The following is a 142648-nucleotide window of genomic DNA, read 5'->3' as shown; positions in this document are numbered from 1 at the left end:
GCCGATCCGAAGCCGGGAACCTGGAACCTCTTCCGGGTCTCCCACGCGGGTGCAGGGTCCCAAAGCATTGGGCCGTCCTCGACTGCTTTCCCAGGCCACAAGCAGGGAGCTGGATGGGAAGTGGAGCTGCCGGGATTAGAACCGGCGCCCATATGGGATCCCGGGGCGTTCAAGGAGAGGACTTTAGCCACTAGGCCACGCCGCCGGGCCCATATAAACACTTTCTTAAACAAATGTATAAAATCAGAAAAATCTGTAAGATTATTCAAACCACAAATTAAAGATAAATGAAAATATTGGTTATGGAAGTCATACTTTTGAAACCCATTGTCATCAACAAAATATTCATTCAGGGGAATGGGAATGTGACTTGTGATCATGGGACTGGTGGACAAATTTTAGTGGAGTACAGTAACTCCCTAAAGGCGCCATCATGCATGAAATAGAAGCAGACTCAACCAAATCCTACTTGTCTACTCAAGGGTCTTACTAGCTCAACACCTAGAAGAAAGCACACCTGGATCAAGAAGGGTACGCTGAGCCAAGGCTGAAGAAGTAAAGGGATCCATAACCAGGACAGTTCTTTTCATTTCTCTTTCATACAAAAGTGTGCTTATTTTGTCATTTAAAAAATGTTCAGGGGCCCGGTGCGGCTAAAGTCCTCTCCTTGAACGCAACAGGATCCCATATGGGTGCCGGTTCTAATCCCGGCAGCTCCACTTCCCATCCAGCTCCCTGCTTGTGGCCTGGGAAAACAGTTGAGGATGCCCCAAAGCCTTGGGACCCTGCACCCACATGGGAGACCTGGAAGAGGTTCCTGGCTCCTGGCTTTGGATCGGCGCAGCACCAGCCGTTGCAGTCACTTGAGGAGTGAATCATCGGACAGAAGATCTTCCTGTCTATCCTCCTCTCTGTATATCTGACTTAGCAATTTAAAAAAAAAAGTTCAGAATTAAGAACTAAGGAACAGGGGTGGGGGCAGGCTAATCTCGCACATGCAACACCCACACACTCAGTGGGCACCATTTCGTGTTCTGGCTGCTCCACTTCCCATCCAGCCCTTTGCTTATGCCCTGGGAAAGCAGTAGAGCTTGGCTTAAGTCCTTGGATCCCTGCAATCACATGGGGAGACTTGGAAGAAGTTCACTGAGGCCACTTTTGGAGTGAACCAGCAGACTGAAGTCTCTTTCTCCTCTCTGTTTCTCAAATAAAAATATTTTTTTAAAGTATGTAGGTGGGTTAGGAAGAAACAAAACAGACTATGCAAGAATGTCTGAAACTGGGACTGGTGCTGTGGCATTTCAGGGTTAAGACACCACCCGTCAGCTGGCTCCACTTCCAACACAGCTCCCCGCAAATGCACTTGGAAAAAAAGAGAAAAACAGCCCAAGTTTTGGACCCCTAAACCTGCTTCAGACTCCTGGCTCCATCCTGACACCAGCTGTTGCAGCAATTTGGAGAGTGAACCAGCAGATGAAAAATCAGTCCTTGTCTTTCCCTCCCTCTCTATAGCTCTGCCTTTAAAATAATTTTTTTGAAAGGCAGATTTACAGAGAGAAGGAGAGAGAAAGATCTTCCATCCTTTGGTTCCCCAAATGGCTGCCAAGAACCAGAGTTGTGCCAGTTCAAAGCTAGGAGCCAAGCGCTTCTTCTGGGTCTCCCACGTGGGTACAGGGGCCCAAGGCTTTGGGTCTAGTGCTTTCCAGACCACAAGCAGAGAGCTGGAAGGGAAATAGAGCAGCCAGGACATGAGCTGCCCATGTAGGATCCCGGCGCATGCAAGGCACTGAGGCATCATACTGGGCCCTAAAATAAATGTTAAAAAAAAAAAGGGAGAGAGAGAGAGAAAGAGAGAGAAACAAAGGATTGCCTGAAATTAATCAACAAAAGATACCTGAAGGTCTATTCATACCAGTGTTACAAACAAAAAAACTTTTGGATGTCAGAAAATGTATCTTTGCATTATGGCTGTATAATATTACACATTTGGAAAGGAAGCTCTGTATCGCAGGAAAAGATGCTAAATCCTCTGGCTGATATCCGCAGCCACAATTACCTTCAGGGCCCACAAGAACCTCTGGTAACCACCACAATTAGCAAGACCCACAGGGCCCCCATCTGACACATCTGACACATCTGCTTGCTGTCAGTTTCCCTTAGTAGACAAACGATTGATGCTTACGGCAGGTAAAAAAATAAACCACTTGCGCCTCAACCCACATTACTTTTTGAAGGAGTGGGGTAGTCACGCACAAACAATACATGGAATAGACATTCTCCTGCATCCTCTACTGGGATTTTGTTATATGAGGACTTACCATGTTAAATTTAACACATCTTGATCTTGAACAAGCTAAAGAAAACACAAATCTAAATCAGCAAATAAAAAAGGCCACGACACAAAATTTATTGAGATTATTTACTAAATAATCCACATACATCCAACATCACTGAAAAGAAATAATGTTAACTTTCAATTTTTTTAAATGGCAATAATCAAAGAAGGGTCTTTCATGAAAAACTCAAAAACTTCTTAGTGACTGTATCTTTAACAAATGGAATGATCAAATTAACAAAGTCAGATGTATCTCAATCAACTGCAACATTCAATATTGCCAACAGGTTTTTCTACTTAAAAGCAAACACAAAACAAAGCCTCGTAATTTAGTAATTACCTTGTCTCTTGGTTTCTGGTCTATCTGATGAAAGCACCTAGTACCAGCAGTCTTCTTCAAAACGTGAAGGTTATTCTCACATCAGTATAAATATTTAGACTCACATCTGACAGATTTCCTTACTTATGTGAGTAGGAATGCTCTCAAAACCTTCATCTTTACTCTTGCTTCATGTTGCAGCTCTTTGACTAACCACCAATAAAGCCTATCTGCATCGGGTGGACTGCAACACTGCACTAAGAACTCATTACAAGTTTTTCCAAGAACTCAGATCAACACAAATTTTGGTGGCCAGCATGTTGCAGTACTCAGGACTATCTTTTCTTCTCATGGAAAGATGAGAAATTTATCATAAATAAGCAAAATTCCTAACACACAGAAATAAATGACTGTTACAAATGTAAGAATATCAATTAATTTGTCCTTATTATTCCCAATTATTCTAAATATAAAATCTAATTATACAAGGACAAAATCCTTTGCCCTATTTAACCCTGTGTACCAAGCACTGCAATGCTGAAAATGAAAAACATTTTCAGAAATTTCTTATTAACACCCTTGGATGTCACTTAGCATTAGAGGGAAAAGGAAAAAACTTTCTCAGAAATCTGTAAAGGAAGAATGTAAAAGAAAATTCCTTCCGACTTTATAACCTTTTTTTTTCAGACTTTATAACCTTTTAAAAACTTTGTCTTTCAATGCTTCAGCATGATGCCAAAAATAACTTACTGAATAAAAGAAGCAAAGAAGGGAATCAGACATATAAGATATATTTATTATTTTTCTGATCAAAGTGCAATGATTTTTAAATTTTCTTCAACAAAAATCTATGAAAAAGTATTCAAGAAAATAAAATGTAAATGGGAACTTTAACCTTCAGATTGCTTCTTCTAATTTTCCCTAATCCTACATTTAGCATAGACTACAAACACAAACCTTGAAGAGTTAACTAAAATGTGAACTGCACTGTTTTAGCATAAACTTAGAACATGGCATGTCAAGGTTCCACCATCGGGAATTTTGGTAAGCTCCATTTGATCATGAACACGAAATCACAGAACACAAGGAACACAAGTCATTAGAAGTGGAGCTTGCCCTATACTCAGATTATATCAGAATAAAGCTGATAATTCTGCCAGGCTCTGAACCCCCAGGATCCCAATTCAATTCCTGGAAGCAAAGAATATGCTCTGTCATACAACTTTGTACAAGTTATAATAAAACAAAGCCTAAACTTTCTTACCTTTCTGTAGCAAATGGTCAGTTATTTGATAAATCTTAAAACACTGGTAGGAATCCATTTATGAGTTTAATTACTAAGCACATTGTACAAGGTCTGACTAAACAGTCCTTTTGAAATTTGGTCCACAAATTTACTGAACAGATTGGAAATTTAAAATCTGCAAGAAAACAGGAAGTGGGAATCCTAAATTGTAACATATAGTAATTACTAACATGCATATTTAAAAAGCCTGCTCACAGAAGGCACAGACTATAAAAGGGATATTCTTCTTTGAATAAAAACAAAGGACTAGCTGATATCCTTCTTTGTTTTGTGAGCACCATAACTAAGTTAAACCTGAATTCACTGTCTAGTCCTGTGACCAAAACAAAATGAACATAAAAAATTTAATTTGCCTTTAACTATAATACTTTCCAGCCATTAATTTGAGATGTAATTTTGAAAGATTAAAATTGCCTTCAAAAGAATTTGTGATAGCAGCTATCAAAGCAATATTCAAGCATGATTTCAACAAGGCCTCCAGGTTTAGAGTTAGCCTTCTTTGTCAAAAATTTTCACAACTTCATCAAAAACCTGGAATGGAAAAAGACAATTTTAAAAGAAGATGTTATTAAAATACTAGAGCTAAGTTTCTGTTGAGAATAATCAATTTTCTATAAAATTTCAAATCCTAATTTCTTAGATATCTATTTTACTTTACATATATATACATATAACATTATGAATGTGCAGCATCCAATTTTAGCATTGTTTTTAGAATAACATTTTGTGACAGGGTACCAAAAATCTGGTAAAATACAAACTGAACTGGGTCATCTTAGTTCTGATTCTAAAACACTAAGTTTTCTCAGGCATTACTTTATCTCTACAGAAAGTGGCAATGGATTAAAAAAGACTGAATCCTTCCTCAAGATCTTTCTTTTTTATATTAATATAAAAGGAAGGAGAATCAGGAAATCAGGAAAATGAAGATTAGGTAAGAGACACAAGAAATTGTTACTGCCACCATGGGCTTGTAATTTAGAGATCACTGATTTAGGAAGGAAGCGACGTGGTAAGCTATGGAAACCCTGCCACAGCAATGTGTTCTGGGATAGAAGAGGAAAAAAGTACTGGCGATCCTGAACTGAATGCCATGCCATTCCTGCTGCAGATTTTAGAAAATGAACATGATCCAAATCATAGTACTCAAAGTATCAATTTCCCAGGACTTGGTAAAAGAGGCTTGGCATTAATAAACTATCCAGTTCCATGAAAAATTAAGTCTGAATTTGTAAAACCCATTTCAGACTTAAAAAGGAGACCAGACCAGCTCCAGACACTGCAACCATTTAAGGAGCAAACCAACAGATGGAAAATTACTCTCTCTCATTCTCTCTGTAACTCTTCTAAGTAAAATAAATAAATCTTTAAAAAAGCAAAAACAAAAGCTAGCCAATCTGTCACAGTATCTCTTTTTCTCCTGCCTACCACAAAAGAAATAATCACATTTTTACTCCACTTTTTGCCTATCCCTCTCCATCGCCACCAAAGAAGGCAAGGGCACTCACTTCATCAACAGATTTAGAGGCATCTATTTTCTTGACTTTCCCCATTTCTTCATATAAGTCAATAATTGGCTTTGTTGATTGAAGATAAGTCTGAATTCTGTAAAAGAAGCAAATGTTGCAGTGTTCTAGGAAACAGCCTTTCTCCTCCACATTATAGGTTAGCTCAGAGGACAGCACCACGCCTGACCTACTGGCTCACTCCTCATCTCCTTACAGAAGTGATTTCACTTGTTTCAGCAGGATATTTTCTTCTCTGGACCAAAACTGGGCAGGAATTAATGTGACACTTGAGTTCCACATTGGGATTTAGGGGGTCAAAAGAAAAACTGCCAAGTACCTCTTTTCCAAGCTCTCTCTGTTGTCATCACTCCGGCCACTACTCTTTCCTCTCTCGAGACATCTTTCAATACAGATCTAAAAGAGATACACATATAAAGTTGCTTTAAAAATAGTGAATTTGACATTCTGTTAACCAGGTAAGAAAAATAATGTTTGAGGAGATTACAAAAAGAAAAAAAAAAACCCACATTAAACCCAATATGTCTTATTTATTAATCAACATGCAAAAATTTTAAAAACAAACATGTGGTTTAATTTATATAAACTACGTTAAGTAAGCACAGAGCATAGTAAGAATTCATTCATGACTCAGTTTTTCCTATGAATATTTTTTTCAAACCGCAATAAAAAGAAGATCAGTATGTGTCTGGTTCCATCTCGGATATGTTATTAACTTATTAGGTATGAATTACATGCTTCAAACTTGGTTCCATTTTTGCCTACTTTTTGATAATTCCATAAATATCCAAATGTTTAAGAGTCAACATATTTACATTTGAATGAAGCATCCCTTGTTAATTCTGAATAAACATTCCTCAGTTATAAAGCAGTGGTAACATTCTACAGTTAACTTTGAAGAATAAGCGAAAACATATTTTTGGGGGTTGGAAGAAAAGAATTGCATTTTACAACTCACAGACTGCAACAAGTCCACCAGAGGAACATTTATAACTCAACCTAAGAATAGCCAGCTTCAAGGGTGGGGGGATTCCCAGAGCCTATGAAACTGTCACATAATGCAAAATATTAATAAAAATAATAAAAAAAAAAAGAATAGCCAGCTTCCCTTAAAGCACTACCTTAGATTCATACTTGTTTAGGCCATAGAAAGTAATATAACAAAATTTGTATTACAGTAGCTGTCAAAGAGGCCTTTTAATTAAATGGTTCCAAGAAATCCATTTAGTTATGTATAGGTAAGTCTGTGTTAAGAGAAGTGTAAGAAAGAAAAAGAACATTCTTTTGCTTTGTTCCAGATCATTTTACTCTATAAGAGAAATCTTTCAGATAGAAAGTTTACCAACTTCCCAGAAATGTACTTCTTTTCCAACAGACGATATCCTAAGGCAAGACACTCTCTGATAAAAGTACATACTGAAGAAAACGACTCTGTTTCATTATCTATATTATTTTTATGTTAATACATACTTCTAAATGATTCTTATTTTAAAAAATAAAGCAGGGGCCCAATGCAGTAGTGTAGTGGCTAAAGTCCTCGCCTTTGCATGAGCCGTGATCCCACATGGGCACCGGTTCTAATCCCAACGGCCCCACTTCCCATCCAGCTCCCTCCTTGTGGCCTGGGAAAGCAGTCAAGGATGGTCCAAGGCCTTGGGACTCTGTATCAGCATGGGAGACCTGGAAGAAGCTCCCGGCTCCTGGCTTCAGATGGGTGCAGCTCCGGCTGTTGTGGCTGCTTGGGGAGTGAATCATCAGATGGAAGATCTTCCTCTGTCTCTCCTCCTCTCTGTATATCTGACTTTGCAATAAAAATAAATAAATCTTTTTAAAAAAATTTAAAACCACAAAGTTTCTGATGCTAAATAGCTTTAAATACTCTAATAGCAAGAAGTACTGACCTATCTATCCAATCTATTAATTCAAAAAAGTGCTGCTGTCAATATAAAAAGTAAATATAATGTTTTTAAAAATTTTTGTTTTCTCTAATAGTGGACCATCAGTTGTTTAAAGCCTATATGGACAGATAGATTTCTTCATTACCTCATTATTACAGTCAAAAAACAGTACAAAAGATACATCTGCCTTCCCATCCATGGTCTTGTTCCAACCTTGAAGGTTGTCTTGATTTCTTGGAAATCCGTCAATTAAGAATTTGTTCTTCTGAGCATTGGCAGCCATTGTCTGATCCATTTCCTAAAGACAAAAAAAAAAAAACAAAAAACAAAAAACTTACGTTCAACATGACATTAGCAAAATACAATTTCTTAAGCAGGGCTATATATAGAAGAGCATTTGTTCTACAAGTATTACTATGGTTAAACTAGAAGTCAAGAATTAAAGGTACACGGGAAAAAAGTAGACTCAAAGTCAACAAATTGACACAGCTGCCTCAGGATGGTGGGATTACAGATGCATGCTCCTCCTCATACTACACACAGATACAACTTTTTCTGTAGTTTCAAAATTTCTATAATAAGAATATAACTTCCACATATACTAAAACATTTACAAGATTATAAGTAAACAATCAGGAGTGGTAAGAAAAAAACTAACCATTAACCAGTGTCTTTGCTCCAAAAACTGAAGAACCCTGCTGCCTTCCTTTTGCCATTCCCAAGTCATACTGTGATAGGAAGTAAGCTACTTCCATGGGTACTTAATTCTGCTAAAATTGAAGTCCAACAACAAAATGCTCGGCACAAACATAAAAGGGTTATTAGCATTAATTACCAGTGTAGGATTAATTCTTTCAAAAGATTTATTTATTTATTTGCTTGTTTATTTATTTGAAAGGAAGGTCGACACAGAGAGAAGGAAAGATGGAATGATACTCCATCCCCTGGCTTACTGCCCAAATGTCTGCGACACCTGGGGCTTGTCCAGGCTGAAGCCAGAAGCCTGTAACCTGTTGGGAGTCTCCTACGTGGGTGAAGGGGCTCAAGTATTTTGGCCATCTTCCACTGCTTTCCCAGGACCTTTTCAGGGAGTTAAGATAGAAAGCAGACCACCTGAGACTCCAATCAGTGCCCTAGCACAAAATGCTGCTATCGCTCATGCCACAATGCCAGCCTCTGACACTTTCAAAATTTATTCATTCCTTTGAAAGACAGAGTGAAGGAGAAAAGAGGGAGGAACAAAGAGAACAGAGAGAAATTTTCAGTTTGTTGGTTCACTCCTTAAATGGCCACAACAGCCAAGGCTAAACCAGACTGAGGCTAGCAGATAGAAACTTCATGTAGTCTCCCACATGGGTAGTAGTGGCCCAGATAACTTGGGGATCTTCTGTTGCCTTAACCAGAAAATCAGCAGGAATTTGGTTTGGAAGAAGAGCAGCTGGCATCCCATACGGGATGTGTTGCCCACTTCTGACTCAGCTCCCTGCTAATACACCTGGGAAAACAGCAGAATACAGCCCACATACGTAGGCCCCTGCACCCATGTTAGAGATCTGGCAGAAGCTCCTGTCTCCTGGCTTCAGAATGAGCCAGCTCTGACAGGTATGGCCATTCAGGAAGTGAATAAGCTGATGGAAGATCTCTGTATGCCTTCTCTCTGTAACTTTGCTTTTTTAATAAAAATAAATCTTAATGAAGACTTACAATTTTAACATGATAGCTCAATGGCTAAATCCTCACCTTTGCAAGCACCAAAATCCCATGAGTGCCAGTTTGTGTCCTGTTTACGACCTGGGAAAGCAAAGCCTTGGGACCCTCTACACATGTGGGAGATCTAGAAGAAGCTCTTGACTTCAGATTGGTTCAGCTCCAGACGTGGTGGCCACCTGAGGGGTGAACCATCACATGGAAGGTCTTTCTCTGTCTCTCCTTCTCTCTGTAAATCTGATCTGCCTTTCCAATAAAAAATAAATAAATCTTTTTTTAAAGTTTTATATTCTAGATATACTGAATTTCAAGTCCCTCCTGCCTGCAGTTGCCTTAGCAGGGCCAGACCAAATGATTCTGTGGGTGCTACATGCCTACAGTCTGGATGTTTCCTACCTCTACTCTAACGGGTGGAAATTATATGTATAAAGGCTCAGAAATGAGAAAGCATAGCAGCAGCATTGATGAATCAACACTGGGACATCTGAATCTCAGAACACATGTAGAAAGTGGTGGGAGATATGATGGGAAAGACTAATGAAGAACTTCCAAAGCCACATTAAGAATTCCATTCCGGAAGCAGTGTAGAACCATTTATGAATTTTAAGTAATATAATAACAGGCTTATATTGCCTTTTAGGAAAAAGAAAGATTGTGACTATATCAAGTAGGATGAATTAGAAGGGACAAAGATGGATTAAAGGCTAAACAACTAATTAAGAGGCTCTAACGATGGTCAAAGTTAAAAGAAAAAGAGGAGAGCAGATGTCTGGCCTAGCAGTTAAGATGCCACCTGGAGTAACTTCAACCCATATCAGAGTGACCGGATTCAAGTCCTGGCTCCACTCCCGATACTCTGTGCCTTGGGAGGCAGCAGGTAACAGCCCAAGCAGCTGGCCCCTGCCACCCACGTGAGAGTCCTGGATCATGACTTCAATCTAGCTATTGCAGGCATTTTGGAAAATAATCCACCAAATCCAAGATCCGTCTCTTTCTCTGTCACTCTATCTTTCAAATAAAGCAAAACAAATAAATAAAAATTCAATTGAAAGAATAAAGCTATAGAAAACACACAAAAAAAGGGGAAAGAATGAAAAGGTGGGACAGAGAAGAAAAAGAAAGAAAAGGGAGAATATTTGCATGTTAAGAAGAAAAGGTCATGTGCACAAAACTCAGTGTTAAGTTTATCTAACTGAGCCTTGACAAGGTGAAAACAGGTTGTAGTTCTGCCATTCTCTAACTCCATGACCATCATTCACAGGCAAGAAAGTCAATACTAGGCCTGGTGCAAAAGCTCAACTGGCTGATCCTCTCCCTGTGGGTGCTGGAATCCTATATTGGGGCCAGTTTGTATCCCAGCTGTTCTACTTCCCATCCAGCTCCCTGCTGGTGGCTTGAGAAAGTAGTACACAATGGCCCAAAGCCTTGGGACCCAGCGCCTATGTTGAAGTCCAGGAAGAAGCTCCTGGCTTCAGACTGGGTCTGCTCCTGCGATTGCGGCCATCTGGGTAGTGAACCAGTAGATGGAAGATCTTTGTCTCTGCTTCTCTCTGTAAATCTGCCTTTCCAATAAAAAAATAAATCTTAAAAAAAAAGTCAATACTCTGCTTTTTCCATTATTTAAATGAAAGGTAGATTTAATTTCTATTTCCTTGCTAGTTTGAACTGGTTGGTATTCATAATCCTTACCCTCTTTAATAGACTAATGGTTATCTCAACAGGCACAATCCTTCCTTCTTTAATGTACTTTTCAATTAGTTCACCATACTGTGAATCTGGGTTGTTCCTTTCATCACGAAGCAGTTCTCCTGCAGAAAGGTGTGTGTAACCATATTTCTGAAACAAAGAACATAAGGGAAAAATCAGAACTCATTCAATTCAGTACTTCTTAAATAGTAAAGATGTAAAAAACTGTAACAGGGCTCAGCACTGTGGCACAGTGGGTAAAACTGCCACCTACAGTGCTAGCATTTCATTCGGGAGCTGTCTCATATCCTGGATGCTCCATCCAACCCAGCTCCTGGCTAATAGCCTGGTAATAGCAGCAAAAGATGACCCAACTCCTTTGTTTCCTGCTCCCCTGTAAGAGACCTAGAAGAAACTCCTGACTCCTGGCTTTGGCCTGGCCCAGTGGTAGCTGTGTGGTCATCTGGGGAATGAACCAGTGGATAGAAGACCCCTTTCTCTCTGTCTTTCCCTCTCCCTCTCTTGTCCCTCTCTCTCTTTCTAACTCCAATACAAATAAATCTTCTTAAAAACCTAATATAATTCAGGACCAGCATGGTGGCCTAGTGGCTAAAGTCCTTGCCTTGAATGCGCCAGGATCCCATATGAGCACCAGTTCTAATCCCAGCAGCTCTGCTTCTCATCCAGCTCCCTGCTTGTGGCCTGGGAATGCAGTCAAGGACAGCCCAAAGCTTTGGGACCCTGCACCCATGTGGGAGACCCTAAAGCACCTCCTGGCTCCTGGCTTCAGATCGGCTCAGCTCCAGCCATTGCGGTCACTTGGGGAGTAGATCATTGGATGGAAAGTCTTCCTCTCTGTCTCTCTTCTCTGCATATCTGACTTCACAATAAAACTAAATAAATCTCTTTAAAAAATAAAAAAATATTTAATATAATTCAATTTGCTTAACAAATGCCCTTATTCTTTATAGCTGTAATATTCACATAACATGAAATTATGCCAGAATTTATCTAACTAGTCAAGGCCTCAGCATCTCACTATATTCCTTACAAACATAAATTTTAAATATTAGCATTGCTCAAAGAAATATTAAGCTACACAATTCAAAACCCCCAAAATCAGACTACACTAATCACCTATAAAGACTCTTTAAAAAAAAAAGATGTATTTACTTCTTTGTAAAGTAGAAGGACAGAAAACGCAAGAGAGGAAAAGACAGAGAAAGATGTGTTTACTCCCCAGATGCCTGCCGCAGCTGCGGCTGGGCCAAGCCAAAGCCAGGAGCTAGGAACTCCACCCAGGTCTTCCATAGGGATGGTGGAAACCCAAGTACCTAGGCTACCTTGAGCAGGAAGCTGAATCAATGAAGCTGAATCAATGATCTACCCCAGGCACTCCAATGTGGAATACAGGCATTCCAACTGATGGTTCAGCCCACTGCACTGTAACAATCTAGGCAACATAACATTAGTTTAAAAATTAATTTACTTAGGCCTGGTGGTGCGGCCTAGTGGCGAAAGTCCTCGCCTTGAACGCACCAGGATCCCATATGGGCGCTGGTTCTAATCCCGGCAGCTCCACTTCCCATCCAGCTCTCTGCTTGTGACCTGGGAAAACAGTCGAGGATGGCCCAAGGCTCTGGGACCCTGCACCCGCGTGGGAGACCCGGAAGAGGTTCCTGGTTCCCGGCTTCGGATCGGCGCGCACCGGCCCGTTGCGGCTCTCTTGGGGAGTGAATCATCGGATGAAAGATCTTCTTCTCTGTCTCTCCTCCTCTCTGTATATCCGGCTTTCCAATCACAATAAAAATCTTTAAAAAAAAATTAATTTACTTACTTGAAAGGCACAGAGAGAGAGGAAGAGACAGAAAAAAACAGAGACAATCTTCCATCTACCAGTTCACTCCCCAATGGCCAAAACAACCAAGGCTGGGAAAGGCTGAAACTAGGAACTCCTTCTGGGTCTTCCATGTGGCTGGCGAGGGATCAAGTACTTGGGCAATCTTTTGCTGCCTTTCTAGGCATATCAGCAGGGAACTGGACAGAAAATGGAATAGCCAGGACTCAAACTGACTCCGTTGTGGGATGCAGTTGTTGCAGGTGGTGCTTAACCTGTCATGTCACAACATCCATGCTGGGTACTATCATCTTACATCACCGCAATGACTGCGAACATACCGCTGGCCAAGACGTTGCTTAATGCTTCTAACAAGAAAAGTCAATCAAGGGGCCTAAAGTGAGATAACAGAAATGAGTACACTATGAAAGGTCAGTAGTCTAATATTTACTATGATTTCAATGATCATTACTATTAAGGACTTAAAATGATATATTAGGTCTTTTCCCAAAGTCTCAAGAGTCCCTCAATTAGCTTTTATCTTACCTAAGTATACAATAAATATTCAATATATTTTTAATTTCAAAGAGGCAACTCACACTGTCATCTTTTCTAAGATGTTTCCATTTCATATTTTATAAAAATCAATTATTTTGCTGCACATTCTTTTCTTTTATCTGGGTTATAAAAACCATACATTCCTAAATTGATGGTTAAATTTGTTATTGGTGACTAAATAGTGAGCTAACAGTAAGTTAATCAGAAAAGGAAAACAAAATTCTAGTTCACTGGCTCACCACAATTAGGTATAAAGTTTGATGAGAATAAACCAAAACCAGAGTTTGATGTCTCTTGGTCACACAGGCCTGTCCCTTAGGAGAAATGAACAGCAGCTGGCATTGTGGCACAGGTGAAATCACCGCCTTTGTCGCCATCACCACATATGGACACCTGGTTTGACTCCTGGTTGTTCCATTTCCAATCCAACTCTATGGTTGTGTGCCTGGGAAAGCAGCACAGATGATTTAAATGATTAGGCCCCTGCACCCACACGGAGATCCAGATGAAGCTCCTGGCTTCTGGCTTCAGCCCGGCCTAGCCCTGGCCGTTGCCACCATTTTGGGAGTACGCTAACAGACAGAAGATCTTTTCTCTTTATACCTTTCTCTTTCTCTTTGTAATTCTGCTTTTTAAAAAATAAAAATTTTTAATATCAGTAATAGTTTAAAAAAAAACCCTCCCATCACAAGTAACAGATAAAAATACAAAACTGCTTAAAATATTTAAATTTTAAGATTTCCACAGAATCTGTCATCTTTGATCATCTATTGTATGCAAACGTGTAAAGCTGGATACAAAAAGGACCTAAAAAAATAAGGTGTGACCTACTTTCCCATTTATCCTGTATAATTCTCAAAAAGCATTTTGCAACTACCGCGCACAAAATGCTACAGCAGCTTCATTCCCCACTGTTTATCTTGGCTTCTACTTGGAAGTATCTGCTTGCCTGATGCTCTACTCTGGTCTAGCAATAATAACATATGGTAATACTGAATAAATGCAGAAACAGTACTGAGCAAAGGCAAATGCTCAGTGAAATACCAACAATACAGATGGCTTTGTAATGCTCTGCTGGATGAGTAACATACACATTTAGAAGCTTCAGAAATTAGTACACTCATTTTTGTTTACTGATATTGGAGAGCTCAAATCTACAGGCTTTTAATTGCATTAAAATGGGGTTTGGCATTATTTCAGTTTTTCAAAAGAGAAACTAGCTGCAAAATGTAGATATATACAAATGATATTTTAAAAAATAATCCTATGGTTTGTCAAGCAAAGAAAAACCTCCAACCTGCAAAATCCTAGCATACCAGAAAATTATAACCATATCCAACCTATACAAATATCCCTCAATTTCTCATCCACATGCCATTTTTAAAAATTCTGTGTCAGTTAACATTTTTAGAATTTTCTTTTCTCTTACCGAATAGTTAAACAAAAAACAAACTCACACACTAGTTATTATGGCATTTTCATAATAGCTGGATTTCAAAAAGTGTATTTTCGAGGCATTCTGCTGTCATTCAATAGTCACTGTTGCCAATGTTGAGGAAAGCAAAAAAATGGGTATTTCCTAGCTGTAATCCAAACTTTCTCACATTCTCTGACGTCTCCCAGCAATTAAAGTCTGGTGGATCATTAACTGCAGCCTTCAGCACAACATGCGGAACCACAGCAGCTCATAAATGCTATAAACTACAATAACTACAATTACAATCTACTACTCAACTATAATAGCGTTTATGACAAACGTATAGACTCAGTTCATTTATAATAACAGGTGAGGTTTTATTTTTATTTGCCCCTATTTGGAAAACAATTCAAAAACCTTTATGAATCACACAACGATTTGAAGGTATGTTCTAACAAGTATAGACTGGCACTCCAGCTGACCACAATTGGGTGAACACTGACAATTTTATGGCATCCAGTCTCAAACCACTTGATTGATTTCTCTTTAGAACAACTGCCTTTTTCCTCCTAAATTTAGATATTATAGTTCAATGTGAATAACACACACAATCAAAGCAAAACAAGAGCAAAAAGTTTTCAGAATACAAGTGATGCATAAGTGGGAAGTCCTCCGAGGCAAGTGAAACAGATCTGCAGGCATTTCCTCCAGGGAATGCAGCAATTATAAAGCAACACTGCACTGCTACAACCCTCTCTCACATTACACAGAAAGAATATAACACAAATAAATCTTTGAGATAAAGCATACCTTTAAAGCAACTGACTGAATTAAAACTCTCAAGCTTTATTTTTCTCTTTACTCATTTATTCATTTGAAAGGCAGAGTGACAGTAAGATTGGCAATGGGCAAAACAGCTGAATCTGGGCCAAGCAGAAGTCAGGAATCAAGAACTTCATCCTTGTCTCCCACAGTGACAGCAGTGACCAAAGACTTGAGCTGCTGCCTTTCCAGGAGCACCAGAAAGGAAGCCGGCTCAGAAGTAGAGCAGCCTTACTGAACAAGTACAATGGGATGCCAGTGTTGCAAGCTGTGGCTTAACCTGCAGGGTCACAAGGTGGGCCCTTCAATTTTTTTTTTTTTAGATTTATTTATTTTTGTTGGAAAGACAGATATACAGAGAGGAAGAGAGACAAAGAGGAAGATCTTCCACTCATTGATTCACTTCCCAAGCGGCGGCAATGGCTTCAGCTGTGCCAATGCAAAGACAGGAGCTTCTTCAGGGTCTCCCACATGGGTGCAGGGTCCCAAGGCATTGGGCCGTCCTCAACTGCTTACCCAGGCCACAAGCAGGGAGCTGGATGGGAAGCAGGGCCACTGGGATTAGAACCGGTGCCTATATGGGATCCCACCATGTGCAAGGTGAGGACTTAAGCCACCAGGCTATGACTGGGCCCCTAAATCTCTTTTAAATGCATATCTATGACACATTTAAGATTTACTCTGCATTTTCTATAAGATTAGTGAACCTTAAAATGTTAAGTACTGGTAGCAGTCAACAATCCACCTTTGGTGGAACACACAGAAACAATCAGCTCCCACTCAGTCATCCAGACTCACTAGTCTGGTACTTGTGGCAAGTGACAGTTTTAGCACATAAAACATCCTACCAACATTTTATGTAAGGCTACTATTTGTTCCAAAGAAATGTCCAATAGAACCTTTCCCAGTTGATCTAAATGAAGTCTGGTAAGGACTTTCCAAGAACAATACGTGTCAAATCTGGGAATCGCACTCTTCTTGGACTGTTAAGAACACTGTGCCCAGATACTGACTGGCCAACTCTTTTAGTGTTCCTTCTGTTTCACCCACTATGACTGGAGGTGGGGGGAAATGAGGGAAGACTTCTTCCTATATAATCATCATTAAATAAAGGTTATCATTCAGCTGGGTTGAGGTTCCCACTGCTGAGGACAAGAGTAGAACAGGGGGACGCAAACCTGGCTGGACATGTCTACAGACTGCACCAGCGCGGGTGTGCACTGGGACTGTGCAGTGTCAGACTGGGCTTGACTCCGGCCGCTACTGGTACTTGTGAGAGCCAAGTTTGGTGTAGAACAAGCCACACTAGATTTTGACTCTAGCTGAACTATGTGAAAGCTATCTGGGTGTGGACTAGGTATTGCTGGGCTCCAACACCCAAGAACAAGAACCAGAACAGATGTGGGTGTTTGAGCAAGGCCACTGTTTTTGCCAGGGCAGGAGGTGGACAAAGTCAACCTGGACCAATGATTCATTGGGGTGCGCGAGACCTGCCACTGGGAGAAGGTTCGATGGAGGAGCCTGGGAAACTCCTTCATTGGGACTCAGACCCTGCAGGAGAGCACAAGAAGCAAGGCAAGGAGCAGGCCAGACAACGCCAGGTTATAGTACGTGCTGGCATACATGCATGTGGGTGGGTCTGGGTACAGATCAGTCTGGCCCAGCACATAACACCCACTGGCAGATCTAACCAGGGCAGGGGGCAGGAGGAACGAGATTAGGCCACAACACCAGCAAGTTCACATTAGGACCAGGGCAGCAATCAGACTGGGCTGGGATAAACTGCAGCACCTACCAGCAGGAGCTGGAACAGCAGGCAGACTAGAGTAGGCCAGGCTGTGCAAAGACAGATTGTGGACGCTGAGATGAGGCGAGTCATGCCAGCCCAGGTCAGAAGATCTTGCTCTCTGTCTCTCCTCCTCTCTATATATCTGACTTTCCAATAAAAATAAACATATCTTTTAAAAAAAACAGTTGGGACTGGGGGTGGGGCTTGTCAGGCAGATGAAGCTTACCCCTATCAGATGTGGGCTGGTACAGGTGTGGGCTGGTACAGGTGGTGGGATTGGCCTGGCCCTGCAGCAGCCAATGCAGAAAAAAGTCAGGTCTGTGGATCCCTGACCTCAGACAAGGTCACGACACACGTGGTCGGACCACAGAGCACGTGTGGCAGAACTAGGCCACCTCAGTTGCTGACTCCAGGTAATAACAGAGAGCATAGCCAGATGCACACTAAAGACAAGACAGTTGCTGGGTCACACCAACAGAGGACTCCAGTACCTCTTCAAAGGATGGAAAGAAGGTCAGGCTGAAGAACCCTCCTGGCCAGGTTTCACAGCAAGGTACCTGGGTCTGAACACACAGCCAACATGCCTTACAACGCATTTCTCACCGCGGGTGCAATGAAGCCAAGCTGACAACTTCTCACAACAATCAAGACCACTCAAGTAGCACCCTCAGAACATTCGTCCCCCCCCTCAGGGTCTCTATGGCAACATCAACCCTCTCAGTCCACTGCTGCTGATAAATCTGACAGCAAGAAGCAGTGCATGTTCTCTCCACCCCAGCCCAGCCCGGCAGACACGGGAAGGAAAACGGAAGCATTTATCTCACCAACCTTCTCCCCTACCCTGACCCTGTCCATATGTCTGCAACCCCTTCATCTTTGTATTAAAATAAAAATGTAAATTAAATATATTTGTCTTAAAAGGCAAAAGAAACATTTAAAAAGAAACAAAGATCCTTCTAAGGACTGCAGGAACTCAGAGGCAATAATTTTAAAACTTCCTGCATTACAAGATAGGCACAGAGGTCCCACTACTCTTGGAAACACTCCTGGCAATAAAATGCTCAAGTCTCACCTTCACTGCAGAGCCTATAAGCTACAGTCATCTTACCTCCAGGCAGAAACAGTATCTTAAGAAGGCTCTCCTATATCATGACAACCCAAATACTGGTTACTGATGGTGTCAGAGCCTAGAGTTCAGTTCATTCCCTTCCATTAAGAACACTTGGAGAAGAGCCAGCAGCAACAGGTACACAGACCTTCAACCCATTACACTACCGACACGAAACCCTGACATCTTTGTCCTTGATAAAACAGAGGCTTTTAACAACTAAAAGGGCCAAACTGTTTCTTATTTTTAAAAGTTAGCAATATTATGAGAATATAATTTACTCAAGGAGTATCAAAAACAAGAATACCAGTCTTAGAAAGACAACTACTTGAGAATGCAACTTACAAAGAGCCTTATCACCAAAATGCCAAAGAGTTCAGGTGCTTCACTTTCAATTCAGCTCCCTGCTAATTTTCCTGGGAAAGCAATGGAAGAAGGCCCAAGTCCTCAGGCCCCTGCACACACATGGGAGATCCAGAAGAAGCTCCTGGCTTCAGAATGGCTGCCTACAGCCATGTGAGGAGTGAACCAACAGATGCAAGCTCTCTATCTCTCCTTTTCTCCGTAAAATTGCCTTTCAAATAAAAATAATAAATCTTGGGCCCAGCATTATAGCATAGCAGCTTAAGTCCTCGCCTTGAACACGCCAGGATCTCATATGGCCGCCAGTTCTAATCACAGTGGCCCTGTTTCCATCCAGTTGCCTGCTTGTAGCCTGGGAAAGTAGTCGAGAATGGCCCAAAGCCTTGGGACCCTGCACCCACGTGGGAGACCCGGAAGAAGCTCCTGGCTCCTGGCATCAGATCAGCTCAGCTCCAGCCACTGCAGCTTCTTGGGGAGTGAACCATCAGACGAAAGATCTTGCTCTCTCTCTCTCTCTCCTTTCTGTATATCTGCCTTTCCAATAAAAATAAATAAATCTTGAAAAAAAAAGTATGACAAGACTGGTTCAGAACTTTCATTTTTTTACTTTACATACTTTCATACTGTTTAAATTTTATAGTATATATACACTGTTTTATAAGCTTTAACTCTAAAAGCTTATGGTATATACAGATCTTAAAAAAGCAAACAGAAACCAAGAGGGTCTGCATATTTATGAATACCAAATGCTAACAGCACAGTAAAATTCAATTCAAAATAGCCTCACATAAAGAACAGGGATTCTCAGTATAAGAAGCAATCTGATTTCAAGAGAAAGAAATAGTACCTAAATAACCAAAAATTATTCAAAATGTGAAATGAAATCATTTATAGAATAGCAGTTTTAGACACAGGTATCAGTGAATTGCTTTAAAATCAGAGATCAATTCAAATATTTAGATAAAATCTTCTGTGGAAAGTGATCCATTCCTTAAACAAAGGAGAAACAAAAGTATTGTATGGCAACACAAACACACACTGCACGGGCACGGAGTCAAGAGTTGTAGAAGCAGACAGAAAACAGTCCAGTTTTATATCCCAGAAACAGATGGAAATTTAGAGACACACTCAGATGATAGGATCCAAAAGGCATAACAGCAAAGGTTTAAACAGAAACATATTTTCAGTGAAGCTCTACTCTCTAAATTATAACTCAGGTCTCCTGTCTCTCAGCGACTCTATTAGGCCACAGTTGAGGCAATTCCTAGAGGGCTCATCCCGCCACCCAGTCTTTTGCCTTCAAGTTGCCTTTGAATAACAGAAACCGTGGTCAAAGTCTGAGACTCATGGTTGATGGGGTCTTACCACATCCTCTCAGGAAGAGATGAGGAGTGTTATTCACACAAAAAGCCAAGCACATTTGATCCACCCTGTCTTCGCCAGCTATCCTTGCTTCATCTGCTTTCTCCTGGCCCGTCCCTACTTCTGAAGCACTGTCATTTCCACTTTGCACTTGCCTCATTAGATGATTAACCAGCAAAGAAATTGATTATTTGAGAACTTAATCATTAATTCAGTTCCCAATACAGTATCTTCTATATTCCCAATGCATACTAGTAAAATCAAAATTTGTACTACTTATGAAAACCAAACTTAATTCTAAAGGAAACTCTTGTGGATTAAATGCATATTAGTTTCCTGTAGCAAACATCAATGACTAACATATCCTAGAAGCTCAAACAGGAAGTGGGCAGGGAAGCAGCTTTTTGTGTGGCTCCAAGTGGCATATTTAATTGCTTATGATATGGAATATATCCTAATGGTGAAGGGAACCACCTAATGGATTTGATGCATGGAACATTAACAGAAACCAGGCATGGAACATGTCTCACAGGACCCAGCCCCTCAAAGTAAGTTTCTGAGAATAGAAACAACTGGTCCTTTTTCCTTTACTGAAGTGATGTTTTGTTAATTTTACTCACCAGGCAGCATAAAACTGTCAGCAAACAGTATGTCAGTCACACCTGCTCTCTATTAAGTTATAAAGGTTCCTATCACATGTTTAGTCTGTAAAAATGCACTTGTTTTGTCAGGCTAAAACAACTCAAACATGAGAGCAAATACATTTTCATACGATAATTGGGCTAATAGTATTAACCAAAGGTAATAAATCATTGTGACTAGGCCAACAGAATCCAAATAATACTACTCTCTGGCCCACTTAAATCTCTCTCCTGGTTTAAAAATCCCACAAATAGAGCAACTTCTCTAAAATGCTATGAATTTCGATCAGAAGGCCAAACACTAAAATAATGGACTCCTGGGGTCAGTATCCCACATCACAGAACCGGGTAAGTCCCAAATGTTCCACCTCCAATCCGGATCCCTGCTAATGCACATGGGAAAGTAGAAGATGCTGGCCCAAGTTTTTGAGCCCCTGCCACCCATGTGGGAGATTAAAATAAGCTCCTGGTTCCTGGCTTCAGGCCACTACAGCCATTTGGGGAGTGAAACAGTGCACAGATGATCTCTCTTTCTCTCTCTCCTGCTCTCTGTAAATCTTTCAAAATAAATAAATAAATAAAGTACTCTTATGTGACTTTAGGAGATCTCCTATTAGCATCTTAACCAGAATGTAGTGTTAAGACTCAATTATTGTTACTGAAACTTTAACCTAATTGGTATAAATCAACTTCAAGGAAACAAAGGAAATAACTGATTAATAAAGGACTTTGAGTTAAGAGAAACTTAGTATAGAAATATCTCAACTTTTTTAAAATAATTTTTTAAGATTTATTTATTTTTTATTACAAAGTCAGATATACAGAGAGGAGGAGAGACAGAGAGGAAGATCTTCCTTCCGATGATTCACTCCCCAAGTGACTGCAACGGCCAGAGCTGCGTCAATCCAAAGCCAGGAGCCAGGAACTTCCTCCAGGTCTCCCACGCAGGTGCAGACTCCCAAGGCTTTGGGCCGTCCTTGATTGCCTTTCCCAGGCCACAAGCAGGGAGCTGGATGGGAAGTGGAGCTGCCGGGATTAGAACCAGCGCCCACATGGGATCCTGGTGGGTTCAAGGTGAGGACTTTAGGCGCTAAGCCACGCCACCAGGCCTGAAACATCTCACCTTGATTGGGGTGATTTTTTTTTTTTTTCAGAGAAACCCTCATGAGGACATTTTAAAAATTCATGGGAAAATGAAATTTAGATTTTAATACCAATAAATGAGATTCATGTGTAAATATTTCATAATATTATTTTCCATTAACTTTAAAGATCCCCCCCAATATTACAGCATATTACTCACATCTTACAAATGAGGAAACTGAGACAGAGAAGCTAAATGACTTGGGTAGTCACATACTCCAGTCTTAACTGCACATTCTGCTTTTCTATCTGACAGATCACGGGGTGCAACTTCTTTGTGTCCCTTTCAGTTTTTCCTCAGTGTGACCAGAAGAATGTATAATCACGGCCGTTGTGGTGGCCTAGTGGCTAAAGCCCTTGCTTTGAACATCCGGGATCCCATATGGACTCTGGTTCTAATCCCGGTGAGCCCGCTTCCTATCCAGCTCCCTATTGTGGCCTGGGAAGGCAATCGAGGATGGCTCAAAGCCTTGGGACCCTGCAACAATGTGGGAGACCAGGAGGAAGCTCCTAGCTACTGGCTCCTGGCTTCGGATCGGCTCAGTTTCGGCCGTTGCGGCCTCTTGGGGAGTGAAGAACTGGACAGAAGATCTTCCTCTCTGTCTCTCCTCCCCTCTGTATATCTGACTTTCCAATAAAAAAATGAATAAACTCTTTAAATTAAAAAAAGTTAAAAAGAATGTCTAATCAAGAGTACATATTTAACACTGCTTAAGACATTTCTACCAACAACCATAGATGAGCATAAAAACAGGCAAGCAGGAAGATGCCAACACACATGAAAAGTGCCTAAAACAGACTAGGCACTGTGCCAGACACCTTATTACATACGTTTTCTTGACTAATTCCATCATTTTCCTACAAAATATGTAAGCATCTCTAATTGTCAGTGGAGTAGACTAAAGAGCTAAATATTTAAGTAACTGAACAAGAATCAGCAGTCCAGGACTAAGTGCCTTCAAAACCTGCTTAACAAGTATGTATTGAGCATTAACTTGGGCCAAATATTATGCAGTAATGCACTAAGTACATGAGGACAATGTTTAAAATCTAAGGTTGATGCCCTTAGAAAGCTTATAATTTGGGCTTCGTGTGGTAGCCTAGCAGCTAAAGTCCTTGCCTTGAACCACCGAGATCCCATATGGGCGCCGGTTCTAATCCCAGTGGCCCCGCTTGCCATCCAGCTCCTTGCTTGTGGCCTGGGAAAGCAGTCGAGGACAGCCCAAAGCCTTGGGACCCTGCACCAGTGTGGGAGACCCAGAAGAAGCCCCTGGCTCCTGACTCATGCCTCCTGGCTCTGGATCAGCAAAGCTCTAGCCATTGCTGCCACTTGGGAAGTAAACCAGCAAACAGGAGATCTTGCTGTTTCTCCTCTCAGTAACTCTGACTTTCCAATAAAAATAAATATTTTTTAAAAATAAAGCTTAGGGCCCAGCAGCGTGGCCTAGCGGCTAAAGTCCTCGCCTTGAACGCCCCAGGATCCCATATGGGTGCCAGTTCTAATCCCAGCAGCTCCACTTCCCATCCAGCTCCCTGCTTGTGGCCTGGGAAAGCAGTCGAGGACGGCCCAATGCATTGGGACCCTGCACCCGCGTGGGAGACCTGGAAGAGATTCCTGGTTCCCGGCTTCGGATCAGTGCGCACCGGCCATTGCGCTCACTTGGGGAGTGCATGATTGGACGGAAGATCTTTCCCTCTGTCTCTCCTCCTCTCTGTATATCTGACTTTGTAATAAAATAAATAAATCTTTCAAAAAAAAATTAAGCTTAGATCTGAAGGATGAGTGATCACTTCAACACGATGTGACCGAATAAGAGGGGACAAAAGGCAGCAACATCATTCTAAAAGATGACAGGTTAAGCCAGAGAGCCAAACTAAAATACAAACATTTTTAACTAGTTTATGGTTAAGCCACAGATTTTCAAAATTCTTTCATATTTTACATGCAGTTATATTAAGTGTATCTACCTCCAGTCTAAACAGACAGCTTCAACTTTCCAATAAAGATAATTTAAAAATATATAATTTAAAATAAATAGTTTCTAGATGTATCCTCACCACAAATATGGCACATACAGTTTACATTCAGGAAGTGTCTTGTGCCAGCCTCCCTTACGGGTCTACTGGCTAGGTTTTTCTCAGAACTGAAACCTACGTTTTAAGTTTTTTTAAGGTTTTGACACTCCCCCTCCGTGCCAGCTGCTGCTTTTCCTCTGGTTCAATTAGAACTCACACACAGCACCCACCTGGGAAGCCTTCTGTGACCTATCGCACTGAAACGTACCTGTCGCTCCCTGCATGGTGTATTGGGCATATTTCCATCGCATGATTTACTCACTCCATCCTACAGTCAAAGGTTCACTTTGGTATCGCCCCAAAGCTGTAAACTTCGGGCAGTTGGCCCTGTTCCTCACTCATCTTAGTAACTGTCATAGTACATGGCTCTCAAAAACTGCTTCCCAAACAAATGATAGAAATAGGGAAGCATTCTCTAAAAAAAAAAAAAAAAAAAAAAAAAATTCAGCAAATTACATAATTTTACATTTACAGATACCTTTAAAAAATTAAAGCATTCACTCAGAAAACTTTACAAAAATTAACAAATTTGCCAAAGTTAAAATAATAACTACCCAGTGAACATTTAGAAGGGCTAATTTTAGTCATCGACCTGACTGGATTAAGGGATGTCCACAGAGACAGTAAAACACTGTTTGTGGGCATGTCTGTGAAGGTCTGTCCTCAGGAGACTGACGTTTGAATCAGAAGACTAAACAAAGATGCGCCCACCTGACAGCAGACACACAGAGAGCCATCCGAACACAATTGCAGAGACGGAATCCACTCTCTTCTGAAGGGATGCCCTCTGTCCTCTCTTGATCTCAGACATCAGACAGAAGTCCAGGTTCCCTGGACTTACACTCCGCAGAATTAGACTGCCAGATTCCCTGCTCTCCAGCTCACATAAGGTGTATCCTGGGACTCCTCAGCCTTCCCATTACAGGACATACATGCAGAGAACAGCATGCAGCACAGCAGGCAAAGCTGCTCCCTGCAACACCAGCATCCCATATGCGCATTAGCGTATGTCCAGGCTGCTCCTGTTCTGATCCAGCTCCAGGTCTGGGAAAAAGCAGCAAAAATCACCTGGTTGCTTAAGGCCCTGTCACCCATGTGGGAGCCAGGAGCTACTTCTGGGTCTCCCACACAGGTGCAGGGTTCCAAGGCCTTGGCTCATCTTCTACTGCTTTCCCAGACCACAAACAGGGAACCAGATGGGAAATGAAACTGCCAGACATGAACCAGCACCTATATGGGATCCTGGTGCTTGCAAGGCAAGGATTTAGCCTCTAAGTCACTGTACTGGCCCTAAATGAATAAATCTTAGAAACAAATAAATAAAAATGCACACACTCTCTGACCCAGAAATCCTGTTTCAGGAATCTTCCTCACAAACTAAAGGCACCTGCAATGTTGTATAAGAAAGTTTACTGAGGTACAGTTTGTAAGAATAGAATAAACTAGCCTTGGGCCCGGCACGATAGAGTAGCAGTTAAGGTCCTCGCCTTGAACGTGCCAGGATCCCATATGGGCGCTGGTTCTAATCTTGGCCGCCCCACTTTCCAACCAGCTTCCTGCTTGTGGCCTGGGACTGCAGTTGAGGATGGCCCAAAGCTGTGCTCCTGGTTTTGGATAGGCTCAGCTTCAACCATTGTGGTCGCTTGGGGAGTGAATCATCGGACGTAGATCTTCCTCTCTGTCTCTCCTCTCTGTATATCTGCCTTTCCAAAATAAATAAATAAATAAATAAACAAAACGAAACTAGTCTCTAGAAACCACATGTGTGTCAATATGGGATGGGACACCAAAATATAGTAATAACCATGTTACAGAAACGTGTGCAGCTAATAATTATAAAGCTTGGGACCTGCGGCGTGGCCTAGCGGCTAAAGTCCTCGCCTTGAACGCCCCGGGATCCCATATGGGTGCCGGTTCTAATCCTGGCAGCTCCACTTCCCATCCAGCTCCCTGCTTGTGGCCTGGGAAAGCAGTCGAGGACGGGCCAAAGCCTTGGGACCATGGTTCCCGGCTTCGGATCGGCACAGCACCAGCCGTTGCGCTCACTTGGGGAGTGAATCATCGGACGGAAGATCTTCCTCTCTGTCTCTCCTCCTCTCTGTATATCTGACTTTGTAATAAAAATAAATAAATCTTAATAATAATAATAATAAGAAGAAGAAGAAAGCTAATAATAGGTAAAGCCCTGGAAGGATACCGACAGAACCGTCCATTAAAAAAAATAATAATCCCATTTGGACATTTAAAAAGTATCTATATTTTTGTTTGTAAGAATATTGAAGATGGGAAGCAATTAATACCAGAAACCAAGGGGAAAAAAATTAACTTTCCCCAACAGGCAAATATTATTTTAATGATTAAAACGGAAAGGCAAAAGAAGAAAGTTCTCAAAATAAAGACAGTAAATAATTTGAAGATTGCCCTCCTTCAAGTTCTTCATTAACATTGTTTAAATCCAAATGTTTTTAAATTTCCTGCTAAAGGCTTCTTCACAAAACAGTGGCGCTTCAGAAAGTCGAAGACTCTCCGATCATCTTTTTCACAAATTATTTAATCTTTAATACAAACAAAAAACACACTTATCACAACAAGCTATCATACCAAAAGAAAAAGGCCTATTCTTTTTTAAAAGATTTTTTTTCTTTTTATTGGAAAGTCAGATATACAGAGAAGAAGATCTTCCACCCGCTGATTCACTCCCCAAGTGGCTGCAGTAGCTGGAACTGCACCAATCTGAAACCAGGAGCCTCTGCCAGGTCTCCCCACACTGGTGCAGGGTCCGAAGGCTTTGGGCCATCCTTGATTGTTTTCCCAGGCCACAAGCAGGGAGCTGGATGGGAAGTAGTGAAACTTTTCAACTATAGTCTATTCTTATTTTTTTTTAAAAGGAATTTATTAATATGTTAAATTACTGGGATCATAGCAAATGTATGATAATTACTGCAACACAATTCTCATGTTTATACAATCTTATACAACAAGAATGGATTTCATGTAGTTCAAGAACACAGCACTGGGCCTGGTGCAGTAGCCTAGTGGCTAAAGTCCTCGCCTTTGCATGCCCTGGGATCCCATATGGATGCCGGTTCGTGTCCAATTGCTCCCACTTCCCATCCAGCTCCCTGCTTGTGGCCTGGGAAAGCAGTCAAGGACGGGCCAAAGCCTTGGGACCCTGCATCTGTATGGGAGACCCGGAAGAGGCTCCTGGCTCCTGGCTTTGGATCAGCACAACTCTGGCTGTTGTGGCCGCTCTGTATATCTGCCTTTTCAACAAAATTAAATAAATCTTAAAAAAAAAAATACAGCACTAAGGTTATAGTGATGCTTCTCTTTATCCCTGTCTCTCTCTTCCTTCCCTCCCTCCTTTCTTCTTTCCACTTTTGGGATAACACGTTTTTTAATGTACAATAAAAGGTTTAATATCACACTATTATTTTTCTTCCATTTCTTTTTATTATTATTATTATTGCTATTATTATTTTTTATAATAAGTTTCATAGGCCCTGGGATTTCCTTTCTCCCCTCCCCACGACCCCTCCTCCCCCACTGAGTTTCCCTATGTTATTGCTATAGTATAGTTCTTCATAAACAGTCACGTGTCCATCATTGTGGGCATGGACAATGGCAGAGTCCAGCATCCAAAAGGCCTATTCTTAAACTCTATTAAGGCAGAGGAACAGGTAACTGTCTGCTAGCTCACTCCCCCAAACACCCACCAAACCCGGAGCTGAAGCAGGCAAAAGCCAGGACCCAGGAACTTCATCCCAGTCTCTCTTGAGGGTGGCAAGGCTCTAACACCTGACCTATCATCTGTTGCCTCTCAGGAGGCTGCATCACAAGAGGCAGACTTGAACCCAGGCACTATGACATGGGACGCAGGTATCCCAAAGAGTGGCTACAACGCTACAATCCTCATCTTCATCTACACTTTTCTTTCCTATCTCACTTCTTCTCAGTGCTTATGTGTCTGAGGGATTGGTTATCACGAATATTCACTCAGAGTGTAAACAGAAGTAATATATGAGAATCCTGGGAAGACAGAGATGGGTCTCATCCACACACTTCTGGCCCTGAAAACTGCGTGTTAACTGCTACTTGGGCGCCCTCTGGGGACCAAATTTAAGAACGTTTACATCTTGTGATAAAGCCCTCGCCAAACAGTCATTAAGTACGCTGCTGGCCAGGGGCAGTGGAGATCACATCAGAGTATTTGGACTGAGAATCAGAGCCAGTTCCTCCTGACTCCAGGCTTCCGCTACTGTAGACCATGAGAGGCAATGGTGACAGTTAATGTAACTGGGCTTCTACCACCTAAAAGGAGACCTGGACTGGACTGAGACTGCCCAGTCTTCACCAACCAGTGTGGATATTAGCAGTGAGTCAGCAAATGCAAGACTGCTTATCTCTCTCTCTCAAATAAATACAACCAACCAGATTATTTGTTAAGAAATGTAATAAATACAAGGGGGTGTCCAAAAAGCATGAAGCATTATGAAAAAACTATGCATGAACTTCAAAAAGTTTGCGTTAGAATAAAGTTAGTGTTTCATAAAGTTTCTGAAGAACCTTCACACAGTACTTCGTGAGCACACATTGGTGACAAGCATAATGTTCAACACTGGACACACAAAGTTACATAAAAACAAACTTCTTCTAAAAAAAAAAAAGCTTCTGAATTCTTCATGCATAAAGCCAGGACCCTCTGAAAGTTTCTAAGCATCGTAAGCAGCTGGCTATGCAAGCATGGTACTCCTACTGGCCCTGGAGGAAGTAAGACAACAAAAACAATAAAACTGCTTTCTGAGTGCCATGGATATAATTTTATCATAATTTGTTAAAGCAAGATGTTCAATCTTCATTAAAAAAAAGATGTATTTATTTTTATTTGAAAGGCAAAGTTACAGAGAGAAGAAAGAAAGATCTTCCATCTACTGGTTCACTTCCTAAATGGCCACAATGACTAGAGCTTCTGGCTCTAAAACAGGAGTCAGAAGCTTCGCCTGGGTTCCCCACGTAGGTGCAAATGCCCAAGGCTTTGGGCCATCTTCCATTGCTTTTCCAGGCCTTAAGCAATAAGCTGGCTGGGAAGCGGAGGAAGCAGCTGAGACATGAAACAGGACCCAGATGGGATGTCAGTGCTTACAAGTGGAAGATCAGCCTGTTGAGCCACTGCACCAGCTCCCAAATGTTCAGAATCTTTTAAGTGAGAAGAGGTTTAAATATCTTTTCTAACACATGCAAAATCATCACTGTTATTTTCAAAGAAAAGTTTTAGTTATGAAGCCATAATTCTCCCAGGACAAAAACAGCAAAATTAAGCTGAATTTAAAAAACTCAAAAGTGATGGGCTGGCAACGGCATGGTTAACCAAGCTTCAGCTTGTAGCACTGGCATTTTATACAGATGTTGGTTCAAGTCCTGGCTGCTCTATTTCTCATCCAGCTCACTGAGTATTACAGCCTGGGAAAGCTGTGAAGGATTGTCCAAGTTCTTGGGACCCTGCACCCGTGTGGGAGATTTGGAAGAAGCTTCTGGCTCCTGGCTTCAGATTGGCTTAGCTCCAGAAGTAGCAGTCCCTTGAGGAGTGAATCAGCAGATGGAAGATTTTCCTCTCTGTCTCTCCTCCTCTTTACATATGACGTTACAATAACAATAAATCTTTAAAATAAATTAATTTTTAAAAAATACAACACAGCATTTCCATAATTTTTTAGAAGTTGTTACACAATAGTCACTTTCAGCAGGTAGAAATTATACTGATTTAGGGCCTGGCGCAGAGTGGCTAAATCCTTGTTTCGCAACCACCAGGATCCCATGAGGGTGCCAGTTGATGTCCCAGCTGCTCCACTTCCCATCCAGCTCCCTGCTTGTGGCCTGGGAAAGCAGTCAAGGACAGGCCAAAACCTTGGGACCCTGCACCTGTGTGGGAGACCTGGAAGAAGCTCCTGGCTTTAGATTGCCTCAGCTCCAACCATTGTGGCTACTTGGAGAGAGAACCAGCAGATAGAAGATTTTCCTCTCTGTAAATCTGCCTTTCCAATAAAAAATAAATCTTTTTTTTCTTTAAAAAAAAGTATGCCAATTTAGAAAAGTGGCTAAGTTTCAAAAACAAATCAGCTCAAAAGGATACCAATTTAGAAATAATTGGAAAATTAATATTAAAAAATGGAAAAGAATACCAATGAACAGGCAAAGTCAACCTCAAAACCTCATCCCTTTCCTTCTTGGTTCAGAACACTCGAGAGGTATTCTACAGCTTTGCTTTCTTCCTAATGGTCTGCACAGTGAACAATGGCAGGGTAGAACCTCTCCCCCTCTTTGATATTACCATCTGATAGGATTCTGTAATCCAGACTCAAAGATGTAATCTTACAATCTGAGTTAGAAATCAATTCAGTTTTCCTAAAGTAAATCTAAAACTCAGACCTTGTGTCACTATATTAGCTTTGGCATGATATCGGGGAAATTAAACATTGAGTTACACTACTTTCTCCCTACAGAAAAAAAATTGTTCCAAAAATTACAAACAAAAGATTATTTACAAAATAATCCTGTTTTTTTAAAGATTTATTTTTATTGCAAAGTCAGATACAAAGAGAAGAGGAGACAGAGAGGAAGATCTTCCTTCTGATGATTCATTCCCCAAGTGGCCACAACAGCAGAAGCTGAGCTCATCGCAAGCCAGGAGCCAGGAACCTCCTCCAGGTCTCCCATACAGGCACAGGATCCCAAGGCTTTGGGCCATCATCGACTGCCTTCCCAGGCCACAAGCAGGGAGCTGGATTAGAATCGACACCCACACGGGATCCCGGCTCCTGCAAGGTGAGGACTTTAGCCACTAGGCCACCGTGTCAGGCCCTACAAAATAATCTTTTTTTTTTTTAAAGATTTATTCATTTTATTACAGCCAGATATACAGAGAGGAGAGACAGAGAGGAAGATCTTCCATCCGATGATTCACTCTCCAAGTGAGCCGCAACGGGCCGATGCACCCCGATCCGAAGCCGGGAACCTGGAACCTCTTCCAGGTCTCCCACGCGGGTGCAGGGTCCCAAAGCATTGGGCCGTCCTCAACTGCTTTCCCAGGCCACAAGCAGGGAGCTGGATGGGAAGTGGAGCTGCCGGGATAAGAACCGGCGCCCATATGGGATCCCAGGGCGTTCAAGGTGAGGACTTTAGCCGCTAGGCCACGCCGCTGGGCCCGCTACAAAATAATCTTTTAAAAATTTATTATCAGCCATTACTGACCAGAGAAAAATATTAATTACAGATTATATGATTATTTTAATGCAGTGGAGTAATATATATATATATATATACACTAAATAAAGCATATGATTCAGAAACAAAATATTTAGAAACGTTCAAATATCAACCATAAACCAGTTTTCAAAAACGTTACTTTAAAGCAGCCGATATAAGATCAAGATGTTTAAAACAGAGTAAAAAATTATTTGCACAACTCTTTGAACCCGGATCTGTTTGTTCTCGCTCCTTCCTCTATCATGCCATTTATGAGTAAGAGTCATTTCATCCCTAAAACAGAAACTTGGAATCATCCCTTGCCACTTGCCTTTTAGATAGTTTAAAGAATCAACAAAATAAGAGAATTATTCTGTGGAACTAATTGCACTTTCCCTCATAAAAACCATCAGTAATGACTTTTGGAAAGCATCCCATCTTTTCCGGATCCTCTTCAGGGAATACAAAAGAGAGGGCAGCAGCTGACTGCAAGAACAGAGGTCAGATCCTGGAAGAGGAGGGATTACATGAGGAGCTCCAAGTTAAAAACCTGGGTTAGCCACAAAGCTTCGGGGACTCTGAAGATGTTCTCTGCCACCGCAGGTTGCAAACATTCCCCAACTCCTTCATGAAACCTGTCTCCCACCGAATCTCTGCAGCTCACCTCCCATGAGGCACTCTAGAATGAAAACTACCGAAAAAACTGCACTGGTAACCTTGCCACGTCTTGAAGCGAAAAACAAATGATACTTTCAAACTGGAGTGGTTGTACATCTTGAGCAGATTTCGACACAAAGCCTCTTACAAGAGGGACAACTGAGGCAAGGAGAGAGGAAGTGACTCGCCAAGGACAAAGTGTAAGTGGCAAGCAGGGCCAAGGGTTCACACTGGGCTCCTAGGGTTCCTCGACCACAGCAACCCAGGCTGCGCCGCAGGGCCTGCACTGCCCAATGCCAGGCGCGCACCGACCCCAGAGAGCCGTCAGCAGCTCCGGTCCTGCTCGCTGGGACTCTTCTCGGGGGTAAAACCAGGGCAGGTGAGGACTTGGCGCTGAGAGAGCCTGCGAAGAAGCAAACCCGGGCTCCCTGTGGGGCAGCTGTAGGCACACACAGCCTTTAACCCCAATGTGCGCTCCGGCTGCCTCCACCCACCACGTACACAGCGAAACACTGACCTCTCTGCGCTGGAGTGCCCCGGGGGCTGCCCTCCGAAGACCGCTCTCCCAGCCCACTCCAGAGATGAATCTGGTCCCCCAACATTTAATAAAGGAGGCGGGGTGCTGAAACAAAGCGACCCCAAGCAGTTTCCCCCCTACCCATCCACCGAGGCGTGCGAATGTGGACTACGAGTCCCGGCATGCCACGCGCCGACGGCCACTCGACCACTACCACGAGGCAGCGCGATGGCCGCCGGGGCTCGTAGTCCCCCGTTCCGCAGTCGTGAGGGGCGCGGCGGGACAGGCCAAGCGAGCCCGTCAGCTCCGCGGGCCTCACCTCGACGATACGGGCGCACTGGGTTCCCTTGCCAGCGCCGGGACCGCCGAGGACGAACACGACCAGCGGCTTCATGAGGCGGGGAGGGGAGAGCAGAGGCCGGCGAGTCCGCAGCGGAAAGCCTAGGCCCAGGAAGTGCAGCAGCTGGCGGCGGCAGCCACTCAGCATACACGGCTGCTCGGCTCGAGGAGCTGACAGCGCCCGGCGCGGTGGCGGCGAGGGGCGGGGCGGGGCGGGGAGGTGGCGGGAGAAGGGGGCGGGCCGAGCCGGCGCCCGCCGCGGCCGCGCCGCCGTCGCCGCCGAGCGTCCGCGCCCAGGCCGGAAGGGGAGGGGCCTACCGCCGCTCGCTCGGCGCCCGCGCCTCCCTCGAGGCCACGCCCCCTCGTTCACGTCAGAGAAGGCGTCTTGCTGCCTTTGGGCGGCAGGAATCGAGCGTTCGCCTTTCGAACTCGGGCTGTGCTGGACGCCCCGGGACGGGCTACGGGGCAGAACAAAGTCCATCGTCCCTGCTCCCAAGCTGTTTCATTTCCTGTGTGTACTAAACAAGTAGACACGCGAATAATACACGTCAGCCATGCAGTGTGAAGGAAGTAAACGCTTGGCTAACGAAAAGGCATTCGGTTATGGCAGTCGGAGAACTCAAGACGCAACATTTAAGTGGAGGTCAGGACAAGGAAGAGCAAACCCAGGCAGACTAGGCTAGGGAGTCCCAAAAACAAAACAGCACAGCCAGAAACCCTGCCACGGTGTGGTATGCTAGAGCAATGGAGGGAGGACCCGCCACACAGGCTCGTGAAGCCAGGGAGCTGTGCCAGTGAAGAGGTGGGACGGTTGTGCTCCTGGGAGATGATGGCTCAGGCCCTCAGGAAAGAGATTTTATTCTGATTGCAGTGGAAAGCGTTTTAAAATAACCTTGTTTTCCTGTCGCTTCATTAGGAAAGAATCTGATGGAGGGGGGAAAAAGATTGTAAAAGCTGAAACTCCATGAACCTTTCAAATTAGAAAGATGTAGAACGTCAAACAGGAAACGCCATAAAGTAGTGGACTAAGCATCCCATATGGGTGCCAGTTTGTGTCCCACTTGCTCTACATCCCATCCTGTCCCTGCTTATGGCCTGGGAAAGCAGTGAAGGATGGTGCAAGTCCTTATGCCACTGTACCAGCGTGGAAGACCTCGCTCCTAGCTTTAGATTGGCTCATGTCTGGCTGTGGCAGCCATTTGAGGAGTGAACCAGCAGGCAGAATATGTGTGTGTGTGTCCGTCCTCTCTGTAACTCTGCCTTTCAAATAAGAATAAAAATAGAGCCCAGTGTGGTAGCCTAGTAGCCAAAGTCGTCCCTTTCATTAGCCTGCATCCTATATGGGTGCTTGTTCATGTCCCAGCTGCTCTGCTTCCTTTCCAGCTCCCTGCCTGTGGCCTAGGAAAGCAGTGGAGAACAACCCTAACCCTTGGGACCCTGCACCTGCGTGGGAGACCTGGAAGAGGCTCCTGGCTCCGGAAGAACTCTGTTCATTGCAGCCACTTGGGGAGTGAACCAACCAGCAGATGGAAGGTCTTTCTCTCTCTCTCTCTGTAAATCTGACTTTCCAATTTTCAAAAAATAATTTTTTAAATAATTCTTAAAATCATGGTTTAAAAGAGAGGTAGGAAACACATTTCTGAAGATGGAAAACGTTTGTCTAATGCTATCGGTAGAACTTCTGGGATATCGAAAGAACTCATTTGCTTTTGAGATCTTGGATTTAAAATAATGAAAGGGGATGGTATTTTGCTATAGCACGTTAAGCCACCACTTGTGATGCCTGAAATGCCAGTTCAAGCCCCAGTATGTTGCCTTCTGATCAGCTTCCTGTTTATGCTTCCTGGGAGGCAGTAGATTTGGGGGGTCAAGTTTTGGGGTTTTCTGCCACCCACTCATAACCACAGGAACTCTAGAAGACCTTCCTTCCCCTAGACCCATCTCTAGACCCCAGTGGCCAAACACATTGGAAAAGTCAAGATGGGAAACAAGCCAAGTAATTCAGGATCTCAACATCAATTTTTGCTGTTGTTTTTTAAGAATCCTTTTATTTGAAAGGAAGAGAGGGGGAAAGTGAAATCATTGGTCTACTAGATCACTCCCCAAATGGCCACAAATGGCTAAGCCAGGCTTGGCCCATCTTATGCTGCTTTTCCTGGTCACATTACCAAGATGTTAGATCAGAGCTACATCAGCTGGGACTCAAGAAAGCACCCATTTGGGACGCTGGTGTTCCAGGCAGTGACTTAACCCGCTGCACAACATTGTTGAGGTTTTGACCTTTCTTTTTACACCAAATTGCCATGTGGCACCAATCCATGTAAAATAGAACTGGTAAAAGACATCACACTTAGAGGTCAGCACCATGGTACTGCATGTGTCTGTGGCATTGGCATCGTGTTGGCACTGATTCTGGTCCTGGCTGTTACACTTCCAATTCAGCTCCTCACTGATGGCCTGGGAAGGGAACAGAGGATGATCTAAGTGTTAAGGCCCCTGCATCCATCTGGGAGATTAGAATGAAGCTCCTGGGTCCTGGCTTCGCCCTGGCCCTCCCCTGACTGTTGTAGGCATCTGGAGACTGAACTAGCAGATGCAAGATCTCCCCCACTCTCTTTTTCTGCATTTCACATGAATAAACTTAAGTAAATTGTGTGATTTGTTTCCTTAAGGGATGCTTAACCCATTGCAGAGTGTGGTAGTAAATGCACTTTCTAATTTTAAAGTCTACACGCATTTGGTAAGGCAGTGGTAAGTTGCTGCTTGGGACACCTGCGTCTTATAGTGGAGAACCTGGATTTGAGTTCCAGCTCTGCTTTCCATTCCAGTTTCCTGATTAGGTGCACCTTGAAAATCAGCTCAAGTTCACTGTTACACGTGTGGGTGACCCCTGATAGAGCCACTGACCTAAAAAATGAAACAGCACATGGGAGTGTGTGGGTAATCTCTGTGTCTGTCATACTATCTCAAGTTGAAAAATACATACATTAAAATCTATGTATCAGTGATATTGTGGTGTCTCAATAAGCTAATCCTCCACCAGCATCCCATATGAGCACTGATTCTACTCTGACTGTTCCACTTCTGATCCTGCTCCCTGCTTGTGGGCTGGGAAAGCAGCAGAGGATGGCTTGGGTACTTGGGCCCCTCATCCACGTGAGAGACCAGAAGGAAGCTCCTGGAGCCCAGCTTCGAATCAGTTCAGTGTCATCCCTTGCAGCCACTTGGGGAGTATACCAGCACATGGAGAATCTCTTCCTTTGTGTCTCTCCTTCCCTATGTAAAAATCTGCCTTTCAAAAAAAATCTTTTAAAAACAACAACAAAAAGCAATGTACTTAGTCTTGGGAGTGGCTTTGTAGGATGAGCCTAGTAGCTTAGTGGCATACTGCAGAACTGAGGGCAGACCCGTAAAGCGAAGCATTAGCTGATGTTACATCATCTTTGCTCATCAAATTTACAAGATTAGCAGAAGCCTTGGAAGAGAATGACCTTGACCTAAATAAATAAATAAAAATGCAAGTATAGGTAGGCTGGTTGTAGTTAAAATTCCCTATTTGTGAAATCAGTTTCACATCAGTTTACACTTCTGGGCTAAGATATACAAATGTTTCTTTTATTTCTGTTTTACTGAAGATTTGATCCCATTGTTGGGAGGAAGTACTCAGACACATAGTTTTAAAGATTTACTACTGTATGCAATTACAGCCTTCATTCCAATTAATCCAAGTGGGTTTTTTTAAAGATTTATTCATTTTTTATTGGAAAATCAGATCCACAGACAGAGACAGACAGAAAGATCTTCTGTCTGCTGATTCATGCCCTAAGTGACCACAGCCGCTGGAGCTGAGCCAATCTGAAGCCAGGACCCTGGAGCTTCCTCCAAGTTTCCCACATGGGTACAGGGTCCCAAGGCCTTGGACCATCTGCAATTGCTTTCCCAGGCCACAAGCATGGAGCTGGATGGGGAGTGGGAGCAATTGAACACAGACTGACATCCATATAGGATCCCGGTGCATGCAAAGGAAGGACATTAGCTGCTAGGCTACCATGCCAGGCCCCCAGGTTTTTAAAAAATAAAATGAGTAGGGCCTGGCGGCATGGCCTAGCAGCTAAAATCCTCATTTTGAGTGTACTAGAATGCCATATGGGCACCGGTTCTAATTCTGGCAGCCCCACTTCCCATCCAGCTCCCTGCTTGTGGTCTGGGAAAGCAATCAAGGACAGCCCAAAGCCTTGGGACCCTGCACCTGCATGGGAGACCCAGATGAAGCTCCTGGCTCCTGGCTTCAGCTCGGCACAGCTCTGGCCGTTGCGGTCACTTGAGAAGTGAATCATCAGATAGAAGACCTTCCTCTCTGTCTCTCCTCCTCTCTGCATATCTGAATTTGCAAAAAGAGAGAGAGAGAATAAATAAATTTAAAATAATAATAATAAAATAAGTAAACCTAACTTAAAATAAGCTGTTATAATTTTCTGTCCCAAGAGCTTTAGGTGTCCAAAAATAATTTGCATAAATTGACAGATCTGATCCTCTGAAATGTATTTCTTACAATTAAAGCTGTTATGGTAGTGTGAGTTAAGCTGGGACACTCGCATCTTCTAATGGAGTGCTTATTCCATTCTGGGCTGCTCTGCTTCTCATGCAGCTTTCTGCTAAAATATTCTGGAATGCCACTGCAATAGGCCCTAATAAATCATTTTAAGATTAATTATATTACAAAGTCAGATATACAGAGAGGAGGAGAGACAGAGAGGAAGATCTTCCATCCGATGATTCACTCCCCAAGTGAGCCGCAATGGGCCAATGCGCCAATCCGAAGTCAGGAACCAGGAGCCTCTTCTAGATCTCCCATGCGGGTGCAGGGTCCCAATGCATTGGGCCGTCCTCGACTGCTTTCCCTGGCCACAAGCAGGGAGCTTGAAGGAACGTAGAGCAGCCAGGACATGAATTTGCACCCATACAAAATCCTGGCATATGCAAGGTGAGGACATCAACTATTAGACTATCGTGCTGGGCCCAAGATTTGCTCTTTTTAAAATGATTTATTGGGGGGCCCGGCAGCATAGCCTAGCGGCTAAAGTCCTCGCCTTGAACGCCCTGGGATCCCATATGGGCGCCGGTTCTAATCCCGGCAGCTCCACTTCCCATCCAGCTCCCTGCTTGTGGCCTGGGAAAGCAGTCGAGGACACTCCAAGGCCTTGGGACCTTGCACTTGCGTGGGAGACCCAGAAGAGCTCCTGGCTCCTAGCTTCAGATCAGCTCAGTTCCGCCCATTGTGACCATTTGGGGAATGAACCAGTGGATGGAAGATCTTTCTCTCTATTTTCCTTTCCTCTGTAAATCTAACCTTGCAACAAAAAAATTAAATAAATCTTTTTTAAAAAGTGCAGATCTTCACACCTATGGAATCAAATCTGTAGTAAAAACAAAATGAATCAAACACACACACACACACACAAACCTTAGTATAACTTAGTTCAGAAATAAATGTAAATTGAGAAATGACAAGTTGGATGTTTGAAAAAACTTATTACAATAAGTAACAGAACCAGGAAAAGGAGAAATAGCTGATTCCAACTTCCTTGTTCCTGGTGGTAACAATGGCTCTTTCATGGCCACAACCCACCTGTTAAAAGGCACCATCAGGGTTTCTAACATTGAACATTTACTTAGTTTGATCGTAAAAAATGTATCATGTGGACAGGGATTGAGAGAGAATAAGGAAAAATAATGATGTGTGTGTTTACTTGTACATATGGGTCACTGAAACAGAATACCATAGATTGGGAGGCTTACCAGAACAGAAATGTGCTTCTCATTGTTCTAGAGGCTGGGGGATTTAATGCCTCATGAGGGACAATTTCCTGGTTGATAGCGTCCTTCTCCATGTGACTTTGCATGGGAAAAAGCAACAAGGGAGTTCCTGGGGTGGGGCATAGTTTTGAAAGGTAGAATTACAGAGGGAAGGAGAGACACACAGAGAGAGCTTTCATCCAATGGTTCACTCCCCAAATGGTCAAAATGTTCAGAGATGAACCCATCTGAAGCCAGGAGCCAGGAGTTTTTTTTTCCTGGTCTTCTACATGGGTGCAGAGATCCAAGGACTTGAGTCATCCTCCAATGCCGTCCCAGGCCATAAGCAGAGAAGTGGCTCAAGAAGTGGGGCAGCCAGAACCTGAACTGGTGCACATATGGGATGGTGGCACTGCAGGTGGAGGATGAGCCTGCTATGTCACCTGCCAGTCTCAGGTGGTGTTCTTTTAAAAAATAATTTTGGGAGGATGGTGTTGTGGCATAGGAGGTAAAACCATTTTCTGCAGTGCCTTGTTCATGTCCAGGCAAAAGAGGTGGATGATGTCCCAAGTGCTTCATCCCCTGCCACCCATGTGGGAGACCAAGAAGGAGCCCCTGACTCCTTGCTTCATCGAGGGCTCTCTCTACTGAGGCCATCTCCCTCTCTCTCTCTCTCTCTCTCTCTCTCTCTCTCTCTCTCTCTCGGGCTTTCAAATAATATTTAAAAATAAAAGTAAATTTTAAATATTTCTATTTCTTTGCAAGGTAGATGGGCAGAGGTAGGCAGAGGAAGAGTTTTAATTCACTGGCTCATTCCCCAATGGCCTAGCGGCTGGTTGAGTCCAAAGTCAGGAGTCCTGAATCCAATCAGGATTTTTTACGTGGGTAGTACTGACTCAAGTATTTCAGTCATCACTTGCTGCTCTCTAGGATGCACCTAAGAAGCTAGAATTGGAAGAGGATCGGGGACTCCATCTCATGTGTTCAGATAAGGAATGTAGGCATCCCCAAACCATGTAATAAACTCCACCCTGAAGGCTTTCTTTCTTTCTTTTTCTTTCAGATTGCTTTTTATTTGAAAGGCAGAATTACAGAGAATGAGGGAAAGACAGGAAGGAGCAAGATCTTTCATCTTCTGCTTTACTCGCCAGATGGCCACCACTGTCAGAGCTGTACGGGTCCAAGCTGGGAGCCAAGGGATTCTTCTGGGACTCCCACGTATGTTCAGGGATCCAAGGACTTGGGGTACCTTTTGCTACTTTCCCAGGCACATTAGCAAGGAACTGGTTTGGAAATGGAGCAGCCTAGAGTCTGAACTGGCACCTCTGGGGATGCCAGTGCCCCAGGCAGCCATGGCTGGCTGGCGCCCACCCCAGGACTAGTGACCCAGGTTCTCAAGGCAAGGTGTTTACTCTTGCCAAAGGATGTTGATAAGAAAACAAACCAAAGCATAGATCATTAGTCTGCGCAGATAGCCTAGAAATGCATTCAGGCTCTGAGATCTATCCAAGTCGCTCAGAAAACTAGTTTTTAGAGTGAAATCTCCAGCAAACTGACTGCACAAACAGCTCTGGAAACAGGAATAGCACCTATTTATTTTGGCTGTTAAAGTAAGACACAACACAGCCCTAACAGTGGAAATACGTGTAAGTTATGATACAAATATTAATCTCATCAATTAGTTTACAAAATCTATAGCATTGGGATACCACAGATTATACTACACGTATTATGGAGAATATAAATGGTTTGCAAATCTGTCATGTTCTTTTCGCTCAACGGGAAGGAGAACGTGCCAAAAAATTGTTTTTGCGAGGAGAAACTGCTTTTTCGGAAATAAATTGTAAGACCTCTTCCACTCTGTGCCGTCCGTTCCACTAAAGGGTTTGGAACTGTTCCTAAGACGACCGCTTCTGTTTGCCTAGCGACCGCTGCAGCGCAGAGCACTTCCTCCTCCCTCTGTTCCGTCTCTTCAGCTGGGCTTCTTTATTGCGCGTGCGCTAGACTCGCCCCACCCCGGAACTTAACCGTTGACTCAATGAAGGGTTTAAATTCTCGGAATCCGGGCTGGAGCGCTGGTAGCGCCCTCTAGTTCTCCGAGGAGGCTTGCGATTGGTCGAGAGAGGAACTAGTGAAGAGTCTTGATTGGCTGTCGTGCCAGCAGGTTGCGGCGACTTCGCGTGACGTATTATACCCCGCCCTCGCGCCCTGACTGGCTGAGCTTCTGACCAGTCAGCAGGCACGGCGCGCCCTTCGGTTTCGCGAGCTGGTGTTTGCCGCCTCGGTTCCCGCGACCCCAACGTCCCAGAGGCGGGTCCGAAGCTGTCCAGGCGCTTGCTGGAGCCTTCTTCTGTGTCGGCAACGGCCCGAGCCCAGCGGTGCGGAGCCTGCCCTGCGTGGGGCTTGGCCCTCCCTGCTAGCGCCAGGGCCGGAAGCTGCCGGGAAAGGAGGGTGGGTTGCGGGGCCTTGTGTCGGGTTCGGTCCTCAAGGACGCTGGCGCCGATGACTAGCAGGGCAGTGACGAGGAGTAAATCGGAGCGCCGATTCCTTGGGCGTCGTCCACTCTGCGGTGTGTGGTGCAGTCGGTAACGTGCCATGTAAAGCCGTGGACCCAAGCCCTGGCTCCGACCCGGTGAGGGGTGAGTTAAAGCCTGAAAGTTCGTACTCAGCTCTATACAGAAATATCCTCTAACTACACCGCGGGGTGACTTGTCTGCGACCAAGGTGTTGCTGGTGGGGAAAGAGAAGGAGAGACCGACCCGATGCGTCGTGTTGGTGCCTTCTTTTCTGAGGTTTTGCTAGGTAGAGGTGTTGTGGTTTTAATTTCAGTAGCTTTAATTGTGCAGGACTGTCAGGATACATTACTGCATTGTTTTAGAAAGAGAGATGAATCTTGTCATCCTGATGCCTAAACTGGACCTGAAGTCCACTTATGTCTAAGTCAGCGTTACAATGGAATTTTGTTCTCACAAATGTTTTTAATCCCTGAAACGTCCTTTTCCTCCCTTCAGACAGATCCTTATTGTTAGAAATGAAGCGAAATGTGCAGGGCCTAGAGAACGCTTAGAACTTAAAAGAATATAGCAAATAATACTCGAATAGAGGAAAGACTACATCCACCCGTGTTTCTCCTTGATAATGTCTAGGTAGAGCTATTCAATGGGCAATTGGAAATGTGGGTTTGAAACCAAGAGGTAGAAGATGAAGGTTTCCTTTATGGTGGGGTGTGTCTTCAAAAAGTTCATTGAAAATTAATATTACGCAAATTGTGCATGAATTTTGCTTTGGTACCAAAAAAAGCTTGTATTTTAATTTCACTTGCTCTTTTTTTTTTCCCCAAAGATTGATTTCTTTGGAAAGCTGAGTGGTAGACATATCTTCAGTCCACTCCCCCAAATAACCACAGAAACTAGAGCTGGGCCAGGCTGGAGCCAGGGACTCCATCAGGGCAGGAACTCAAGTACTTGAGCCATCCTCTGCTGCTTTCAGGGGTGTTAGCAGTGAGCGGGATAAAAAACAGTCGGGACTCGACCCAGCTCTGCTCTGTGGGGTTGGCTTAGCTTGCTGCGCCACAACACCTGCTCCTTGCCATACATGTTTTGAGGTATAGGTGGTAGGTGGCTGTGGAGAATACCCTGAGAGAAGGCCTGTTGATCAAACAAAACAAAACAGGGCCCGGCGCGGTGGCCTAGCAGCTAAAATCCTCGCCTTGATGCTCCAGGATCCCATTTGTGCACCAGTTCTAATCCTGGTGGCCCAGCTTCCCATCCAGCTCCCTGCTTGTGGCCTGGGAGAGCAGTCGAGAATGGCCTAAAGCCTTGGGACCCTGGACCCACATTGGAGACCCAGATGAAGCTCCAGGCTCCTGACTTCAGATCGACGCAGCACTGGCCGTTACAGTCACTTGGGGAGTGAATCATCGGATGGAAGCTCTTCCTCTCTGTCTCTCCTCTGTATATCAGACTTTGCAATAAAAAGAAAAAAAAAAAATCATAAGAAAAACCAACACAGGCAGGAAGGCTAAAGCAGCCTCTGGGACATCCACATCCCATATTGGAGGGCTGGAATTGAGTCCCATTTCCTCTTCTGACCCAGATTCCTGTTACGATTCCTGGGAGGTAGCAGCTGAAGGTGCACAGGCCTGGGTTCCTGCCGCCGTCCGGGGGAGACCTAAATGGAATTGCTGGTCCTTGGTTCGCCTGGCCCAGCCCTGGCTGTTGTACTCATTTAGGGAATGAGCCAATGGATTGAAGAGTTTCCTCTCTGTCATTCTGCCTTCAAATAAATATCAGTTTATTTCGTAGTTTTAAAATTTAAAATTTTAGTTTTTTTGTAACAGATTCAATGTGGTTTGTACATACAGTCCTAAGAACATGATGTTCTCTTCTTCATTCTCTCCCACTGTCCTTCCAGAGAAATGTTTTTTAAGAGAATGATACCGATTTTTTCACTGATACGAGTTAATTTGCAAGGATGCAATGTTTCCCTTCCATCGTCATAAATACTGGAGATCCTTGATGACTTTGTTGTAGGCCCAACAGATGCCTAACCCCAATTGTATCCACATCTGTGCTGTGCTTTCTGAGGGTTGAGGCTTTTGATCCAAATCCCATATATTGAATACTGTTTTATCCAGTTCATAAGTAGGTGTGCTTTTCCTTAATGAGTAGATATAATGATGGTAGTTTTTGCTGCCTTATTTCAGGAAATCTGATTCTTTTTGTTTTCATTTGTCATTGCTCTATTTATTAATACATATATCACAAATGTTCACAATATTAGTGCATTCTTGTTGGCTTGCTAGACAGAGGCATTTTTTTAAAGAACTTTAAAAATATTTTGACTTTGTTCCCCCTTCACACTCATTTTTGTTAAATGATCAGATGAGGTTCTCAATGTCTTTAATGTCAATGCAAGAAGAAAAAATACAGAAAGAATTAGTAAAATTACACAATCATAGTTAATTGGGGAAAACTGAAGTGATGTCATAACCTTCACAGGAAGCAATAATATAGCTTTATAACAGGATTATGCAGGTTTCAACTGAGAGGCAGGGCTGCGCTGAACTATCTCTACATAACCAGATATGGAACAGTGAGAGAGGAGGCCACCTAAAGCTCACAAACTTCTTTGATGCATGACACATGGTTTCTCCTCCTCATGAGCAATTACCGAGGTATCTCCTTATATGTGGTAGGCAGCCTGAAGAAGGTAGGAAACATCCTTAGGAGTGGGAAAACTAAACCAAACACCACTTAGCCAAAAGAACAGGTAACTATTATCTGCTTATCTATGTAAGTAAAAGTGTGTGGCTTTGATTGACCATGGTGAGGGATTTAGAAGAGCCTCCCACACTACATGCAAGGCCCACAAGGGCCAGTGATGATGTGATAACCAGTCACCTAGGATGAGTTGCAGGTGGACCAAGTACAAATGAAAGAGCTGGTACACACAGGGCCTCAGGGGGATTCTCTAGGACTAGCTGCGGGGAGGCTTGGCTATACTCTGGCACAACAGGGCTTCACAAGATGGACACTACAGGGTGAGTGCTATAGGGTGAAGCAGAAACTGGGTGGGAGTGTCAGCTGCACATAAGGATGGGGGTGGGGGTAGCAGAGCAGGTGGATTATGTACTGTGCTTTAACATTCTTTGAAAGTCTTCCAAAGATTGCTGCAGTTTCATTTTAACATAGGCCCCTTATCCCATCGATCCTGAAAGACTGCTCCTTACAGCATCTCACTGATTGGCCATGAAGAACCAGGACAGACAGCAGGTCAGCAGCATGCCAATCAACTGAGAGAATGCGATTCCAAAACCACTCCAGCAATGATCCCCGTGTTTGTCTCCATGAAACTGGTTACCAGATTGTGACAACTCTTCTGGTTAACTTTGGTGACAGCCGTAGTCAGATTGTGTAGATCCTGGGCATTGCAGCCGATTTCATTTGTGCAGCCATGTCGGGGGATGCCATGCTCCAGGAAGTAGGGGCCGGCACTCCAGTTGGTGTAGTTCTGCACACCAGCAGCTCAGGCTGTGCTGCACATAGTCCACTGCCCGGCTCCTCTCATCATTGCCATTGTAATTCTGCATGGCCTCTGTGTTAGTCCTCAGGAAGGTGGCAAAATGACGATGGTGGTGCCAGTCCCAGTGAGCAGATGGGGAGCATTTGTTGAGTTCTCAGCAGTAAGGGAGATGTAGGTGCCACGCGTGAGCTTGCCCTGGGCTCCAGCAGCCAGCAGGATCACCTCTGTGATCCAGAAGACGAAGGAGCAGATGATGGGGAAGGTTCTGAGACGGGTTACCACAGGTTTGCTCTGTATTCTCCTCGATGCCATACTACAGAACTCTGGCGGTGGGTGGCCAGAAGTCTGGTTCTTAAGCATGAAAATGATAAGAATATTCAGGCACTCATTTATTTAAATGAAAACCAGTGTATTTAAGAGAGAAACACCCCTTACCCTCTGGCTTGCTCCCCAGAAGTGTTTGTGATGGGCTGGGTGGTCACGGGATCCCAATCACGGCTGTGTCCCAGGATCTACATGAGCAAGAAACTAGAGTGGGGAGCCTGGAATCCAGGCATTCTGATACGGGACGTTTTATGAGTGTCTTTTTTAAAAAAAATGTTTAATTACTATTATTGAAGTGTTACTTTAAAAAAATTGTCTTGGGGATACCAATCGTTTTCAAATCCAAAACTTTTAAATCTTTAGTAGTCTTCCAATTGTTATCTCAAAGGAATTCAAGTGAATATGTTGAGGACTGGAGTTTGTCTGAACTGTATATGCATTTGGAGGCAGGTGCCCTCAGCCAAGCAGGTCTTCTCAGCTGCTGAAGGAGCATCTGGAGGGACAGAGAAGTGTGTTAGGCTCTCACAATGCCTGGAGGTCTCTCTGGCACTTCAAGGGAAAACATCAGTTCTTCATATTCATAATTCCTCATCACAAATGATCATCCTGCCCAAAGTGCTGTCTACAGTTTTTTGTCAGAATACTTCTAAATGATCAAGATGAACATTTTAATTGGGGTTGTAACTGTTAGGTCAAACACTCACCTCTGTTCTAGTGTTTACTCCTGATTAATGTTTAGTAATATGTATTTCGCTTAAGTAACCTGATTTTACTTGTAATTTTGTTAATAGGTGGTTAAATCATGTTCTTTTTCTTTTTCATTAGTAATGCATTCTTTTTCCTCCTTTAGGCTGCTGAGGATTTGAAATTGAATAAATCATTGGTCAAATATTAAGGAGTCTATATTCTCTTGTAAGACCCCAGATGAATAGCAGGTATAGAAATTTCTTACAACATGCTTTATTTCTTTCTTTATTTCTTGTAACATCTGCTTATATACATTGGAAAGAGGTTGCAAGAGAAAACAGAGAAAAAAGAGCATTATTTAGAATCAGGAAAATCTAATTCTCTGTCCGAACCCTACCACTTTCTATGTGGGTGACCTTGATCGAGTGAGTTAGCTAAGCCTATTTCTCATCTGAAAAATGGGGATGGTAATACTTAGCAGAGGATTATTGGGAAAGATGAATTAAGATTACTGATGTGTTTGCTACATGGCAGGTGCTTAGCAAATAATAGTTTTGTTCCCACCTTCACTTAGTTTTAGTTGGAAGACGTTTTATTGATCAGGAATAATGTCCAAATTCTTAAGAATAAAAATTGCAAAGATTTTTATTTACATCCGAAAGAAGTATGAAAGTAGTTGGCTTTCTTCCCTCTTCTAGACATTATTTACTTGGTGAGATTTTCATATTGAGTGTATCAAGTTCTCTTAAATGTGTGCAAATGTCTACTCGTGTAGAGTGGAAAGGAGGAGCTTGCCACCTGTCCCCTTATTTGTTCAGTCTGTCATTATGTAGGATCAGGCATATGGCTTTGTTATTGGACCCTTTAGATTATATATTGCTCTTTTTCCCCTAAAGGGAGAACAATTCATGCTGACAAACTACAGTTGGTTCCATGTGGTACCTTTATTCTCTGTATTGTCTTTCCTGCTGCCAGATGTTCTTAAAGAATATAATGGGCATGATGAACCAAGGTGGCCATCATGTTCTGCTTTAATTTTAGTCTTTCTCTTCTACCCTTTTGCTACTTCTGGTTTTATAGAGGTACAGCTGTATAACAAGTTAATTATATTATTTTGTTATCAGATTGGTGGTGGCCTCAAATTAATTCCTTACATTTAAGTAATGCATATGCTTGTGATTTAAACTGATTATTCCTGGCATATTTGATTCTAGTTTCTTGTACTCCTTTAACAGTCTCTGGTTTTCGGTAACCTCTGGGATTTAAGGCAGCAGTTCTAATTAGTGTGGGTGTGGCAGCAGGGAAAGGTGGGTTTTACAAACCAACAGGATTATTTGAGAAGAGCCATGTGTCTCATTCCCTAAGGAAAATATTTACATGCGTTTTGCAGCCAGTTTCAGGATGCAAGTTACAGTTTGTTTATTCCCTGCTTTGCAGGATCTGCTTGTATACTGTAGATTAACTGGAAGATTAATAACAAACAGCTTTTACTGAAGTCATGCTGTGTGAGAGGTGCTGTGTTTAACACTTTACATGCATTATTTTTATTTATACAAAAATCCCATGAGATAGGTACTGTCATTACTCATAATTTTCTTTTTTTTTTTTTAAGATTTATTTATTTTTTATTACAAAGTCATGTACAGAGAGGAGGAGAGACAGAGAGGAAGATCTTCCATCCGATGATTCACTCCCCAAGTGAATGCAACGGCCGGTGCTGTGCCAATCTGAAGCCGGGAACCAGGAACCTCTTCCAAGTCTTCCACGCGGGTGCGGAGTCCTAAAGCTTTGGGCCGTCCTCGACTGCTTTCCCAGGCCACAAGCAGGGAGCTGGATGGGAAGTGGAGCTGCCGGGATCAGAACCGGTGCCCATATGGCATTCCCATCCCTGATTCTTGTGAGTGCCGATGGGTGCTACAGAGTAGCCTGGTGTCCCTCAGTCGCCAGCATTCATCAGCAGTTACTGTGGATTAGGATGACCCCGAAAAACCTGTGCCAGACCCACACCCTTATTCAGCTCTTGTGAATACTGGCAGTGCCGCGACCTCACCTGGCCTTGTCTGCATTCAGTTCTGGTTCTTGTGTGGATAGGTGTTTTGGACTGACCCAGGCAGGCCCTAACTGTCTTTTGATCTGGACTCTGTTTGAGCTCCCTTGACTACCTGCAGGTGCAGTGCCCTGGCCTATGGAAGCGCTAGCAATCATTTTATGTATGTCAAACAAGCCCTTAGTGGCCCCTATAGAGACCCATCCCCAGTCCCCCAGTCTTTAACAATGCATGGTCCCCCGCAAGCTCGTGGCAGTGTTGATGGTAGTGGAGTGGCTCTGGCTGGTGTCTGCCCATGGTGGTACAGTTAACACAGAGTTAGCATTAACCAGACCCAGAATGCCCACCTGCTATGGGCTGCTTTTCTTCTAGCAGTGTAGCAGTTGCTTAGGTACAAGGCAACCTGGGCAGTTGCCTGAAGCTGCGGAACTTTTCATAATCTTACTGAGTATTATTTAATAATTATCTAGGAATTAATTTAGATAGATTTTAAATTTAAGGATAGATTAGTGGCTTATATTCATTTTTCTGTTAAACAGGATTTTGTAGGATTGATCAAACATTTTTTTTTCAAAGCTTCTGTATATGTAAATTTATATAGGAATAGGAAAAAAAGAACCATACCCATATGTGAGTGCTTTTTTTCCTGATAATACAGCAACAAGTGGTTTTTTAACTGTTCAATAATATTTTAAGTTACAGAAGTAATCTGTAAAGTCCTGTTATTTAGAGATGGTTAACTATTACAACTACCAAGGTAGTCTTTTTGTGTGTTTTTTGTTTGCTATTTACTTATTTATTTATTTCATTTTTGAAAAATTTTTGTTGTTTAAATAGTTGAGAAGGTTGCATGCCTGTTTGGGTCTCTGATTATAAGGTAGGGAGGGTCGCAGTATCGAGGAAGGTGGGTGTGGACAAATGTTCCACATTTTTTTACCCTCGTGTGTTTGCGAGGGGGGGGCATAGGAAAGGGGCCATTCCTTGCTATCAAACTGTGTCAGCATACGGGTTTGGGGGACAGTCATTTGATGATGCCTTAGAAACCTTGATGTGAGGAAGAGTATTCTGAGGGTGTTACTTGGGTGGTTTTGATAGTTCTCAGATGTCATTGGCTTTGTTGCATCAGAGTTGAGATTTTTACCAAGGTCTATTGACTGACGAAGTCCACCTTAGTGCTTCCTCAGGCCCAGGAAGATATTGCAAATGTTGCAAACCTTGGCTGGAGAGTTGTCCAACCTGTTCTGCCTTTTGTCCTCTGACATAGCACTTGACGTCTTCCCATGGCCTAGATGAGCTGGCCGTCATGTCTCCCATGTGCATCTGGATATGCTGTCCACTGCACAGGCATGCACTCCAAGATTAGACCACTTATATTGTGTTTTCCCTGTGGCTGTGATTTGATTCCAGTGGTTTAGTTGGGGAGTCCCCCAAGAAACCTCGTCTGAGGTGCCCTCTTGTGTGCCAGCCAGTGCAGGGTCAGGTTTGGCCCATCACCTATACCAGCCAATGCATATACTACATACCGGAGGATGTAATGGCCTGGTCAGTCCTGACCCCAGCCCCATCTCATGCAAACTGATGGGTTCTGCAGCCTAGTCCAGTCCAGCCCAGCCCAGCCTGCCATAGGGCTGGTTTTCATGCTTACTGGCAGGTGCTGCAGGATAGTCAGGGTGACCCTCAATAACCGCCACCAGGCTTGCCCCCAGCACCAGATTTTGGTGTGTTGGCATATGCTGTAGCCTAGCCCAGATGTCCCATATCCCATCTGGCTCTCATGCACATATGTGAGTACTGCAGCTTAGGTCAGTCCAGCCTGCCCCAGGACTTGGCTCACATGTGTGCTTATGGATGCTACTGCCTTGATCAGCCTGGCCTGCTTCCAGCCCTGAATCTCACGCTCACCAGAGGGTGCCACAGCCCAGCAGAGGAGTGCCCATAGTTCCCCTACTGGCCTGCTCCCAGCCCTGGATCTTGAGCCTGCCAAGGGTATTGTGGTCCAGCTTAGCATGACTCGTACCCAGTCCTGGCACTTGCCAGCAGGTATGGCAGCCTAGCCTGCCCTGGCATGGCCACTCCCAGTCCCAGTTCTCACACTCACTAGTGGAAGAAGTGGCCAAGCAAGGGAGTCCTTGAAGTTCCCTTACCAGGCTCACTCTCAGCCCTGGGTCTTGAGTGTGCTGGTGGATGCTGTAGCCTGTTGACATAGGCCACCTCCAGTCTCAGCATTCACAGACAAGTGCTGTAGCATGGCTCATCTCTGCCTGCCCCAGTCCCAACTCTCACCAGTGGGTATAGCAGCCTATCCCCCCACATCATGTGAACTAGTGGGTATTGCAGTCTTATCTGACCTGGCCGGCTCCTTGTCTTGGCTCTCACTTGTACCAGCTGTGGACTGGCCCAGTCTGACCCACCCGCACACCTGGCTCACACATGCCAACAGATGCTGCAGCCTAGGCTGGCCTGGGCTGCCTCCAGCCTTGGTTTTGTGTTCACCAGTGGCTAGCAGGGGCACTCCCTAAGTTTCCCTGCCAGGCCCACTTCACTCCTGACATGTACCAGCAGATACTATGGTCTAGCCCGACTGGTCCACACCCATTCTGGCTCTCGCTGCTGGGCACCACAGCCTATCCAACCTGGCCCACTCCCAGCCCCCACTCTCATGTGAGCTGGCAGGTGCCACAGTCTGGCCTAGCCTGACAAACACCCATTCTAGCTCTTATGAGCATCAGTGGGTGCTGGAGCCTGCCCCAGTCTGACCCACCCCCAAACCCAGCTCACTTGCGTGCTGATGCAGCCTTGCCCAGCCTGATCTACCCCAGCCCAGACATTCACACTTACCAGTGGAGCTGTAGCCTAGCAGGGAAGCTATAGCCTACCAGTGCTGCTCCCAGTCGTTGATCTCATGTGTATTGGCTGGTACCATGGCCTTACTTGGTATTGTTTGCCCTCTGTCCTTGTCTTTGCATGTGCTGGTGGATGCTGTAGCTTAACACAGCCCTAGTTCCCTGAGTGTCAGCTGAGTTCTGTGGTCCATCACGGCTCAGTTTGTCACTATTCCCAGTTCTTTGCACAAACCAGCAGGTACTGCAGTCCTGCAGAGGCAAGCCCACAAGTTCCCTAAAGAATCTGTCCCCAAATATGATTTTCTTATGTTTTGCTGGGCACTGTGGCCCACGCAGGTGTGACCCACCTCTGCTCTTATACCCACGGGCAGGTATTGTAGCCCAGCCCAGTCATGCATGTCCCTAAGTCCCAGCTTTTGTGTGTACAGTGGGTGATGCTATTAAGACAGACCAGGTTTCCCATGTGGGTGGATGTCTTGTTCTGGTTTTCCTCCTCTAAACTACTCCATCTCAGCTCCTTTACCTACCCACAAATGCAGTGGCTTGGTCGTTGAAAAACCCCAGAAATCAGTCCTTCCATTAAGCAGGCCCTCAGCCACTGCCACTCCAGTAAGTCCATAGACCCGCCTTCCCTAGGCCTCCCTAGAGGCCAGGGAGGCATGCCCCAGCCTGATTATTTCCTGCCTTCCCCACATCTTTTTCCATTTTTTAAATTTTATTTTTGACAAGCGTTACATAGTTAATTAGGGCATAAAGGTTCAAGGGCTACAGGAAAGTGGTAAGACTATTATTTCCACATTTTTTTTCCTATATCTGGGGAAAAGAGGGAGGTAAAGGAGAAGCCCCACCCAGTCTCTCACCCATCCCAGGTCCTGGATGTGGGGCATGCTCTGAGGGTCCTGCTCAAGTGGTTTTGATAGTTCAACAGTTATGAATTGCTGCCAGTCTTGCCATTCCAAGCACGATGAGGTCGCTGAGGATTCCTGATTGACATAGTCCATCTTAGAGTCTCCGTTTGTCCTGTTTTTCACTGCCAACATATGGCTGGGGTAGTTGATTGATTTGTTCTGTCCTCTTTCTTTTTATGGTTAGGGTTATGAGTCTGGCAGTTCGATTGGGGGGATCATAAAAAAAATTTGTCTGAGATGAATCCAGACCAGATTCTTGTGTGTACTTGCAAGTACAGGGCCCGGTACAGTCTATTGCCCCAATCAAGTGGTGGTTGCAATTGTTGGGTTGGTTCTGTTTTCAGCCCTGTCTTCCACTGGAACCAATGGGTGTTGCAGTCCAGCCTGGTTCTGCCCAGCACATACTGGGCCCTCACATAAACCAGTGGGAGCTGCAGCCTAGTCAGATTGACCCACAGTAACCCCCACTAGGCCCGCCCCCTATCCTGGTTCCAGTGCTTGCCATTATGTGCAGCAGACTAGTCCAGTCTGTCCCACATCCCATTCAGCTCTCGTATATGTCAATGGGCATTGAAGCCTAGTTCAACCCAACCAGCTCCTCTGTCCAACCCACACACATGCTGTTGGGTGCCTCTCTGTCTAGCCACCCCAGCCCCTGTCCTGGTTTTTGTGCCCTCCCCTGGGAGTGGTAATCCAAGAGGGAGGAGCCCACTATTTCCCTTCTAGGCCACTCCCATTCCTGGATTATGCAATCTCCAGGTGGTTCTGCAGTTTAAATTGACAGAATTAGTCCCCAATGCCAGCTTCTGCCAGCTGATGCTGCAGCAATGCCCAAGCAACCCTCACCCATTCTAATTTATGCTTGCACCTGGAGGAACAGTCAGCCCAGTCTGGCTTTTCCCTGATCACATGAGGCACACAGGTGTTGTAGCCCTGCTAAGTCTGGCCTGCCCCCATCCCAGCTCACGCTGTCCAGTGGGAGTAGCGGTCTTTCAGGGGAGCCCCCCAACATTCCCTCTGCCGCCTCCGCCCTCTCCCTCCCTGGTTCTCACGTGTGCTGTTGGGCGCTGGGGCCACATCCGGCACAGGTCACCTCATTTCCCCACATATCTTAAGATAATGATAATAATAGGGCCCGGCGGCGTGGCCAAGCGGCTAAAGTCCTCGCCTTGAATGCCCCGGGATCCTATATGGGCGCCGGTTCTAATCCCGGCAGCTCCACTTCCCATCCAGCTCCCTGCTTGTGGCCTGGGAAAGCAGTTGAGGACGGCCCAATGCATTGGGACACTGCACCCGTGTGGGAGACCTGGAAGAGGTTCCTGGTTCCCGGCATCGGATCGGGGGGCACCGGCCATTGCAGCTCACTTGGGGAGTGAATCATCGGATGGAAGATCTTCTCTGTCTCTCCTCCTCTCTGTATATCTGACTTTGTAATAAAAATAAATAAATCTTTTAAAAAAAAGATAATAATAATAATAGAGTAGCATAGGCAACTGCTGGCACACTGGTATAGTTAACACAGATTTGGCATTAACTAGTCCCAGAATGCCTGCCAGCTGTTGGCTGCTTTTCTGTCAGCAGTGTTAACACTTGCCCTAGGTACCTAGTCAGTTACCTACATCTGGGGTAAGCAGTCTTTTCCTAATGCCTTATTGTATTTTTTTTTAAAGGTTTGCTTCAAGTAGGATGGTACCTTTTTATTTTCCTCCATCAAAGTATGCTCTTTGGAACCCAATGCCAATTGGAGATGTCATCTACTTACATCTCAATTACTACAGGTATGGGTATGCAGTGTTTCTCTTTTCACGTCAAACCAGTGCAGGTAGGAGTCATAAATGAATGTATAAGGCAAAGTTTATTATGAACAAGTACTCATTATTTTATTTTACTTTTAAATTCAGAATCTAATTTCTGAATTAAATTTCTGATATAATCCTTTTTTTGTTGGTGCTATTTATGTACTTTTTTTTGTTTTGGTTTGTTTTTCTGCTTCTTTTTAAATCTGTTCCTTGTGGTGCTAGTACTGTGATATATACAGGGTAAGTTACTGCCTGTGAGTTGCATTGTGATATTGTAATTAAGCTGCCACTTATGATGCCAGTGTCTAGTGTGTCTGCCAGTTCAAGTCCCATTTGCTCTGCTTCTGCTCCAGCTCTGTAAGAATGGAAGATGATCTAGGTTCTTGGGTCCCTGTCATGCACGTGGGAGATCAGAAAGAAGCCTCTGGCTCATGGCTCCTGGCTTACACCTGGCCTAGTCCAAATTACTGTGGCCTTTTGGGGAGTAAACCACAGTATGGAAGATTCATCTCTCTCCTCTCTTTTCCATAACTCTACTTTTCAAATAAATAAATAAATTTAAACAAACAATAATAATCACTTTCTGTGACTGTGCCTCTCAAAAAAATTGTTAAAAAAATAAAGGAGCAGATGATAGTCCAAATACTTGGGTTCCTGCCATCTGTATGGGAAACGTGGCTGGAATTCCCGACTCTTGGCTTCTGCTTGGGCCAGAGACCTGATTATTGTGGTGTTCTGAGGGGTAAACCAGCAAATTCAGGAGGAAAACCCAGATTGTTCCCCCTCCCCTCTCCCAGTCTCTCTGTCCCCTTCTGTTGCTATGCTTTTCAAATAAATAGATAAATAAACCTTTAAAACTTTTTCTACATATGTTATGTTATGTTATGTTATGTTATGTTATGTTATGTTATGTTATGTTATGTTATGTTATTTGAGGCAGAGTAGTCCTGTCTACTAGTTTACTTCTCATAGGCCTACAGCGGGCCAGGCTCAAGCCGAAGGCCATGAGTGCAATTCTAGTATGTCATATGGGGTGGTCAGGACCTGATGGCTTGAGATGTCACCTGCTGCCTTCCAGGGTGTGCACTAATAGGAAGTGGGTATCAGGAGAGATACCTGGGCCTTGAGCTCACCCAATCCCACCATAGGGGATACAGGCCTCCGAACTGATGGCTTAACTACTGAGTAAACAAACATAAACCTAGTTTTTCTGTGGTTATGTTAGCCTGCCATCTAACTTGTTCACTTTAGTTTTTTCTCAATTTGGAAATATGTATACTGTATATAGAATAATAATGAGTTTTTATTTACCTATCCATAATTGATTGTACGATTCATTGAGCTTTTATATTTTTTGTACGGTTCCTTTTCAAATACCTAATCTTTTTTTCATAGTGTCTTGTTTCTAGTTCATAGTTTGTTTTTTCTTATGTTTTTAAAGCGTTTTATTTCTAGCCACATTCTGCATTCAATAATGCTAATATCTGGGGTCACCATAGATAATCAGGCTAATATTCAGTTGTGACACTGTCATCCCTTATGGGTGTCAGTTTGTTTCCGGGTTGCTCCAATTTTTAAAAAAATATTTTACTTTCATTGGAAAGCCATAGTTAGAGAAGGACAGACAGAGAGAGATCTTCCATTTGCTTGCTCATTCCCCAGATAGCTGCAATGGCTAGCACTTAGCTCATTTGAAGCTGGGAGCCAGGAGCTTCTTCCAGGTCTCCCATGTGGGTACAAGGACCCAAGGTTCTGAAGCTATACTTCAATGCTTTCCCAGGCCATAAGCAGAGACTTGAATCAGTGCTCATATGGAATGCGGGTGCTACAGACAGAAGCTTAGTCCATTATGCCAGGGTGGTGGGCTCCCTCCACCCCGCCCCACCCGTAAACCTTCTCTTCTTTACCAGCTGCTCCACTTCTGATTTTTTTTTTTTTTTTTTAGGATTTATTTTTATTTTTATTGGAAAGTCAGGTATGCAGAGAGGAGGAGAAACAGAGAGGAAGATCTTCTATCTGCTGATTGACTCCCCAAGTGACTGCAACAGCCAGAGCAGGAGCTGAGCCAAAGCCAGGAGTTTCTTCCGGGTCTCCGACGTGGGTGCAGGGTCCCAAGGCTTTGGGCTGTCCTTGACAGCTTCCCTGGGCCACATGCAGGGAGCTGGATGGGAAGCAGGGCTCCTGGGATTAGAACAAGTGCCCATATGGGATCCTGGTGCATGCAAGGCAAGGATTTTATCCATTAGACTACCGCGCCGGGCCCACTTCTGATCTTGTTAGTGGCTTGGGAAAGCAGTGGAGGATAATCCAAAAGTCCTTGGGTTGCTGCTCTATGAGGGAGACTTGGAAGAAGATCCTGGCTGCAAATCTACCCCGCTCTGGCTGTCTGTTTAGTATTGAACCAGAGGGTAGAGATCTTCTCTCTGCCACTTCTTCTATATAATTTTTTTAGGTAAAATAAAATAAATAACTCTTTAGAATAAAGAAAAAAGCCAATATCTGATGTTCATACACAGTATGTAGATGTGATTGTTTTAGTCAATCAAACTTTATACAAAAACAAGACACACAAAGTACATAGCTTGTTGATTCTAGTCTGATTCATAAAGTTAAGCAAGTGCCTACAAAAAATTATAGCTTCAGTTTTTTTTTTTTTTTTTTTTTTTGAAAGGCAGATTTACGAAGAGAAGGAGATATAGAGAGATAGATCTTCCGGCCTCTGGTTTACTCCCCAAGTGGCCACAGTGGCTGGAGCTAGGCTTATCCGAAGCCAGGAGCTTCTTCTGGGTCTGCCACGTGGGTGTATTTTTTAGGCCATTCTCTACTGCTTTGCCCGGCCGCAAGCAGGGAGCTGGATGGGAAGTGGAGCAGCCAGGACATGAGCCAGTGCCTGGATGGGATTCTAGCACTTGGAGGGAAGAATTTAGCTACTGAAGCATTGTGCCAGCCCTTGCCATTTTTATATCCTAGTTATCCTCCATAACTGTTGTCTTTGGCATTTCCTAAAGATGATCTTTCTGATGTTTTATGAAAATGTGTGTGCAATATGTTAGGCAGAATTTCACAGAGAAAAGGCTTTTATAAGGTCATATTGTTATTTTGCAGAAATCCCAAGATTTTTGTGACTGAAAAGACCCTTCGGCTTGCTTATCGTCATGCTAAGCAGAATCAGAAAATTTTGTCATGCTTTTTTCTTGGTTCTCTTACAGTGGATGAAGGTAATATGTTAAATTTCTTGTATGGTTATAATAGCACTTATATTTATTGACTCAGTCAGCTGTTGTATGTGCTTTGTGCTAATTTTTTTAAAGTTACAATTTTTTTTAAAATTTGAAAAGTAGTAGATTTTTATAGAGTGGAGTGAGACAGAGATTTTCTGTCGGCTGGTTTGTTTTCCAAATGGCCACAGTGGTCAGAGCTGGCTCCAAAGCTTGGAGCCAGGAGCCTCTTCTTGGCCTACCACAGGGTGCAGGGGCCCAAGGCACCTCCACTGCTTTTCCCAGGCTGTTAGCAGTGAGTTGGGTCAGAAGTTAAACCACTGTCCATGGTGCTGGCACCAAGGCTTAACTTGCTCTGAAACCACGTCGGGCCCGATTGTGTTGATATTCTTTGCTGTATACAGGGTTATGAAGATGAGTAAAAGTAACTTGCACAGACTTTACAATCTAGACAGGTAGAATGTATCAGCCAGTTATTTTTCAAAGTTTGCTATTTGTTATGAAAAAAAAAGTTTTCCTGAAAGGTACCTTTGCTCTTTAGCTTTATAAACAAGTTGACAATGTAATTGTTGTTATTTCTCTTCTTCAGATGAAGAAGGTGTCACATTGAGAGTAGATCGCTTTGATCCTGGTCGAGAAATACCTGAATGTTTAGAAAAAATCCCAAGTGCCTCTCTTCCTGGGGACTTTTTGATTCCATGCAAAATTCATACTCAAGGACTTGGTGCAAGAGAAATTATGGCTCACAGTGCAGATGACTTGAGTTCAACTTTTAAGGTGAGATCCCTTGGTAACTTGATATTCTTCATTTAGCACAGGAATTAAACTCGGCACGCCATGATATATTTTAATAAACTCTTATTTGAGAAGCATGCATAATGCTTTCTGATTGAATTTTTTTTAACATTTATTTATTTTTAATTACAAAGTCAGATATACAGAGAGGAGGAGAGACAGAGGGGAAGATCTTCTGTCTGATGGTTCACTCCCCAAGTGAGCCGCAACGGCCAGAGCTGAGCCAGTCCGAAGCTGGGAACCTGGAACCTCTTCCGGGTCTCCCACGTGGGAGCAGGGTCCCAAAGGTTTGGGCCGTCCTTGACTGCTTTCCCAGGCCACAAGCAGGGAGCTGGATGGGAAGTGGAGCTGCTGGGATTAGAACCGGTGCCCATATGGGATGCCGGGGCATTCAAGGCGAGGACTTTAGCCACTAGGCCACGCCGCCGGGCCCTTCTGATTGAATTATTATAGACCTGTAATCTGATCACACCTGGGTAGGTGATTTGGCCAGCATTCTAGAAGAGAAAACAGTGTAATGTAAATAGAAAAGTTAAAACTACTTAGTATAGTGTTAAGGGTATAAATTTTTGTTCATAACCAGACAAGAAGTATTCGGTTGATTAGATTAGGGATGTCTTTGCTGTCTGAGGAATTTAAATTTTGTCATTTGCCATGCAGCCATTGAGGTTTCTCAAAAGAGGAAATGCTGTCGTATTGAAAATAGTTTATCTGGAAGTCAAAGCAGCCTCTGAGTAGTTAGGCCATTGAAGCAAGTGGATGTGTGCTAGAGGCAGGTGCACTAGCCCATAACAGAGTGATGGCTGTGAGATAAAGGATACAGTGGATATGAGCAAATACTGAGGAAGAACCAAGTTCACAATATAGAATTAAAGGAAGGGACTTTAGATGCTCTGAGGTTGAGTCAGAATTTATATATCTATATCTATCCATCTATATATATATATATATATTTCCCTCCCCTCCCCTCTATTTAGTAAGTATTGGAGGCAGATATTCATAATAAAAATTCAGAGTGCTGATGTGATATTCAAGTTGATAACTTGTGATGGAGCTTGGAAATCTTGATCCTCTGAAATAATTATTCATGTAATCTTTTTGTCATGTGCATGCTATGAGAATTGAAATGTGACAAATCAGAAGTAACTTAATTTTGTTACTAAGATACCATGTATATATTTATCTGCACCAAGATACTAACTTCAGAGCTAAGGAGACATTTCAAAGTTTTAAACCGTATAATATCTTCCTCAGGCTTTGCAACATCATGTAAGTAGCAAAGACTCCTTGGACTGTAGTAAGCTGCTTTCGCTAAGAGCTCAAATCGCTTTCCGGGAGAATCTGGACGATGTGGATTTCGAGTTTTGTTGGGCAGCAGTAACCTTCTCAAATAACTTTAAATGCACACCTGTGAGGCCCATCCCCATTATTCCAACAGCTTTGGCAAGAAACTTGAGCAGTAATTTGAATATTGCTCAAGTTCAAGGAACTTATAAATATGGGTAAGTAAGATGCATTAATCCAAAATTTTAAATATTAGATACATTAGTGTATTTTTCCCAAATAGCCACATAATATGGAATAATTGTGCAATCTGTTTGCATGCCAGACCTGGTGATTTGATCAGTAACCAGAGAAGTTAAAAAATTATTAATCTTACTGAGTATGGAATTTTTCCTTCGATAAGTTGTTGCCTACCATATTACAAAGTTTGGTGGTAAAAATTAATGGTAAAATTGGTTTATACTTAATGCTTTTAAAATATAAGGAGATGTTACTTTGTTGTATTTGGCCTAGTTTTAGGCTCTTTTTGGCTTTGATGAATGATTATAAACCGAAGAGAAGCTACAGAGTTTGTTATATACAGTCTTAACTGTGAATACTGCAGATAGTGGAAAAGGATAATAAATAAAAACATATTTACTCTTGCTTAACCAGCTCCCAACTGCTCAAGAGTAGAACTTTCTGCCGTAGCTGGAGTATAATCCTCTGTAGCTTCTTACGACCACTTTTAGTTTGTTAGAAGTGCAGGGTGGAAGCATGCTTTCTGATCTGTGGCCAACTGCTTCTCTGAAGCCTCTTTTACTTTATCTGTTGTCTGCTGAACTAGGTAGGATGATGTTAGACCAGCGGTAGCTCTAGGTGCTACACTTGACTTCCTTTCGCCAGACTCCACCCTAGTCCTTTTTTTTTATAATTGGAAAGGCGGATATACAGAGAGGAGGAGAGGCAGAGAGGAAGATCTTCCGTCCGATGATTCACTCCCCAAGTGGCCACAACGGCTGGAGCTGAGCCAGTCTGAAGCCAAGAGCCTCTTCCGGGTCTCCCACATGGATGCAGGGTCCCAAAGCTTTGGGCCGTCTTCGACTGCTTTCCCAGGCCACAAGCAGGGAGCTGGATGAGAAGTGGAGCTGCTGGGATTAGAACCGGCACCCATATGGGATCCCGGGTGTTCAAGGCGAGGATCTTAACCACCATGCTATCATGCCGGGCCCCCTAGTTTTTGTTAAGTCTCTAGAGCTGAAAATACTTAGCCAGGGTTCACTCAATTCCCTGGTTGTATCTTCTTAAAATAATTCGTCAAAAGAGAATGAGAAAAAGAGAATGTTTTGTTTTTAGAAAGTCGATGGAGTAACCAGCAAGGTCCTTTTCTGAGTCTCAAATTTTGACCAGTGATGCTCTCTGGCTAAAGTGACACAAAGGAAAAAGTGTTGGTGTATGCTAAAATCATGGAGTGGTCAAACGTCATGGTGGTCAAATCATTTGAATTAAGTGAAACACTTAGAATCTTGGGATAATAAAGTGCTTCTTGGCTGGAACATGAGATTGTTGTTCAAATTAACCAAAATATTAGTTTTTGTTAGTATCTGTACTCATTTACTTTTACAACATGAATTTACCTTTGAATTACTAATCTGTGACCCCTTGCCTGCTTATAGTAACTAGGATGCTCGATATTCTATCCAAATGTCTGTTTCCCTTGCCTCTGTGTAGAATTATCTAATATATTTGTTCTTTTCCCCCAACCACCTGCATTCATTGATTCACCATCATATTTATTAGAATTCACTATGGAATAGATATTATGTAAGGCACTGGAAATAGATTTTTTTAATTCATATTTACTCTCATTATGGAAGTTTATATAGAGAGCTGGGGAATCAGAAGGATATGTAAATTGCTTGGGAAAATCATGGAAAACCTGAAATAATTATTTTAAAAGATAAAAACTTATCAGTAGGCAAGGCAGGGGAGAGCATGCAAGGCAAGTGTAAGTGCCATTGTTGATCCGTAATTCTAATGCCAATTCAGGGTTACAGTTGTTGCTTATCCTGACAAATTCGTTGTCTTTTGTGTATTAAGGGTATTGAAACAGTAAGATGGATCATCATCATCAGTGGTTCTACCAAAATTAAAACATTTCTTTAACTCACTCTTTCTTTTTTTTTATACATATATATTTTTTAAAGATTTATTTGTTTTTATTACAAAGTCAGATATACAGAGAGGAGGAGACAGAGAGGAAGATCTTCCGTCCGATGATTCACGCCCAAGTGAGCCACAACGGCCGGTGCGCCCCGATCCGATGCCGGGAACCAGGAACCTCTTCCGAGTCTCCCACGCGGGTGCAGGGTCCCAAAGCTTTGGGCCATCCTCGACTGCTTTCCCAGGCCACAAGCAGGGAGCTGGATGGGAAGTGGAGCTGCCGGGATCAGAACCGGCGCCCATATGGGATCCCGGTGCATTCAAGGCGAGGACTTTAGCCACTAGGCCACGCTGCCGGGCCCAACTCTTTCTTAAAAAATTAATGAATTGATTTAAGAAGCAAAGAGGCACGCAAAGCTATCTCTGCAGATTTGTCCCTCAAATACAACGGGCAGGGACTGGCCTGCCAAAACTGTACACTGGGAGTGCAGTCTAGGTCTCCTGTATGGCAAAACAGTGAAATGAACTCTCAGTCATTCTTCGATTTTTTTATATCTCTAAGGCCTACTATCAATAATAAATGTATCAGTGTTCAAGTGTAGTATAGTGCCCTTTTAGGAAAAAGAAAGCTTTATGGTTTTGTTATCATGGTTTCAAAGTCTTATGAGAGTGGTTGGTGTAATACAGTACATGGAAGTCCATTATGACTGCACTAACTCAGCCGCTGTTAGTGTCAAGTCACATCTGTTGCAGTCTTGTCAAGTCAAGCTAGATGCTTAATGTTTCTAGTAACAGGAGATTCTCCCAGGGAAATTTATTCAGCCCTCAAATTTCCCTTCCTGAATGTTAAATACTTGATTAAAATGAGTAAATCAAACACTTTGAGCTGGTTTCTTGTGTGCATGTTTTTATGAGAGACAGTGTTCATATCATGTCATGTGCTTCAACACTCAGATGTTTAGGTAAGAAATACATACTTTGAATTGCTTTTACATCAGTGTTTTCTGTTTAGGTATCTTACCATGGATGAAACACGCAAATTGTTACTTTTGCTGGAATCTGATCCTAAAGTTTATTCTCTGCCATTAGTGGGAATGTAAGTACTGGGTTATTTATTAAAAACCATTTTAAACCCAATATATGTTCAAATATATATAAGCATAGGAATCAGTTGTACTAGATTTAGATCATCAAAAGCCAATGGTTCATAATCTTTCGTATTTTAATAGTAGAATTAGCTGAAATAATATTTTGCCTAATCTTAGGAAGTACTCACATATATAAAATAAATAAAGGTTGAATGTTCCTGGTTGAGGGTGAGTCCATTTTGTCAGCCTTCTCTCACTACTTTGTCATTAGGCACTTTGAAGAACCTGAGGCTCACTTTTTTCTTAGTGATTAAAGGACAGATTACTCAGAAACTTACGCTCATTCCGTGTTTTTTGAGTGCTTCCCATACACATAGTATTATGCTTGGTGCTATTTATGGGTTTAAAAAATCCTCAAGGAATTCATAGTCAAGATGAGACAAATATTCACCAAAGAAAAAATAATGACATATATGATTTATTATGAAATGAGCAGATAGAGTAAGTATTGTTACTATTTTGTGAGAGAGACATGCTGGAGCATTGTTAGAGAAGGGATGCATGGGCTGGACTCTTGTTTGTAGTGGTGGGGCGGACTGTTGGAAAGCAGTCATGAAGGAATGACATGTGCAAAGTGAATGTGAATGTACAGCTGCTGTCTGGACCATGAAATCTGCTTACAGTCTGGTTGCTGTGGTGATGTGTTGGCTGTAGGTTACTGACACCTAAATGAATACTTATCAAGATACATCTGTCATGATCTACCTGAATATGTATGGCATTTAGCCTTCTCAACAATTCTGTGAAGTGGTTTTAGACAGTAAACTTCAGTCTGTAATTCACCCCCTTCTGCCCGTAGCCTTCTGCTTTACCACTGTTTACTGTTCTCTCCCATCTCTAGGACACAGAGGAGAGAACGCACAAGGGGAATCATGTGCTCCTCTGGAAAGAGAGGCATACAAGGGGTTTTCACAAAGCTTGTGGAAAATCTGTATGTGAAAATATAGATGGATTGAAAAGCATTTTTTTTGCATCCAGACTTACTTTATAATTACGTTTTTCTATGGACTTACTTTAAAAAATATTTATTTTATTTACTTGAGAGAAAGAAAGGGAGAGGTGTACATAGGAATTTTCCATCTGCTGGCTTGCTCATATGCCTGCAATCTCCAGAGCTGAGTCAGGCTGAAGCCAGGAACCTAGAACTCCATACAGGTTCCCATGTGGATGTCAGGGACCCAAGTTGTCCTGCCATCTTCTGCTGCTTCCCCAGATCCATCACCAAAGGGGCTGGATTGGAAGAGGAGCAGGCAGGATTTGAGCTGTGTTCATTGGATGCACACTGGCCACTGTGACAGACACTTGCACGGATTTTCTGAAACTCCTTCATATTCTCTACCTTCAGTACCAGTATAGACTGGTTTTTTATTTTTTTTCCTTTTTTTATTATTAATTATTTTGCATTATGTGACAGTTTCATAGGCTCTGGGAATCCCCCCACCCCTTCCCACGCCCCTCCCTCCTGGTGGATTCCTCCACCTTGATGTAGTATTACAGTGCAAATTCAATCAAGATTATTGACTGGTTTTTATTGTTTTATTATTTTGCCTTTTAACATGTTGCTAGTAAATGACAATCATCTGCCATATTATGTTAAGAACATAAAGTACATCTGTAAATGACTATGATTGTTAATTTCTATTTTTTTTCCTATAGTTGGCTGTCTGGAATTATACATATCTACAGTCCTCAAGTATGGGCTTGCTGCTTGCGATACATGTTTAGTTCTTCTATTCAAGAAAGGCAAGTGATATTTTATTCCTGTGGTACTTGATATTTTTCTTTTCCTCCGTTTGTATTTTATTGATCTTATTTAAATTCTTAGAATATTATCTTAACCTTTCACAGTACTGATAAACAGGTATATCAAGAAAAACCTAATATGGGCTGACATTGCAGCATAGTGGATGAGGCTGCAGCCTGTGACACCAGTATCAACGTGGGCACTAGTTGAAGTCCTGACTGCTTCACTTCAAATTCTGTTCTCTGATAACATGCAGGGTAAAGTGCAGAAGATGGCCCGAGTGCTTGGGCCGCTGCACCCATGTGGTAGGCTTGGATGAAGCTCCTAACCTTGGCCTGGCCTTGTGGCCATTTAGAAAATGAACCAACAGATGGAAAAATCTCTCTGTAACCCTGTGTCTTATTTTTAAAAAGTTGTGAGTTCTGTAAGTCTGGAGGAGGATGTTGAGGTAAGGTGGTGGCAGTAGAGTTGCAGTTTTAAATAGGTGGTGAGAGAGGCGCAGATTTGAGGAGAAGGGGTCAGCAAGTGCAGAGATCCTGGGGGAGGATCTCCTTGCATCTTCAAGCACAACAAGGGCAGCATGGCTAGAGAGGAGTAAGTGAAAAGGAGCACAGAAAGTGGGAAGACCATGACTAAACTTTTGATCTTTGCTAATGTGATAGATAGAAAAAGTTGCCTTTGCCAATTTTCTAAAAACAAAACAAAACCCTCATTTATTTGAAAGAGTTATAGAGAGGGAGGGAGAAAATTGATCTTCATATATTGGTTCATTTCCAAGATGATCACAATGGCTAGGCTAGGCTAGGCTGAAGCTGGCAGGTCTCCTGTGTGTGTGGCACAGGCCCAAGTATTTCGACCATTTTCTGTTGCTTTCCCCAGGCCATTAATGGGGTTTTACCTTGTTACCTTGTTTACCTTATTACATTGTCGGTTTTAGCTGCTATGTCACGTGCTGGACCCTTTGCAATGTTTTATAATCTCATCTTCTAAGATGTGTGTGTTGTGTCTTCTAGCCTTTTTAGATTGGGATTGTTCTTTTTTTGTTCTTTGTTTGTTTTAATTTATTTAGTCTGAAATTCTATCTGCGTCTCCCACATGGGTGGCAGGCTCCAAGTACTTGTGCCAGCCTCCACTAGTTTCCCAGGTGTGTTAGCAGGGAAGTGAGTTGGAAGTAGAGCAGCTGGTACTCAAACTAGTTCTCACATGGGATGCTGGTAATGTGGGTGGTTGCTCAACCCACTGGGTCACAACACAGGCTCTTCTGTTTGCTTTCTAAGAGCATGTACACCCTCTCTTCACCACCCCTCCTATATTTGTCTGTGGAATTTAATACAGAAGTATGTTTATGAATATATGAGCAACTTTGCAAAAATGTTCTTTCTTTGCAATGAAACAAATGATTTTTGATTCTTTGCTATGATTTAGTGCATTTTAACTTTTATTTTAAAGACTTATTTATTTTTGTTGCGAAGTCAGATATACAGAGAGCAGGAGAGACAGAATGGAAGATCTTCCATCCAATGATTCACTTCCCAAGTGACTGCAATGGCTGGAGCTGAGCCAATCCAAAGCCAGGAGCCAGGGGTTCTTTAGGGTCTCCCACGTGGGTGCAGGGTCCCAAGGCTTTGGGCCATCCTCGACTGCCTTCCCAGAGCACAAGCAGGGAGCTGGATGGTAGGTGGGGCCGCTGGGGTTAGAACCAGTGCCCATATGGGATCCTGGCGTGTAAGGCGAGGACTTTAGCTACTGGGCCATCTTGCCAGGTCCCATGCGTTTAAACTTTGTTATCAGCTAGTAATATTGTTTTAAGTTCATATTGACAGTAAAGGCTTAGTAAGATTAATTTGAGCAGTGGTTTTATCTGACTTCAGAGGAATTAAGCAGAAGAGACCCTTGGCCTCTCTGGCCTCCATTGCTTTGTTTTCTTGGTTGAATAACATATTTTGCAATTTGTTTCGCATTCAGCATTTTATAAAGTAGAGAGAGCTAAAATATTCCTAGTTAGTTTTAAAGATTAGTTAAAGATTTTATGATTTTACAAATATTTATAAATATCAATTAGTATAAATAAAATTATTGTTCATTTTACCTTTGTATAGTAGTGAAATATAGCAAAACTTTAAATGCATATTTTAAAAAGACTAGGCAAATCTAGAACATGTAAAATTAGATAATCACTAAAAAATCCAAAGAGATCTGAGCTGTAACACCGCATAGATACAGGAAGAGAGAAAAGGGATTGTCTTATAACAAAGCAGCAGTTGTGGGGTATCAGGGTAGACTGTCACTGGGGGCATTAGCCTCTCGCGTTCACTCACTGGCTTCAATCCCAGAACTGCACCCATCTAGTTTTCTGCCACTGCGCCAGGAAAAGCAACAGTAGATGGGCCACATGCTTGGGTCTCAGGTACTGACAAGACAGTGTTTCAGCCTACTGGATTCAACCTGGCCTAGGTTCAGCTAGTCCAGCCACTTGAGGAGTCAGTCAGTGTATGCAACATATTTTGTGTCTCTCTCTCTATTTTTCCACCTTACCTTTTTCCCAGCTTTTTGCCCATTGAGTAAATAAATAAAAACTTAACAAATTATGTCTTCATTTTTCTCAATTTATATAGAATATTGGTGTGTACTTGAGGAAGAATTGTGTAAGTATACTCTAAACTACAGAGTAGCATGAGTGGTTTTCATCTTTTATGTATGCATTTCATTTTGGTTTGAAGTTTTAATAAGGAATATGTGAGAGTACTTATAGAAGCTCATAGTAAAATGGTTTTAAATGGCAAGTTTATTTTGGTCCAAAAAATTTTGCAGCCTACATGTTGTTTTATAACAGGCATTTTCCTTGAACTTTTTGAAAATGTCTTGTATTTCATAATAAAATATTTATTAGGGTTTTTTTTTTTTTCTTTTAAAAATGTACCTTTAAAACAATGGGCCCAGTTAAAAAAAAAGGAGGGGGCTGGCACGGTAGCCTATTGGCTAAAGTTCTCACCTGGCGTGCCCAGGATCCCATAAGGGAACTGGTTCTAATCCTGGTGGCCCTGCTTCCCATCCAGCTCCCTGCTTGTGGCCTGGGAAAGCAGTCAAGGATGGCCCAAGGCCTTGAGACTCTGCACCCACATGGGAGACTCCTGGCTTCGGATTGGCTCAACTCCGGCCAGGAGCTTCTTCTGACTTTTCAATAAAAATTAAATCTTAGGGCCTGGCAGCGTGGCCTAGCAGCTAAAGTCCTCACCTTGAACGCCCTGGGATCCCATATGGGTGCTGGTTCTAATCCCGGCAGCTCAACTTCCCATCCTGGGAAAGTAGTTGAGGACGGCCCAAAGCCTTGGGACCCTGCACCCACGTGGGAGACCCGGAAGAGGTTCCTGGCTCCTGGCTTCGGATCGGTGCGGCACCAGCCGTTGTGGCTCACTTGGGGAGTTAATCATTGGATGGAAGATCTTCCTCTCTGTCTCTCCTGCTCTCTGTATATCTGACTTTCCAATAAAAAAAAATATATATATATATATAATATCTTTATAAAAAGAGCCTCATGTGAAGTTTTTTGAGTATAATCTTGTTACATTCAGCACATTTTAATTAAATTACATTTTTTCTCTATAGAGTTTTTTCGGAATCTGGAAATTTCATCATAGTCCTCTACTCTCTGACACATAAGGAACCCGAGTTTTATGAATGCCTTCCTTGTGACAGTCGTGTCTCTGACCTTCAGTTTCAGTTATTAACCAACAAAGAGACATTACATCTTTTCAAAGTAAGTGATCACCTGACCCATCAATGAGTGTTTGGGGCTGTGCTTCAGCAGCATCTAATCGTTAAAATAGCAAATCAAGGGCCTGACGTGGTAGGGTAATAGCTGAGGTCCTTGCCTCACACACACCAGGATCCCATATGTGCGCCAGTTCTAATCTCAGCAGCCCTACTTCCCATCCAGCTCCCTGTTTGTGGCCCAGGAAATCATTCGAGGACCACCCAAAGCCTTGGGAACCTGCTCCCGCATAGGAGACCCGGAAGAGGCTCCTGGCTCCTGGTTTGCATTGGCTCAGTTCTGACTGCCTTTCAAATAAAAACAAAATAAATTTTAGGAAGAAAAATTTCTTTTAAAAAGATTAAATGACAATATTTATATAATTTATTCCAAGGAATCATAATGAATTTTTCTATGTTAACTGAAATATACAGAAAACCATCTGCGTGGTGGTAACAGAAAAAGTAGATTTCTGAAACTATAGGAATCAGTTTATAAAGATGTTCAATGACCATTTTTTAATAAAATCATTGGTATCCAAGGTCTAAGGCCAACACTAAACATGCATTCTTTAGTTTATTATGAACTATTTAATAATTAATATTTCTAAATAACCACCTATATCCACTTGATTTTGCACCTTGTGTAAGTTCATTTAAAGGTTATATCAGTTTGTGATTACTTAAATTTTTAAGCTTTAATTTTAAATGTAATATATAAATGAGATCTGATAATTTCTAGTTTAGGGCCTATTGCTTTCTTTTTGGTAAGATTTATTTTATTTTATTTTTTTTTATTGGAAAGGCAGATTTTACAGAGAAGGACATACAAAGAGAAGGATCTTCTGTTCACTGGTTCACTTCCCAAGTGGCTGCAATGGCCAGAGCTGAGCTGATCCAAAGCTAGGAGCTAGAAGCTTCTTCCAGGTCTCCCACATGGTTGCAGGGTCTCAAGGCCTTGGATCGTCCTTGACTGCTTTCCCAGGCCACAGGCAAGGAGTTGGATGGGAAGTGGAGCAGCCAGGATTAGAACTGGTGCCCGTATGGGATCCTGGTGTGTGCAAGGTGAGGACTTTAAGCTACTAGGCTACTGTTCTGGGCCCAGGACCTATTGCTTTTAGATGTCTTTTTTTTTCCTTTTATTTGTTTTGTAAACATTAGCATTTATTTCAATTATAGGTTGAAAGATGGAAATTGCTGCTGGCTTACTCCTGAAATGCTTGCTACAACTGGCAATTGGGTCATGCTAAAGCTGGGGGTCAGGATCTCGTTTGTGGTATCCCACATGAGTGAGAGGGACCCAGCTATGTAAACTGTCTTCACCACCTAGTCAAATGCCCATGAGAGAGGTGTATCAATTATCATTTTATTCTTTGGATGGTATCCTCAGTTCATAGTTAAAATCACTGTATTCTGATTATTAAGTTGTATGATATAGGTGATTGTTTATTTTTGCTTATGTAGCTGGGCAGTGTTCAGTTATTAAAGAAGGTTATGGTCACTGAAGTTGGAAGTATACTTCCCGCCCTCAGCGTGTCAGCGTGACTGTTCATCAAATAGAATTATCTGGTGTTTTTATTTAAGTCAAATTCAAAGTATGACTCATTTTATTTCAGAATGTTGAGCCTTCTGACAAAAATTCAATCCATTTTGAACTGAGTGCCGAAAGCCAAGCTGCAGAAACAGAGTTCTTCAACAAGGTTTCTGCGAATCTTTCAGTTAAGAGGTAAAGGATAACTCTGTTGTGACATATACTCTTTTTTTTTTTATTTTTAAAACATTTTTAAAAGATTTATTTATTCTTATTGAAAGTCAGAAGTACAGAGAGGAGGAGAGACAGAAAGGTCTTCCATGCTCTGGTTGACTCCCCAAATGGTTGCTGCAGCTGGAGCTGAGCTGATGCAAAGCCAGGTGCTTCCTCTGGGTCTCCCACGTGGGTGGAAGATCCCAAAATTTTGGGCTGTGCTCTGTTGCCTTCCCAGGCCACAAGCAGGGAACTAGAAGGGAAGTGGAGCAGCCAGGATAAGAACTGGCGCCCATGTGGGATCCCAGATGTGCTCAGCAAAGACGTTATCCGCTAGGCTACCATGCCAGGCCCCATGACACACACTTTTTTTTTTAATCAGAAAGGCGGATATACAGAGAGGAGGAGAGACAGAGAGGAAGATCTTCCGTCCGATGGCTCACTCCCCAAGCGGCCGCAATGGCTGGAGCTGAGCCAATCCAAAGCTAGGAGCTAGAAGCCTGGAGCCTCTTCTGGGTCTCCCACACGGGTACAGCATTCCAAGGCTTTGGGCCGTCCTCAACTGCATTCCCAGGCCACAAGCAGGGAGCTGGATGGGAAGCAGGGCTGCTGGGATATGAACCGGCGCCCATGTGGGATCCCGGTGTGTTCTAGGCGAGGACTTTAACCACCACGCTGTTGCGCCGGGCCCCATGACATACATTCTTAAGAAATGATATTCATTAATTTTTGGTGAGTAATCAAGATAATTTCTCTTCATCTCTTTTTTTCCAGTTTTTTGTGTATTGGTGTGCCAATACTGGTGATAGTGGGTGATGTGGTTATTATTCATCTATGCTGCCATCTTTCTGAGGTTTATTTGAGAGAAAGAGAGCAAGAATGCTCTCCTCTGCTAATTGATTACTCAAATGCCTAGTGTGGACCTGGGCTGAGGGCTGAAGCTCAGGGCTGAGAACTCAATGCAGGTCCAAGATAGGTGACAGGGACCAACTACGTAAGCCATCACCAGCTGCCTCTCGGAGTCCTTATTAACGGGAGCCTCTTATCAGGTAGTGAGCCAGTATTAGAACTCAAGTACTCTTGATATGGCATATGGGTGTCTTAACTTACATTTTTTTTTCTTTATTTTGGTAAAGTTTTATTAAGGTATAATGGAAAAAATAATGAATAGGGTACACCTGAGAGACCAGGCAACAGCTCAGTAAAGAACTAAGAGCCTTGTATTTTTTTTTTTTAATTATGAAGTTATTTAAAGGGTGAGGAGCTCATAGGTATTCATGGGTCATGTTCAGAAATGAGGAGGGCCTGAAGGGCAAGTGTGGGAGGAGAGCTATGTCTTCACCCTCCCTCCTGTGTCCATGGAAAAAAAGAGGGAGTCCCTCTGAGTTGTCTGACCACTTACATAGCCCTCAGGTGCTCAGTGGAGGGAAGTACATCTTGGGAGAAGGGGTCATTGGACTGATAGATGAGTGGGTTGGAGTTACATAGAGTGGGGGAGTGTGGCTTCCAGCTTGGGACCCTAAGCTAGCTACTCAGCTTTCCATTCCATTCACTCAGAGATTTCCAAACCTTAATCCTAAGGGTTGCTTAAGGTTGTAGATGCATCCCATCTTCTGTAGTTATATCCTGATAATTAGGGACATAGAACTTGCCCTTCCTGAGTTTGGAAATCTCTTTCTCATCTAATGGATCCCTCATGAGCTGGAGAATTTTCAGTTAGTGCTAAAGACTATGTCCCCTGCATCAACATCATTGCTCTAAGAAACTGTTGACTTTGGGCCCGGCGGCGTGGCCTAGTGGCTAAAGTCCTCGCCTTGAACGTGCCAGGATCCCATATGGGTGCCAGTTCTAATCCCGGCAGCTCCACTTCCCATCCAGCTCCCTGCTTGTGGCCTGGGAAAGCAGTTGAGGACGGCCCAATGCATTGGGACCCTGCACCCACATGTGGGAACCCAGAAGAGGTTCCTGGTTCCTGGTTCCCGGCTTCGGATCAGCGCGCACCAGCCGTTGCGGCTCACTTGGGGAGTGAATCGTTGGAAGGAAGATCTTCCTCTCTGTCTCTCCTCCTCTCTGTATATCTGACTTTGTAATAAAATAAATAAATCTTTAAAAAAAAAAAAAGAAAAAATGCTGTTGACTTCTCTGCGACAGAGGTGGCCAGTCATAGAACATGTGCGCCGAGTCCAGACCACACTCCCATTAGCTCTAATCCTTGAGATCAGAGATCCTGACATCTGGGCTAATAAGACATGAAAGCATGGGCTGATTGCAAATACTGAGAGCCGTTAGTGGACACCCCACCCCTCATCTGGTGTTGTGCCCTGGACTAGGAAGCTTAGTATGGCAGCACTTCAGTTCCCCAGCCCACCCCAGCCTAGCTCTCTGGCTCTTGTATATTTCAGTGGGTGCATCGACCTGACTTGGAGGCCCTTAGCACAGGCCCTTTGGGTCCCTCTGCCCAACCCACGTGCAGCCCTGGCTCTTACCTACATTTTAACCTCTAGGCAAAATGCTTACCCTCATTTTCCTGAACCCAGTGAGTGTATTTCATGGAATGCAAATCTATCACTAGATTAAACATTTTTTTTGACAGTATGTGTTTATTTCTACATTTCTTGAGGTCAACCAAAAGGTGCTCAGTGGCCGTTGATTGTTTTGCAATTAACAATACAGAGTTAAACCCAACGTGGTCTGGCGAAAGGGGTAGTTTGTTAATCATGAATCTGTCTAGGCCAGCTTTCCTGGTCAGCTAATATTGACCTAAAAGATCTATGGTTTCAAGATATTAAATTAAGTTACCAGAATACCACTGTGACTTAGTAAATTTACATCATTCAATTTCAAAAAGAATACTAAATTACTGAAGGTGTGTGTGTCTCCCTCTACTCTCTAGATCATCCCAAAAATCATCTCCTGGGAAAATGCCGCTAAGTGATCCTGACTCTGGTGTTGAAGATGAAGATTTTTCTCCAAGACCCATTCCTAGTCCTCATCCAGTGAGTCAGAAGGTACCATTGACCTCTTTATGAGCTCACCTTTGTGGTTGGAGAGCTGAAAGTATCTTCATGTTAAAGCACTAAATATTTTTTTTTAGGATTTATTTATTTTAAGGATTTTTATTTTTATTACAAAGTCAGATATACAGAGAGGAGGAGAGACAGAGAGGAAGATCTTCCGTCCGATGATTCACTCCCTAAGTGAGCCGCAACGGGCCGATGCGCGGATCCGAAGCCAGGAACCAGGAACCTCTTCTGGGTTCCCACATGTGGGTGCAGTGTTCCAAAGCTTTGGGCCATCCTCAACTGCTTTCCCAGGCCACAAGCAGGGAACTGGATGGGAAGTGGAGCTGCCGGGATTAGAACCGGCGCCCATATGGGATCCCGGTGCGTTCAAAGCGAGGACTTTAGCCACTAGGCCACGCCGCCGGGCCCAAGATTTATTTATTTTTATAGGAAAGCCAGATATACAGAGAGGAGGAGAGACAGAGAGGAAGATCTTCCATCCAGTGGTTCACTCCCCAAGTGAGTGCAATGGCTGGAGCTGAGCCAGTTCGAAGCCAGGAGCCAGGAGCTTCTTCCAGGTCTCCCACATGTGGGTGCAGGGTTCCAAGGCTTTGGGCTGTCCTTGACTGCATTCCCAGGCCACAAGCAGGGACCTGGATGGGAAGTGGAGTAGCCAGGACTAGAACTGGCAGCCATATGGGGTCCCAGGCACATGCTAGGCAGTGATTTTAGCACTAGGGTATAGTGCTGGGCCCTTGACATAAACTTTTATTTATTAACTTGTTAGAAAATACTGTATTTGGGTAAAGTCCTTACTTGCATGCACCGGGATCCCATTTAGGTGCCGGTTCATGTCCTGGCTGGTCAACTTCCGTTCCAGCTCCCTGTTTATGACCTGCGATAGCAATCAAGGGTGGCCCAATGTCTTAGGACTCTGTATTTGTGTGGGACACCTTGGAGAAGCTCACGGTTCCTATCTTCTCCTGTTACGGCCACTTGGGGAATGACCCAGTAGCTCGAAGGTCTTTCTATCTCTGCTGTCTGTAGATCTGCTTTTCTAATACAAGCATAAAATAAATCTTTAAAAACATTTTTATTTTCTCTCAGGGACTAGTTGTAATACCCCTGCCATAACTTTTAGATTGTAGTCAACCAGAAGGCTGTTTTAGGTTTGTTTACCTTTACTGGAGTATTGCTTACTAGAGAAGAAGAAATGGAATTTTTAAAAATTACTAATATTTTTTTAATTTGTGGAGAAAATATTTTGAAATATTTACTAGTGGATTCTTTGCTAAGGTTACATAAATATTATTTAATGTTTGACCTGTTAGAGTATTGTGCCTGTGATAATTTGCTTTCAGATAATAAAAAAGTCTGCTAAGTAGTTTTGCATGTTTTGTTCTTTAACCATGCAATATTAATCACTATTCTAATAGAAGTTCCACTATTAAATAAGCCTTTGAAATGTTTCATTAATTCTGTGAAAGTAAGGCCTTGTTTATTTTTCTCAAAATTATATTCCTAGTGCCTAGCAAATTGAAGATACCCAATAGATATTTGCTGATGGTATAAATAATTAATACTGTTTAATGCATATTTGAAACTAATTTGTAAAATGCCAGCCTTTAGAAACTAATGTATATATTTTTCCCTTAAAAATATTTTGTTCCTTTTTTGTTTGTTTTGTTTTAAATGTATAGATTTCAAAGATCCAACCGTCAGTTCCTGAACTTTCGCTTGTGTTGGATGGCAGTATTACGGAATCAAACCCTCTGCCTAAGCCGCTGGAAATGGTGAACGATGACCATCCTCCTCTGTTAATGAACCACTCTGAACCCTTGAAACCACTGCAACCCCACATCTGTGATGAGAAACAGAGCTTTGAACCTGGAGAATCTTCCTTGAGACAGATACCAAATCAGTTAAGGCAGGGAACTGTTCCTTTGAGACACTGCAAAGTAAGACAGCCATCTGCCTGTGCAAAAGGAAGCCCTTATATCAGGGACAGTGTCAAACCATCTTTTCCTAATGGGCCAGTTTCTGATACATCTGAAAAGCTTCAGTCTTCTCTTGCTCCACAGCCTCACTTTAACAATTTTGTTTCACCCCCTATTTTGGAAGGACCAGTGGAACTTCAGCTGCCTACTCTACCATCACCATCTTACTGTTGTGCAAATGTTTGTGGATGTTGTCAGCATCATGGCCATATTCAATATAGTCCAATAAAGTCTTGGCAAGGTACAAATACAATAGGATCATTTCAAGACCTGCCATCTGAAGCTCTTCAGAAGCATCCATTAATTCACCCAAGTGGATATCCTGTTGTGTGCCATAACGCCTTGTATTCTTCAAGTAGTCCAATAGCCTTGAGACCTCAGGGAGGTATGGGCAATTGTTCTCCTTGCAACAATACTGAACCATCTCCTGTGGCAAATCTGCCTTCACGTGTGGATCCTTGTACTCCACAGCCCTATGCAGTGTGTATTCACACACCCAAGACTGCATCTGATAATGGCATGATGGGCCTGACTCCAGATGCATATCGGTTCCTCACAGAACAAGACAGACAGCTAAGACTACTTCAGGCCCAGGTTTGCTTGGCGCTTAGTTATGTTTAATTTTTTTATATTAATATGGTTTTTTAAAACTATCAAATGTCAGTAATGATAAAATTGTAGAATATCAGAACTGGAAGGAGGCTGTAAGAAATGAAGTCTAGTCCCCTGTGTTTTACAGATAAATAAAATGAAGATTAGTTGCTAGTTAGTAGTAGAACCAGAACTAGAAAGTAAGCCTTTCTACCATCATGGGCATATTTTAATCTGGAACATAACTGCATTTTTTGTTTGTATTTTGCTCCTAATGAAATATATATATACAACTGAATGTAAAGACAAGACAGTGAGTTCCAATACATGTAGTGTAGCCACCTTGTAATGTATACTAACTTAGCCAGAGAACCTTAAGGAATGATTCTAGAACCTCTCTGTGAATCTATGTTGCTAGACTTATTCCATCATTTTATTCTTAAATATTTTGTTTCTTCAGGACCTTTGCTGGAGAGTCCTTAGTGTTTTAATTTTATCGTTACAGAATTTAGTCTGTAAATATTTTTTTTCCCCTAATCAACATCCCTCTACTTTTCTACCCCAAACCAGTTGTTCCTCTCTTTCTCCTGATGCTGAAGGGGACAACCTAAAATGAACTGGGAACTCAGTCCAGGTATCCCATGGGGTGGCAGGGACCAAACACTCTGGACCCATATGTTACCATCTTGTCGGGGTACACAGGAGCAAGAAGCTGGAATCAGGAGTGGAACCAGGACTTGAACTCGGTCCCTCTGATATGGAATACCAGCATCCCAAGCAGTAGGTCAAGTGTCTATGTGTCAGTTTCTCCTTAAAAATATTTTGGATAGGCAGAGTTTTTGCTCAGCAGTGAAAATGCTATTGTGATACCACATCCTAAGTCCCTGGTATTGCCAACAGCATAGCTGTGAATATCCTTGTACTGGCATCTAACTGTTTATGTGCCAGTATCTCTGTATCATAAAACCTAGAAGTATAGCTTGTAGTCCAAGGAAGCACGCATTTTAATGTTCAAGGATAATGGTATTTGTTACTCTCCTAGTGTTAAATTTCATTTTGGTGTTCTGGTTAAAGGAATAGACTCTGGTTCCAGATTTCTTAAATTATAAATCAGCTTCTGGATAATACAAATTATGCAAAAATACTTATTAAAAATTCTTTAGTTTTCTCGCTTATGAAATAGGGTTAAAGGATTGAGTGAGTTACTAGGAGGGCTTAGAATAATAGTGCCTGCCATGTAGTTGGTGCTTACTAAATGTTAAATGTTTTCATTGTCATTCCCTCAGTGTTATCATTTCAGAAATCAGAAACCCTTGCTTTACTTTCTAGATAGATCCTGAACTTAGCATCTCTATCATTTCTCACATGCTCACCATAATTTAAACAAATGTTTAATCATATTTTCCATGCTGTCTTCTGTATTGTACCCTCATGTGTTCTGCAGTTCAAAATGTAATGGCTTTTAAAAGTTCAGATCAGATCATTTCATGTGTGCTTAAAAATCTAATAGGAAGTAAGTGTTTATCTTATCAGTTAAGATGCCTGCATCCCATATTAGGTACCTGGCTTTGATTTCTGGATACAGTTCCTGACTCTGGTCCTATACTAATTCAGATCCTGGAAAGAGGTGATTATGGCCCACTCAAGTTACTGGGTTCCTGCCACGTGCGTGGGAGACCTGGATCAAGTTCCTGCCTTTACCTGCATCCAACCCCTGTCTATTGTGAACATTTAAGGAGTGAACCATATAGGGGCAGCTCTTTGTGTGTTTCTGTTTATTCATCTTCTGATGATTTCCATGGTAGTTAGAATGAAATCCAACTGCTGTTTCCCAATTCCAACTTCTTACTTAAAATCTGTATTTACCAGTCTGCAGGTACAGTTTCAGTACTTCTTGTTCAAACATGTCAGAACATGTTAACACTTTAGGTTCAGTTCTTTTTTCTTTTGGCCAGGAATAACTTTCTTTCTCTTTTTCTTTTCCTTTTCCTTTTTTCTTTTCTTTTTTTTTTTAAAGATTTTAAAAGGCAGGGTATTTGAAAGGCAGAGTTACAAAGAGAGAGGGAAAAACTGATATCCCATCTGCTGGTTCACTCCCCAAATATTCTCAATGGCTCTGACTAATCCAGGCTGGAGCCAGAAGCCTAGAGATTCTTCTAGGTCTCCCATGTGAATCTAAGGCTCAAATACTTGGACCATCTTCTGCTTTCCCAGGCACATTAGCAGGGAGTTGAATTGGAATTGGAACATACAGAACATGAACCCTTTATGGGAAGCCAGCATTTCAAGTGGTAGCTACAATCATGAATGGGAGCTGGATTCAAATCCTAGCACTGCCATGTGAGATGTGGTTGCCTCAAGCTGCCATCATATTTGCTGTGCCAAATGTGCACCCCTCTGAAGTCTTTCTACTTAATTTATAAGAAATTACTATGGGACTTAGTACGATAGCTATATCCTTACCTTACATCTACCGGGATCCCATTTGAATACTGGTTCATGTCTTGGCTGCTCTGCTTCCCATCCAGCTCCCTGCTTGTGGACTGGGAAAGCAGTAGAGGATGGCACAAAGCCTTGGGACTCTGCACCCGTGTGGGTGACCCAGGAGAAGTTTCTGGCCTCTGGCTTTGGATAGGCTCAGTTCCAGCCATTGTGGCTACTTGGGAAATGAACCAGTGGATGAGAGATCTTCCTCTCTGTCTCTCCTTCTCTCTACATATCTGCCTTTCCAATAAAAATAAATACATCTTAAAAATAAAAATAAATAAAATGCTCAGATAAGCAAATTCTTAGAGATAGAAGTAATGGTTGCCAGGGACTTGGGAGATGGGCATAGGGAGGTGGCTTACTAATGAGCTCAGAGTTTTCTCAAGGGTACATGCAACTGTTCTGGAGTTAAATACTGGGTGTGGTGGGAAATTTAATGAAAATACTAAAAACCACAAAATTGTGCACTTTAAATCCGGGGGGGGGGGGTCTTACAGTTTGTGAATTATATCTCAATTTATTATTTTTAAAATATTTTTGCTCAAATTTTATTTTAAATTCTACGTATTATTTTATGATACAGTTCCATAGGCCCTGCGATTTCCTTACCCCCTTCCCATTCCCTTTCCCTTTGCAGAGTTCCCCTATATTATTATTATAGCATATTTCTTCATTAACAGTCATATGTCCATCATTGTGGGTATGGATAATGGCAGAGAGTCCAGCATCCTATTGTCAAGATATATAAACAGTTTCACTGGGAGTCCACCTTTGGTCTGGAAGTAGAGATGCATACTGCATTGTAGCCTCACATCTGGTTATGACAGTCTCCATTACACAGTTACTATACATCCCCTTAAATGAGAAGCCACAATACAAAGTTTATAACAGAAAGAAAAATAGAAATTTACAACACCATGAAGTTAAATAACATGGTACTAGTTATGATAGTCTCCATAACACAGTTACTGTAGATCCCCTTAAATGAAAAGCCACAAAACAGAAACGATAAAAGAAAAGACACTAACACTACCATGAAGTTAAATAACATGCTACTGAATGACTAATGTGTCGCTGAAGAAATGAAAATTAAGAACCTTCTTGAAGAAAATGATGCTACTGTACGATCTATGAGTCATTGAAGAATTTAATAAGAGTTTTGAAGAGATGAAACTGAAAAAAAAAATCAAAATCCATGAGATATAGTTTCTGCTGTTCTTTGTTGATGAGATATGCCTCCTGTAGGCAACAGATGGGTTTTGTTCTTTTAATTCAGTCTACCAATCTGATGTTTGATTGATGAGTTTAAGCCATTTACTTTCAGGTTTAATATAAATGGGTGGTAATTGGGTTCTGTCATGTTAGCTATGGGTTGTTCATCGATTTAGTCTTCTGTTGGTCTTCACATTTGCCTTTGGTTTTGGTGGGTGCTATTACTTTTCTCTGTCAAGAGAACATCTTTAAGTATCCTTTGTAGGGCAGGTTTGGGAGAGGCATAGTCTTTTAACTGTTTTTTACTGTGGAAGAATTTTATTTCATTTTCAAAGACTAAGGAAGGCTTTGCTGGGAACTTTATTCTGGGCTGACAATTTTTTTCCTTTAGAAACTGGAATATGTCCCTCCATTCTCTTGTGGCCTGTAGAGGTCTCCTGTGAATTTAATTGGCATTCCTTTATATGTCAATTGAATGTTTTTCACGTACAAGTTTAAGGATCTTTTCTTTATGTTCAGTTGAAGAGAGCTTGATTATCATACGTCGTGGTGAAGATTGCTTTTGGTCAACCCTCTTGGGAGTTCTGTGCCCTTCCTGGATGTCGTTTCCCAATTCTTTCTCTAGATTAGGGAAATTTTCTGTATTATTCTTTGAATACACCTTTAATCTCAGCTCTCATTCTGCATCTTCTGGGACTCCTATAACTCTTTATTTGGCCTTTTTGTAGTGCCTTTCAATCTTGAATACTTTTTTTGAACTTGACCCAGCTCTGCTTCCAGCTTTTTGTTTGTTTCTCCCTGGCGACAGGGAATATCTTCTAATATTGAGATTCTTTCTTCTACCTCATTCATTCTATTTTGGAGACTCTCCACTGTACTTTTAATTTGATCCACTGTATTCTTCATTTCTGATCTATCAGCTTTCATTTGATTCATTGCGGCTATTTTATGTTAATATTCCTTGAATTCCTTGAATGCCTGCTTTACGTGCTTCTTGCTGTTGAGAAGAAGCTTTATAACAAGTGTTTTGGATTCTGTATCCCCCATTTTCTCGATGTCTTCCTCAGTTAATTCTTAAATTGGCAAAGGCTTTTGCTCCTTTGCAGGGGAGTCTTCAGTAATATTCATTGTGCTTCTCTCTGCTTTTGCTCTTGGTCATTGTACTTCTGGTTATCAGATTCTTCTCCTTGATGCAGGTTTCTAAGCTGTGTCTCCCACAGGTCTACAGTTCCATTTTACTTACTGCAGTTGGTGCAAGGCTCTTTGCAGTCACTTGTGCCACTCCCTTCAGCAAGTTCCAGGTCTGGGTTCTTATATTAGACTTCCACCATGGTCTCTGTAGCCCCAGGTCCTGGCTCACCAGTCTTCAATTCCTGTGATTCCATGCTGAGACTGCACCATTGTTTGTACAATGGTTTGTACTTTCTTCCACTTCTGGTTGGAGCAGGTCCCAGGATTGGGAAGACACCAGGTGTCCTATATAGCTAGATGGTTGTTGGTGGTAATCTTGCAGGAACCTGTTGGCCATTAGGTCTGAGGGCCACCCTGGTCTATTTTGACCAAGTCAGAATTATTTTCCATGTGGGTCTATTACAGTGCACTGAGCTCAGTGAATTCTCTCCCAGCTCAGGGCATGCATAGCCTACTGCTGTCCCTGTAGTCTTTTTTTTTTTTTTTAAGATTTATTCATTTTTATTGCAAAGTCAGATTATATATAGAGGAGGCGAGGCAGAGAGGAAGATCTTCCATCCAATGGTTCACTCCCCAAGTGGCTGCAACGGCTGGTGCTGCGCCTATCTAAAGCCAGGAACCAGGAGTTTCTTTTGGGTCTCTCACACGGGCGCAGGGTCCCAAGGGTTTGGGCTGTCCTCGACTGCATTCCTAGTCCACAAGCAGGGAGCTGGATGGGAAGTGGAGCTGCCGGGATTAGAACCAGCGCCCACGTCGGATCCAGGCACATTCAAGGGTAGGACTTTAGCCGTTAGGACACATCACCAGGCCCTCCTAGCAGTCTTAAAGCCTTAGCCACACTGTATGAAATGGCTCCTGATGTGCCACTACTAGAGGTTTTGATCTGCTGGCCGTCAGGTCTGAGGGCTACTTGGACTATCTTGGGTGGAACCTTGTTGCTGGTTGAGTTCCATCCGCCACTGCAATTCAGATTGTTACTGGCTGAATGCCACTGGGGTATCGGTCACTGCAATACCACACCCTTTTGTCCACTGCTTTCCTGTGTCTGTCATTCTCCAGGTGCTCCTCTGCTGTTGTTCTATCCTTTCCTGGAATGTGCTCTCTTTGCTTCACACTGGCTTATGTTTCTCTGTCGGTTTAAATGTGTCCTTACACTATTCCACCATCTTGAATATCCATTTATATCTCAATTTAAGAAGGAGGAGAGTATGTTGTCTTGTGGGTTTTGAAACACTTGTAATGCTAGCATACCATAATGGAGGACCCATTTGGGTCTCAGTTGTTCCACTTCCTTCCACCTCTCTGATAATGTACCTGGGAAAGCAGTAGAAGGTGGGTCATGCACCTGGGCTCCTGCCAGCCACATGGGAACCCCAGATAATCCTAGGTTCCCAGCTCTAGCCTATCTTAGCCCCAGATAGTGAACCAGTGGATGAAAAATCTCTTCCACTCTCCCTCTATTTCTGTCACTTGGCGTTTCAAATAAATAAATCTGGAAAAGGAAGAGTGAGAAGGATTTTGGTACTTGAATCTCAGCTTTGGTGTTTGTTAATTATTTGACCTAGACAAGTAACTTAAGTTTTTGTCATAAATTCTTATTTGTAAAATGTGTTTCCTAGCAATAGGTTCAGTCTTTACAGGGTTGTCATAAAAACCATACATGATTTTTAAAGATATTTTTATTTATATAAAAGAAACTAATTTTATGTATTTCATAAGTCTACTTTTTCAAAAAAGTTTATTTTTTTGAAAAGTCAGACTTTTTTAAAAAAGCTTTATTTTTATTGGAAAATTAAATTTACAGAGTGAAGGAAAAACAGAGAAAAATATTCCATCTGCTGGTTCATTCCCCAAGTAGCCTCAGTGGTTGATGCTGAGCCAATCCGAAGCCAGGAGCCAGGAGCTTCCTCAACAACTCCCATGCAGGTGCAAGGTCCCGAGGCTTTGGATTATCCTCTAGTGCTTTCCCAGGCCACAAACAGGGAGCTGGATAGGAAGTGGAGTAACTGGGACTAGAATCAGTGCCCATATAGGATCCTGGCAAGTACAAAGCAAGAACTTTAGCCACTGTGCTACTGTGCTGGGCCCTTCAAAGTCAGATTTATAGAGAGAAGGAGATATAGAGAGGCCAGAGCTGAGCTGAGCTGAAGCCAGGAGCCAGGAACTTCCTCCAGGTGTTTCACACAGGTGCAGTGACCCAAGGCCTTGGGCCGTCTTTGACTGCTTTCTTGCGCCACAAGCAGGGTGCTGAAAGGCAAGTAGTGCAGCCAGGAAATGAACTGGCATTCCTATGGGATTCCTGTGTGTGCGAGTCAAGGACTTTAGCCATTAGGCTGCCACACCGCTGCCCTTCTGTATACACTTCTAAGAGGATAATAGTAAATCCCACCTACCCGCACACCCATTCTTTTCTACCCTGCTTTTTTTTTTTTCTCCTTCCTTTAGGTTACCTCCACTGCTTTTCCAGACCATAAGCACGGAGTTGGATTAGAAATGGAGCAGCTGGGACATGAACCAATGCTCATATGGGATCCCAGCACATTTAAGGCAGAATTTAGCCACCGAGCCATCATACTGGGCCCACCTCTATTTAAAAAATTTTTTTGAACATTTATTTTAACTCATTTGTTTTTATCTGCTTGGAAAGCAGAGTGATAGAAATGTTAGATCCACTGGTTTCCTCCGTAAATGCTCAAAAGGACTGGAGCTTGTCCTTGCAAAGGCAGGAGGCTGTAACTCCATTCGGGTCTCCCATGAGAATAGCAGGGATCCAAGGTCATTATCAATTATTATTATTTCCAATTGGAACATGGACAATTCTGATTAACCATTATAAGAAGAATTATGGGGCAATGTCATGGCTCAAAAAGCTAATCATTCCACCCTGTGGTGCCAGCATTCCATAAGGTTCGTGTCCTTGTCGCTCTGCTTCCCTTCCAACTCCCTGCTTGTGGCCTGGGAAAGCTATGGAGGATTTGCTGCCCCTGAGCCCATATGGGAGACCTGGAAAAAGCTCTTAGCTTTTGGCTTCGGATCAGCTTAGTTCTACCTTGGCAGCCATTGGGAGTGAACCAGCAGATGGGAGCCCTTCTCTCTCCCCTTCTCTATAAAGCCACCTTTCAAAAAACAAAAAACAAAAAAAAAAAATGTTTTTCTTTAAAAAAGGAGAATTATGTGTGAAATGGTCAGTATTTAGTTCCTGGAACTAAATTTATGAGTGAAATAGTAATAAAATGTTGGTTTGGGGCCTGGTGCAGTAGTCAGGTTAAAGTCATTGCCTTGCATGCACCACCGTGATTCCATATGGGCGCTGGTTCTGTTTCTGGTTGCCCCCCGTCCCAGACAGCTCCCTGCTTGTGGCCTGGGAAAGCAGTTGAGGATGACCCAAAGCCTTGGGACCCTACACCCATGTGGGAGACCTGGAGGAAGTTCCTGGCTCCTGGCTTCGGATAGGCTCAGCTCCGGCCATGTGGCCACTTGGGGAGTAAGTCAGCAGATGGAAGATCTTCCTCTCTGTCTCTCCTCTGTGTATGTCTGACTTTCTAATAAAAATAAATAATTCTTTGAAAAAAAATGTTGGTTTGAATTGTTAATCATTCAGTCTTTTCTTACTTGAATGTCAAATTACAAACACTAAACACCTTTGTTTCACTTTTTAAATTATAATTGAAGTTCTTTTTAATAATTGACAGCAATGTTCTATATTGAATGTTTTATGTTATGAAATAATTGAAATGTAAGAAAATAATTTACAGTTACTGAGTCTCTTTAAAATTGGTGAACTCTGCAATTGCTACTTTCTGTTGATTACTTCCCTGTGGTTTAAAGTATGCTTTGACTTGATACAGATTGAGCGTTTGTTGGCAGCACAGCCCTGCTCCTGTAAGACAACCAGTGTTGAAGACACAGTGCAAGCAGCGAGACAAAAGGAGCTCGTTTCCATGGAAGCACAACCTTCCCCTGGCTTATACATGAGAAAAAGTGTGAGCATTGCAGTGAGCACAGGTAATTTCTTCTTTATTTCTTTTTTGGCATTTTAATATAAAAAGATTTTTCTAATGTGCTTCTTACCTGATTTTGAATATTCACATTGACATTGGTGTGCAGTACAGTAGGCTAAGGTGACTTTTTAAAGCCTGTGTGATTGTTTGTCTTTGTGGAGTAAAACTGTACTTGAACAGATAGCGGTCTACCTTATGTGACCCTTAGGCTTTGCCTCTTTTATATGCTGCACTCATTTCTGATAAGAAGCGTCTATCACGGGGACTTTCGCTTATGCAGTCTTGATTCTCAATCGTGAAGGGTCTGTAGAATTTCAGTAAGTAGAAATGAGGCCTGGGTAGGGAGAATATGGGCTCAGTAAGCATACTTAGGGTTCTAAGTTGTGACGCTGATAATCAGGAAGAGGAAGGGTTGTGCATTATATTGATAAAATTTGATAACTGATTGGATACAGCAACTGAAGAAGATTTAAACACTGAAAAGTTAACTCCAGCTAAGTGAAATATAGTATCCTGAATTGGATAGAACAAAGACATGAGTAGAAAAGTTGATTGAATCTGAATAAAGTCTAGAGCATATTAGTAAGTGGTAATAAACTAGTGTTGATTTCATTTGAAGTTCGTTTTGGAGATAGAATAAAGAAGGAATGGCATCTGTATTATTCTTTTCTCTAACTCATTTAGAGTCTTGGCTGCTCTGCTTTTGATTTGGTTGGAATTCCAGCCTCTGGCTTCAGCCTAGACAGTCCCTGCCCTTTCAGCCATTTGGCGAGTGAACCAGCACATGGAATCTTTCTGCTTCTCTCTTTGTCATTTTACCATTCAAAAAGAACGGAGCTGTTATAATAACTAGAAACCGGAATACTGGTAGGACTGTCTGATCACTCTACATGGCTATTTCACTCAATTCTGTCTGATGTTTTTACATATTATGGTGGTTGACCTAAAAACTGCATTCTAGCAGCTGAATTTTTATGTTGTTCTAGCCATATTTTCTCAATCTCACTATTCCTTCAGTCCAATTTTCTTTTTCTTTAATGAGTTGAGTATTAAGCTTTATTATACATAGAGAAAAGAACCATTAATGGGCCCGGCGGCGTGGCCTAGCGGCTAAAGTCCTCTCCTTGAATGCCCCGGGATCCCATATGGGCACCGGTTCTAATCCCGGCAGCTCCACTTCCCATCCAGCTCCCTGCTTGTGGCCTGGGAAAGCAGTCGAGGACGGCCCAATGCATTGGGACCCTGCACCCCCGTGGGAGACCCGGAAGAGGTTCCTGGTTCCTGCTTTGGATCGGCGTGCACCGGCCGTTGCGGCTCACTTAGGGAGTGCATCATTGGACGGAAGATCTTCCTCTCTGTCTCTCCTCCTCTCTGTATATCTGACTTTAAAGAACCATTAATGCCTGCAGACTGGGACACAGTGGTGCTGGGTGGAGGATGGCTAGCTGTTTGGAAAGTGAGCAGCTTTAGGTGCCTCAGAGGCTCGTGCCACATTGATTGTTGAGTCAGATGGATTTGGCTTCATCCTAAACACCACAGGGCATCAGGGCACTAAGTAACTTTCTGCCCACGTTGCTTCTCTGTTTCATTGGGGCTTCCAGGGCAGTACTCAGAAGCAAGTTATTGAAGCACAGGGGCTTCCTGAGGTAGCCCAGGCCCGTCTCTAAAATCACAAGTAATATGTTAATTGGATGGTTTCCATTTTTACAAACTATATACAACATTTCAAAACATCAGAACTTGGGCTCGGCGCTGTGACCTAGCAGCTAAAGTCCTTGCCTTGAACGCACAAGGATCCCATATGGGCGCCAGTTCTAATCCCAGCAGCTCCACTTTCTGTCCAGCTCCCTACTTGTGGCCTGGGAAAGCAGTTGAGAATGGCGCAAAGCACTGGGACCCTGCACCCGTGTGGGAGACCTGGAGGAGGATCTGGGCTCCTGGCTTCGGATCAGCAGCACCGCCATTGCGGTCACTTGGGAAGTGAATCATCGGACGGAAGATACTTTGCAGTAAAAATAAATAAATATTTTTTAAAAATAATAAAAAAACAAAAGTATATAGAAAAAATAATAAAAACATCAGAACTCAGGGAACTGAATAGTATGTAGGCTGTTCAGTTTCAGATTGTAGAGAACCTGAATGACCTAGTTTGGGTTAGATTCTAATCTCTGGATCAAAGATGAGGGGGTTGGCAAATTCATGCTAGGAACAGATCTGATGGCGTCTCCTTTGTAGATGGTAGGGGTGGGTGGGTGTGTAAGGGGGACTGGTGAAGGAGCTTGTGAATATTTTTTTAAAAAGATTTATTTATTTTAAAGATTTATTTATTTTATTGGAAAGGCAGATATAGAGAGAGGCACTCACAAGGTGAGAATTAACCAATTGTGCCCGCTCTTGACTTTCCTACCTTTTTTTTTTTAAGATTTTTAAATTTATTTTTATTGTAAAGTTAGATTACAGAGAGGAGGAGAGACAGAAATATCTTCCATCCAATGATTCACTCCCCAAATGACTGCAACGGCCGGTGCTGTGCCAATCCAAAGCCAGGAGCCAGGAACCTCCTCCAGGTCTGCCACACGGGTGCAGGGTCCCAAGGCTTTGGGCCGTCCTCAACTGCTTTCCCAGGCCACAAGCAGGGAGCTGGTGGGAAGTGAAGCTGCTGGGATTAGAACCGGCGCCCATATGGGATCCAGGGGCGCTTTAAATGCAAGGACTTTAGCTGTTAGGCCACGGCGCCAGGCCCGATCTTCCTTTTTAACCTGTTCAGTATTATGGTTAATTGTGACCCTGTGAATATAGACTAGATTTTTTAAAAATGAAGGAATGTGGATCCCACTGTAGTCCTATGATTTGTTGGCATAGCAATAAGGGAAACTGGTTATTGCAAGCAAATAGTAAGTACTTTGTCTAGCTAAATTCAGATGTTCTTATTTAACCACACACAGGTCACTGCATATCCTATATTTTAAATAACATGTGTTACTATCTGAAAGAAAAAAAAATGAGGTAACCTGGAATTGGCCTATTTTAAACTGTAAATCTGAGTTACTCTCATATTTCATTTAAAAACCTTACTTTGGCACAGGAAAAGAAATTTAATAAGATAAAGCAATAGAGAGAAATAGACATTTTCATCCATTGTTTCACTCCCAAATATGGGCAAAAGGCAGAGCTGGGCTAAGCCAAAACCAAAAGCTTAGAACTCTGTCCAGGACATAGGTAGTGCCATTGTCTGTTGCCTCCGAGGGTGTGCGTTAGCAGGTAGCTGGACCGGGATCAGATGGTAACGCGGAGCCAGGTGCCGCAGTGTGGGACATAGGTGTTCCAAGCCACATCCTAGCCACCATACCAAATACCTTTACCTGACAATTTATAAACCATTATGTAGCAATATTTCCCAAGTTGCTGAATGTATGTGGCTCATGGGGCAAAAGGTGATTTAAGGTGGTATGTAGATGAATATTTTATGTTTTGTAGATGCGTTTATTCTTATGAATATTAGGAGTAATCAATACCAAAAAAGAAAAAAACAAGAATAACATAAAGTCCAATAAAATACCAAAAAAAAAAAAAGAGAGAGAAGCCAGTACATTGAATCTGAGTTCAGAGAAATGATAAAGCTAGGTAAAAAAATCAGTTGATTCAAGGAAAATCAGTAAACAATTAATACATGCAAGTAGATCTGAACGTGCGCATATATAGCCTAAAAGTTTTGACAAGCAAATACCTGCCTGACACTGCTTTGGTCTGGCACATCTCCAATATAGTCTTTGTTTTTTTTTTAAGATTTACTTATTTTTATTGGAAAGGCAGATAAACGGAGAGGAAGATCTTCTATCTCTTGATTCACTCCCATAGTGACTGCAGTGGCCAGAGCTGAGCTGGTCCAGTGCCAGGCGTCAGGAGCTTCTTCCAGGTCTCCCACGCACGTGCAGGGTCCCAAGGCTTTGGGCCATCCTCGACTGCTTCCTCAGGCCACAGGCAGGGAGCTGGATGGGAAGCGGGACCACTGGGATTAGAACTGGCGACCATATGGGATTCCCTGTGCTTTCAAGGCGAGGACTTTAGCCACTAGGCCACCACACCAGGCCCATCCAATATTGTCTTATACACTTTAAAAGGTAAAAACCTGAGACACCAGGGACAGGTATTTTATATATTTTCTCCTGTTATTCAGAATAGCAATTATGTATTTATTCACTTGTTTATTTGAAAAGTAAAGTTACAGAAGCAGTAGGGGAGGGTACAGAGAGAAATATCTTCAATCCATTAATTAACTCCCTAAATGACTATAGTAACCAGAGCTGGGACAGGCTGAAGCCAGCTCCATCCCAGGCGCCTATGTAGGTACAGGGACCAAAGTACTTGGGCCTTCTTTTTATTGCTTTCCCAGGCACCTTAGCAGGCAGCTAGATCGGAAGTGGAGCAGTAGATATGAGGAGCTGAGATGCTGACATGCCAGGCAGTGGCCCAGCCCACTGCACCACAATGCTGACTCCCAGTACATTTTCTTTCTTTTTTTTTTTTTAAAGATTTATTTGATTTTATTGCAAAGTCAGATATACAGAGAGGAGGAGAGACAGAGAGGATGATCTTCTGTCTAGTGATTCACTCCCCAAATGACTGCAACGGCCGGTGCTGTGCCAATCCAAAGCCAGGAGCCAGGAACCTCCTCCAGGTCTCCCACGCGGGTGCAGGGTCCCAAGGCTTTGGGCCGTCCTCGACTGCTTTCCCAGGCCACAAGCAGGGAGGTGGATGGGAAGTGGAGCTGCCGGGATTGGAACCGGTGCCCATATGGGATCGCGGCGTGTTCAAGGCGAGGACTTTAGTCACTAGGCCACTGCACCACGCCCTTCCAGTACATTTTCCAACATACATCTGCAGATTGGATTCAGAATCTGAATATGTAAACCAGATCATTTCAGAACCACCCCTGGAAGATACAGAATTTAAAATGTTCCCTTTCCCTTTGCCATCAGGTTTGGTTCTGGTTTTGATTCTGTTTTGCTTAGCTCTACATGATTATTGTGAAATGTAGTCTTATGAGAAGGCTGTTGGCGTGTGGTTTGTCTAGTTGACCGTGTCAGTGTCTTGACTCGTTGACCCTCCAGGTGCTAGCTTGTTCTGGAATGCAGCGGGTGATGACCAGGAGCCAGACCCTCAGCTGAAGCACGATGATACCAAGATTTCCAGTGAGGACATGAATTTTTCTGTTGATATTAATAATGAAATCACAAGTCCGCCGGGTAGTGCCTCGTCCTTAAAAGCCGTTGATATTCCCAGCTTTGAAGAGAGCAACATTGCTGTGGAAGAAGATTGTAATCAGCCACTTTCTGTGTCAAAGTAAGGTCTCTTTGATCAAATGTTTTATTCTATTTTTTTTTTACTTTTAATTTTTTAGTTGACATTTAATTGCCTAATTTTATGAGGTACAGTGTGATATTTTCACATATATTTACAAATAACTAGTCAATAAATCACCTCACTACTTTTGCGGTAGTAACATTTAAAATCTAGTAATTTTAAAATATACACTACGTTATTATTCTTCACCATTCTATACAGATCTTTCTTTTTAGGTTCTAATAGTCCTTTAATCTTTTAAGTCAAGCTGTTTGTTTTCTAAATAGCATTTTACTGGTGTCTTTATCTGATACGCTTTCTATGTAACTGATAATGCTGAGCCTTTAAGAGCCATTCCCAGAGGTCGGTCATTTCATGCCTTACCAGTCTTGTTGAATCCAAACATCTGAAGAAAACTTCCCCCAAAACTGCATATTCTCAACTCCTACCCCTCGGCATTTGATCATTCTGTGTTCTAGGCTCTTGTAAATTTTTAAAGACTTCTCATACTGCAATTATATATATAACAACATTTTTAGATGTGCATCCTGAATATTTAAATATGGAATTATCTGAGCTAGGCTGAAAATAATCTGGTAGGAAATGAAACGGCTTAAGGTATAAATGAAGTAAGAATGACTGGGACTTGCTAATTCCAAATAGATTGTAATGGTGGTTTGTATATGGCTTTCTTTTGTAGGAAATTTTTCACAATGAAGTTTTCTATTAAAAAAAATAAAGACTTAAAAGTAATTCAGAATTTCTACAAATTTGGAAACCGAATCAACAAAAAATATTCTGAGCTTCTGGTCTGTGCTACCACAGAAGTAGGCATTAGAGATTAAGAAGATAAGTTAAACAAAACTCTTAATAGTGACAACTGCCCTGAGTAAAGTAGCCAGGGTGATCAAACTCAGCTGACTGGAATGGTAGCAAGGGAGTGATGCCATCTGCAAGTGAGGTGGCAAGGGAAACCTGCCCTGAGGGTGTGACTTGTGGCAGTGACACAAACGAGAAGGGGCCAATTTAAGAATATCTGGGGAAGAGAATTCTAAACATGCTCTAACACCATAGTCAGGGACATGGAGGGTATAGGAAACGAGGCGACAACAGTGGCAGCAGTCAGATTACACAGGGCTTTGCAGGATGTAGAAACGTGTTTCAGATTTGTTCTGCGCCCATCAAAGCTACTGGAGATTTTTAAACAGTGAAGGGCTGTGATCTGATTTTTTTGTTTTTTTGTTTGTTTGAAGACCAGTCTAGTTGTTTTGTACTAAACTAAGGAGCATTATAGAGGACTAAAGAGGATTCATACTGTAACTTGATAGACCAAAGACCAGGTAGGATAAAGGTAGTGTGGAGTTATGGTGGAAATGTTGGAAGGGATCAGGATAGGATAAATTTTAAAGCTAAAATATAATATAAGTGTAGAACACCTCAGGGTAATATCCCATGAAACAGTTTAAGCAGTTGAACTTGGGGGCCCAGTGCACCACTCATCTGAATGAAGGAGAGAATGAAGAAGGATATGGGGTCTAAAACCAGGGATGCGAGGCCCAGCGTGGTGGCCTAGTGGCTGAAGTCCTCACCTTGAACACGCCGGGATCCCATATGGGCAGCAGTTCTAATCCCAGTGGCCCTTGTGGGAAGTTCCCTGCTTGTGGCCTGGGAAAGCAGTCATGGATGGCCCAAAGCCTTGGGACTGGACCCTGCATTCTTCTGGGAGACCTGGAAGAAGCTTCTGACTCCTGGCTTCAAATCGGCTCAGCTCTGGCTGTTATATCTGCTTGGGGAGTGCATCAGAAGATGGAAAATGTTTCTTGCTATCTCTCCTTCGCTGTGTACATCTGACTTTCCAATAAAAATAAATAAATCAAGAAGAAAAAGAGTTGAACTTGGCATTGAGGTGGCATGAGGCAGGCATTAGATTGCCTCCCCCTTTTTAAAATATTATTCTGAAATAGATATACCTCTCCAGAGAAAAGCTTGTCTCCTTTCAGTATAGTATCAGTTTCAAACATAATGCAATTAAGCAGTCACTGTAGGTGCCACAGTATCTTGAAAAGATCTTTTATGTACATTTTTTTGGTTAGAATGAGTTCCTGCAGGGTGGGGCTCGTATTCATGTCTATTTTAGGGCTTAGCCAACTAGTTCTCTGTGTTAGGTTCTTCATAAATGTTCCCTGGTGGGAAGAGCACTTTGTGGTGAGCTCCAAGGTCAGTACATATTTTATTTGGAACAGTAATAAAAGCTGAGGACAAAGGAATGAACCATAGTTGTCCTTCTTTATCTTCTTTTCACTTTAGTCTGTAAGTGGCAGACTACTTTCTAGAATTAAGGGACTTTTCAAGTTGGAAGTTAAGAAAAAAGTGAAAACTTGACAGTTTTTAACCTCAAAAACAACTGAGTTAATTAGTAGAAAGAAGTTAATTACTTTTTCAGAGCTATTAATCAGCTTTATTGATCCTAACAGGTACCCAGGTGTGACTCTAATGTTTGTGTACCACAGTGCGCTGATTAGAGTTCAGCGCTCTGCATGTAGTCCATGCTGGTTTGGATGCTTCTCTTGGATCCTCTCAAGCATCTGGCTGAATTATTGCACAGTGGTCCCTTGCTCAGTATTTACCTGTGTCATCTACCTAGCTGGACTCGTTGTCCCTCTGAAAGATGTCCTCTGGTCAGTCTGTTGTTGAAGCAGTCTGTGGAAGATGAATTTGTTTGTGTTACAGCTTAATTGGGTATTGATTGCTTTTTCCAAATGGAAAGTAGTGAGTGATATATAGTATTTATGAAGACACTTTCTTTTTAAAAGGAGCCTTATTTTCCTTAAAAGCCTTGCTTTTGACATATAACACTTTGCATGTTAGAACCATCTCTTATGGTCTCCCCAAGAAACCGTTGAACTTATCTGGACAATAAAATGCTGGGCTTTATGCTTGGCAGATGCTTGCAATGAAAGAATCTCAACTGAATCTGAACTGTGGTAATGCAATAAGGTGGAGGAATCTACCATGGGGGGGGGGGGTTGGGAAGGGGTGGGGGGAATCCCAGTGCCTATAAAACTGTCACATAATGCAATGTAATCAATAAAAAAAAAAAGTCTTGCATTTTTAAAATAAGATTTTTTTTTTTTTTTGGAGAATCAGATATACAGAGAGGAAGAGAGACAGAGAAAATCTCCTGTCTGTTGATTCACTTCCCAAGCTGCTGCAACAGCTGGAGCTGAGCTGATCTAAAACCAGGAGCCAGGAGTTTCTTCTGGGTCTCCGTTTTCGGTGCAAGGTCCCAAGGCTTTGGACCATCCTTGATTGCTTTCCCAGGGAGCTGGATGGGAAGTGGAGCCGCTGGGATTATAACTGGCACTGATATGGGATCCTGTTGTGTGCAAGGCAAGGACTTTAGCCACTAGGCTACTGTGCTGGACCCTATCGCTTACGTTTTTAATTCAAATCTTAAATCTTTTGAGGTTTGAAATCTGTAATGTTTTGATTCTGTCTTATCTTTTTCAGAATTTGCTCCGCTTGCTAGGTTAGACACCAAGTCAAACCTTCAAACTCAAGCAACAGTGTAGCAGAATGATTCAAAGCATGAGTTCTGGTGTCAGACTGTCAAGGTTTGAATCACACAGTGTGGTCACCTGAGGTCTGATGTCAGACACATTTTACAGAGAGAGAAGCAGAGATAAAGAAAAGGTCTTTCATCCCAGGTTCACTTCCCAAATGGCCACAGCAACCAGAGCTGAACTGATCCGAAGTATGTGTACATATATATTTTTAAAACCAGTTTGTTTTTTGGGATAGACACCAAGGGTGAGATTGCTGAGTCAGGATGAATTATTAGCGGGAAGCTGAGTCAGAAGCAGAGCAAGGGCTCCAGCCCGAGCACTTAGATGGGCTGCTGGTGTCGCAGGCCACGTCCCACGGGCTGCATGAATGCCTGCCCTGCTCCCTGGTGTGTGGTAGTCATCCCAGCGGGGGAGCTGTGATACCTTAACATGGGTGTGACTTGATTGTTTTGATTAGTGGTAGTGAAAATTTCTTTATACTTGCTAGCTATTCCTTTTCTTGTTAATGTATTTTCTTTGGAGAGCTATATCTACATTTTTGCCTGTTTTGAAGTAGGTTATATGACCTTTTTGTTGTTACATTAGAAGAGTTCTATATATTTTTTTTCTTTTTTTTTTTAAAGATTTATTCATTTTATTACAAAGTCAGATATACAGAGAGGAGGAGAGACAGAGAGGAAGATCTTCCGTCCAACGATTCACTCCCCAAGTGAGCCGCAACGGGCCGATGCGCGCTGATCCGAAGCCGGGAACCAGGAACCTCTTCCGGGTCTCCCACGCGGGTGCAGGGTCCCAGTGCATTGGGCCGTCCTCAACTGCTTTCCCAGGCCACAAGCAGGGAGCTGTATGGGAAGTGGAGCTGCCGGGATTAGAACCGGCGCCCATATGGGATCCCGGGGCTTTCAAGGCGAGGACTTTAGCTGCTAGGCCACGCCGCCGGGCCCAAGAGTTCTATATATTTTTAGATAGGCTTCTCTTATCCCTTTGTCAAGTGTATGATTTGCCAATGTTTTCTTTGGCTCAAGATTTTTTAAGGCATTTTCTTCCATATGTAAGATTTAGTTCTTACTATCTATTTCAGTGACTCAAATTAGGATGCTGAAGAAAATTAATTACCCTGAATATTCATTTTTTCCACCTTTTTAAAAAAAGCTTTATTCTTAAAATAAATAATATATTTTAAAAATTTTTTACAATCTTTACATAGTTAATTAGGGCATGAATATTCTTTTGAGACTAGATTTTACTTACGTCTTTTTTTTTTTTAAGATTTATCTATTTTTGTTGGAAGGACAGATTACAGAGAAAAGATCTTCTGTCCACTGGTTCACTCCCCAAGTAGTCACAATGGCCGGAGCTGAGTCGAACCAAAGCCAGAAGCCAGGAACTTCTTCTGGGTCTCCCATGTGCATGCAGGGTCCCAAGGCTTTGGCCATCCTCAACTGCTTTCCCAAGCCACAAGCAGGAAGCTGGATGGGAAGTGTAGCAGCTGGGACACAAACTGGCACCCGTATGGGATCCTGACGTGTGCAAGGTGAAGATTTAACCACTAGGCTATCATGCTGGGTCTTTTTTTTTTTTTTTTTTGGTCTGTAAATGCAGATAAGAAAGGAGATAAAACTGATATTAGGAATACTCCGTCCTGATTTTAGGACCAGTATGTCTTTGGGCCAGCATTGTGGCACAGTGTGTTAAGCTACCACTTTTGTTTTTTTTTTTTAAGATTTATTTATTTTTATCACAAAGTCGTCAGATACACAGAGAGGAAGAGAGACAGAGAGGAAGATCTTCTGTCTGATGATTCACTCCCCAAGTGGCTGCAATGGCTGGAGCTGCACTGATCCGAAGCCAGGAGTCAGGAACTTCTTCCAGGTTTCCCACACGGGTGCAGAGTCCCAAGGCATTGGGCCGTCCTTGACTACCTTCCCAGGCCACAAGTAGGGAGCTAGACAGGAAGTGGAGCTGCCGGGATTAGAACCGGCGCCCATATGGGATCCCGGGGCGTTGAAGGCGAGGACTTTAGCCACTAGGCCACGGCGCCGGGCCCTAAGCTACCACTTGGAACGTAAGCATCCTAGATCAGAGTGCCAGTTTAAGACATTTAAAAAAATAATAAAAACAATTTACTTATTTTTATTTGAAAGGCAGATTTAGAAAGAGGAGAGACCCAGAAAGATCTTCCATCCACTGTTTCACTTCCCAAGTGACCACAGTAGCCAGAACTGAGCTGATCTGAAGCCATGAGCTTCTTTTGGGTTAACCCCATGGGTACGGGATCCCAGGGCTTTGAGCTGGCCTTGACTGCTTTCCAAAGACACAAGCAGGGAGCTGGATGGGAAGCAGAATGGTCAGGACATGAACTGGTGTCCATTTGGGACCCCAGAGCTTGCAAGGGGTGGTTTTAGCCATTGAGCCATCACTCTGGGCCCTAGTTGCTCTACCTTTTGTGTACATGAAAGTTTCAGAACTATAGTTCATATGGGAACTACAGTGCTTCCAATCCAGCTTCCTGCTGATGTAAATTCTGGGCAAGAGCAGATAATGACCTGGGTACTAGAGTCCTACTATCCGTGAGAGAAACCTGCCTTGAGTCCTGGCTTCTGGCTTTGGCATGACCCATTCCTTGCTGATGTGGGCCTTTGTGGAGTGAACCAGCTGATAAGAAAAAACAAAACTCATTTTAAAGCTGAGAATTTTGCAACAGAGTAACTAGAGCGTAATATTTGGGTTACAATTTTTCATCTTTAATCTTGCCATATTCAGTCATAGTACTGTTTCTAGAGTTGTTTAGGCTGGTGGTTTCCTCCACTTTTCTTCTCTGTGGTTATGTTATTTGTAATGTCATTAGGTTCGCTTGTTACTGTTATATTCCATTTTGGGGTTCCATTCACATTCTGGTTGGTTTCGTTTATGGGGCAGGGAAGATACATGGTTAGAGAAGAGTCACTTCTCATCCATGGTCCCTTATTCTCAAATCACCTTCTTTCCAACTTTTCCCACCCATCCCATTTACATGTAGGTAATCTCGTAATTTTTCACTTAGCCTTCCTAAATTTACTTTTTGTAAATGAGCACAGGTAAGAATACTTCAGAATGTTCATGGAAAATAATTGAATGATAAGTCAATTTGGGTGCAAAAAGTTTTTCAAACCCATGCATATGTGGAGGTCTTGAAAATGTGCATGAATTGTGTTTATTAAAATTTTTTTAAAATATTTTACTAAAATAGACATCTAGTATTTTGTTTGTACACAGACTATTTGAAGTACCCTTATATTATCTTTATAATTTATTTCTTTGGAAGACAGAGGGAGAGAGGGAGAGCGAGATCTTCCACCCACCAGTTCTTTCTCTAGATGGCCACGGCAGCAGGAGCTGTGCCTTTTCAGAACCAGGAACTTTTCTGGGTCTCCCAGAAAGGTGTAATACGATCCAAGTACTAGGCCATCCTCTGGTGCTTTCTCAAGTGCATTAACAGGAAGCTGGATTGGAAGTGGAGCATCAGAGACTCGAACTGGCCCTCTTGGATGCCAGTGCTGCAACTCCTTTGCCACAGTGCAAGCCCCTGAACTCCTTTCTTTTCCGAAGTGTAGGCAGTAGCATGCCATACACACTCTTTTGAATTTTGCTGTTTTAACCGTGTTTGTTGGAAATCGCTCAGTTGCTAGACCTCTTTTTTTATAGCTGCATAGCTGTATCATAATTTAATGAACCACTCTTCTATTTGGATTGTTTCCAGTATTTTTCAGACACAAACCTACATCTTCCCTTTTTAATTAATAATATTTGAAAGGCAAAAAAGAGCTATCTCCTGCGGTTTGTCTCTCCTTTTCTAAATTGAGATAAAAAGCGTCTAGCATAAAATTTGTCATCTTGGGACGTAGGCTTAGTTGGCTGTCCTATGCCTCCCGTTACTGGAATCCCATATGGGTGCCCATTTTTGTCTCACTTTTGATCCAGCTTGCTACTAATGGCCTTGGGAAGCAGTGGAGAGTAAACCAACACCTTGGAACCTTGCACCTGCCAGGGAGACTGGGCAGAAGTTCCTGGCTCCTGCTTTCAGATCGGCTCAACTCCAGCCATTGCAGCCATTTTGGGAGTGAACCAGCAGGTGAAGATCTTCCTCTCTGTATTTCTTTCTCTCTGTGAATCTGCCTTTCAAATAAAACTAATCTTGAAAAAAAATTTATCATCTTAACCTTTTTTAAGTGTACAGTCCAGTAATGTTCAGTGTATTTATATTGTTGGGAATTACATCTCTAAAAATGCTTCAGCTATTTAAAATTTATTATTTCTTATTTTTTTAAGATTTATTTTATTTTTTATTGGAAAGCCAGATATACAAAGAGGAGGAGAGACAGAGGAAGCACTTCCATCCATTGATTCACTCCACAAGTGGCCGCAATGGCCGCAACTGAGCCAATCTGAAGCCAGAAGCCAGGAGCTTCTTTCAGGTTTCCCACTCGGGTGCAGGGTTCCAAGGCATTGAACCATTTTTGATTGCTTTGCCAGGCCACAAGTAGAGAGCTGGATGGGAAGTGGGGGTAGTTGGACACGAACTGGCATCTATATGGGATCCCGATGCATGCAAAGGGAGGACTTTAGCCACTAGGCTACAGTGCCAGGCCTCAGCCTTTTTTTTTTTTTTTAGATGATTTATTTTATTTAGTTGAAGCGTGGAGTTAGAGACAGGAAGAGAGACAGAGATAAAAATCTTGCATCTGCTAAATCACTCCCCAAATGTCCAGAGCAGCTGGGACACAAATTGGCGCCTGAATGGGCTTTCGGCACTGCAAGGCAGAGGAGTAGCCTGTTAAGCCACCTGTCAGCCCCCAGTTTTTATTTTCTTCACACTTCATGTAGGTTAGTTACCTTATGGTCTGATTTTTGCATCTAACAGAGATACTATATACTTTAATATAGTTTTTTTTTTTTAAGGACTATATAAGGTGATATGCTTCAAGTTGTACTTGGTTGGGGCACATATTGTGGCACAACAGCTTAAACCCATCTGCAGTGCCAGCAAGCTGTGTGCGTGCTGGTTCCCATCCCAGCGGCTCCAGTTTGGATCTGGCTGCCTGCTAAGGTACCTGGAAAGGTAGCAGAGAACAACCCAAGTTCTTGGGCCTCTGCAACCAGTTCCTGGTTGCTGACTTCAGCTTGGCCTGGCAGCCATTTAGGGAATAAATCAGCAGATGGAATCTCTCTAACTCTGCCTTTTCAAGTAAAATAAAATAATCGTATTTGGCCCACAATAAGCTTTGTACCAGCTAATATTTATTGTTAATGCTTTTCTCTCTGTTTTAGAGTGACCACGGAGTAGTATTCTAACAGAAAATATATTTTTAGCACTGTGTTCTCTAGCCATTGTAATTTTTTTTATTTTGAAACTAATAAATGCTTACTGTATAACACTGATAATATAAAGAGTAAATACCATCAAATATATAATGTGATTGTAAATGGCAGGTTATCAACCTTACTTTGAGATGGATTTTAGGTATTTTAAAATTTGAAGGCACACATATATTACATCTTTTTTTTTTTAAAGATTTTATTATTATTATTGGAAAGCCGGATATACAGAGAGGAGGAGAGACAGAGAGGAAGATCTTCCGTCCGATCATGCACTCCCCAAGTGAGCCGCAACGGACCGGTACGCGTCAATCCGATGCCGGGACCAGGAACCTCTTCTGGGTCTCCCACGCGGGTGCAGGGTCCCAAAGCTATGGGCCGTCCTCTCCTGCTTTCCCAGGCCACAAGCAGGGAGCTGGATGGGAAGTGGAGCTGCCGGGATTAGAACCGGCATATGGGATCCCCGGGGCGTTCAAGGCGAGGACTTTAGGCGCTAGGCCACGCCACCGGGCCCATATATTACATCTTTTTAAAAAAGATAATCGAGAATCTTTTCATGCATCAAGATAAGAAGGTGATAAGGTGTTTTCCAGCCTTCAGAGAAAGTTTTCTTAAGTATATTATCAATAACATAACCTTAAAAGTTTTATGGTTCAGTTTAAATGAAGCTTTTTAGGATGGGATATTTTCGTGGTATCACAAAGAGTTGAAAGTGCAAGCTGTATGTCAGTTGAATCTTACCCTTCTCTTCCCGAGCTGCTGAATTTCACCTATGTGTTAAAGGTGCTTGGTAACTGATATCTTATACATCCTTCCAAACAGCTCCTCCCCAAATAAAAGGAAGGAACCTGAGGTGCGAGTCGGCTTGCAGTGTCTGCTTGCAGACAGTGTAAACATGTGCTTACAGACACGACCAACAGAGGGCGCCAACGACCCTGAAACATCTCCAGAGACGAAAACCAAGCAGGGAGTGCGACCCTTGCCACATGGACCGTCTGAGAACCAGAAAATTTATGAGGAATTATTGGTAAGAAAAAGTAAAAATATAAATAAAAGAAAAGGTAGAGCTTTGCATCTTTTTTTTTAAGATTTACTTATTTATTTTTTTAAAGATTTATTCATTTTACTACAGTCAGAAATACACAGAGGAGGAGAGACAGAGAGGAATATCTTCCATCCGATGATTCACTCCTCAAGTGAGCCGCAACGGGCCGGTGCGCGCCGATCCGAAGCCAGGAACCAGGAACCTTTTTCAGGTCTCCCATGCGGGTGCAGGGTCCCAAAGCCTTGGGCCGTCCTCGACTGCTTTCCCAGGCCACAAGCAGGATGGGAAGTGGGGCTGTCGGGATTAGAACCGGCGCCCATATGGGATCCCGGGGCATTCAAGGCGAGGACTTTAGCCGCTAGGCCACACCGCCAGGCCCTAAGATTTATTTTTATTGGAAAGTCAGATATACAGAGGAGAGACAGAGAGGAAGATGGTCCTCTGATGATTCACTCCCAAAATGACCGCGACGGCCGAAGCTGAGCCAATCTGAAGCCAGGAGCCTGGAACTTCTTCTGGGTCTCCCACATGGGTGCAGGGTTCCAAGGCTTTGGGTCATCCTCGACTGCTCTCCCAGGCCACAAGCAGGGAGCTGGATGGAAAGTGCGGCTGCTGGGATTAGAACCGGTGCCCACAAGGGATCCTAGTGCGTTCAGGGCGAGGACTTCAGCTGCTAGGCCACAACACTGGGCCTGGCAAACCTTATTTTTAAGATGTGTTGTTTTTGTGCCAAGTTCAAATTAAAGTTTGTAGCAGAAAATAAGTAACAGTTCACAGAAAGTATGAAAATTGGAAAGTAGTGCAATATTTATCATAGTGTTTAATTATTTTAGTCAAGTGCATGTTGATTAAATATTTAGCTTAGTGTAGAAAAGTAGACTATATAAAATAGATAATATAGAGGCGAGTTTGACGGTTTGTGTCCATGATAACTGAGAGAACGTATACCCGGGCACTGGCAGCGGTTGCGAGGTGGGCTGGGAAGTGATGTGACAGCCCAGAAAAGGGGTCATTCTGCCAGGGGAGCTGGCGTCCTCGAACGGCTGGATTCTGAACTGAGACTTGCAAAGTGAAAGAACCCTGGCTGTCGCAGATTTTTAGAGTATTTAATTTATTGCTTTTTTCTTTTTTAAAATATTTTGTATATTTTTAATTTATCTTTACATAGAAAGGGAGACAGAGAGATAGCTTTCATTTGCTGCTTCACTCCCGAAGTGGCCACAGTGGCCGGAGCTGGGCTGGTCCAAAGGCAAGAACCTGGAGCTTCCTCTGGGTCTCCCACATGGATGCAAGGTTCCAAGGCTTTGGGCCGTCTTCTACTGCTTTCCCAGGCCATAGGCAGGGCACTGGATGGAAAGGGGAACAGCCAGCACCCATACGAGTTGCTAGCACTGCACATGGTGGCCTAGCATCACACGTTATTCTTGCTCTTGGAAAATCTGGTGTGGAGCGAGTTCCCAGCTTGGAATTTTCTGTCATTGCTCTCACACTGGAGAAAAGTAGAAAAATAAAAATTAAACAAAAAGGGGAGAAGGGAGCCCAATTCTGAAAGATATGTAAACATGATGTTATTTATTACTCTGAAACCTATATGTGTTTTTCAAATAAATTCATTATTTAGAAATAATGCTTAAAGAATTTTACAAGAGGCCTTAAACATGAGGCAGGGAAACTCAAGTGCTTTTAAACACGTTGGCTTTAAAGTCAGCAGATGCTGAGTGTTCTCACTGCTCTGGAGCTTGATGAGATCATATATTTTTTTTTTTAATTTTGACATTACTCATAAATTTTGTATCATAAATTTTTTTTAAAAGATTTATTTATTTTTATTACAAAGTCAGATATACAGAGAGGAGGAGAGGCAGAGAGGAAGATCTTCCGTCCGATGATTCACTCCCCAAGTGACTGCAACGGCTGGTGCTGCGCCGATCCGAAGCCGGGAACCAGGAACCTCCTCCGGGTCTCCCACAAGGGTGGGAGGCTTTGGGCCATCCTTGACTGCATTCCCAGGCCACAAGTAGGGAACTGGATGGGAAGTGGAGCTGCCGGGATTAGAACCGGTGCCCATATGGGATTCAGGTGCGTTCAAAGCGAGGACTTTAGCCAGTAGGCCATGGCGCCGGGCCCAAAACTCTGATATTTTAAATGTGCTTAAAACGTGGGTAATTCTTTTTAAGGTTTATTTCTTTTTTATTGCAAAGTCAGATGTACAGAGAAGAGGAAAGACACCAAGGAAGACCTTCCGTCTGGTGATTCACTCCCCCAAGTAGCTACAGTGGGGAGTGAAGCTGAGTTGATCCGAAGCCAAGAGCCAGGAGCTTGTTCCAGGTCTCCCGCGTGGGTGCAGGGTCCCAAGGCTTTGGGCCATCCTCAACTGCTTTCCCAGGCCACAAGCAGGGAGCTGGATGGGAAGCAGGGCTACCGGGATTAGAACTGGTGCCCATATGGGATCCCAGTGTGTGCAAGGCTAGGACTTCATACTGGGTCCTCAAGTTCAACTGTTTAACTGTTTCAAGGGATATTACCTTGAGGTGTTCTATACTTACATTATATTTTAGTTTTAAAATTTATCTTATCCTGATCCCTTCCAACATTGCCACCATTTTAGCTGCTAGGCCACTGCACTGGACCTGAAACTTGTGTAATTTGACATGATAATGTTTTGAGACTGGCATTATGGCACAGCAAGTTACGTTTCTTCTTGTAAGCCCTGACTATTCTGGCTCCATCCAGTTTCCTGCTAATACAACTAGGACAGCAGCAGGAAATGGGCCAGAAATTGGGCCCTGTTATTTACGTGGAAGAAAATCCATGGAGTTCTAGCTCTTGACTTTGGCCTGACCTGCACCTGGTTGTTGCAGCCTTTTGGGCAATGAAACAGTACATGGCAGACTTCTCTCACATTCTCCCTGTCATTCTGCCATTGTAATAAATAAAAAAACAATCTTTAAAATAAAACAACAACAAAAAAGGTTGGAATCATGGATAAGGAGTTTTTAAAAAGAGGAGGAGTGTAGCATTGTAGCATTGTGGTGCAGTGTGTTGAGCAGCTGCTTGCAGTGCTGGACTGCTATATCAGCTGCTCTGCTTCCAATGAAGCTTCCTTCTGGTGCACTGTAAGTCACTAGAAGATGGTCCAGGTGCTTAGGCCCCTGCTGCCCATGTGAAACAGCAGGATGGAGTTCCTGGCCTAGACCTGGCTGTTAGGTCCAGCAAGTAAACCAGAGGGTAGAAGAATTCTATCTCCCTGTCTCTCCCTTATGCACTCTGTTTCAAACAAGTAAATCAGTCAAGTAAAGCATGTGTGTGCAAGCTCATGCAAATACTTTGCTCTTTGCTGGCCTTCCTTTTGGTATTGTTTAAGATCTTATCCTAAGATTGTCAATAGTAGTGTGTGTATTTAAGATTTATTTATTTGAAAGGTGGAGTTACAAAGAGAGAAGGAGGAACTGAGAACAATCTTTCATTTGCTAGTTCACTGCCTACACCAGGCTGAGGTGGGCCAGGCTGCTGAACTTCGTTCAGGTCTCATGTGGGTGACAGGAACCTATGCACTTGGGTCATCCTTCAATCCCAATTACATTAGGAGTGAGCTGGATTGCAAGTGGAGCAGCTGGTCTGATGACTCAGCTGGCTAATCCTCTGCCTGCAAACCCTGACATACCATATGAGCACCAGTTTGTGTCCCAGCTGCTGTACTTCCCATCCAGCTCCCTGCTTGTGGCCTGGAAAAGCAGTGGAGGATGGTCTAAAACCTTGAGATCCTGTACCCCCTCGAGAGAGCTAGAAGAAGCTCCTGGTTTTAGATCAGCTCATCTCCAGCCATTGCGGCCATTTGGGGAATGAACCAGCAGATGGAAGATCTTTCTCTCTCTTTTCTCTATAAATCTGCTCTCCCAATAAAAAAATAAATAAATCTAAAAAATGAAAATGTGGGGCAGTATGGGATGCTGCTGCCCCAGGTGACAACTTGCTGTGTCACAGCCTCCCTGAATAGTGGGTTTTCACTGTGTCCTTTTTCTTTTCTTCAGGGTCAAGTGAACCACCTATTAAATAACTCCTCCCAAGAAACTGAGCAGCCATCTGCCAAAGCAGTAATAATTAGCCACGAATGTACCAGAACCGAGAATGTTTACCAACAAAAGAAAAAAATACAAGATTCAGCACTGGTAGACAAAGATTGTGTCCTTAATGCAACTATTAAGCAGCTAAGAAGCCTTGGAGTAAAAATTGATTCTCCCACTAAAGTGAAGAAAAATGCACATAAAGTGGATCATGCCAGGTAACATTTAAAAAATGTGTTTTGAAAGAGTAATAACGTTTTGTATGTGTTGAGCAATATCATGAGAAAAGATGTAAGCTTGTGCTTTGATTCAGTTGGTTGGTCATTTTTTAGGACTATGTTATAGTCTTCATTTTTAAAAAAGATTTATTTATTTTTATTGCAAAGTCATATAGAGGAGGAGAGACAGAGAGGAAGATCTTCCATCCAATGATTCACTCTCTAAGTGACGGCAGAGGCTGGAGTTGAGGCAATCCGAAGCCAGAAGCCAGGAGCTTCCTCCAGGTCTCCCACATGAGTGTAGAGTCCCAAGGCTTTGGGCCGTCCTTGACTGCTTTCCCAGGCCGCAAGCAGGGAGCTGGATGGGAAGCAGGGTCTCCGGGAATAGAACCAGCGCCCATATGGGATCCTGGTGTGTTCAAGGCGAGGACTTCAGCCACTAGGCCACTGCACCAGGCCCGAGTCCTCATTTGAATTGGATATATGAGTAACTTGAAAGAGATTGTAGGATGCCATCTGGGGAGTTACGGCAGCAACCTGCTTTGGAAAGAAATGAGTGTCACTGGCAGTGTCTGAAAGCCCTCCTTCCCCGCAGATGGGTGTTTAGTTAGGCTTGTTTGTTACATCTATATTGAAATTTCCCACTTAGGTGTATTCATCAGCTGTGAGTTGCCAATGTCACCAACCTTGTTTGATGGGTAAACCATCAATGGAGAAACTGGCTTCATTATATATGATCTCTCAGAACCATTGTCAGGGCATGACACTGGCTATGTTCCTCCATTATGTTAACCCCAGCTGCACAAAAGCAAAAAAATCCTGTTTCTAGAAATATGTATAACTGGTCATGTCCTTCTTCATTGAGCTGACTCATCACATACTTGTTAAAGGGAAGATGAAATCTGGACATTATATTATTTAAGACTAGTATGGGGGCTCGGCAACGTGGCCTAGTGGCTAAGGTCCTCGCCTTGATCCCATATGGCTGCTGGTTCTTATTCCGGCAGCTCCACTTCCTCTCTGTCTCTCCTCCTCTCAGTATATCTGACTTTGTAATAAAAATAAAAATAAATCTTTAAAAAAAAAAAAGACTAGTATGTTTCTGTTTATTTTTTAAAGTGGTATTTACTTTTTTTTTTATTGGGAAGGCAGATAGAAGAGACACAGATCTTCCATCCGTTGATTCCCTCTCCAGTGGCTACAGTGACTGGAGATGAACCTATCCAAAGCCAGGAGCCAGGTGCTTTTTCTGAGTCTCCCATGTGGGTACAGGGTCCCAAGGTTTAGGCCATCCTTCACTGCTTTCTCAGACCACAAACAGGGAGCTGGATGGGAAGGAAGTGGAGCAGCTGGGACACGAACCAGTGCCAATTTGGGATCCCTGCGCTTGAAGGAGGAGGATTATCCAACTAAGCTGTAGTGCTAGGCTCTGTTTATTTCTTACTGCTTTCCAATTAGAAAAGTTTCCTTGTCTTCATAGAGCTTGTGGTCAGTGGGAAAGAGGCACGGATAGTCTGTTATAAAATATTCTCATACCTGTTAGGAAAGCACACAGGAAAGGTCTCTAACGTTGGCATTATTTTCTTTTCTTTTTTTTTTTTTTCTTTTTATTGTATTGTTGTTGACAATCTTTACATAGTTAATTACAGTTAAAGGAAAAACAAGGAAAAAAAAAGGTTTAGGGGATAGGAAAGTGGGTAATGCTATTATGTCCATATTGTTTCCATCATGTATCTGAGGTAAAGGGGGATATTGAGGGAGAAGCCTCACCCGGTTTCCTGCCCACCCTAAGTCCCAGATGTGGGGCATGCTCTGAGATATGTGCTCGAGTGGTGTTAATAGTTCTCCAGTTATGAATCGCTGCCAGTTTCGCTCGATGAGGTTGTCCACCGATTGATATGGTCCATCATAAAGTCTCCGTTTGCCCCATAATTTGCTGCCAACATATAGCTGAGATGAATGATTGTCCTGTTCTGTCTTCTGTCTTTTCTTGGTTAGAGTTCTGAGTCCAGCAGTTCAATTGGGGAGATCTCCAAAGATACTTTGAGGTATTCCCAGACTAGATTCTTATATGTTCTAGCAAGCACAGGGCCCGGCACAGTCCATCACCCCGATCAGCTGGTGGTTGCAATTGCTGGGTTGGTTCTGTTTTCAGTCCTGAGTTGCACTGGAACCAATGGGTGTTGCAGTCCAGTCTGGTTCGGCCCTTACATCAACCAGTGGGAGCTGCAGCCTAGTAGGGGCGACCCACAATAACCCCCACCAAGCCCACCCCCTACCCTGGTTTGCCAGTATGTGTAGCAGAAGACCAGTCTGTCCCCCATCCCATTTGGCTCTGCTACTTGTCAATGGGTATTAAAGCTTAGTTCTATCTAACCAACTCAACCATCCAGCCCTCACAGATGTTGTTGAGTGCCTCTCTATCTAGCCATCCCAGCCCCCGTCCTAGTTTTCATGCCCTCCCATGGGACTAGTGACCCAAGAAGGGGGAACCCACTTTTTCCCTCCCAGGTCTCTCTGTCCCGGTTTATGCACTCTTTAGGTGGTCCTGAGATTTGACTCGACAGAATTAGTCCCCAGTGCCAGCTTCTGCCAGCTGATGCTGAGGCCCTGATCTAGTCCACATGCGGCACACAGGTGTTGTAGCCTTGCTTAGTCGGGTCTGTCTCTATCCCAGCCAAAACTCCCCAGTGGGAGTAGCTGACTGGTGAGGGGACCAGCCCCTTAATCCCCCCTGCCAGCTCTGCCCCTTCCTTCCTGGATCTCACGTGTGCTGGATGGGTGCTGCATTCACATCCAGTACAGGCAGCCACGCCCTGGCATTCCATAATGTGTACTGGTTGTGTCGCAACCAAACCCGGCCCATCCCACACTCTGTTCTGGCGATCGGATTTGCCAGTGGATGACATGAACTGATTCAGCCTGGTCTGCTCCTGACCCATGCCGAATGTATGCTAGTGGGAAACTTTCCATGGCCTATTCTGGGCTGTTTTCTATCATGCTTCTTGCGCTTACCTGCAGGGACTGTGTCCTGCCAGAGGAGTTGCCCAGGCTCCTCCATCAGAACCCCTCCCAAGTTGGCATTATTTTCATACCATATTAACTTCATCCAATATAGAAATACCCTGAAATTTTGAAAAATTTCTCTTTTGCTGATTATCAGTGTATTACTTTGATTAAAAAGGGAACCGCACAGAAGCTGTTTCCCTAACATGTAAGAAGTCCTGTTTTGTGTGTGGTGGTTTTACAGCCTGCCTGCTGTTGGCATTTGTGAAGTTCTTTTTATTACATTTATCTGAGATGCTTTTTTGCTTTTCTGCTTGCCAGGATTCTTATCTTTCATAGCTGGACTCAGATGTCATCTACTTTTTCAAAGTTTTCTGGCCGTCTCAGAAACTTGAAATTTTGTATTCTTGAAACACCTTTTTCTTAACAGATGATGTAATTTGTGCTTGAGAGAATCGTGCAGTAGTTGATCGAATGTTATATACCAGTTCCCTCCCTGTCCATGGGGTACTGATTGCAGGATCCCCCTGCCAGATTACCCAGATCCATGAATGCTCGTATCCCTTCTGAAGGGCATGCTGTGCCCTGAATACTTCACATCATCTCTAGGTTACTGTTGTAATGCTTACTGCAGTGTAAATGCTTTGTAAGTAGTTGTTATGTTGAATTACAAAGGGAATACAGACAGGAACACAGGTCTGTGTATATTTAGTTTGGTTGCATCTTTCTCCTGAGGATTTTTTAGTCTGTGGTTGGCTGAACCCGAGGGGCAGTAACCAGGATGCAGCACAGTGGCTGTGGTGGTGGGTCCTCTTTGTCTGCCACATTTATTGGGCCTTCCAATGAGTCAGTTGCTAAATGAATGAAATCCCAACCATTTGAGTTGTCACTGAAACAACAAACATTCATTATCTGCAATATCGTTGTCAGTATGACTTTGTATTATTAGAATTTTAGGCACATTTTCCCATAGAAACAGTGTTCTAAGTGACAGGTGAGGTATTCCAGGAAAAGTAACCTTTGTTCCTTCTGTTCTGTAATCCAGCGATCTTTTATCATTTTTCTGCATTGAAATTCCTTTCATGTTCCACTTCTGTATTCCAAAAGCAAATACTCCTAAAAAAGAATAACAGAGGCAGGGAAGGAAGATTTCCTCTCTACTCTCTTGTTCTGGAACATGGCAGGGACTAAGGTAGTCCAGAGGCAGGAATGCCAGGCACAAGAGTCCCAGAGTTACCTAGAAAGTGTACAGCACATGGAGATTGTTTTAAGTTTGAGATTTGGCTGCAGCCCGTTGCAGGTTTCCAACTTGGAGTGACCTTTTGAATTCAGTATGTGTCTTAAATAGGCTCTGATTCCTGGCTCTCTTTTGTTAGTTGAAAAAGCAGGATTCAGACAGGACAATAAATTAAGGTTGATTTTCATCTTCAAGTAAATTAGAACAATTGTTGTACTTCATTCATTTAGTTGTTGGTGTGTAACTCTTAGACAAACTTATTCATGGATTTCAATCATCCTTTTGTGACTGCATAACTAATGAGATCCTAACAGTGTATTTGTCCTCTAGACTTTTAGGATTTGATTAGTGCAAGAGCCTCCTTTGAGGCTTTTCATCTTAATTATAAAGAGTTCATAGGCTTTGGTTCTGAGTAAGACTGATAGGCCTTTACTCTCAAAGTAGTGGTGTTCCATCCCCACCTCCCAGCTGAAGCTAGGGAGCTAAACGAAACAACAAAACATGAGGAAGCTTCTAAATGGACTGGCTGCTTTGTAGATCTTTTTACCATTCTGTCAAAACAGATCTAATTAAATCTTTTTCTATTTTCTAAATATTTAGCATTTTTATTAGAAGTTTTTGCTTTGATTTGTTTTCATTAATGTTATCTGTAGATGCTGTACTTTAATCATACTTTTAAAAAGTATACCAGTTTTCTTATTCTACCTGCAAATTGTTTATCATTTGGAGGACATAGACAAAAAATAGAAAAAGCCTCTTCAGAAGGCATTATGACTGAATGTTGTCATTAAAGGGTACTGTCTTGTGGTTGGCATGTGACACAACACATTAAGCCACCACATTTGATACAGACATCCCACACTGATGCTCCACTTCTGATCCAACTCTAATGAGGTGCCTGCTACCCATGTAGGAAACTAAGAAAGAGTTACTGCCAACCCTGCCCTGGGCGTTTGGGCAGTGAAGCAACACATGAAAAATCAGTCTCCATCTGTCAAATAAATAAGTAAATCTTTAAAAATAGAAGTGATGTGTAGATAAATTGTGTAGTGTCTCTTCCACTTCTTGTTTTGTTTTGTTTTATTTAAGTACAATTAAGGGACAATTTCAAAGTAGTTAGAAAGACTAAGATTATGGAGCATACTGTTCCATTATTTGTTGATGTCATCACTGGTTGGAAATGGCTTCTTCCGAATTTCTGGTGCTTATAAGAATGAAAATACTGGATATTATTTGTCTTCTGGGGAGCTGTGGAAACAAGCAGTGGCCAGCACATGTAGAATAGCTGAATTTCTTCATGGAGTGATATGGAAAGTCATTGAGTATTCTTTGACTGGAATATAGCATTTACCATAACAAGTAGCACACAGAGAGCTCTGAGAACAAAGTACAAGGTGCTGAATACATTCTACTGGGACAGTAGTCACAGGGTCTGGGAGCAAGGCAGATCCATGTGCCAGTGTGCCACTTGCCTGCAAATTTGGAGAGAGCCTACTGAGCATGTCTACTCCTTAGTTTCCTCAACTGAGCCTAAGGAAAATGATAGTGCCTATTACTTTATTCATGCAGCAGATTTTTCCCCTACACCCTTACCTGTACCTCTACAAAACCAGCAAATATTTTCTAAAGAGGCTGTTGCAGTGGTTAAAAAAAAAAAAAAAAAAAAACCAAAAATCCCTGTCCTTGCTGGCTGTTATAAGGAAGCGAGTAAATAAGTAATGCACCGGGGCCTGGCACTGTAGCCCAATGGCTAAGTCTTTACCTTGTATGCGCTGGCATCCCATATGGGTTCTTGCTCTCTGCCTTTCCAATAAAAATAAATAAATCTTTTTTAAATGCATCAATAGATAATGACAGCATATATATGAGAGCCCATGTTGTGTTACAGTGTGTTAAGCCACTGCCTGAAATACCAGATCCCATTTAAGAGCAGAGTGCCAATTCAAGCCAGCTGCTCCACCTCCTGTCCAGCTCCCTACTAATGTGCTTGCAAAAGCAGAGAAAGATGGTCCAAGTGCTTGGACCCTTGCAAGATTCAGATGGAGTTCCAGGATCCTGGATACAGCCTGTCTCAGCTCTGGCCATTGCAACAATTTGGGGAGTGAATCAATGAATAGAAGATCACTTTCTCTCTGTCTCTGCTTCTATCACTCTTGCTTTTAAATAAACAAAAATCTTAACATTCAGGAGAACAGGCATTGTAGTATAGTGGTTAGGCATCTGTCTGTAATACCAACATCCAATACTAGTGCCACTTCAAGTCCCAGCTGCTGTATTTCCAATCCTGCTTTAGCACTTCCTTTTGTCTATAAAGTACTATCCTAGACAACAGGAAGCGCTAAAGAGAAAGCAGAAAAATAGGGGAAATAGGATATAAGGTATTGAAGTGGAGAGTAAGATTGAAATGGAAAGGGGCATGTATTTGGCACAGTAAAGATGCTGCTTGGGCTGCCCACATTCCATCTGGAGTGCCTCAGTTTCTGAGTCTGGCTTCCTGTTGATACACACTATGGGATGCAGCATTCTAGGTCCCTGCCACCACACGATTGAGTTCCTGGGTACTGGCTCTGTCCTTGCCCAGCCCTGATTGTTGTGGTAGACATTTGGTGAGTGACCCAGCTGGTTGAATCTCTTTCTCAGTGTGGTGTGGTGTGGTGTGGTGTGGTGTGGTGTGTGTGTGTGGTGTAGTGTGGTGTGGTGTGGTATGTGTGTCTATCTCTGCCTTTCAAGTAAAGTAAATATAAATTTTTAAAAATGTTTGCATGAGGGCCCGTGTGATGGCCTCAGTAGTTAAATCCTCGCTTTGCATGCACCGGGATCCTATATATGTGCTGGTTCATGTCTCACCTGCTCTACTTCCCATCCAGCTCCCTGCTTGTGACCTGGGAAAGCAGTCGAAGATGGGCCAAACCTTGGGCCTTTGTACCCACATCAGAGACCCAAAAGAAGCTCCTGGCTCCTGGCTTCAGATCACTCAGCTCTGGCCATTGCAGCCATCTTGGGAGTGAAACAGCAGATGGAAGATCTTTCCCTGTAAATCTACCTTCCCAATTTAAAAAAAAAAAAAATGGTTTAAATGAGAACACACTTCTTTACTGTGAGGCATACATGTACTGATGCTTGTAAGACATTTAGCAGAATGCATGGCACATACATAAAGCTTCAGTAAGAATTAACTCTTTTAATTATGTGTTTGATATAAAGGAAAAGGTAACTCAACTGAGTTAAAGCTTAGCAAAGTGATTTGAAGATCACATCTAATAAAATAATTTGTGTGTATGTGCAAACCCATATTCAGAAACTGGTTGATGTAGTTTTTTGATACTTAGCAAGATTTACGTATTTTTATTGGAAAGGCAGATTTACAGAGAGGAGGACAGAGAGAAAGATCTTTCATCTACTGGTTCACTCCCCAAGGGGCCGCAATGGCCAGACTGAGCTAATCCGAAGCCCAGGAGCTTCTTCGGGTCTCCCACGCAGGTGCAGGTTCCCAAGGCTTTGGGCCATCCTCTGCTGCTTTCCCAGGACACAAGCAGGGAGCTGGATGGGAAGTGAAGCCACAGGGACACAAACTAGTGCCCATATGGGATTCCCGTGTGTTCAAGGTGAGAATTTAGCTGCTAAGCTAACACACCAGGCCTACCCCCCCCCAAAATTTTTTTTGTTAAGAATTTTACTTGTTTGACCAACAGAGTTATATAGAAAGAGACCTCTGTCCACTGGATCATTTCCCAAATGGCCACAACAGCCAGGACTTCAGGGCTCTCACATGGTGCAGGGGCCGAAGCACTTGGGCCATCTTCCACGAGTTTCCCAGGCGCATTAGGGTGCTGGATCAGAAATGGAGCAGCTGGGATTCAAACCAGTGCCCCCATGAGATGCCAGCATTACAGGTAGTGGCTTAACCCACCGTGCCATAGTGCTAGCTGCATCTACCAAAGTTTGTACTATTGTATCATCACATGTTTGTGTTTGATTGATTTTTATTTTTTAAGATGTTTATTGATTTATTTGAAAGGCTGAGTTACTGAGAGGGAATAAAGAACTTCCAACCATAACAGCTGGGGCTAGGCAGAGCCAGGAGCCTCCTTCTGGTCTCCAATGTGTATGAAGGGCCCAAGCATCTGGGGCATCCTTTGCTGCCTTGCTAGGCACACCAGCAAGGAGTGCTACTGAAAGTGGTGCAGTCAGGAATCAAACCCATGCCCACATAAGTCGCAGGTGTTGCAGGCGGTGGTTCAATTGCTGTGCCACAGGGCCAGCCCTTGATTTTATTTTTGTTTTACTTTACATTGAAAATTAGCTCATCTCGTGGAATTTGAAGTTAATAGTTGAAAATTAAATGACACAACATTATTTAATCACTTATTTGTGGCCTTATGTTTGTTCTTGAAATCATGACTGAGACATAGATTTGGGAAATTAACTTGTTTCCACTTTCAGTTTTTGTGAATCATGAATTACCTTACAGTTTGTCATATTTATTACTCAAATGTGGGTCTGGATCAAGACTTAGATGTCTGAGTACTCATATGCAAAACCACCATGTGCTTTAAGCTGAGAGCCTTTGTACTGCCATGGCGTGGAGCACATCAAGGGTACTGCTTAGTGTAGAATGAAGTAGGCGGGCAGCAGTCACTGTCCCACTGGCAAGTACCCGAGTGTGAGTCCCAGCTCCGCTTCAGACTCCAGCACTTTAGAGGCAGCGGCTGATGGCTCCAGTGCTCGGGGCCCCACCCCCGGTGTGGATGACTCAGGTAGAATCTGGGCTCCTAATTGTGGCATGGCCTACGTCGAGCTTTGTAGGCATCTGTGGACTGAACCACAGATGGAAGAGCTCTATCTGGATCTCTCTGCCTTTTGAATAAATGGCAGGAAAAATGAGCCAAATAATGTGTCTTATTTGTGTCTTTCAGTGTATTGGCGTGCATCAGCCCGGAAGCAGTGATCTCTGGACTAAACTACATGTCATTTGCTAATGTTGGTGTGAGTGGTTTAAGCCCCAACGGTGTGGACTTGAGCATGGAGGCAAATGCCATAGCTCTGAAATACTTAAATGAAAATCAGCTGTCACAACTATCTCTTAATCAGTCAAATCAAAATCACTGTGACTCATTAGTCAGTCCTTTGCATGTTAATGGGGACAGAAGTACAGTTGGGCTGAGTTTAATTTCACCAAGCAACATGTCATTTGCAACCAAAAAATACATGAAGAGATATGGACTCATACAAAGCAGTGACAATAGTGAAGATGAGGAGGAGCCTCCCACCAGTGCAGACAAGAGTGAACCCGTGCTGATTGAAAACCTTGCAGCCACGGCCGAACAACTCAGTCATCAGAAAGTATCTCCTAGGAACACCTGTGAGGTAGTTAACTGCTACAGCTGTGAGTCTGTGGGCACCCACCCAGACATGCCAGTGTTGAGAAATATTACAAATGAAGCTGTACCACCAAAAGCAAAACAGCAGTTGAGTGAAAACCCAGATTTCTTGCTAAAGAAGCTTAAACCAAGTCCTGCAGTGAACCTCCGGACTGGAAAAGCAGAGTTTACCCAACACCCTGAGAAGGAAAATGAAAAGAAGGTTCTGGTTTTCCCAGAAAGTTTGCAGCCTTCTGAGACTTTAAACCAAATGAATAGCATGAATTCAGTAGGCCCCTTCTTAGATGTAAAGCGTCTCAGGCAGCTGCCGAAGCTGTTTTAAACCTTTAGCCTCCTGCTCTTGTGGGAAGCCAGAGCCTTTTGCTAGTTTTGAGGTTTGCGGTCATTCTAGCACTCAGGCTGATCCTTGGTGGCAGCCGTTCGCAAAGAGCTGGCCAGGTGACTTGGTCACCTACGTGAGGTCAGTTACTGCAGACACCACACTTCCGAATCTGCGCTGCTCTTTCTACTGGGTGCTTCAGGACGGGAGTCCATTGTCTTGGCGTGTCGGACCTCTGCATCTACCCCGTGTCACCTACTGAACATGAAGTCCTCACGACTTAGGTTAAAATAGAAAAATCAGCCCTTCTTGAGTTTAAGGGAAATAGTTATCTTTTTTAAATAACCAAATCTTTTGTACAGGGACAGCATTTCCTCTTAAGATGTATTTGTAACACTGTGGAAGTAAAACTTGTGCAGTGTGATGGGCTTATGTTAATGTGACATTTTCAATGTACAGCACTAGTTGCCATAGGATGATAAAATTGTTGGGTAGGTTTTATAAACTGAGCTATTCAAATGACTTAATATTTTTGATAGGACTTAATAATAAAAAGTCTTCTTTTGTTATCTGCTGTGGTTGATCCTTCCCTACTTTTTTAAGCTCCCCAAAATAATACAAAGTGTTTGGCTATACTCCAACTCAGGGCCCCCCACAATGATAATGTTTGACATAAACATAGGACATTATCAAAGCCATAAAATTGACATTAAAGATGATGATAATAACCACAGGTTCTCAAGACTCACGAGTTTTTACAAACCTGTATTTACTGTTTGATGCATAGCTCTGAAATGCTACCGTGTACACACTAGTGACCCACCACTACCGTCCACATACAGAACTGTCACATCACCACCAGTGTCCTAGTGCCACACTTTCAAAACGCACCCTCCCCCTCACCCATGACAACCTATGATCTATTCATCACCAGACTTGTGTCATTTTTTAAAAAAGATTTATTTTTATTGCAAAGTCAGATATACATAGAGAGGAGGAGAGACAGAGAGGAAGATCTTCCATTTGCTGATTCACTCCCCAAGCAGTTGCAACAGCCGGAGCTGAGCCAACCAGGAGCTCTTCTGGGTCTCCATGCAGATGCAGGGTCCCAACGCTTTGGGCCATCCTCGGCTGCCTTCCCAGGCCACAAGAGGAGAGCTGGATGGGAAGCAGGGGCACTGGGATTAGAATCGGCGCCCATATGGGATCCAGGCGTGTGCAAGGCAATGACTTTAGTCACTAGGCTACTGTGCTGGGCCCAACTGTAAAGAATCTTAAAAAGCATGTTCACTCAGGAAACAGTCACACACATTCTGAGAGTATAAGATTAAAAAGCCAGCCTGTGGGACAGGTGTGGCACTGTGGGTTAAGCTGCCATAGCCAATATTGGTGCACCAGTCAGTCCCAGCTATTCCATTTCCCATGAAGCTTCCTGTTGATGTACTGGGAAATCAGCTGATGTTGGCTCAAGCACTTGGTGGCTGCCACCCATATGGGAGACCTGGATGGAGTCCCTGGATTTGACCCGGCCTAGTCCTGGCTGTTGTGAGTATTTGGGGAGGGAACCAGGAAATGGAGATTTCTGTCACTCTGCCTTTCAAATAAACAAATCTTGGAGGTTGAGGGGTAGCCAGAGAGTGTTCCAGACAGAGGAGCCAAACTGTCTACATGACAGCTCTCCTCTTGAACTTTGTGTCTGCAGGGGTCCTAAATGCCTAAATTCACTTACACCTCCGCTGACCCCAATGAGTCAAGAGCCGTAGGGAGTATCTGCCCAGGTCGGTGGCAAGCAGAGGTTGGAGCTGGGCTGGGTAACTCCAGGGCCAAGGGCCCAAAAGGCCCCAAGAAGCTATGCCCCTCTGACCTGATTGCACGTGGAGCTCCCTACAGGAGCTGATCTTGAGCTGAATGCATCATTTGGAACACTGCTCCCCGAGCTGCCCTGCTTGCTTTTCCTTCTAGAAGCAGTGCTGTGCTCTTTAGTCAGGGGCAGACGTTACTGTTTGTTACACCTGAGTCCTGAAGTTCCTGGATCCCACTTTGTTAATGTTAAAGGATTTATTTCAGTGGTTTTACGTTGTGAGAAGCCATTAGCGAGCCTGGACTGTAAGGGCCCCTGGAGGTGAGAACAGATGAGGAACAGACATTGGCCTGTGCACTTTTGTAGGCACTGCTCACAAGGACAGAACCAAGCGCTTAGAGGAACTGAGAGGCCCTCAGGCCTGCGATGTCATGTCATCAACATGTGGGCTTGCAGTCTGAGTCACATGGTCCAAATTGTTTTCCCACAGAGTGCCTCAAGTCCTTACAACAAAAACCCCATTCCAGCAGGGATGCTAAGCATGGCGAGCCTGCTTTGAGAGATGAAACAAAAGTGGATGGAAGCAGCCTAAGTCAGACACTTAGCATCATACGCTTAGGACCCAGCTTCATCTTCCCGCCCAGGGACAGCTGCTTTCTGGCCCTCTCTGACCATATCAGCACCTTCCTTCACACTCGTCACTCCACGGGTGTATGGTGTTGATCCTGTTGAGCAGAAGGTGATATAGGAAGACAAACAGGATTTGTAGGAATTCAATCTAATGAATAAATGGGCTGATGCTGTGGCATAGTGAGTAAAGCTGCCACCTGCCATAGTGGTGTCTCAGATGGGTGCCTGTTTCAGACCCGGTTGCTTCACCCTGCTGATGTTCTGGAAAAAGCAGAAGATGGCCCAGGTGCTGGGATCCCTGTCACCTATGTGAGAGACCCAGAAGAAGCTCCAGGCACCTGACTTTGGCCTGGCCTGGCCTTGGCCGTTTTGACCATTTAGGGAGTGAAACAGAAGATGGAAGATCTCTGTTTCTCCTTCGTCGTAACTGTCTTGCTAATAAATAAAAATTGCTTAAAAATGAAAGGCAAGCAATAACATTATAGTCAAAATGCTTGTAATAAAAGCAGATAACATGTGAGAAAGATGGGCCGGTGGTGTGGTGAAGCAGGCTATGCCATCACTTGCAGACACTGGCATGCCATACTGGAATGCCAGTTCAAGTTCTGAGAGGAAGGGTATTCAGAAAGATGGTGAGTTTTGTTTTTTGTGTTTTTTGTTTTTGTTTTTTTTTTTTTTTTCATAATATTTCAGGAGCACTGGGAGAAAAAAGGTGGGGAGGAAGGGAGGTTTCTAACAGAGGGAGTAATTTGTAAAACATGGAAGTAGGAGTCTGTGTATCTTCGGAGGAGGAGTTGGGAGCAGGGAATTACAGACAAGAGAGAGAGAAGGAGTAGAAAGAACAGCAAAAGTGAGAGTGAGCAGTGGTTGAGGTCCCCAGTTGAGGTCCTCTGGTGTCTCTGCCCCAGACAGCAACAGTGGGCCAGCCGGATCTCGTTTTCCAGGCTTGGTGGTGGAGGTTAGCCCCGTGCATACGCCAAGCTGTGAACCTATAACGTGATGGTGGCGGCACAGCAGCAGGCCATGCACAGTAAGAGGAGCTGATCATTCAGAGCAGGGAAAGGCTTCCAGCAAGAGAGTGCAATGGGGTTGGGCCTGGAATGATTGTGGAGGATGCCCCAGGTACAGGTGAGGGAAAGGAGATGGCCCCATTTTTATAATATTTAATATTCTTCAAAGGAAAATAGGAATGTAGTGTTCCTCTGATATACTGACCCATCACATCTGCTAGAAGGGTTATCACCATATCTTTTGCCACCTCTGAATTGCTGTCCTTAATGCTCTGAATTCCCTGTTGTCATACTCCTTGCTTTAAAGGAACTTCAGCTTCTACAGAGGAAATACATCAAACACAAAAAGGTGCTTTAGGCTTGAAAGCCGGGAGATGCCCCCTATCTCTTCCTCTCCGCTCCCCTCACCAGAACCGTCTGGGTCACAGGAAACAGCCTCAGGAAATCCTGCTTTCCCACTTCCTGGTCAGCAGCTCAGCCCCAGGAAAGGGCTGGACCTGGGGAGAGCTCTGGCTGCTCTCTTTATGGGAGATTTGGGGCCAGGAGGGCAGGAGGCCTCTTTACAACACAATGGAAGAGATGACAACAGGTATCCAAGAGTGTCTGAGCTGTCGGGAGGGGAAGGGATTCACTGCAGTTCACACTACTGCCTCTGCAGAGCTGGGACTGGACTCAGGACCCCAGCCTCAGCTCGCGTCATCACGGCCGTGGTGTTTGAGTCAGGGGGTTAAGTATTAAACAGACTCAGACCCTCTCTGTGTCCCTGGACACACCACAAAGCAAAGCAAAGGCAATGCAAACACACTCATGGGCACATGTGTGCACACACACACATACACAGAGGTCAGGAACACGTCTAGATTCTTTGCCTTTGCTCACATTTTCCTCTTTGCCTCCAGATTCCTCAAACCCAGCTGAGGGGCAGCTGTTGGACCGAGCAGGTAAGCTGCCCAGATGCCAGAGTGTCTGATTCTAAGCCTGCCTCTCTTGCTGATTCCAACTAACTGCCAGTGGGCACCTGAGGAGGCATCAGGGAGGGATCGGAGGTGGGGCCCCTGCTGCCCACCCACTGAGCTCCATCCTGGATGTCTGGGGAGTAACCCAGCCACCGGGACTTCTCATTTTCCAGCTCTCTGCCTCTCAAGTAAAACTGTGTGAGGAGTGACACAACCCTGGTTCAGGACAGTGGAATGAAATCTAAAGGGAAGGAAGGTGACCTGGAGAGCTTATTTTTAAGATTCTGTTTTATTTGAATGGGAGAAAAGAGAGAGATCTTTCATCTGCTGGTTTCATTTTCTTAAAAAAAAAAAAAGACATTTCTATTTGAAAAGCAGAATTACACAGAGAGAAGAAAAGACAGAGATCTTTCATCTGTTGGTTCATTCCCCAAATGCCACAATGACAGAGCTGAGCTAACGTAAAATCAGGAGCCAGGAGCCTTATCCAGGCTCCCACATGGCTCAGGGGTCCAAGGACTTCAGCCATCTTCTGTTACTTGCCCATTAGTAGGCCGTTAGCAGGGACCTGAATGAAAAGTGAAGCAGTGGGGACTCAACAGATACCCATATGGGATGCCAGCACTGTAGGTAGAGGCTTAGCCTACTATGCAATGGCTCCAACCCCTGGTTCACTTTCTAAATGCCCCCAAACAGGGCTCAGCTAGACCAAAACCAGGATCCCGGAATTTCATGCAAGTCTCCTATATGGATGACAGGCAGCCAGGTACTTGAGCCATCATCTGCTAGCTCCCAAGGTGCATTAGCAGGAAGCTGGAATCAGCAGTGGAGTCAGGACTTGAACCAGCCACTCTGATATGTGACGCAAGCATCCCAAGCACTGATTTAACCATTAGGCCAAATGCCTGCCACTTAGAGATCTTCCTGAAGACCAGAAATTGCTCCCACAGAGCCTGTGCTGTTTGCCTGAGGCATTGTGCCTCATTAGATCACAGAGGAACGCGCTCTTATGATGAGCTGTCATCCAATCATAGCGATAACTTAGGCAAGCAAGATCAAAACACTTAACTTACTGAACATACATGCTACGATCTAAGTCTGTTACACTGACTTGTTCCTCACAGCAACTCTAGGAGGTAGGTGCTTTTACTATTCCCTTTTAATAGAGTGGAAGGCAGGGAAAGAAGAGGTTAGGAAATTTGTTCACAGACCACACAGCCAAAAGCAGGAGCCAGAATTAAAACAATGCTGCCAGTCTGGCTCCTGAGCCTGTGCCCTTAACTGGAGCTCCAGGGCAGGCATAATCCTGGGGCTGGGGAGTGGGGAGTGGGGGTGCAGTAGAAATGCAGATGTGAAGTGCTGTGCTCAGTGCCACACAGGTGAAGTGAGTGGTGACAACGGGGCTCTGAGGGCCCATGTCCTCCTCCCCTTTTTCTCAGTGCATTCTCCCTTGGGGGCAGAGGAAAAGCCGGTTCCTATCCTGGTAAGGTAGTGGCAGGCCTCAGCCACCATGTTGGGAGGGCAGCAGCTTTTGTCTCACAGCTGAGTCCCCCCTGATAAGCCCTGTGCTCTGAACCCCCAGACACCCCCTGGAGGAGGCTGCGAGTGACCTCCCTCCCCAGGCAGGGCAGAGGAAGAACACCCACCCCACACACCAAGGCCTGCATTTCCTGGGCTGCCCCAGGAAGGGCTGCAGCAGCCAGCCTATGTCATCATGGACTTCTCCCTCCTCACAAGCACCTAGCAGGATGTACTTTCACACTCTGTGGGTGGTTTCTAGGACCAGAGGGCCGGTAGTTCCTCCAAGTTCACAGCCCAGATCCCTACTGGGCGATTTCCCTTTTCCTCAGTGGTTCTTGAGCTGTCTCTTGTCGCCTGCCAACACGCATGGGCGGTGATGCTACCCTGTCCCCACAATATGCTGGGGTGCAGACAAACTAGATTCACCCTCCTTGTGAGAGGTCTTGGTGGGGTACACAGCAGCATGCAGGCGGAAGGTTTCAGAGGCTCACTCAGAAGGAGCCGGAGCAAAACCCTTCCAGTCACTGCTGGGAGTCCTCGGCTCCTGGAGCTTGTTAAAGGTCACTGGCATCCACCCTTCCCTTCCTCCTGCCCCCGGATAAACAGAGATCAGCACCACTGCTCAGAAAAAAGGGCATGCCAAGGAGTTTGGGTTGGAGTCTCAGCTGCTCTCTGTGGATATGCCTAAGAAGCCAGCAGAAGATACCTCCAGCACGTGGGCCCCTACCACCAACATGGGAGTCCAGGAGAGTGGCCCTGACCTCTGGCTGCAGCCTGGCCCAGACTCGGCTGTTGTAGCCATTCGGGAGATGAACCAGCAGATGGAAGATTGGTCTCTCTCTGTCTCCACCTCCTCCCATTGCTCTGCCTTTTGAATAAATATGCAAACAAAACTTGCAATAAATGAGACAACAAGCTAGAGCTGTGCTCATTGTATGGATGAAGAAACTGAGTTCTAGAGAGGGTAAATGATTGTCTTCCCCAGCAGCTTTTGGTGATAAAGCGATTTCTTTAACTAGTGCAGAACTTGCTTTCCAAGAAATCTCTCCCAGGTTCCCCCAGCACTTTACATACTCACCACCTCTAGCATGTTTTTTTTTTTTTTAAAGATTTATTTATTTATGTGAGTTACAGAGAGATGGCAAGACACACACAGATCATCTACTCAGGTTCACTCTCCTAAATGGCCGCATAAGCTGCAACTGGGCCAGAATAAAGTCGGGAACTTCACCTGGCTCTCCCATGCAGGTGGCACGAGGCCCAAGGACTTCAGTCATCTTCTGCTGCTTTGCCAGGCCATTAGCAGGGAGCTGGATTGGTGGTGGAGCATGCAGGACTGGTGGCTTTAGCCGTCCCATCAAAGCGCCAGCCCCTCTGGCAGTGTTGATTACGTTGCACTGTAGTTCTTTACTCTCTATCTCTTCTTTCTTAGTAGAGGGCCTGAGTACATGGCCTGCTGTGGAGTAGAGGCTCATCAAAAAACAAAACAAAATAGAACAACAAAAACCAGCAGCTTCTCACTATTAAATGTTGCTAAGCATTGTGCTTGGCTCTTTGTGTCCAAGGGGACTAGTGGAATTGAAAGGCAAGTTTGGGCTTGGCAGTGTGGCCTAGTGGCTAAGGTCCTTGCCTTGATCCCATATGGCCGCTGGTTCTAATCCCAGCAGCTCCACTTCCTCTTTACCTCTCCTCCTCTCAGTATATCTGACTTTGTAATAAAAATAAAAATGAATCTTTAAAAATAAATAAATAAATAAATTTTACAAAAAAAAAAAAAAAAAAAAAAGAAAGGCAAGTTTATTTTCATGCAGAAAGATTTTGGAATCCATAGTTTCATACTTCACATTTCCGTGAACTTGTCAAAAGCCCTTTGTTGGCCCCAAGAGCCTCCACTGCACCTGTGAACCATGTGTTGTCCTCACCACTGTTTTAGCGATAAGGAAACTGTGGCACAGAAAACGGATGTAACTAGCTTAGGACCTCAGCTACTGTAGAGGAGGAACCGGAGTCCGGAGTGGCCTGACCATCAATCAATCAACTGTTCTATGAGGCTCTGACCTTTGGGGTTTGGGCCGGGCTGGTACCCAGCTCCCGGGCCAGGTGGAGGAGGGGCCTCCTGCTGCAGCGTCTCCTTCTGACTCAGGGCTGCTTGGTTCCCTGCTCCGTTTTGTTTAGCCTGTGTGCCTCCTTAATGGTGCCTCCTAAAACTCTTCCCTTCCTTTTCTGTTTTCCATTCATTTCCTCCTGATTTGCCCTGTGTGGCAAGCAGACCAGCTCAGGACTTCCTAACCCCATGCAAGTAATATAGCAAGAGTTGGGACGTCTCGTGTTAACGGGGTTCCTGTGTAGACCTGGAGCTGTCAGTGAGTCTGAACAGAGAGGCCGCAGGAGACATTAAAACGCAGAGATGGGGCAAGAGGCAGGAAAGAAGAGCAGATGCAGAGAGAGGAGGCCAGGAGAGTAGGCGCTGGAGACCGAGATTACAGAGGTGAAAGGCAGAGTGAAGGAGAGATCCTGTGCTCACCCCTACCCCGGTACTGTTACCTACAAGGAAACTGGGGGTCAGAGGAAGAGGTGGCCTCACTTCCTGGCAGATGTCGCTGTCACTCTTCTAATCACCATCAGTTCAGTTTCCTGTCCCCAGGTCTTTACTTGTGGCCCATGTGCAGAGAGGGCCCTGGGCAGTTTAGGTGGAAATGGAAGGCTCCCTCGCGGGCGCGTCAGCACCACACATGGCAAGGGAAGGAAATGTCAGGGCAGGTGAGGGCAGCGTTGGCCAGGGATGTTGCCCTGGATTAGGTAAGGTTAACACAGGGCTACAGAGAATGTTCAGAGCCAACTTCAAGCCTAATGGACTCATTTTAGTATATAGCTTTTTGAGCTTTGACAAACGCATACACACGTACAACTATTCTACACACAAGGCAGAGAGCTTCTGTAAAGCTCGGCACTGACTCCTGCCGTTGGCCACGGTTTCAAGGAGGTGCAGCCCCACACTAGACCGACCTTTGTGTCTGGCCACCCTCTTTCACTGAGCAAGGTGAGTTGGAGATTATTCCGCATTCAGGCAGGTAGCAGTAGTTGACTTACGTTTGTTGAGTATTCTTCTGTTGTGTAAATGTATTATGATTTATCTGTTCATACATGTTTGGATTGTGTATATTTTTGCTGTTATGAATAAAGCTGTTGCAAATATTTGTGTGCAAGAGTACCTGCAGGTGCGTACTTTCAAATTCTCCTGGTAAGTGTGTAGCTGTAGAAGTAACTGCTGAAGTGTTCTCAGAAGTGGCTGAGTCTACCAGTGCTCCCTTCAACAATGTAAGAAATCCAGCTGTTCCACATCCACATCAGTATTCAGTACCATCATTCTTCCTTAAAAATGGTTTTTATGGGCCCGGCGTGGTAGGACACCATATGGACACCAGTTCTAATCCTGGTGGCCACACGTCCCATCCAGCTCCCTGCTTGTGGCCTGGGAAAGCACTCAAACACAGCCCAAAGCCTTGGGACCATGCACCCACATGGGAGACACAGAAGAGGCTCCGAGCTCCTGGCTTCAGATCGGCTCAGCTCTGGCTGTTGTGGCCACTTGGGGAATGAATCAATGGATGGAAGATCTTCCTCTCTGTCTCTCCTCTCTGAATATCTGACTTTCCAATAAAAAAATCTTTAAAAAGTGTTTTTTATTTATTTCTTTTTTTTAAAAAAGATGTATGGGGCTTGGCGGCGTGGCCTAGTGGCTAAGGTCCTCGCCTTGATCCCATATGGCCGCTGGTTCTAATCCCGGCAGCTCCACTTCCTCTCTATCCCTCCTCCTCTCAGTATATCTGACTTTGTAATAAAAATAAAATAAATCTTAAAAAAAAAAAAGATGTATGTATTTATTTGAAAGGCAGACTGTCAGAGAGAGAGGGAGCCACCGAGATCTTCCATCCACTGGCTAACTTTCCCAGCCTGGAAGAGGCTGGTGTCAGGCTCTGGGAACTTCGAAGTCCCTCCCACCCCACCCCACACACACACATGCGCAGCAAGGGCCCAGCAATCGGGCATTTCATCAGGAAGCCGGATTCGAATCAGACCATCTGAGACTCAAATCTGCACCCTGATATGAAACAACGTGGGTGCCACAAGCAGCTTAACTGTGCCCCCATCTTCATCATCTGTAAGACAGAAAGACAGAGTGACAAGTCTTTCATCCATCCAGTGGTTTACTCCCTAGAGGCTCTACAGAGTCTGAGCTGAGCCAGGTTGAGGACAGGAGCCTAAGACTTCATCCAGGTCTCCCAGGTAGGTGGTGAGGTCCCACCTATTGGAGCCATCATTGTCTGCTGCCTTCCAGCCTGTGCAGTTAGCAGGAAGCTGTCATTAGAAGCGGAGACAAGACTCCAACCCAGGGACTCTGACATGGAATGTGAGTGATCCAAGCAGTGTCTTAACCCACCAAACACCTGGATGTGTTACAATATCTCATTGCAGTTTTTATCTGAATTCCTCTAATGTAAGCTTGAGCATTTTTTTTCATGTGCTTTTTGATTAGTTTTTGGTCTTTTGGATACCAAAGGAGTTAAACCACAACATGTCACAATGCTATCCAAAGCATTGTAGATTTTTGGAGATTTCATCATCACAAAGTAGCAAATAACCTACTGAAGGCAGCAGGCATGGAGAGGCCACCAGGGCCAAGCGGATTGAATGTATGCTGCTGAGTCTCTCAGGGGGAGCCAGACAGGTGGTGGATGGACACATCCTGTGCCCTTTCCCTCAGCCCTTGGAGGAAACTCACTTCTCGGCTCAGGAGGACAGACAAGCTTGGACCCTATTCCTGCTGCAGTTTGGAAAGCAGCACTGGTTTTCTGTATGCTGCTGAAAGAAGCACGAGTTAGGGAAAGAGACACGGTTGGGACAACCGTGTTGGCAAGCACTATGCTTCTCTTACACTGTCCTTGGCTACACATGGGGCTTGTAAGCCAGAGCAATGGTCCTCCGATTTGGGGATGCATGTTAAATCACTCCCAGAGACCTGTTGATGCAGATGGCTGGCCCTCAGCCTCTGAGCTGATTTAGTAGGTCTGGGTGGAGCCCAAGCTCTGTGCTCTTCTAGGGAGTGTGGGTGCGCTGCTCACTGGTCCTCTCTGAGAACTCCCAAAAGAGTAAAGGGATAGAATCTGGCAGCAGGGCTGCAATTTAGAGGCACAGGGATGAGTCCCAAGCTGGGAATTCTGGGCTCAGGTCTGCTACTGGTGTGTGTGTGTGTGTGTGTGTGTGTGTGTGGTGGGGGTGGAGTTATTCCAGGGCAGAGGACAGAGGCAGAAATGGAGAGATCAGTCACATGCAAGGAGGGGAGAGTGGAAGGATAACAAACATCTTTATAAAAGCACTGCACCTGTCACGTCCGAGCCCATGCCACTTGTCTAGAGGTGCAAGGCCTACCTGCATGCACTTGCTGCCTGGGGACCACCTGAAGCCGGATGGGGGAACTTCTGCCTCCACTACTCACCAGCAATGTGTTGCCTGAAAGTAGCACAATAGCTCTGTTACCAATACCATGGAGACAAGGATGATGAGCACTCCACAGGCTGTTGTGAGGGGTCACTGTGTGCCCAGGGCAGCAGCTGGCACATAGCCATGATGCCTGGTGTCCAGCAGCCCTCAACAGTTCCCGGAGCCAGTGCAGCCACAAATACCTGACCATTTTTAAAGTCTTAGTTTTGGGGTTTCTGGAGAACTCAGACTTTGCTGGGGGTAGGGTGGGGTGCACGACTAAGTTACGCGGCTCTGCCCTAGGGCCCTGACTGCCCCCAGGACCAGCCGGCAGATTTCCCAGTGTGGGTCCTAGCCTCCTCCCTTCCCGACTGGCGCTCAGCGTTCAGGGTTTCCTGCCCGTAGAGGCCCGGCTTGGGGTGCAAGGAGGAGGAGGGGTGGCATTTCCTGGCCGTGCTGCGTCAGCGTCCTGGGGCGCAAGGACGTCGCGCTGACCGACAGGCACCAGATGCTATTTCGGGAGGCACCCTGCTAACTCGCAGTTTCCGTTTTTCCAGCGACCATCGGAAATCGGGGAGGGGGGAGAGTGCAGACGTCACAGGCCCCCTGGCCCCGGCGTGGAGTGGGGGTGGTGTTTTGGAAGAGGTCGAGTCAGCGGCCCTGAGGTCTGGCTCGGGAGCGCGGGGTGGGAGAGCCCGTATGTGCAGGAGCGGAGGTGCAAACGTCACCTCCGGAGCCACCAGACATATCTCTGGGCGTTCCCTGCGCCGAGGCTTCCACGGAAACATTACCAGCAGCCCCTGTCCTTTCAGCACCTAGCTCTGGGGGACTTCTAAGGCGCGGTAGAAGAATCCAGAAGTCCGCAGGTGCTTTAAAGGCATTTGAAATAAAGGAATTCTGTTTGTTTTTTTTTTTCTAAAGATGGAGTCCCTCCCTTGCCTCCATCTCCAGAAGTAGCAATTATTGGTGAGGCGGGACAGCCCCACCCCAACCCCCACATACCACCTTAAGCCAGTCCTTAAGGTTTAGATTCTAAATACTGGTCACTTCCATTTTGTTTTATTTGGAAGACAGAGACAGAGTTCTTTCATCCTCTGGTTTCCTCCAGAGATGCCCACCCAGCACTGCCTCCCAGGTGCATTAGCAGGAAGCTGGACTCAGCTGCAAAGCTGGGAGCTGACACCAGGCACCTGTGTTCGGCAGTTGGGCACACCTGCACCTGGCACCCTTCCCTTTTCTACCTCTGGTCACCTCTTCTGGCAGGGCAGCAGCAGAAGCTCAAAAGCCCTTCCCTGGACCACAGCTTTGGTCCCCAAACGGATATCCCCACACCACCCTCCTCCCACACCCATTCGCCACACTGCAGCCTAGGAGCTCCGTAGCAATGCTGGCCCACCTCAAACCAAACAACAAACACCCTTTAAATGGTCTCAGTGACTTGCTCCAGCTGCCTCAGCCTGCAGCCTAGATGGTTCCCAGGCCCACCTGGAATGTTCTGGTTGCTCCTTTTCCTCACACCCTGAGACTTACACTTAGGCCTTCCTTTTGGAGGAGCTCCTTGACTCGGGGCTCTGTGACAGTCCCTGCAGCCCCATGAGACCGCACAGTAACAGAAGAGACAGGCTGCACTGAGGCCACCGTGTTTCCTCAGGAGGTCGTCCTGAGGAGGGGCCGGCCACTCGCTGGGCTCAGTCCTCGACAGGACACTAGAGCGCCAGGATACTAGAGCAAAGCAGCCTCTAGCACTTGGAAATGGGAGTGTGGGTCCTGACATTCTCTCTGGGCTACTCTGTTGTCCAAGTCCTCTCTGAGGTGGTTCCCCGTCACAGGCCTTGGGTGGAGCTCACAAGTCATCACTCTCACTGCCACCTTTAAAGTCATTCTACATCAGGGCAGGTTAAGCTGCTGCTGGGGACGCCTGCATCCTACATCAGGGTTCAAGTCTCAGCTACTCAGCTTCCTGCTAATGCATCCTGGGAGGCAGCAGATGATGGGTCAAAGACCTGGGACCCTGCCACCATGTAGGAGACCTGGGTAGAGTTCTGAACACCCAGCTTCTGCTGGCATAGCCTTGGCTGCTGCAGGGGAGTGAATAAGCAGAGATTTCTTTCACTCTCTTTTTTTTTTTTTTTTTTTTGACTCATTTTATTTATTTGAAAGCAGTGTGGCAGAGATAAAAAGGAGAGGTCTTCCCTCCTCTGGTTCACTTTCAAATGCCTGCCATAGTTGGGGCTGGATCAGACTGAAGCCAGAAGATAGGAACTACGTCCAGTTCTTCATGTGCATGGCTGAAGCCCGAGTGCCGGGCCACCGCGGGCTGCCTTCCCAGGCATGTGAAGAGGGAGTTGGTCTGGAAGGAGAGCGTCTGGGTCTGGAACCAGCACTCTGATATGGTGTGTGTGTGTCCCAAGCAGGGGCTTAGCCTGTTGTACCACAATGCCCTTTCCACTACATTGCAGAAGAATACATCCCGATTCCTTCCACGGGCTGCAACTGTCACTGAGCTGGCACTGAACCCAGATTCCTGCCCCAAGGACAGATGTGGTTCCTTGCCATGAGCCGAGTCCAGATCCCGCACCCCAGGCAAGATCCTGGCTGTCCCTCTTCCTCAGCTGAATGCCAAAGTAGATCCTTGTGCCAATTTTCCTGGAAACCCAGGTTCCACCACCTGCTAGGTTTCCACTGTTGGGAAAGTCACTTTCACTCTCTGTGCCTCAGTTTCTTCATCTGTAATTGAGGGTAAGCAACGAGGATAATGTAATTGAAAATAATCATCCCTTCTCAAGACTGTTCCTTAAGATTAAATAAGTTTGTACATGTATGGTTCTTAGAACTTCCCATCCAGCTCCATGTTAATGCATCTGGGAACGCTTGGGTCCCTGCAGCTCCAGAGAGAAGCTAGGAAGAAACTCCTGGCTTTGGTCTGGCCCAATCATGACCATTGTAGCCATCTGGGGAGTGAACCAGTGGATATAAGATCTCTCTGTCCCCCACTATAAATCTGCCTTTCAAACAAATAAACTACACTTAAAAATACAAATAAAAAAAGTACCTTGTGGGGTTGATGTTTGTGGGTTCAGAACCCACCCTGAGGGCTGGGACATCAAACAACTCGATTTCCATTGGATGCCATTTTGGCGTGTATATCCTCTGGTCTTGAGCTGCCAGCTCCATTTTAGAATACAAAAGGATGGACTGAAGGGTTGGGGAGGAGCTCAGGGGCTTTCTAGGATCAAAAGACCTGCCTGAAGCTTTAAACCAGGGGTCTAGGTCGGTGGGAAGTGATGGCTTTGGTGTGGAAGTGGTCTTCACCGTGCGGGACAGAATGTCGGGCTGACAGTCTCTCCAAGTCTGTGAAGGGGACTGGAAGAGTGAGAATTCCTGAGGGGCCTCGGAATCAGCCATGGAGGCTAGGCCCATTGGGCCGTAAGCCCGGGCGCGCGCAGCTCTCCACGCGCCTTCCGTAGCCGGTCCCCTCTCTCCATCCCCCCACCCCCGGTGAAATTGCCAAATTAAAATGAATCATTTGGCCCATAATGGCCAAGGCGCTTATCGAGGGCGGGCGGACCCGCGGCAGTGCCTTATCTCCGCGGCGCACACGGCCCCGGTGCGCCTCGGCCCATGCTAACGAGGTCCGGAACGTGAGCGGGATTAGAGCGCGGCGCGGCGGGGCCCGGCGCGGGGCGCGGGCGGGGCGGCGCGGGCGCGGGCGCGGCGGGCCTCGCGCCCTGCACCGGCCTCAAAATGGCCACGCGCGCACCCCCGTAGCGGACAAACGTGAGCATTCGGGCCTTTTTCTGGGGACGAACGACCTGTGGCCTTCCACGGAATTCCTGCCGAGTCGCCTCCCTCTCCCCCTCCACGCCCGCGCGGGCTGAGGGTGTCCCCGCTCTTCGATTGCTTTCCGTGGGGGGTATTTTCCACGGACGCCCCCCCCTCCCGCCGCCCAGACTCTTCCTTCCTTCCCCTTTTCCTTACGCAATACATAGAAACGCGCGCGACGGTGGTTGGTGTTCATTTCTCCCTGGTGTGGTGTGCATGCGGTGGGGTGGAGAGTGTGCGCGTGTGCGCCGTTGGCCATGCCTACTGCTCCCGAGTGGGGCCGTCCCGCCGCAGGGTGCGTGTCCGAGCGTGTCGATGCGCGCTGTGGGTGTGTGGCCCTGGACTCCGCGAGGCCCTCCCGCCTCGTTGCCGCTGTCGTTTAAGCGTTATGTTCGTGGGCGTGCGGCTCCGCGTGTCGTCGGCGGCGGTCCTGGTCTTTGCGACCGTGTCCGGGAGGTGTCGTTGTTATGCCGGGCGTGCGTGTTGCCGGCCGGGTCGGGGTGCGCGTCGGTGGGCGATGGCGGGGGGCCGGTTTCGTTCTGTGGTGTTGACTCTGCTGACGCACGGGGGGCAAGCAGCGTCGCCCTGGGTCGGCTGGCGGCCCTGGCGCGGGGCCGGGCCGGAGGTGGCCCGGTCTGCGCTGAAGTGCGCGCCCGTGTGTTCTCGTCCTTTAGCGCTGCCCGCGCAAATCGCTGGGGGCGTGAGTGGGGAAGGGCGAGAGGGAGATCGCGGCGGCGTGGGGGCGGGGAGCGGGCTTTCACATTTTATTCCAAATTATGATGTATTCGGGAGCCGGCGTTGGCGGGGACGGGCGGGCAGAGCCCGGTCGGCGGCCGCTCCGTCTGGAGGCCCGCCCGCGCCTCGGCGTGGAGGGGTTCACTAGGGAGCTGTAAGCTGAGCGGTGCTTGCCGAGGCCCGCGCCTTCAGGCCCGCTGCTGTGTGGGCTGGAGTTCGCGCCGCGCGCTCGCTTCGTCCATTTCGGGTCAGTTTCGCGGATGCGGCCGCCGGGGTCTGGGGGCGGGTCCCCAGGGAACACCGAGCGCACGCTCCCGGCCTCCGGCCTCGGGTGGGGACAGCTCCGGGACACTTTCTCCCTGCGCCTCCTCGGGTGGGCGGCATTCCCGCAGGGGACCCGTCGCAAAGGCGACCGCTGCCGAGCTCCGGGCGCCATACGAGAACCGGTTCCGCGCTGTACTAGCCCGGGAAGAAAAGGATTTTGTTTGGCCTATTGCTGTGTGATGGCTGTTGTCCCTTTTTCGTTAATTTCCTATTTTAATTAAAATCACCGGCCGCCAGCACGCTAGCCTGACCGGGTTTGCGACTTGGGAGGGAGAACAAAGCAACGCGAGGGCTGCTATCCCAGATCAGCCTTCCGAGTTCCTGGCTTTGGCATAGGGAGAGAAAAATGGAGCCGGAGACGGCACAGAGACCCGGTGTAAAAGCAAACACAACGGGGATGGGTGGGTTCCCCTCTTCTCTCCTCCCCTCCCCCATTCGGATTAGACGAGAAGAAAGAAAAATCTCCGCATAGGATTGAAACGCCAGGCAGAATTATCCCGACATTTCCACAAAGCCCCGGCGACAAGAAGGCCCTCGCAAGGGGCGCCGGGCTTCCGTGCGGGATCGCAACCTGGACGATTTAGGCAAAACAAATTAAACAGAACCCGCTGTTGGGCTGCGGGGCGGGGAGTGCGGAATAAAAGCGAACGGAATGGGCTACACCCTGGTTAACTGTGTCCGCCTGTTTGTATCCTCCCGCCCCGCGTCGTGCCGCAACAAATGAGCGAGATTCCTCCCTATTCAGCCTCTTCAGGTCCCGAAAAATCGAAAACTACTTCCTAGGGTGGTGGAGAGGAAGGTGGGAGTCTCCCCTTAATTTTTCTCCTTTCTCCTTTCCTCCCCACTTCCCCCCTCTTTTTTTCTTTGCCTCTGTAGAAAGAAAAGAGGGGCCCCTAAATAGACTTCGTATCGCTCCCTCCGTCACATCATTCCTGAGACTAAGTACGGACCCTTGGGATTGAGTTCTGGTTTCGGTTTGGGGCTGGACGCGCAGAGAGGAGGGTCGCAGAACAGGGCGGGGTACTCGGAGGTTCAGACACTTCAAGCAGGGTTCACAGACGGTATTAACCTTTCCCATCACTCCTCCCGCCCCCATCCACCGACTTCAGTCCCTTGCAACTGTGGCGAACCGCATCGCCGCGTCCACGCGTAGAAAACAAGCTCCACAGTGGGCCGGCCCCATCCCAGGCGGAGGGCTCCGGGCGTGCTGCCGGGAGGGGTGGCGGCGGAACCGAGTCGTTCTAGCTGATTCTCAGGTGCCGGGGTCTTTTTTGCTGGCTCCACACACACCTGCAGGGGGTGGGATGGAATGGAGAATCCCTGAACGGGTTGTGGATAGAGGGGAGACGAGAGGTAATTCCCAGCCACTGACCCCCTATTTCTCTCTCGCCCTCCCTCTCGCCCTCCCTCTTTCTCTCCACCCCCATCTTTCCTGGAAACTCTCTTTGGGCGCGGCAGACTGCCCAGGACTACACCGCAGCCTAACTGTGGGCCTCTCAGGGAGAGACTGGGAAAGTCAGGAGTCCTCCGGCCTCAGCGTGGACCTCAGCCTCCACCCCGCTCCGAAGGAGGAGTGGAGACCCTGTTGAGAGGGGCCAGTGTCTCTAAATATGCCCCAGGTAAGTTTTAGGGGGAGGTGGTGGTGGCGCTGGGGTCGGGTCGCCGCCTCGGGGTAGGAGAGGACCCAAACGCACTGGGGTGGGGGAGGGAGGAAGCGGGAAAGGGTGGGATCGCGGGGGTCCGCGGCTCCGCGCTGCCGTGGGGTACAGCAGGGTCCTTTCCTGTTTTTTCTCCCGGGAGTGCCACCAGCTGGGTGGACCTAGTTCTCCAGGACTCTCCTGCATCTGGGTTCCGTGGTGGTCACTTCGGGGCGGCTCTGGCCGAGTGCTGCAGGCTATGCCTGGAGCTGTGCAGGAAGAAGGACAGGAAGAAGGCGGCAGCCATCCTGGCGAGCGCCTTCCGACCAGGGTGGGCCCTGACCAAGGGCCTGAGGCCTAAGGCGGGGCCGCTGGACCGCCAGTTCCCCGGTAGCAGCCGGGAAAGGGGTGCTTGTGGCTGCTGATGTAGCTTTGGATGCAGACTTGGGGCTCGTGTAGAATGGAGTGGAGGCATAGGTGCGGTGAGAGGGGCTGGAGAACAGATCTAAGCAGAGGCGCCAGCCCAGGCTGCTGAGGCTGTTTCCATGTAAGACATTCTCCCTGCTGGGGATTTTGAGCTGCCCTGGCATGGGTGCCTGCTCCCAGGAGGGAGCTCAGCGAATCTCCGTGCTCAGGTCATCTGGCAGCCTGGAGGTGAAGATCCGCTGGGAGTCTGGAGCTGGGCTCTGCAGCACAAAGGGAGGAAAGTAACGCCTGGATACCTTCGTGCAGTGCCATTCCGTCTGAAATCTGCTTATCTCCCAGTAAAAAATAAAAAGCACACAGGCTTTCAGGAGTCTTAATGGAAGGCTGTGATGCAGTCCCATGGCAGGCAGCCATAGGTGTTTGTGGGACCCCAAGTCTAGCTGGGTGATTTGGTTTGCAGAAGAATCTGGCTGGATTTTCCTGAGGTCTCAAGGGGTTTGGGCAGCCATCTGGGGGTGAAGGTAGTTCTCCTGGGAGCCTTGTGGATATGGTTATTTATGGGCATCCTGGCGAGGGCATTTGCCAGGGTCATCTCATTTGGAATATGCGCTCCCTTGTCTCTTGGGAACCGGTTCCAATGGCAGGAGCTGTATAGTGAATCAGAGGGTATAGATGAGTCATTACGGAGTTCACTTGCCGATTGCAGGGCACCTTAGGGCTTGTACCTTTGGCCAGGGGCTGGTGTATTTCTGGTGAATTTCACTGAGGGGATGGGGGGAGTGCGGGGTTGACTGGTATGCTAACGTGTGAGGTTCCAAGGGCCCTTGTTGGTGACGTGGCTGCAGCTGGGCTATTGTCTCCTCCAGAATTGTAAACACAGTACACCTACTGCCTTGGCAGCTTATTGTGTACGCCAGATCTGGGGGACTCTACTGTTTCTGGGTGGGACTGGGAGGCTGGTAGCCCCAGCCCAGGTGCATGGGTGTCTGACCGCCTGAGGAGGCTGCAGAAGATCCAGGCCCTGCTGGGAGGGGAAGGACCGTTCTGACAGGAACAGAATGAGCAGTGGCAGAATGGGAACCCAGTGACTGCCCTGAGTGGTTAGATGGACTCATCTTGGGGCCGAATTGAATTTTTTGTGCGTTCATTTTCTGTTGTAAATTACTCCAGTTAAACAATTTGGGGAGCAGAAGTCTTATTTTGAAGAATTAAAGATCTTGTCCAGTTGATTTCAAGTATATCATGGAAAGAACTCGCAAGTACAGCTTTGTTGTTGTTTTGTTTTGTGGAAAAAACCCAGTGCCCGTGTGGCAAGTGGGGTGACCCTCCTCATGCTGGAGAATGGTGGGAGAGGGAGGGCACATGGGAAGGCTCAGTGGCGGTGGCCCACGTGGTCCCAAGTACTCGCCACAGTGTTTAAATGCATCAAGGAGGGGTAACCCGCCTTGAAAATGACCTGCTTTGTGATGGGAGCCCAGAGCCCCATGGCCTGGGCGCTGGCCACATTTTCAAAAGCCGGGGCTCCTTCCCAGGCCTCAGGGTGGGGTAGGGTGTGCAGGGCTGCCAGGGGCTTCTGCCCTTACCCTCCTCTGTGAGTCTGGCTGGTTGCAAAAAAGTAGTGGGATTCTCAGAGGCGCACAGCTAGTGCAGATGAGTCCCCTCCCCCTTGTCGAGTGCATATATTGTTGGGGGGTGGGAGGGCTGGTTCCCCTGCTGCTGACTGCCGGCTCCAGCTCCAGTGGCCCCGGTTGGTGTGTCCTCCGTTCCCCCCTCAGGTTTCTGGGAGTGGGTATGTTCTGTTATGACTGTGGGGGTATGCTGGGAGGCAAGGGAGGTTGCCTCTTGCTAGGTTCCTCGCCAAAACCAAGAAGGGAGACGTTGGCTCGGGCGGGGATTGCTCCCTCCTCTTTCCCCAGCCGAGGAGGGGGATGTGGGCGATCTCTGTCTCGCCTCTTTGTACGTTTCCTTCCTCCTCCTGGCCCTCCGTCACTTGCAGCCTCTGTATTATAACCTTTCTTCTACTGCCTCTTTTCTTTTCTCCCACCTCCAGCCGCTTGGCTGTGTCCCACAGACCCCTCCAGAGACCCGCAGTGCGCGGTGGGCTTGGGCCACGTGGCGCTAAGTTTCTCGGCCCCTCTCGGGTTGTGCCGCGCCCCCCACGCCCCTGCCCACACCAGTGGTCTTAGCGGGCGCCCGCTGTCTTTCTGCTCGCCCGCAGGATGACCGAACAGCCGCCGAGCGAGGCGGCACGCAGTGACCCCCCGCTAGAAGGACGGGACGCGGCTGAGGCCCGCATGGCCCCCCCGCACCTGGTCCTGCTCAACGGCGTCGCCAAGGAGACGAGCCGCGCGCCGCCCGCCGAGCCCCGGGTCATCGAGCTGGGCGCGCGCGGCGGCCCTGGGGGCGGCCCCGCCGGTGGGGGCGGCGCCGCGAGGGATTTAAAAGGCCGTGACGCGGCTGCTGCGGCGGCTGAAACACGCCATCGGGTGCCCACCACCGAGCTGTGCAGACCTCCCGGACCCGCACCGGCTCCAGCGCCCGTCTCGACCGCCGCGGAGCTGCCAGGAGACGGCCGCATGGTGCAGCTGAGCCCGTCCGCGCCCGCGGCCCCCGCCGCCCCCGGCCGCGCGCTGCTCTACAGCCTCAGTCAACCGCTGGCCTCACTTGGCAGGTGAGGGACTGGTGGGTGGGCAGCGCGGTCACCGCCCGGGGCACCCTGCAAGTCCGCGGCGGCGGTAGCCTGAGCTCTGTCAGCGTGCCTGCCCGGTAGCGAGCTGTTCGAGTGAGGACCCTGGACGTTAGAGACTGGATTACCTTCTCCCCTTCCCCGTAGCAGGTGGGAAAGGAGGCCTCGGAGGGAGCGGGTATGACAGAGAAAGAGAGAGAGGCGAGACCGACCCCCCACCTGGCTTCTAAGAAGCCCCAGCAGATCTCTGACCCACCTCCCTGGGTTCCCTTGAGCTTCCTCTTCACTTGCGGCTCCAAGGGGTTGGGGGAGGGAGCGGAGGTAGGGTGGGAACCCGAGAAAAAGTTGCAGGGAACTCAAGAATGAGTGAGTGTGGGAAGGCAGGGAGTCCTGGCCGTGCACCCTACTCCCAGACCCCATGAGGTGGCAGTGAAGGAGCTGTGAGGCTGGGCAGTAGTTCAGGGGCAAGCCTCTGCTTGGAAGTAGAGTTTTCTCTGGCTTGTTGCCTGTGGGAGATGTGTGAGTGTGTATGCACGCGCGCCTGCACACACATTTGTGCCTGCACCACCTATTGTCTCTGTGTAGGGATGTGTGTAGATTTGTCGTTCTGTCCTTGCCTATCTCACGGGGGAGGGGGAGGTCTGTGAAAGAGTTAGTGTAGGTGATGTTCCTCCTATCCTCCAGCAAGTGTGTGAAGCAGTGTTGCCTTCCTGGTGTGTGGGAGGGCTGGGTGTAGGGGATAGTCGCCCCGCACCCAGGGTACAGGGGTAGTCGCTGGGGATGCGGCTCTCCCTGTCCCCAGGGTGCTGATGTGACCCGGCTGCTCCCTCCCACAGCGGGTTCTTTGGGGAGCCAGACGCCTTCCCCATGTTTACGGCCAACAACCGGGTGAAGAGGAGACCCTCACCCTATGATATGGAGATGACTGAAGGTAAGTCAGCCCCAGGTCCTCTGGATGGTGCAGTCCTCTGCCAGGGTTGGGCTATGGGCTTGGGGTGCGGGCCCCAGGACTAGAAAGGACGGAGTCTCTAGCATCCTAGCATCCGTGGTTCATTTGCCTTGGAGCCCCGGACTGCTGAAGCCCTTCACCCTGAAACTGAACTTGTAGTCCTGGGGAGAGGGGTCCTTGGGAGAGTACACTGAGTGGCCGTGGTGGTTAGCCCACATCTCTGGGATCAGTCTCCCCATTCCAGGCTGCTTTCTGCCAGTGTCCCAGGGAGGCAGGCTGCTGTCAGCCCTCTTGGGGATATCTTGCACTTCCTCCAAGGTCCTTTGTGCCCTGCCTTAGATTACACCTCCAAGGTCCCCTCCCAGGTCCCAGACCAGAGACCCTCTTCCTGACCCCATAGATTGTGTCCTGCCCCTTGGTCTCCCGACTTACCACTCCCCCACCAAGGGCTTTAGGCTTCCTCCTGTGAACTCAGGCTGTGGACTTGCTCAGAGGCGTTGCATGGGTGGGTGGATTGGAGGAGCCCCCTTCCCCTGGGCAGGAGAGCCAGCTTGTCATAGCTGAGGGTCTTTAGCAAGTCTCTTAGTGTTCCCAGGTGAGAGGTGTTTCCTTCGCGGGGCTGAGGAAACAGGCAGGGCAGTAGGGGATTGGGTACCTGCAAGAAGACAGGGATGCCCTTAACCCTGTGTCACCAAGGTTTTTCAGTGTTGAGACAGAGAAGATGCCACAGGAGGCCAGGCTTGGGCAGAGGAGGGAGGTGTGATGACAGGGACAGGTGTGCAGGCGGTGGTGGGAGCTGTGGAGGGAGGAGTGCCTCTCTGCAGAGGAGACAAACAGAAAAGGACAGACGTGGGGGAAGGGCAGGCTCTAGGGGTGCAGGAGATGTGCACAGATTTTTTAAAAAAGATTTATTTATTGTGGTGTAGTGAGTTAAGTGGCTGCTTGCAGTGCTGGATCCTATATTGGCATTTGTTTGAATCCTGGCTGCTCCACTTCCAATCCACTTTAGCTCCCTGCTGGTGGCCTGGAAAAAGCAGCGGAAGATGACTCATCCTTAGAGTTGAGCTCCTGTACTCTCCTGGGGGATCTGGATGGAGTTTCTGGCTCTAGGCTTAAGCCTGGCTCAACCCTGGTCATTGTGGACATCTGGGAAGTGAACCAGCAGATGGAAGATCTTTCTGTCATTCCTTCTCTCTTTAATTCTGCCTTTCAAATGACTGACTGAATAAATGAATAAATAAATGAACAGTAAGAAAAAGGCAGCGAGAACTTCCATCCACTGATTTACTTCCCAAATGACTACAGTAGCCAGGGCTTGACTAGTCCAAGGTCAGGAGACCTGAGCTTCTCCTTGGTTTCCCTGGGGCTGGCAGGGACCCACATAATTTTGCAGGTGCATCAGCAGGGAATGGAAGTGGAGCTACCAGGACTGTACCAGACACTCCAGTATGGGATGCTGGCAACAGAAAAAGAGACTTAACCGCCTATGCTACAGTGCCACAGCATGCATGGAACTTTCAAATCAGAGTTTAAACCAAAAAGGCTTGTGGATTAGAACTAATAACTTGGTCAGGACTTGATATGGGTTTGTGACTGAATTTTTCTTGAGTGCAGTGTCCACATTTGGAAGATGTCAAGGAGCTCCCACAGGTTGTTGAGAGAGCATGATTGCCTAGGACGTTTGAGTGCCCATCCCTCTTTTCCCCTTCCTGTGCCTGTCATGAAGCTGTTGGGGGTGTGGTTTCCAGGGCAGTGAGCCCCCCATCTCCTGGGAACCTCCTCAAGGTGCCTTGTTCATGACTGCCACTAGCACCAGCACATTGTTAACCCCAGTGCAAGCTCAGGCAGCTATTATAAGGGTGGGCCAGGAGCATGGATGATATGGATACGTTCATTTAAAAAATTAGTTGAGCTAGTACAGTGGCATAGCAGGCATGGTGGCACTAGCATCCCTTAAAAAGGTGCCTGTGTGAGTTCCAGCTGCTCCTCATCCAGCTCCCTGCTGATGGCCTTGAAAAAGCAGAGTATGGCCTTGGGTCTTTACACCCACCTAGGAGACCCATAGAAAGCTACTGGTTCCTGGCTTTGGACCAGCCCAGCTGTGGCTGTTATGGCCATTTGGGGAGTGAACCAGTAGATGGAAGATCTTTCTCTCCCTCCTTCTCTCTGTATAACCCTACCTTTAAAAAAAAACTAATTTGTTTAAAAATCAGAGTTAGAGAGATGGAGAGAAATGTGAGAAAAATCTACCTGTTGGTTCACTGTCTGGATGGCTGCAACAGCTGAGGCTGGGCCAGGCTAAAGCCAGGAGTCAGAAACTTCTCACAGAACTACCACATGGGTACAGGGACCCAAGCGCTTGGGCCATTTCCTATTGCTTTTCCAAAGCTATTAGCAGGGAGCTGGATCAGGAGCAAAGTAGCTGGGTCAGGAACCAGTACCCTCATGGGGTGTCAGCATCACAGATGAAAACTTAACCCAGCACACTACAGCGTTAGCCCTAATAAGGATACTTCCTACCATTTTCCCAACAACTGTGCACCCTGCACTTTGTGTACTCTATTTCTACTTTATATTTAATTAAAACTATTTTATTTACTTGAAATGATGATGATGGACACACACACACAAAGAAACAGACATCTCCTATCCATTGATTCATTCTTTAAATGCCCACAACAGGTGGGGCTGGGCCAGAAGTCTCCAGGTAGGTGGCAGGGACTCACACACTTGAGCTTGCACCTGCTGTGTCCCGGGTGTGCATCAGCAGGCAGCTGAATTGGAGGTGTCATTGGGACTTGCGTCCAGGGAATCCCAAGCAGCACGGCTTTACCAAAGGCTTGCCCCAGAGTTATCTTCTAATTCCATTTCCTGTGAACCTGTGAAGGTTGAGGTACCTCTGTGCATACTTATGGGATGGTATGATAGTTCCATACATGGGTATGATATGTCCTGAACAAGTCAGAGAAATGGGCATATTCAACAGCTCAAACACTTGTCTCTTGTGGTGAGGACATTCAGAATCTTCAGTACATCATTGATGATTATGATTATCTTACTGTGCTGTGGCTAAAATTTAGGTAATTCTGCACCTAGTAACCATCTTCTGCTTCCCTCTTCCCTTCTCAGCTTCTGGGGACCTTGGCTGATTTTTTTATGTAACCCACACTGTAAACCCAGGAGGCCGTTATTAACTGTTTCTGTTTCACAGATGAAGACATTGTGGCTTGCAAAGGTTAGGCTACCTGCTTAAAGTCATACAGCCCGTCCTGAGCCATCATCATAGCACTTGGGAGAACATCCTCCCCCGCCCCTTCTGCATGTGCCCAGCTCTGGCTGTGCATGCAGTTTTATCACCCCCTCTCTGGCAGCACTGGGCACTGGTCCTCTCCTCAAAGTAGAGCGACTCTCCGTTTGAGCCCAGGGGCCTGAGGATGAGTTCTCTGCTCTGAGGTCATCCAGGGCAAGGCTGTCTGGCAGGCGTACTGTGTTTTTCCCAGCTGGGGTCTGACCTTTGGCACAGAGTCAGCTGGGCTGGGATCTGGAGTTTGGTAAAGCAGCTTCGGTTGTACTGTGGGTAGAGAATAAGTGAACCACTGGGGAAAAGCAGAGAGAGTGGAAAGGAGAGAGAGAAAGAAACGGGAAGCATTGGTGTGAGAGCCACCTCTGCTCCGGCCTCAGTGGGGTGTTGCTGAGCTCTTGGCCCTCAGCCTCCTTCTCCCCTTCTGGAGTTTCCACATTCTGAGGTCTCTTCCTGGGGTACAGGAGGAGTGCTGGCTCCCATGGGCAAAGCTTCCCAAGGGCTGCTGTGGACCTGGCTTGTTCCTCGGCACAGAGGTGGGAAGCCGTTGCCTTGTGCCAGGCGTCAGGGGCACTGAAAGTCCCAGGTCAGGTGGGAACATGCAGTGCAGTGTGTTGATCTGCAGGTGCTCAGCCTGCGTGCACCAGAGCCTGCCATGAGCCATTGCTGCTGGGCCACGTGGACACTGCTGCACTGCACACACGGATGGACAGAAGCTTGTGGGAAGCCTCAGGCCATGGCAGGGCGTGGCTGTCTTCACTTTCCTGGGGTGGCTTTTGTTCCCTACCGGCTTTAGTGCTCCTCCCCACTTGCTCACCTGCCATCAGTGAGTGCTGACCAAGCTCTTGCCCCGCTTGTACTCACTCTTAAAGCCAAGTCCGTTATGCCTTAGAACAGGGTCCCCCAGACTTGGACCCTGCCTATTCTGCCTCCACTTCGGAGCCGTGGAAAGGCAGTGCCCTCTGCTTGCAGTCTTCTTCCTGAGCCTGTGTGGCAGCCCTTGTTCAGCCTTCAGTCCTGTCCTGTAAGTGTCACCTCTCAGAAAGGCCTTCTCAGCTGTCCCAGCCTACCAATGGCTCCCGTCCATCCTTTACTCACCATTAAGCCCTGGTGTGTGTGTGTGTGTGTATTGCTTGTCATCTCTCATCCTGATTCTATGGTAAGCTCTGGGAAGGCAGAGGTCCTGGCTGTTTTCGTCACCATTATTTCTTAGTGGCTAGCCCAGTGCCTGGTTGTGTTAGAGAGGAACCTGTGAATGGACAGTCCTAGCCATCATTTACCAAGCTAAGCAGAGCAGGTGCCGCCTTAAGGACTTGACCTATGTTAGGTGTTGGATTCCCATGGCACTCAGGATTTGACTTACCAGCTTTACCTCCATTTCACAGATGGTGAGGCCAAGGCCAAGGCCGTTTCAGGAACTTGCCTAGAATTACTTGTCTAGTGAGCAGGAGCCACAGATTTTGTACAAAGAAAGCCTCAATCCAGGCTCCGTCTTCCTATATCTTACACAGTGCTAGAAGGCTCTTGGCACAAGTGAATGGATGAGTGAGAGGCACATGGTCCCTGTCCTTAGACATCTCACAGTCCCTGGAGCGAGACAGGCATATGGGCAGCTGTCAGGAGCCCACAGTACTTACGGTACTTGGTGTGACCCTCTCAGGGACTTAGTTGCAGGGGAGGAAGTGCAGGAAGTGGAGTTTGAAGGGGGGATTTGGTGCTGCTCAAGATTGGAGCTCCTTTGGGGGGTTCCAACATATCCCCTTGACCCTGTCCTTCTTTCCTCCCTAGGTCCCCACACCAAAGTCGTGAGACGCATCTTCACCAACAGCCGGGAACGCTGGCGGCAACAGAACGTAAACGGGGCCTTCGCTGAGCTCCGCAAGCTCATCCCCACGCACCCCCCAGACAAGAAGCTCAGCAAGAACGAGATCCTGCGCCTGGCCATGAAATACATCAACTTCCTGGCGAAGCTGCTCAGTGACCAGGAGGAGGAGGGCTCCCAGCGGGCTAAACCCGGCAAGGACGCTGTGGTGGGGGCCACTGGTGGGGGTGGGGCAGGGGGTGGTGCACCCCCTGATGACCTCCTGCAGGATGTGCTGTCCCCCAACTCCAGCTGTGGCAGCTCCCTGGATGGGGCAGCCAGTCCGGACAGCTATACAGAGGAGCCGGCCCCGAAGCACACGGCCCGAAGCCTCCATCCCACCCTGCTTCCTGCCGCTGATGGGGCTGGCCCTCGGTGATGGACCGTGGCCACCTGGGGCCAGCCAAGAGATGCCCTTTCGGCCACAGGGACGGCAGGCTTCAGGGCCAGTGTGATGAGAATATGGTGACTCTGAAACAGGCCGATGGACCCATGGGCTTCCCCCACTGCCTGAACTACAGGAAGCCCTTATTGAATCCAGGGCTGGCTTTTCTGTATTCTGCCTCAGTAGGAGAACAGAGTAACAGAGTGAAGTGGTAGGTACTTTTTTCTGAAGACGGCACATGGTCTTCCCTGTCCCCGCCCCCATCCTGAGACTTGCCAAGAAGGAGGCTCAAGGGTCACCGTTTTTTTGGCCTGGAGACCCAGAGCCCTGGCTCTGCCAAGACCCGGAGCTGTCGGCATTCACTTGAGGCAAGCCACGGCCTCTGCCTCGTCGGGGACCACTCCTGAGCTGGCTCTGGTGGCTTTGGTGGCTGCTTCTGTCCATGCGTATAGGTACCTAGCAGCTGCGCATCTCCTGTGCCCTGCCCTCACCCGGGCCCGTGCCGACCCGACCAGCTTGCTGGCTGCTGCGGGGAGTCACAGGTGCCTTCTTTGGGGCCTGGTTGAAGTAGATGGCCAGGGCACAGCCTGCTGGCTACTTACTGGGCCTGAGGCTCAGCAGACCTGGCAGCCCTGGGGGATCAGCGCCTCTGCTTGCTCCCCACCAGACTTGCCTTCCTGTCCTGTGGCCCTGTGGTCGCAGGGACCCAGCCAATGGCTGTGCATCAGTCAGGTTGGACTTGGCGTGAAGGCTGAGAGAGGAAAAGTGATACCAGAGTGAAGTGGAACAAGAGAGATCTTGGGCATATGAGTTTCAACTCTTGTATGTCACTGCTGATACTGGGGAGTGAATGCCAGCAGCAGGTGCCATGTGGGCAGAGGATGGCAGCTCCAGCCTGCCTTCTCTCCTGGCTGCCAAGAGAGATTTCCCTGCTGCCAGGCATCAGTCTGCATTCCGAATTGAGCACACGCTGTCCCATGAGTTCTTGGCATTTGGGTTTTGTGCTTGACTTTAGTTCTTGGGACGTTTAGGTTTGGATGAGAGCCCAGGTAGAGCGCCACTCCTGTGACAAGGGACATCCAATCAGAAACTGCCCTGGCTGAGATCCACCTGTATGCATGCACATCCATAGAGCAGAACCTTAAGGAAGGGCCCTTGACTGTGCGGTGTCCGGTCGTCATGGGTGTATGTGGGGGGCTGGCTTGATGCACTGGGAGTGTGCTCTGCCCAGAAGTTGTATGTGAAGCTTTTGTAAATCAAATCCCTGTCCTTCAAGTTTTGAAGGAAAGCCTCTAAGTCCTTTTGTAACGTGAAGAGTCCTTTTGTAGAGTGGACCATTGCCCCTGTGGTGATTTGCTGTGTCCATCCCGACAGAGGCACGTAGTCGTCTTAAAGCTAGGCCTGCCTGTCACCTGCTTCCTGCACCCATGGGACAGGCAGCAAGAAATCCCATTCGTCTGTCATTGCTTCCTTGTGTCCTCACAGCCCTCTCCCACAAGGCTGTGCTGCTGAGGTCAGAGGGAAGGTACCTGGCAGTCCCCATTCCGTCTTGGGGGAAGCCATGTGGGCAGCAGTGGGGAAGGCCCTCTCAGATCTCAAGCTGTAGCCTAGCAGCTTGTCCTAAGGACAACTGGCACAGAAAGAGTGACCCTGATCTCCTGGGGCCCAGTTGTGGGGCCCAGTTCAAAGGCAGGCGGTCAGCATGGCTGCCCATCCCATTTCTGATGTATGGTAGAGCTGGCTCCTTTCCAGCATGTCCTCATGGGAGAGGCCTCCGGGAAGAGGCAGTCTGCGGATGGAGCCACAGTCCTGGGGCCTGATGCTGTGTTCGTTTCCCAGTGCTCGGAAGCAATACAGGAGTAAGAAGCAGCCACAGCGGGCAGGGCTGTTTGGGGCACAGATCACACATTCTGTCAGACCAGTGCTGGGGCTGTGATGAGGAGCCTCCCCCATGTTACCTGTGTTGCTGGCTTCCAGCCAGCCTGGGCTGGTTTGTGCCCCGGGTTGTATGTGGGCTGAATGGGCTCCTGACAGTAAGGTATGAGAGTCGAGCACAATGACCACTCAGCATTTGGGTGACATGGATTATGAGCCACTTCCCTCAAGTTTGCTAGGTTATCCTGATTGCTCCAGATTCGTCTCAACTGTCTCAGTCCAAGGCAAGATACTGGAGTGAGAAGGGAACGGAGACAATGGGGACGGAGTAG

The 142648-nt window shown here is 45.2% G+C and overlaps 3 protein-coding genes and 1 pseudogene across 7 annotated transcripts; 2 read left to right on the top strand and 2 right to left on the bottom strand.

The window, feature by feature from the left end:
- Positions 1-2405: 2405 nt before the first annotated feature.
- CMPK1 (cytidine/uridine monophosphate kinase 1) lies at positions 2406-32878 on the bottom strand. Its single transcript, XM_004598491.3, has 6 exons — positions 32629-32878; positions 10781-10927; positions 7530-7682; positions 5806-5882; positions 5469-5565; positions 2406-4491 (listed from the first exon to the last, which is right to left on the bottom strand). The coding sequence occupies exons 1-6, from the start codon at positions 32794-32796 to the stop codon at positions 4450-4452; spliced, it is 684 nt and encodes a 227-aa protein (XP_004598548.2). The 5' UTR covers positions 32797-32878; the 3' UTR covers positions 2406-4449.
- Positions 32879-40680: 7802 nt separating this feature from the next.
- Positions 40681-113485, top strand: STIL (STIL centriolar assembly protein). Of its 2 annotated transcripts, none has more exons than XM_058681190.1 (17): positions 40681-41083; positions 45643-45727; positions 52948-53055; positions 56182-56294; positions 56884-57071; positions 58344-58591; positions 61528-61611; positions 63320-63406; positions 67014-67164; positions 68774-68883; positions 71795-71909; positions 73604-74494; positions 83230-83386; positions 88494-88725; positions 98469-98673; positions 102723-102973; positions 112133-113485. In XM_058681190.1, exons 2-17 carry the CDS (start codon positions 45717-45719, stop codon positions 112917-112919), a joined length of 3738 nt encoding a protein of 1245 aa, XP_058537173.1. In that variant the 5' UTR covers positions 40681-41083; positions 45643-45716; the 3' UTR covers positions 112920-113485. The 2 variants fall into 2 exon arrangements, with proteins under 2 accessions (XP_058537173.1, XP_058537179.1); XM_058681196.1 differs by having other exon boundaries at positions 40683-41083; positions 71795-71897; positions 74372-74494.
- Positions 44182-44780, bottom strand: LOC118758593 (tetraspanin-7-like; annotated as a pseudogene).
- Positions 113486-128007: 14522 nt separating the features above from the next.
- Positions 128008-140597, top strand: TAL1 (TAL bHLH transcription factor 1, erythroid differentiation factor). Of its 4 annotated transcripts, none has more exons than XM_058681140.1 (5): positions 128008-128432; positions 130655-130815; positions 133478-133930; positions 134782-134876; positions 139984-140597. In XM_058681140.1, the coding sequence occupies exons 3-5, from the start codon at positions 133479-133481 to the stop codon at positions 140433-140435; spliced, it is 999 nt and encodes a 332-aa protein (XP_058537123.1). In that variant the 5' UTR covers positions 128008-128432; positions 130655-130815; position 133478; the 3' UTR covers positions 140436-140597. The 4 variants fall into 4 exon arrangements, with proteins under 4 accessions (XP_058537123.1, XP_058537148.1, XP_058537133.1 ...); XM_058681165.1 differs by having other exon boundaries at positions 128018-128092; XM_058681150.1 differs by lacking the exon at positions 128008-128432 and adding an exon at positions 129024-129119.
- Positions 140598-142648: the final 2051 nt, after the last annotated feature.

This window comes from Ochotona princeps, chromosome 2 (genome assembly GCF_030435755.1).
Source record: "Ochotona princeps isolate mOchPri1 chromosome 2, mOchPri1.hap1, whole genome shotgun sequence".
Classification (NCBI taxonomy): Eukaryota; Metazoa; Chordata; class Mammalia; order Lagomorpha; family Ochotonidae; genus Ochotona; species Ochotona princeps.
Note: the sequence above shows the minus strand (reverse complement) of the source record. Positions and strands in the feature narration are given on the sequence as shown.

What these genes read in the sequence shown, in the direction of transcription:
- CMPK1 (XM_004598491.3), bottom strand. Translation starts at nt 32,796, where the DNA reads ATGCTGAGTGGCTGCCGCCGCCAGCTGCTGCACTTCCTGGGCCTAGGC. An exon ending in CCATTAGTCTATTAAAGAGG is followed by an intron (nt 7,683 to 10,780) that starts GTAAGGATTATG and finishes TTTTGTCTTTAG; the next exon opens with GAAATGGATCAGACAATGGC. An exon ending in CCTCTAAATCTGTTGATGAA is followed by an intron (nt 4,492 to 5,468) that starts GTGAGTGCCCTT and finishes TTTCCATTCCAG; the next exon opens with GTTTTTGATGAAGTTGTGAA.
- STIL (XM_058681190.1), top strand. An exon ending in CAGCCACTTTCTGTGTCAAA is followed by an intron (nt 88,726 to 98,468) that starts GTAAGGTCTCTT and finishes CCTTCCAAACAG; the next exon opens with CTCCTCCCCAAATAAAAGGA. An exon ending in CATAAAGTGGATCATGCCAG is followed by an intron (nt 102,974 to 112,132) that starts GTAACATTTAAA and finishes TGTGTCTTTCAG; the next exon opens with TGTATTGGCGTGCATCAGCC.
- TAL1 (XM_058681140.1), top strand. Translation starts at nt 133,479, where the DNA reads ATGACCGAACAGCCGCCGAGCGAGGCGGCACGCAGTGACCCCCCGCTA. An exon ending in CCGCTGGCCTCACTTGGCAG is followed by an intron (nt 133,931 to 134,781) that starts GTGAGGGACTGG and finishes TCCCTCCCACAG; the next exon opens with CGGGTTCTTTGGGGAGCCAG. An exon ending in TGATATGGAGATGACTGAAG is followed by an intron (nt 134,877 to 139,983) that starts GTAAGTCAGCCC and finishes TTTCCTCCCTAG; the next exon opens with GTCCCCACACCAAAGTCGTG.